At 36.7% G+C, this 141702-nt stretch overlaps 15 protein-coding genes across 22 annotated transcripts; 9 read left to right on the forward strand and 6 right to left on the reverse strand.

The window, feature by feature from the left end:
- Positions 1–11890: 11890 nt before the first annotated feature.
- On the forward strand, positions 11891–15424 carry LOC121753103 (chaperone protein dnaJ 10-like). Of its 7 annotated transcripts, none has more exons than XM_042148275.1 (10): positions 11904–12045; positions 12364–12463; positions 12936–12998; positions 13491–13573; positions 13981–14143; positions 14235–14364; positions 14484–14642; positions 14736–14908; positions 15004–15084; positions 15195–15424. In XM_042148275.1, the coding sequence occupies exons 2-10, from the start codon at positions 12368–12370 to the stop codon at positions 15219–15221; spliced, it is 975 nt and encodes a 324-aa protein (XP_042004209.1). In that variant the 5' UTR covers positions 11904–12045; positions 12364–12367; the 3' UTR covers positions 15222–15424. The 7 variants fall into 7 exon arrangements, with proteins under 7 accessions (XP_042004215.1, XP_042004209.1, XP_042004211.1 ...); XM_042148277.1 differs by having other exon boundaries at positions 11911–12045; positions 12352–12463; XM_042148278.1 differs by having other exon boundaries at positions 11911–12045; positions 12355–12463.
- A 4365-nt stretch (positions 15425–19789) lies between these two features.
- On the forward strand, positions 19790–21192 carry LOC121750777 (protein CASPARIAN STRIP INTEGRITY FACTOR 1-like). The gene is made up of 3 exons (XM_042145382.1): positions 19790–19970; positions 20113–20162; positions 20859–21192. Exons 1-3 carry the CDS (start codon positions 19901–19903, stop codon positions 21000–21002), a joined length of 264 nt encoding a protein of 87 aa, XP_042001316.1. The 5' UTR covers positions 19790–19900; the 3' UTR covers positions 21003–21192.
- An 8819-nt stretch (positions 21193–30011) lies between these two features.
- LOC121753005 lies at positions 30012–35017 on the forward strand. The gene is made up of 5 exons (XM_042148135.1): positions 30012–30220; positions 31235–31667; positions 33186–33214; positions 33343–34323; positions 34728–35017. The coding sequence occupies exons 2-4, from the start codon at positions 31340–31342 to the stop codon at positions 34300–34302; spliced, it is 1317 nt and encodes a 438-aa protein (XP_042004069.1). The 5' UTR covers positions 30012–30220; positions 31235–31339; the 3' UTR covers positions 34303–34323; positions 34728–35017.
- A 966-nt stretch (positions 35018–35983) lies between these two features.
- LOC121751582 (late embryogenesis abundant protein-like) lies at positions 35984–36800 on the forward strand. The gene is made up of 2 exons (XM_042146348.1): positions 35984–36340; positions 36618–36800. Exons 1-2 carry the CDS (start codon positions 36089–36091, stop codon positions 36798–36800), a joined length of 435 nt encoding a protein of 144 aa, XP_042002282.1. The 5' UTR covers positions 35984–36088.
- Positions 36801–50102: 13302 nt separating this feature from the next.
- On the forward strand, positions 50103–53379 carry LOC121753114 (bifunctional phosphatase IMPL2, chloroplastic-like). The gene is made up of 9 exons (XM_042148294.1): positions 50103–50605; positions 50698–50776; positions 51405–51499; positions 51591–51640; positions 51757–51881; positions 52058–52124; positions 52572–52661; positions 52932–53046; positions 53131–53379. The coding sequence occupies exons 1-9, from the start codon at positions 50275–50277 to the stop codon at positions 53199–53201; spliced, it is 1023 nt and encodes a 340-aa protein (XP_042004228.1). The 5' UTR covers positions 50103–50274; the 3' UTR covers positions 53202–53379.
- A 115-nt stretch (positions 53380–53494) lies between these two features.
- Positions 53495–57173, reverse strand: LOC121753112 (26S proteasome regulatory subunit S10B homolog B). Its single transcript, XM_042148293.1, has 10 exons — positions 56982–57173; positions 55693–55812; positions 55197–55333; positions 54912–55073; positions 54745–54831; positions 54588–54674; positions 54348–54485; positions 54034–54225; positions 53835–53933; positions 53495–53711 (listed from the first exon to the last, which is right to left on the reverse strand). The coding sequence occupies exons 1-10, from the start codon at positions 57082–57084 to the stop codon at positions 53637–53639; spliced, it is 1200 nt and encodes a 399-aa protein (XP_042004227.1). The 5' UTR covers positions 57085–57173; the 3' UTR covers positions 53495–53636.
- Positions 57174–57767: 594 nt separating this feature from the next.
- Positions 57768–62579, reverse strand: LOC121750103 (SUMO-activating enzyme subunit 2-like). Its single transcript, XM_042144560.1, has 11 exons — positions 62305–62579; positions 62134–62223; positions 61391–61474; positions 61086–61304; positions 60689–60790; positions 59830–60294; positions 59518–59747; positions 59200–59293; positions 58909–59091; positions 58727–58824; positions 57768–58428 (listed from the first exon to the last, which is right to left on the reverse strand). The coding sequence occupies exons 1-11, from the start codon at positions 62335–62337 to the stop codon at positions 58074–58076; spliced, it is 1953 nt and encodes a 650-aa protein (XP_042000494.1). The 5' UTR covers positions 62338–62579; the 3' UTR covers positions 57768–58073.
- A 4421-nt stretch (positions 62580–67000) lies between these two features.
- Positions 67001–78025, forward strand: LOC121750143 (protein CHROMATIN REMODELING 35-like). Its single transcript, XM_042144616.1, has 6 exons — positions 67001–67192; positions 67455–67531; positions 73059–73642; positions 73941–74147; positions 75077–75235; positions 76121–78025. Exons 2-6 carry the CDS (start codon positions 67462–67464, stop codon positions 77900–77902), a joined length of 2802 nt encoding a protein of 933 aa, XP_042000550.1. The 5' UTR covers positions 67001–67192; positions 67455–67461; the 3' UTR covers positions 77903–78025.
- Positions 78026–78220: 195 nt separating this feature from the next.
- On the reverse strand, positions 78221–82443 carry LOC121750144 (BEL1-like homeodomain protein 7). Of its 2 annotated transcripts, XM_042144618.1 has the most exons (6): positions 82229–82443; positions 81902–82035; positions 80297–81259; positions 79516–79895; positions 79369–79429; positions 78221–79078 (listed from the first exon to the last, which is right to left on the reverse strand). In XM_042144618.1, the coding sequence occupies exons 3-6, from the start codon at positions 81152–81154 to the stop codon at positions 78440–78442; spliced, it is 1938 nt and encodes a 645-aa protein (XP_042000552.1). In that variant the 5' UTR covers positions 81155–81259; positions 81902–82035; positions 82229–82443; the 3' UTR covers positions 78221–78439. The 2 variants fall into 2 exon arrangements, with proteins under 2 accessions (XP_042000552.1, XP_042000551.1); XM_042144617.1 differs by having other exon boundaries at positions 81902–82443.
- Positions 82444–101799: 19356 nt separating this feature from the next.
- Positions 101800–104513, forward strand: LOC121751278 (chromatin remodeling protein SHL-like). Its single transcript, XM_042145994.1, has 5 exons — positions 101800–101984; positions 102092–102437; positions 103333–103401; positions 103598–103733; positions 104249–104513. The coding sequence occupies exons 1-5, from the start codon at positions 101912–101914 to the stop codon at positions 104273–104275; spliced, it is 651 nt and encodes a 216-aa protein (XP_042001928.1). The 5' UTR covers positions 101800–101911; the 3' UTR covers positions 104276–104513.
- A 2696-nt stretch (positions 104514–107209) lies between these two features.
- Positions 107210–111939, reverse strand: LOC121752199 (WD repeat-containing protein 13-like). The gene is made up of 12 exons (XM_042147140.1): positions 111539–111939; positions 110703–110812; positions 110470–110539; positions 109711–109855; positions 109469–109606; positions 109136–109275; positions 108986–109033; positions 108419–108529; positions 108148–108329; positions 107946–108067; positions 107786–107862; positions 107210–107681 (listed from the first exon to the last, which is right to left on the reverse strand). Exons 1-12 carry the CDS (start codon positions 111740–111742, stop codon positions 107571–107573), a joined length of 1458 nt encoding a protein of 485 aa, XP_042003074.1. The 5' UTR covers positions 111743–111939; the 3' UTR covers positions 107210–107570.
- Positions 111940–112271: 332 nt separating this feature from the next.
- Positions 112272–114475, forward strand: LOC121750690 (cytochrome c oxidase assembly protein COX19-like). The gene is made up of 4 exons (XM_042145270.1): positions 112272–112450; positions 112865–112953; positions 113069–113166; positions 113979–114475. The coding sequence occupies exons 1-4, from the start codon at positions 112441–112443 to the stop codon at positions 114058–114060; spliced, it is 279 nt and encodes a 92-aa protein (XP_042001204.1). The 5' UTR covers positions 112272–112440; the 3' UTR covers positions 114061–114475.
- Positions 114476–115016: 541 nt separating this feature from the next.
- On the reverse strand, positions 115017–118157 carry LOC121752456 (purple acid phosphatase 2-like). Its single transcript, XM_042147539.1, has 8 exons — positions 117908–118157; positions 117437–117637; positions 117242–117353; positions 116722–116951; positions 116211–116349; positions 115840–116060; positions 115531–115652; positions 115017–115418 (listed from the first exon to the last, which is right to left on the reverse strand). Exons 1-8 carry the CDS (start codon positions 118067–118069, stop codon positions 115223–115225), a joined length of 1383 nt encoding a protein of 460 aa, XP_042003473.1. The 5' UTR covers positions 118070–118157; the 3' UTR covers positions 115017–115222.
- A 10303-nt stretch (positions 118158–128460) lies between these two features.
- Positions 128461–130635, forward strand: LOC121753288 (cysteine protease RD19A-like). The gene is made up of 4 exons (XM_042148533.1): positions 128461–128967; positions 129280–129399; positions 129823–130069; positions 130157–130635. The coding sequence occupies exons 1-4, from the start codon at positions 128479–128481 to the stop codon at positions 130429–130431; spliced, it is 1131 nt and encodes a 376-aa protein (XP_042004467.1). The 5' UTR covers positions 128461–128478; the 3' UTR covers positions 130432–130635.
- Positions 130636–131367: 732 nt separating this feature from the next.
- LOC121753287 (V-type proton ATPase subunit a3-like) lies at positions 131368–139874 on the reverse strand. The gene is made up of 18 exons (XM_042148532.1): positions 139573–139874; positions 138187–138231; positions 137533–137655; positions 137354–137461; positions 136508–136618; positions 136274–136444; positions 135683–135820; positions 135436–135543; positions 135190–135297; positions 134879–135027; positions 134498–134651; positions 133491–133651; positions 133211–133417; positions 132869–133052; positions 132655–132735; positions 132344–132546; positions 131999–132058; positions 131368–131868 (listed from the first exon to the last, which is right to left on the reverse strand). The coding sequence occupies exons 1-18, from the start codon at positions 139717–139719 to the stop codon at positions 131664–131666; spliced, it is 2463 nt and encodes an 820-aa protein (XP_042004466.1). The 5' UTR covers positions 139720–139874; the 3' UTR covers positions 131368–131663.
- Positions 139875–141702: the final 1828 nt, after the last annotated feature.

Raw genomic sequence — 141702 nt, forward strand, 5'->3', positions numbered from 1 at the left:
ATCTTAGTCCACTATAATTATTAAGTGTAGTAAAGTCACTTAATAAATACACATTAAAAGACGTGTCTCATCTCCTATGTGGCATAATTAACGCTAGTTAATTACTCCCTAAGCTTTAATCTCATAGCTTTATAAAAAGCTACAATGTGACCAACTTTAATCCATTTTTTCTCACTCACCGGGAATCGGATTAAGAAAGTGAATATACTACGGTCATCTACGCGGAACGTAGATTGATGCTATATCATTTAATTTCCAAAAAATTAAATGTCTCGTCACATTTATTATTGGTCAAACTTCGTTGACCGGACATCTTAAATTCAAGATTCCAATACCTTTCTCTCTCTCTCACTCCAATTTCGTTTTTCGATGACGGGGAGCGCTCAACCTCAACTTGTTGTTCTAATCGCCACTGTGGTAGATTCGAGTTCTAAATCTTCTTCTTCTTGCCGCAAATCATAAATTCTGAATTGGATTATTGATTGGGAGTGAAATTTAAAGGTAAATTTGGGGATTTTTGGTCCAGTCAACAATTTTTTTAACACGTCATTGTACATTCAATAGCCACGTCAACTAAAAATGACACGTCAGCTTGCTCCATGGCCGGAAAACCCGTCATGGGAAAACGGCGATAGAATGTAAAATTCATGATATTATACGCCAAATTTTTAGTTCATGGGAAAAATCAGAATTTGGCAAAAGTTTATGATTTTTAAGGCAGTTTGGCCTAAAAAATATTGTATTATGTTAAATTCAAGGATAATCGTGCAATTTGTTTGAAGTGCTTGAAAATGGAAAAAAGGCAACGATTCGGACTTTATTTAGAAAAAAAAGTATTTTATTAATATTTCTTTCTAGACAACATATTACATATATATATGGTATGTATGGAGTAGTACGCATTAGAAAAAATTAGAAGTATTAAATGACGTATCACAGTTCATAATTAATTATTAAAGTGAAATAAAGTAGTAGTAATAAAAAGATATCAACACTAGTGTAAAATAAAATACTAAACATTTGAAAAATAAGTAAATTTTATTTTGCCATTTTTGTTCATAAAAGATTCTTCTTATTTTTGCCTAAAAGATTCTTGCTTTAGTTAGGTTAGTAACATTTCACTCTGATATATTAGCATGCCACGGTTTTTCAATTAATTTGTTGCAAATTAATACTCCCATAAATTTTTAGCGATTTAGAATGCCACGGACGGTATTTCAAATTCGATAAGGCATGTCACATCAACAACTTTAATTTTGATCAAAGCGTAAGATAGATGACATTAGAGTAACCGCACCGGTGCTAGCTGCGGAGGACGGCGTCCATGCCGCTGGCACGATACGCCCCTATCCGCTGCTGTGCTCTTGCCAAAGGCACTGCTCTGCTCGATACATAGAGCACGCCTGTACCGCTTAGCAGGGCGACGTAGTGCGTTTCTATTGGCCGTTAGCATTTTTTTTAAATCGAAAATCATACCAAAAATTTAAAAATATATATATTTTCGGATACCCAAAAATATAGCTGTTTTATTACCGTTTTTTTGAAATTTTTTGATTTTTTAAAAAAAAATTAATCTCAAAATCATCTATAAATACACATTCATCATCCATTTGGGCGAAATTCGGCCACGAGTAGTGGGCTTTTTTAATTTTATGAATTTAATTATGTAATTTTTAATTTTTAGGATTCAAATTATGTAATTTTTAATTTTTAAGACTTTAATTATGAATTTTTTAATTTTTTTTATAATTTGTAATAGTATTTCGGGTATTTTTAATGCATTTTAATATTATGAAAATGTTTTTATGTAAATTGAATAATAGAATAGTGGGACCCTTGAGCATGTCCTTGCGGAAGAGCATGAATGTGAGTGTTGTGCTCTTGGGGAAGAACACGGAGTAAAAAATTAATAAAAGTGGGCTCAGGCCACATCCGTGCTCTTGCCAAAGAGCACGGATGTGGATGCTTTCAACATCGTCATGTTAAGCTTATTACATGGATGAAGCTCTTGCATTTAATTAATTAACATTAAATCTTTTTATGAAGAAAGATATATAATTAAATAGTACTACTATACCACTCCAACTTTAACATCAAAGGATGATTGTCAACACCACCTGCAACTGTAAAAATATATTGAAAAAATATACATCATCATGGGTCGTCAATAAATAGAAAATGAAAGTTACATTTTGGATGGAAAAATTAGGAAGAGAACGAAAGGTAATGGGATTACGACTTCTTCAACAAAATAAAAAAAAGACATCGTCATAAATTAAGAAATTTGTCAAACTATATTACGATTTATTAATTCCAGAAAGTTAGGGTGTCATTTTCTAGATGCTTATAAAGATTCCAACGTCTTGTTTTAAGAGTTAAGAACACTTTCTCGCTCTCTTAATATTATTTTCTACAGTATTATAGACAAAAATGTGTACCTAATATTTTGAAAGATACCATCCTACATTCTATTTAAATAAAATCCATCAAGTTAAATTAACAATCCATAACTATTTTTTTTATAAACTAAAAAATCAAATTTAATCTATAGTAGTACTCCATTAAAATCACTTTTAAAAAGAAAAAAGGAAAAATAAAACGAATCTATTTATATAATTTTAATTTACAGTACCACTCATGAAAATTACATGTGATTCAACAGATCTAGCGCAAGCCGGTAACACCGACATTATTAATAGTTAAATCATACTACTTATTCAATACATCCATTTATTTAGTAGTAGTAATTTTTTTGAGTAAAATAGTACTATAAATATTAATAAAGTTAATATTTTAGGGGAGGTGGGAAATCTGCAGAGTACAATTCGCACGTGCAGAGACAAGCACTTTTAGTACAATGACAAAACAGAGTCTGTCTTATGATAATTAATTAATTAAACCCAACTCATAAATCTCACATCGTGGTCTGTGAATATATCTAATTCATTCGAATAAAAGATAAATCAGATTTACCTCGTGCCAACATGAATTTGAGTGTCCCCTGGGATATGTGGGAGGCTGTAGTTTAATTAATTATTTTTTACTTTAATTTCATGTGTTTAGTGGGAATCAAAGATTAATTAAATTAAATTAAATTATTCTTTTTGGTCTAGATTTAAGGTAATAAATAAATCATAGAATGTACCTTAATGTGTGTGAGCGCCCGAGAATGGTGGACACTTTCATGTTAGAGTGTAATAATGGAAATATGCAATCATTTTAATTCATGAGGTATTGTTACAAACTAATACTAATATTGTATACATTTAACAAGAAAGCTTAGCTCTAACAACTCGATTACTCGAGTAACCGATATTAACATTATATGTATAATAAATTTATTTATATGGCGTAGCATGGGATAATACGCATATTTATTTATAAATTAAACCAACTAAATAATCAAATCTATCTTGCAAAATAAGAAAACTTATCATACATGAATTTCTAAATCGAGTTTGCATTAATTTTCCAATTTGTCCCACTTTTGTTAAAGGTATACGTGCATGCATGTTTTTGTTAGATCTATATTTCGACACGTTACCTATAGTACTAAACTATACTAGTACTAGTACATATCAATCAATATTTGTACTCATTTAATTTATTCCACACCACTTGCTTTAATATTTCCATTTTCTTCATCATACATCCTCCATTTTAACAATTAAACTCACCCTTTGCTTTGATATGACTTTATCTCTTTTTATAGTTATTACTACGGTATATTTACCAGCTACCTAGCTAGTAACGATGGAATAAAAAAGCTTTTATTAAAATCCTAGAAAATTGGAAGATTTCTCACAAGGTAACTGATAATTACCTTTTCTTGGCATGAGTTCAGTAATTGACAAGAAAGGTCACTTGATCAAAAGAAAATCCCAAAATTGAAAAAGAATTAAAAGTTAAAGAAGATATATATTTCACCTTTAGATCTCATGATGTATTTTCATGCTTTTGGTAATTTAACCCAAGTAAATAGAACTCTTGTCACATAACAAGTGGAACTCAAAAAGTAAAAGATGGGAGTATTTTAAATAGTGTTGCATCATCAATTGATGGCAAGAAAACATAGTAACCCATCATATCATATTTCAAAAAATTGACAAGCACTAACCACTCAAGGCACATCAAAGAGGAAAAAAGGAAAACTAATGTCGTGTCGGATAGTTTTTCCTTCCAAACTTATTAGTGAAAAAAGAATTCAATTAATAAATTAGGATGGCAACAAATTTAATTAAAACAAAATTCTGTCCTCCCCCGTAATTTTTAAAATCGACATTGGGAATCTTGTTATGTTATGTTCTTTCTAGCTCGTCTGTCGAAGTATACATTACATGATACATGAGAAAAAATCGAAAGATTTGAGATGAAACGTATAGATATACTTAGTACATTTCCCAATGAGAAATGAGAAAATGATAGTAACTTTTTTTCTTGTGGAGGGAAAAATGAATACGTATGCTTAAGATTCCAATATGGATCTACAAGAATATTGATGTCTCAAGAAAAAGAGAAATTAATAAAATGTGTCCAAATATATGCTATGGTTGAAAGAAAAAAATCTGAGCCACTTGTACAATTGGATTTCATACGTATATATATACGTGGAAAAGCAAATAAGCATTTGTAAGAAGAGAAAGGCTGCCATATAGGCACAATCTTGTATGTGGGAAGCCATGTGTGGCTTACCTTTTTCCCTAACCTTTGCATTGAGTACTATGTAAGGTGGTCGGTCAAGCCTTACCAATCTAAGGCAAAGCAACCCCAAAATTACCAAAATGCCGGTACACGTGTCAAAGATGTATTGATTGTAGACATGAAATGAGAGAATCTTGTGTTATAATCATCCATTTCAAAATTGTTGGGACACTAGAGACCCGAAACCAAAAAATATCTTTGACTTAGAGCCTTCTTAAAAGGACCGATAGATGTATCGATCGTTGAAGGGCGTCTGACACTCAAATAAATAAACTCATAAGAGAAATGTATCTTACACTAACAAATGAATAGTAAAGATCGAAAAGCAATAAAGGGCATTTTATCATATGTGTTAGTTCAGTTGATCACAATGAGAATCCCATGCATGATTATACTATTTTAGGCATGTCTCTAGCTTCCATGTTCATAAGTAGTAGTAGTGATTTATTTAAAGTCATCTTGAATCTAAATTAGGTGAATATCTTGAGGAAACACAAAAAGAGGAAGAAAACTATCAAGTGAGGGTAGACAGAGACAAGAAAGAAAGCTAAAGCAAAGTTAAAGTCTTTTTTTTTATCGCATGAAAATATCACAAGACAACTTATCTCTACAATTAGAAATCATCCAGCTAAGTCAAAACAGCGTGACAATTAATGTTAGGACATTAAACAGAAAATAATTTGGATGTGAGCCTGAAATTGCAAAAATAGTGGGTGCAACTCTAAAGTAGGAATTGAGAAAATAAAGATATATGGAGATTGAGAAATTGGGCAACAGCTTGATTTTCCTAAAGAGTAAAAAGTTATTGTAGTTGTAGATAAAGGGTTATGATACTATACACTCGATTATTACAAAGGGGATTTCATTTCCCATAAAGATGTTTGATGAATTGCCTACTAAATCGGATATCATAATAGATTGATCCTAAGCGGTAGCTAGCTGCCTATACACTTCTTAAAGTGTAAATATTATTATTTTTTCGATTCAATGTTGTGAATTAAAATTTTATATTGGTAGCTAATTAAAATGAAATAGTAATTTGGATTTTGCCTCTAAATAATTCTGGTAGTTAGAATATTGATGAAAAATAAATAAATAACCATCAACTCAATTCCGAATGGCGGGGGAGTATTTAACAATATATGTAAAAATACTTGAATATTAATTACAATTATTAATTTATTATTATTTCTTGATTTGTTGTGTACAATTAATCTCAAGAATGGGTCAGCCTCAATTAGTATTTACTTGATTTTTAATAAACGAGTTACCAATGTGAGTGATCTTTTGTGTGATATATTCTTGCATTGAGAGACGAGATAGAGATATGATGCATCCCCTAAAGTTTTATTTATGATAAAACAAAGCCAGCCACTAATCCATGCTAATGCAACTTTAACCTTTAATTAGTCTTAGTTATTATTATTATTATTATTATTATTATTATTATTATTATTATTATTATTATTATTATTATTATAGACCAAAAATCAAAACATTAATATACAAAAAGGCGATTAAATTAAACATGTTTTTCTTTTGACTAACTTTTTATGTAATGCATCGTTCTACGTTGAATAGGAACCATTATTCCACAACTATATAATATGATAATTCATCCTTTTCGTGTGTATAACAATATCAAGTCCTAAACAATTGTGTTTTAAAAATTTTGAATCCACTTTATCACTAATTTTTAAATCCACCTTAGTTGATCGATGGTCATCCTATAGATAAAATTGATTATACATTAAAAAAATAAATGAACTCCAAGCCCCGTGGAATAATAAAAGTCCGATGTGAAAAAAGTATTTTTGCAAACAACGTATGAAAATTCTAAGTTGTAATTATAATAATAAATTAAATTAAACAAAGCTTGATTCAGAGAAAACAATTCCATTATGAAGCCTTTCGGTTTATTCTATTCTCACCTTAGACCTTCGGCATTTAAATTATCAAACCTATTTAATACTGACAGCTATACACATATATAAGTCTATGTAATATACTTCCTCGTCTCCGATTAATTGTCACTCTTTTCCATTTCGGTTCGTCCCTCAATAATTATCACAGCTCATTTTTACCATAAATGATAAGTAGATCTCACAATCTACTAACTCACTTCACTCACATTTGATTATAAAACCAATATAAAAAATGGATCTCACATTCTACTAACTTTTCAACCAACTTTTCTTTACATTTTTTAAAACTCGTGTTCGGTTAAAGAGTGACAATTAATCAGGGACGGATGAAGTAATATTCAATGACATTTTATTCAAATTAAATTGTGATGCTCTTTTGTTGTGAGTTTTATATATGAAAAAGGTAATGCAAGAATGATTTTTTATAAATAAGAGATTAGGGGTACGTAGCATGTGACCACACAATACTTTTCGATTTTATGATACCCAAAAAAATATGGAGTCTAGAAGGATTAGTGAAGAGAGAGGAGTTCTATGCACTTAATTCAAAATTATTACCCAATATTTTATACTTTTAAAATTTTATAAGAAAATTGATGTTGAAAATCAATGGATGAATCTTGCTTAGTGTAGAATGAATCAAAATCTTTTTCGATTTCTAATTTTCATTTTGCACAGAGACTTAATACTAAAGGAAGATTATGCAGTGTTGTGGATATTGAGGATGTTAGGTGAATTTTTTGCAGGAAGAGGAATCCAAACTATGGGATCAGGAAGTGAATTTTTTTGGTAAGTTCGGAAAAATTACTGAAAATGATCTGTTACAACTCTATTAATTTCCTATCAAGTGCGCTCTTATTTTTTTCATTATTTTACTTATATAAAAATAAAATCGAATAGTTCAATTTATTGCTATAATATGCACCACGCATGTCTCAAAATAGAAACAAAAGAACTTTAGGGAATATTAACAAAAAAATTTCATGATAAACTGACATAATTGAAGAATCGGATTCTGTTTTCTTAGCCACAAACAGTTAATCATTCTAATCAGTATCACTGTTGCTATATTACTAATATTATATTGAGGGAGCATCATTTTTGGTCCACGAACTTTGTCAGAGTATCATTTTAGGTCTGTGAACTTTGAAAATATCATTTTAGGTCCGTGAACTTTGAGTTAGCATCATTTGAGGTACTTTTTACTATTTTCAAGTTTTTTTGGACGAAAATACCCTCAATACCTTAAAGTGTATATATTTTTAATAAATTTATCATATACTCATAATTTTTTATAAATATCTTTACAATATATTTTTGACAAATTTTCTAAACATAATTTGGCCTTAAATATTATCACTTAATTTTGTGACATGCAAGTAAAATTGCTTCTTCAATTTTTTATATTAATTTTTTTTTAATTGAATAAAGAACTTTTCTTTAATAATAAAAAATTGAATAAAGATATTTTCTTGCATGTCACAAAATTAAATGATAATATTGAAGGTCAAATTGTATTTAGAAAATTTGTCAAAAATATATTGTAAAGATATTTATAAAAAGATCTTTATTCGATTTTTATTATTAAAGAATGTTCTTTATTCATTTTTTTTAAAAAAATTAATATAAAAATTGAAGAAGCAATTATACTTGCATGTCACAAAATTAAGTGATAATATTTAAGGTCAAATTATATTTAGAAAATTTGTCAAAAATATATTGTAAAGATATTTATAAAAAAATATGAATATATGATAAATTTATTAAAAATATATACACTTTAAGGTATTGAGGGTATTTTCGTCCAAAAAAACTTGGAAATAGTAAAAAGTACCTCAAATGATACTAACTCAAAGTTCACGGACTTAAAATGATATTTTCAAAGTTCACGGACCTAAATTGATACTTTGGCAAAGTTCGTGGACCAAAAATGATGTTCCCTTTATTATATTTATACTACTATAAAACACACACAACACGCACTAACATATATTGAGATTAAATAGAGAGAAAACGTACGTTAATTACCTGTGAATTCGATTAGAAGTAGAATTTCAATGCAGTTTTTGCACTATTCGCTTTGTTAATTCTTTTATTGCAAACTCGATAGAAAATCAGCCAACTTGCATTGATAAAACACAAATAATTAAGTAAGATGCTATGAATTATAGGTCATTTACATAGGCAAAAAAGAATAATTAGATTTTTTGTTTATCGAACAAAAATTACTCTGATAGATACTAGTACAATTGTTTTTTTTCTCTTTTATTGCACCTTAAATCTATTTCTAGAGTTGTCGCTTTATCAAAACGCAAGTAATGACTTCAGTTGGTTTTCAAAGCAAACACCTATGGTTTCTCTGACAAATTGCGCCGTCGCCACTTACAAACCTAATTAATATCATGGTTACAAAATCAGAATAATTTTATGAAATGTTTATGGTCTATACAACACTTTGATCTATTTAGTTGTATCACATTTAAATCAAATATGGACGCGAAACTCAGCTCCATTTTCTCCCTTATTTCGGTGGATGATACATGCAATTGTGGTTGACATTATGGTCTCATTTTTATTTCAAAAAGCACATAACATACTAGTATAATTTAATAAAACTTTGTGATATTAGCAGAAATTTTCCCAATTTAAAATCAGGACTTGCAATTCATTAGTACTGATTTGGTTGTATTTTAATTTATTATTATAATTATTTTGTAAATGAAAATCTATAATGAGTAAAATGAGGATTATGTTATGTTTATCATCACCTTAACATGAAATTTTAATTATTGATTCTAAACTACGCCCACTTTCGCAACACTTTAGGTGCATGTCCAATAATTTTATTAACGAACCCAGGCTAACTTTGTATTGGAATCTCAACAATCCAAATTAACACATTTATATTTATTGGGCCTTTAATTGTCTTATCCATTTAAGCCATTAGGGAAATATTTTTACAAAAAACATTTAAATTGGGTCCAAAATTTTGGCCATTGGTGAAAGCCCATTGAAACTTATCTCTTCTTTTTTTCCTTTTTTTTTAAAAAATTCTACTATAAATTTTAAATTGACATATGAAAGCAATGCTCACATGCATGCTGTAATAAGAATATTATCCTTTAGAAAAATAGAGAGAATATATGTCAACAAGTGAGTGCAGTTTGATTGTTTTCCACGTAACGATAAAAATGTCACATAACCCTTCAAATTCAATAAAATCTTATAGCTGGCGACATCGACTCCTTACTTGACTCATTACACTTGCTACGATATTTTTATTTTTGTGGTGCTTTAGTATAATAGTCGGAATAATATTAACACTCCATAGACCATAATATAGTTGACTCGTTACACTTGCTACGATATTTTTATTTTTATTGTGCTATAATTAATTTAATAGTCTTGGAGTATAATATTAACACTCCATAACATAGTCATAGTCTTAAACTAAAAAATACTAGTAGTAGTTATATTACTATATTCTACTCGAGCTGTCCTAAAAAGAAAGTTCGTTTATCACATTTAAAAATTTAATCATATCTATATCATATACTATGCGACTGAAACTGTGTTGAATTTGAAATTATATGGAATTGGATTTGTATGTTAAGCGGAGATACAAATTTTATGTAATTTTAGTTTGTGTGTTAAATAGAGAGAATAAAGTAAGGGATATAATAAAATAGAGATAAATACTATATTTCTATTTTTATTAATAAGTTATATTATTGAGACAAACTAAAAGGAAAATTATACTGTCTTCAGTTAGACAAAGGGAGTACTATTTTAAATTCAAATGTTTTATTCAGTAAAATTAAGTACTAGTAATTTATACTCCATGAAATTGTATTCAATTTGAAATTATTTTCAATATATTTTGAATTTTTTTGTGCGAATATATGTAAACTTTGGCATATCTCAAACACACACCGACAACATACAGAAACTATATATACACAATGCAGACGCAACAATTGAATAAACACAGTTGTACACACATACTATGAGAAACACACATACAATGAGAAACAATATAAAAAAAAACATAAAAATTAACACAATTATATGGTATCCACAATTCCCAAATACTATAATTAACTATTAGTGGATAGATCATAGACAATGGCTGCTGACACACATTCAAACCACAAGAGGCTTAAGCCTGAACAAAAAAAAATCTAATATTATGATAAACAGTTTATATTTTTGTGTAAATTATTGAAAAATAGCTCCTATTATCAAAACAAGTTATATGAAATTTTTCTTTCAATATTTCAAATATGAAATAGTATATACTTATACAACCCTTTCAAATATGAAATATATAATTATACAACCCGCTTTAAAAATAAATTGTCCCCATCTAGAATAATGATTTCATCATCCCTCGACCATTTTAACCATTCATTCAGTGTGTGTAGTTTTATGTGAAGATTGTCTGTATGCAAATATGCAATGCTTGCATGTGTATTAAGGACTTAAGGTGTCAAATCTTGTAGATATTTGGAATTATTAATACGAATTGAATTTCAATTTCATATTTGCTTGATTCCAAAATCAAATACTTTTACAATAGGAAAATACTACTATTAAATTTGAAATTAAAATATAAAATTCGAAATCCATATAGTACTTAATTACGTTGTACTGTACGAACTCCAAGTACTTTTCGCAAAGAGAAATGGGTGTCAGTGGAGTTATGATTTTGACTCTCTCAAAAATGTATAGATTTATTAATAAGTTTAACGATATAAAAATTTAACAATAATAAAAATAATACTAGTATAAGGACAAGAAGATTAAATTTTATATTTTCCTAAGTTGAAAATTGAAGTTTGTTACAAAATACTTATATAGACTTTACCATGTACGTAGTAGATTGTAGATTAGTATACGCCCAGGAATTTTGTGTATCATTCATTATAAACACGGCCTTCATAATTTAGTTCATCCGATTTCATTACCCTTATGCAATAGCAATATTATCTTTCTATATTTTCATTCAATTTTCTCTGATTTACAATATACTCCATTTATTATATAATAGTACTCCGTATATCCTTTCCATAATTAAAAGTTTTCTATTTTTCCGCACTAATTTCAATAAATATAAGTTTCTATATATAACGAGAAAGTACTAAATATAATAATTTTTTATAATTTAGGTTAAGATAGGTTTTAATTAATACCAAATCCTTTAATAGAATAAATTTCTTTATTTGATTGGTAGTTTGAGTTGTTACGCGTATATAGATACACACAAACATATGCACTCAATCAATTTATCGCAACATATAGCAATCTGATCATCTTCAAAAAAATCAGATCTTGAATTATCCCAAAATATTCACCTCAACAACCGAATTTCGAGGAACCTCAAATTCAACCGGAATTCTTCGTTTCAATGTCCCATCACGTGAGGTTTCTCTCTCTATTTTCACGTCGTTTTTTGCTTCTCCTGAATCCTGCGCCTCCCATTGATGCCCTGCTTCAAACTCTTTGCATTTATTCGTTTTTTCTTTTTTTTTTTTATCTTTTCTTAAAGGAACACATTCTATGGAGTCTCTCTCTATCTTTTTTTTTTTGCTTTAATTAGCTGAAAAAAGCTAAGCAGCAGAGTGTTTGGTTTATACATATGTATCATATCATGTATATATTCTATAGTTCTTTGGTTTTGCTGGATAAAAATTTTAGATTATTATTTTTTTAATTAATTATTTAGTAGGTTTTATAGTTAAATGGAAAACATGGCTGAGGACAAAGAGTATTATGAAAAGCTGGGAGTTGGAGTTGATGCCTCTGATGAAGATATCAGCAAGGCTTACTACCAAAAGGTTTCCCTACAATAATATTTTTATATTTTATATCTATTTACACTATATATCTATATTCATCTTTATCTAGTCTTATCCTTTTTTATGGAGTACATTTTTGTGATTATTACAGTTGTATTATCCATGTTTTTGTTAAGGGGTTAAAGATTTTGAAGGTTTTGTTCTTTTTTTTCCTCTTAAGTTTGCTATTTCAAGATTTGGTTAATTGGCTAGTTCAGATGCATATGCACAAATAGAGAGACCATGATTATGTTCATTTTTTCTTGAAAATATGATCAAAATGACCAATACCAGACATTCTGATGTATGTTTATGTTTGCAGTATATTGGTATATATCTGTTCTTGTTATTAAATACTATTGCATTACTATTCTTCAGCTCTAACATATAGTTTTAACAGTAACATTGTTTCGTTTACTTTGGAACTTTTGGGGCTTGTTTCGATTTCTGACTTCTATTTTTTTATTCTTAGGCAAGAAATGTACATCCTGATAAAGATCATGGAGATCCTGAGGCAGCAGCCAAAGATTTCAATGTAAGGGAACTGGCTTTTTCATTTATATATATGCGTTTGGTCGTCTGATGTTGCATATAGTTTGACATGATGCGAACTCCTTCCAAAATCTGCTGATATAAGCCGCCAAAGAAACATTTGGTATATGGCATTAGGAATTTGTTTCAGTGTCAACAAATCCAATCTCAGAGTTAAAAGATTTCAAATATCTATGCAATGTCAGTTTCAGTAAGTGTCTGTGTTTCTTCTTCATATTCGTGTCTTGCTGTTTCTGTTATATAAAGTGTGTTCCTTGTTTGAACAAATCACATTGCAAGTAGTTTCTGATATGGGATTTTTAACCAAAATTGTATTCACAACCTTTCATGGTTTTCTTTATTTCTCTTTCTGTTATGGAACTTTTTTTGAGTTTATTGTCATAGTGTGTCTTGGATTGGATGCGTAAGCTATTCTTGACATTCCCAACTTCTAGTTTGTTGCTTTTTTCTTTATAGCTATGTTTCTTCTGAATAGGCACTGGGAGAGGCTTATCAGATACTAAGCAACCCTGTGCAACGAGAAGCATATGATAGATGTGGGAAAGATGGAGTAATGAAGTAAGTCTCTTATATACAAATGCACGTGTTTGAATTTTATCGAAGAAACTGAATATTTGAAGTTTTTATGTTGTAACTGAAACTCCTTCTAGATTCCTTGTTTGCAGCCCGGCTAACTTGTGCCAAAGATAAATGTATTAGAAATACAATGTAAATATTCTTGAGACCATACATAGAAACAACTTAAAATAATCATAGCTAAAACTTTTTCAAAATCAGGAAATTTATCAAGTCAGATTTGCTTAAATGATCCGTAACCAGCATTATTCGTTATGTTATGTAAGTATTTCACTTAAGTGCTCGTTAGAATGATATGGTCTATCATGTTTTTTTCCTCTGGTTTAGCCAGACCTTGTGCAAATTAAACATGAAATAATCAGTTCTTAACTTATGAATTTTGCTTTTAGGGACTCGATGGTTGAGCCTACAGTTCTATTTGGGATGATGTTTGGAAATGAGATGTTTGAGAATCATGTCGGGCAGCTTAGATTGCTTTCTTTGACGCCTGCTGAATTTGATCCAGATGAACCCCCCGAGGTTCAAAAACCCAAACTCGAGAAGATAATGAAGGTTTGCTTAGTCCTTTTTCTTAATTTGTGCAATGATTTTTCATTTTTCACATGGATACTTAGTTGAGACATTTCCGCCTCTTCACATTAAGACAATGCAAGAGGAGAGGGAAGAGAAGCTCGTAAAGCTTCTGATAGATCGTCTCGAGCCATACATCAAAGGCGAAAGAGATGCTTTTGTTGAAACAGCAAAATTGGAGTCCAAACGTCTCTGTCAAGCCGGTATGTCTTTTTAGTTTATGGACGTGTTTTATTTTTCAAAAGTGATTCACATCTATTAACTGCAGATTAGCAAAATTGGACAATTATGCTATTTCGCTCATTTAATGCCACTTTTTTAGCTTTTGGCAAGGTGCTGTTGCATACCATTGGATACATATACAGAAGGCAAGCTGCACGACAAATCGGGAAGGGGAAGCGCTACATGAAAGTCCCATTTCTAGCAGAATGGGTGAGGGATAAACAACACACGAGAAACACGCAGTCTGCAGCAGCTCAAGGTGCCAATACACATCAACTTCAAGTTTCACATTTCTGTTCATTTCTTTATTATATGATGAGCTCTAGCTCTCGTTCCCCTCTCTTCGCCTCAGCTGCTATCGCCTACATCCATCTACGCGAGGAATGGAAAAAGTGCAATGAGGAGCAGGTCAAGAACGAGAAGAAGCTGAAAACAGCAGAAAACATCAAGGACGCTATCTTTGTTTCCTTCTGGCAAATGAACGTGGTGGATATTGAGACGACCTTATCTCACGTAAGCCAAGCAGTAAGTTTCTTGCCCTCGTTGTATGTTAAAATCATTCCCAACTCTCAGTTATGGATTCTTTCCTTGTCTTGACTTTCGGAAATTCTATACATCAGGTTCTCAGAGATAACAGTGCTTCCAAGGATGTTCTGAGAAAACGGGCTCGTGCACTGAAAACGCTCGGTAAAATTTTCCAAGTAAGTTTTCTAGCATCCCCAGTCTATCCTTAGTATTTACTACTTTCTTGAAAATTTTTATTTAGCCCTTGTTGATCTCAAACTTATATGGAGTATATATTTTTTTGCAGGAGGAAGTGCTTTTCTCTGGTATATAGTGTAGAAAGGCAAGAAAATGTGACAGATGTATTAAAGATCTGTTGGGATGCAGAGTGTTGTTATATACTATGTATATGTGAAATTAATTGAATTTCCTAGCAACTATATAGACAGGGATAAAATAGTCATATTCTGGCATAGTTCTATGCATGTACAAGTGTTCTTTGAATTGCAATGCAATTTTCTCTCGCTTGATTCACAAGATTTGTGTTTTCATTTGTTGGGGCTTATGTCAAATTTTGATGTTTTCAATTTAATTGATAAAAATACTTAAACCCAATTTGTCTCTTAGGGTTTTTGAAAATGAAGATAATGTCTCCTATTTTATTTTCTATTTATTTACTATTAATATTTTATTCTTTCTCTTACTTTATAATTTATTCGGTTTAACATATTAAACATATTTTTATAGTTTTTAGGATGAAGTGCTTATTAATTTATTAAAAATAAAACTAATACCAAATGTTACTTGAACTTTAGCGCATTTCGCTTTTAGTTTTTAATAAATTTGTGCATTAATTTAATTAATAAGAAGTTAAAGTGATGCAAAACACATAAAGAATGGATAAATTAGAGAGTAATTAGAGAAATTATAGTTTCCTAAAATGAACAAATATCTATTAATACAAATCGGACGTCAAAACAATGAAACCTACTCCTACTATTTAATGGTTAGGAAACATTGAAAATGAAATACCACGAAACTAGAAAATGAAAAATAACTTTTTCGCCCTCGAAACGATACCTGGTGTCCAAATATCATCGTAAACACCGTGCGATTTTGCGCAATTGCGACACAATTTTCATATCGGTAATTTTGGCATCAACAACGTCGCCTACATAACCAACTCGATCTGCATCTTAAAGTCTTCAATTTGGATGGACAAACATGGTATCATCCATGTTTAATGTTGGAAAATACACTTGACACTTAGTATCGTCTTGCTATAGGATGTTTGTTGCATTACTTATCAATGTACGGTAGAAAGTCGATTGTTGATACGGAAGAAGTCCATTTCACATGCATTCATATAGTGGATTTATATCATTTCCTATCAACAGAGGTGTGAGAATTCTCCTATATAAATTACAAAGATAGGCTGCTTTATCTATTAAAAGAAGAAATAAAGTTGGTTAGCAAAGAAAAAGTGATCTTAACACAACCAATAATTGTGAAATAGTAATAAAGTTGGAGATAATGGAGGGTTTTATTAGGTCGTGTATGGGATTACTTGGTTTTGAGGGGAGATGTCCAAACTTCCTAACACCACTTTTTTGTCAAAAAGAGATAGAAAAGAAGTGACTGATTATAATAAATAAATTGTACTTTGATTAATTAATTAAGAAGAGAGATAGTGCTTTGGATCTGTATTATCCACGATTGTCTTTTGGAGTGGCATTTGGTGGATTGTTTTTGTCTTCTTGGATGATGAATGAAACCCACTAATCTTCCAAGTCTTCCTCAAAAGCCATTTTTGACCCTACCTAATTTGTCCACAAACACCCACTTAAAGTTGGAAATTAAAAATGTTCTATTATATGGGTTGAGTTTTGTGGAGGAATAAAGAAAGGCACTAGTATCTTATTAAATACTAGTATTTTAAACAATGTATAATTTGTTAGGATGAGTGAGAATTTGAATGAATTGAGAGCATAATTTGGTTGGTACCCAGACTTTCATATTCTACTAGATTATATGAGTGAGAATTTGGTTAAGTGGGAAAATGAACTAATTCTGAGGGACGGACTGACTGTAAAAAAAATTTATTTTAAAAAAGGTAATTGTTTGAGGACGGAGAAGGTGTGTATTTGTTAAGGATATTCTCCTTAACGCGATGGCGGAAGATAGATTAGAAGTCCCGGGAGGCGAAATCCCGTCGACAACTAGGGTTTGCAGAAAAACGATAAAGAAAACAAGAAAGACGATAAACGATTATTTCATTGATTGATTAATGAGAATAATAATAGCCCTATTTATAATAGGGATACTAACTTAATGAGCAAGACAAAAGATATGAAAAAGATATGCAATCCCTAAATATCTAACTAAATAATGCAATTAAATAATAATGCAAGATATGTAGAATAATAAACGTATCAACTCCCCCGCGGTTAAAATCCACCTTGTCCTCAAGGTGGGAACCACGACACAATGAGGAGAGTCCAAAACAACAGCTTTGGCGAGACCTCCCCTCCTGGATCAAACGTGCACGGTCGGTGCCGATAATGGAAACAACTTTGCTTGCTAGACTGGCACCCTGATTCAATTATGCCGGTGAACATAATATTTATATGGGATCTTGAGCTCTTAATATTTGTTGCTCCAATAATTCTATTAGATAGGCTCTTAACGTGAATACAGATATCCGCATAGCTGACAACATTCTCCTCAAACAACGTCTCTGTATCATATTTTATCTCCAATTCACTATGTGTTGGAACAATAATTCCATCACCAATCTTGTCATCATATGCCTCAACAAGCACTTGAGGCATCATATTTTCGTTCACAAGGATCTCTTTACAGGGCTCGTCGTCTAGAACATCAAGAGTAACACCATCATTGCGAGTAGCATTGTTAGAAACATCGTTAATGACTTCGGGAATATCCTCACTCAATACCATTGTGGGAGTATTATCAATGTTCTCCGCTGCTATATTTTCATCATCACTGTTCTCGTTGTAATCATTTACGGCAGCAAGTTGGGCAGGAGAGGGCGATCGAACCAAGAGGTTGGTTATATCGTTAAGATATCGCGGCTGCCCCGAATCAATAAGCTCCCTGGACTGTTGAGGCAGGTGCGTTGAACCGGATCGTGGCTGGGCAATGGCAGGCAGCGACATCGTGCAGGGGCTCAGCGATCGGTTGAACTGCGGTGGCTGGTACGTTGGCTGCACTTCCGGCGGATGGTAATTCGGCTGCCATTGTTGATAACCAGCGTGGAAGGTCTGTGTGCAGCTGTAGCTGGGTGGGTCCCAGCCTGTTGGACGTCGCATCTGGACCGGCTGCATGTGGGGCTGGTGTTGTTGCCACCGCCAATCCTGCATCTCCGGTTGTTGCGGTTGCCGCCATTGCAAAGCATCGGGTGGATCAGGTTCGGGTTTCAACGGAGGGAGTGTTGCTGCTACCCTGCGCTCATGCTCAACCAATCGGGACTCGAGTCGGGCGAACCTAGCGAGAATATGCTCCAACTTTGCAGCTATTGAATTCAATTGCAAGTCTTCGGATACTTGCGATACCTCCGTCCATGAACGAAGATTGACTTCGGCCATGAGCTCTCAATGAGAGCACCAATTTGTTAAGGATATTCTCCTTAACGCGATGGCGGAAGATAGATTAGAAGTCCCGGGAGGCGAAATCCCGTCGACAACTAGGGTTTGCAGAAAAACGATAAAGAAAACAAGAAAGACGATAAACGATTATTTCATTGATTGATTAATGAGAATAATAATAGCCCTATTTATAATAGGGATACTAACTTAATGAGCAAGACAAAAGATATGAAAAAGATATGCAATCCCTAAATATCTAACTAAATAATGCAATTAAATAATAATGCAAGATATGTAGAATAATAAACGTATCAGTATTATTCACTTAAATATATAACAATATTTAAACAGCCATGTAGTCATGTAAAGTACGTAGTAATTGATACATCAACTCGGTCACCTTCATTTGCGTTAAGAGTTTCAATTTGTTTAGACGGTGATTTTAGAAATGAATAATAAAATGAGCAAATAATGGGAAATTCTGTGTACAATATGCATGATTTTGAAAACTAAAATTACTCAAAGAATAATTCGATGACATTAATCAGTAATTATCCGATGATCATTTTTCGCATTAATGCACATTCAATATTTTTTCCTGCCGTTTGGATAATACTTGAACATGCCATGCATCAAACCTACAATGAACTTTATCAAAAGACATATAGGGATTGATGAATTAATTAAATTAATTGCCAAGAAATACATTATTCGCCGATAGTGCACCTTTACAGTGTCCAATAATGCTTGATTTCGTCACATATTTGAATGGCAATTTGCATGATATGATTTGAAGTTTACTGGTACACTTCATTTCCCATTTTAGACATTTATTCCAAAGATCGAGTTTACTATGACTATTTAAAATTTAAATGCTACTATTATCTTCCTAAAAATACCCAATTACAAGATAATAACATCTATGAGGACCTAATACAAAACCATACATTTCAATTAGGACTTAACAACAGAAATTGAAAGGTAAATTAAATGCGCTAAACTTTATAACATTATTCGAAACTTGAAAAATGAGCGTTACACATAAAGTTGTCAAACCATAATACTCCATGTTTGGATTATAATAATTTATCATCTCTCCACTAACTACTAATTAGACTTAGTGCCCCAACAACAACAAAATGCTGTCCCTCAACTTTATGCCTATTTTCCCCAATTTTAAAAATCAAAAGGCTGAAAAATTGCTCCTTTAGAACATAATTCCAGTTTATCTGCGTTAAATATGATGTAACGTACTGTTATGGAAGAATAAATAAATTAATCAATTTCACTATTTCTATTGGTTTGCATTTAAATAGAGCAGCCAAAAGAGAAACTCCCCCTCTTCTCTGCACTGAGAGAAAAGAAACAGAAAAAGTTTGTTGATGAAGAATTGAAGAAGAACATAATGAGCTACAAGAAAATCAGCCTCCTTTTCCTCATCATTTCTGCAGCTCTTTTTTCCACTTCTTTTGCAGGTAATTTAATATCTATGGATGAATTCATATATTTTTCTTTGTGTATATTTAATTATTCTCATTTCTCTACCATGCATGGATTGGATTATATTTTTTTCTGTGTTTTGATATTAATGTTATTTGCTAAAAATATTTCATGTAGGCCGAGTTCGTAAATCGGTGTTGTCAAATATAGTGAGCACAAGTTATGAGGTAATAATCTCTGCAGTTACTTTTAATTTTTAAATGAGTGGTAATATTTGAGTTACGTTTTAGTGTCTGATTTTGGAGAAAAAATCAGTGATCCAAGATACAGTGTAATAGAGAAAAAAAAAAGATGAAAGAAGTGATTTCTGCAATTATGATTGGTTGAATAGTCCAAATCACTGAATATTTATTCTTATGTAGGTTCCTTTAAAATGAAATCTCTTCTTATTTAGGACAAATGACGAATTAAAAGACGACAGAAACTTACCTAAATACTTTCTAAACTGATTGATGAAACGTTGACAAATTAATATTTTGAAATTGGTTGAATTCTATCTAGGGATTGGTTCCAAATTTATTCTATTCTCTTCTCGACCTACTACGGCAGTAGTATTTACTATATCTACTATACCACAATTTTAACATGAATATAATATTATAGTCATAATTGATCCAAATAACATTTATCAGTGAAGTACTAAAATTTTAAAGATTTAAACACCCTAAAGTAGTTTTAAAATTTAAACAATCTATTAACTCTAATTAATAATTGTACAAATAAATCGAAGCACTAGAAATTGTAATTGAAGGAAAAAAGCTGAGACATGGATGAAACACTTAAAAATTATGATAAGATCACAAGATAATATTATAGACATGTATATGCTTGTTTGTAATATAATATTGAGGAAAAATTGGCAGGATTTGGAATCGTGGGAGGCAGTAAGGCACGATGAAGAGAGTGAGATTCATGGAAGAGTTCTAAAAGTGAAAACAAATGATTATGGAAGATATGATCCTTCGCCTTCTTTCGTCAAGCCTCCTTTCAAACTCATTCCTAACTAATATTTAAACTCAATATCTCCACCCACATCATCTTATAATATATATATATATACTCCTATGTAATGTGAATCTATATAGTTAATTAGTGTGTCACAAATATATATATAGTATTGATGAATCCCTTCTTCTCTTGTAAAACGTATGTCTACGCATGTACACTGGTATCATGAATGTTGGGTTTTGTTTGTTACGTTTTTCAAGCTATAAAATACATGTGTGTGTGTAGCTAGGATGTTATATATATGAAATTTTATCATATTATAAGCCGAGTCTTTTATTATTATTTATTTATGTGCCTACAATGATTCTCTAATCACACGTTAAGAAACCTTATAAGATGAGTGACGATAAAGTGCAACTCTAAATAATTCTATATATGAATGAGTACTCATGTTCTTTAATGTAATTTGACTACAAAATCAATCAACTTTGCTCTTGAAATGTTTATGAATTACTTTAGATAAAAAAAGAGAAAAGATTAGTACTAGTGAATTCAGATCACCTTTATATAATTTTATGTTATTATTCTATTTTACGTTTCGCTGTATACTGTATATCAAATGCACAATGCTATATTTGATTATATATCTGTATAGGTATATGCATGATCAAAGAGCTGTATTATTAATATGCAAATAGTTATATAAATTATGGTATATATGTATAAGAGTATGCGTGGTTTTTACAATACTATGAGGAGAATATATCTATATATGTGTTGAAAAGTAAAATGCAGAAAATAAAATTGAAGAACTCTTGAAGACTACATTTTGATTGATTTGAATTGTTTTGTTGATACATAGTACATCCCTATTTATAGGACTAGAGAAGTAATGTACCTAGGAACTAAACAATTGGAACTATAACACTATTAATGTTATATTCCTTGAAACTCTAAAGTGACTCTTTCCAATATTCTTGAGACTCCACACTTTCTTTTCCCAATATACTTGGGACACCTAAAGTGATCTTTCCAACACTCCCCCTCAAGTTAAGTATCGAGTTTTTTCGAAACTTAACTTGCACGATCTTCACTTTGATAAATAGTTTATACTCGTATTAAGGAGTTCTTCAATTTTCATTGACAGTTTATACTCGTATCATAGAGTTCCTTCAGTTCATCATTGATAGTTTATGCTCGTATCATAGAGCTTCTTCACTTCTTCATTGATAGTTTATACTCATATCAAGGAGCTCTTCATCATTGAAAGTTTAAACTCATTTCAAGGAGCTTCTTCAATTTTTTGTTGACAGTTTTAACTCGTGTCATAGAGCTCTTCAATTTTTTATTGACATTTTTAACTCGTGTCAAGGAGCTATCTTAGATAGTTTTTGCTCGTATCTAGGAGCCATCTTAGATAGTTTTAGCTCGTATCCAGGAGCCATTTAGATAGTTTTTGCTCGTATCTAGGAGCCAAATCATTTTTTTTCTGACTGACAGTTTTTACTCGTGTCGAGGAGCTCATTCAGACAGTTTTAACTCTTGTCGAGGAGTTCATTCAGACAGTTTTGACTCGTGTCGAGGAGCTTTTTTCTTACTGACAGTTTTTACTCGTGTCGAGAAGCTAATTCTGATAGTTTTTGCTCATATCAAGGAGCTACTTTAATTTTGGAGGACCAAAGTCCCATTCCAGCTCAAATTCATGAGCCCAAATACTTTTCATTGTTTCCCTTCTTGAGCCCAAATAGTAGGCCCAATTATTTTCTTTTCCTGGAAATGCTCAATTGAGAAGACCAACAGCAACCTACGGCTACACCCTTCTCTCTGAACTTCTCCGATTGATGATGGCCATGCCATCTGATTTCCGAACGCGGAATCATCCGCGCCATCTCCCTTGTCTTGACATTGTCAGCAGTTTGACTTATCTTCCTTCTTTCTTTCTGGGTGGAGGTATTTCGGCCTCCTCTCTGTTATTCGTTCAGTTTGGGCTCGGGCCTCCTTCGACAGGCATGTGCGTCGGTGATTGCCAATCCTTTTCATCTTGAAATAGGCTGGAGTGCTCTCTGCTTTCCCTCACGGGCCAACCTGACTTTGCCGCCAGCAGCTCCATTTCCGGCAGCTATTCTGGCCCTACTTCCCGATGTAATCAATAATTTCCTTTCTCCAAAGACTCTTCTCGGTTATAGCAACTTGCTGCTACGAGAGTATTCACCGCCATTCCTGCGGTCATCGTATCGATCTTCTCCGGCTTTCATTCCCACTAACCATCGTCTTATTCTGCCACCAGAATTCTTGATGGGATTTGACGATGGCTACTTCGAAGGTTTTATTCCCACCATGGCATTCACAGTAGCTGTGTGGCGATGCCATCTCTCTCCCCCTCGCCGCGCAGATGCTGGCTGGCTGCTCCGCCTCTTTCTCTGCGATTCTCTCCTTGATTCGAGGATAGATGACTAACATGCTGCCATTTTTCTGCTCGGCCTTCTCCAACAGGGCTGCTCCCTTGGAGCCTTTTCCTCCATCCATGGAAGCATTGGTTGGCTATTTAGTGCATCTCCTCCCCAGCCGCCAACCTATGCTTCTCGCGCTGCCATCTCCACCGCGGTTGGATGCTATTAATTAGCTTCTCCTCTCTCATCAGGCATGGCCATCTTCGACGAGTCGCAGCCAAACTTCGCAGTTCCTCACAGTCAGCGGCATCTTCTCGGTAACAACTTGCTTTGCCGCATCTGCCCTATCGCCGGCTCTTAGCTCCGTAGCTTTCTCGACTGCATATGCTCGATCACTGCCTCACCCTTCTCAGCGGCCCATATTCTACGGGCTGCTTTCGCTGCTCTCTTCTCAGCATTCAACCAGGTGCCCTTACACCTATCCTTCGTTATACACTCGTCTTCTCCGATCCTGCTCAGAATGCATCACTGCTCTATCGCCTCTCTTTGCATCTTCGAGATTCATTCCAGCCTCCAGGCATTGGCGTGTGGGTTCGTCATCTGTAGGTTTCGCTCCCTCTCATCAGATCTTTGGCCTTCTTGGCCAACATAGATTTGAGAGGAATCGTTCGGTCAGATACTTCCTCTCCCCCTCGGCCGGACGTTCCTTGAATACAGATTTTTCTCCAGATCTCGGGCTCGTTGCCATCTCCTTATCGGCGCTAGTGCTCCGTTGGCTCCTCAGCAGCTTTGACAAGAGAGGCCATCATCACGTTGCTGTTGTCGGGGTTTCCATTGCTTGCAGTTTGCGCCGTCGTCTATCCCTGATACCGTTCGCCATCGGCTGGAGCTGAGCAGCGGCTGCTGGAGTCACCGTCAACCGGAGTTTCCAGCGCTGGAGTCGCGAGGGCGTCCAGCCGCTGCTGGAGCTCGCCGAGGTCGCCCCGTTGCTGCTGTCTGCTGGAGCTGCTGTCCGGATCAGTTCGGGCAGCCATTGCCCGACGTTCTTGGCAGTCCCGTTTCTCTCAAAACATCATAGGAACTTGGAATTGATTTGGAGTAGGGTAGAATGTTGTTGATGGTGTTGGTTGGGATAAATATTTTTTTTTTGTGGCTGAAAATTGATATTTTCGGCAGAGAATGCTTGAATTTTGGTTAATTTTTTTTTTTAGATTTTGGGGTATAGGATGAACACATTCAACCAATTTTTTTTTTTTGGGTTTTGAACAAACTAACGAAGGATCGTTAGCTGCTCTGATACCATGTTGAAAAGTAAAATGCGAAAAATAAAATTGAAGAACTCTTGAAGACTACATTTTGATTGATTTGAATTGTTTTGTTGATACATAGTACATCCCTATTTATAGGACTATAGAAGTAATGTACCTAGGAACTAAACAATTGGAACTATAACAATATTAATGTTATATTTCTTGAAACTCTAAAGTGACTCTTTCCAATATTCTTGAGACTCCACACTTTCTTTTCCCAATATACTTGGGACACCTAAAGTGATCTTTCCAACAATATGTGATCTGGTATTTAGATGAAGGCGAGTTAGATTGGTAATAATTGACTTAGGTTATCATCAGTGTAAAATGTAAATAGAGATAGAGAGATGTCACTATAATAGTGTATATAATTTGTTTTACTTCAACAAGGCCTTCCACTATGAAAAGATATATAGAAAGTGCAGTGGCGGACGCAGGAAATATTAATAGTAGGGGCTTAATCATATACTCCTTTCATTTACTAAAAATAGAAATTCTGAATATGGTATGAGTTTTAATGCAAAATTGGTAAAGTAAAAAAATGAAAAAAAAAATAAAAAATTTGATAAAATATGATAGAGGCGGAGAAAAATATAGGGAAATTAGTGTTAGTGGCTTGTGTGTCCATTTTCTAAAATGAAAAGTTTCTGTTTTTAAGAAATGGTTTTTAAATGAAAGAATTTTTATTTCTAGTAAATTGATGGAGTATATTTTTATTATATTATACTCCTCTGTTCCAAGGTAATTGTGTCGTATTCTTTTTTTTATTGTCTCAAAGTAGTTAAGTCATTTACTTTTTTTGGCAAAAATTTTATCTTCTCTTATACTTTATTCTTTTTTCATCTCTCTTATTTTATTTCATCTCTTACTTTTTACTCTTTCCACTTTTAACATTTAACACATCAATTTCTTAAGTATCGTGTCTAAAAAAATGCTTCACCTGTCTTGAGTCGGGCTCATATTATATACTAGTATATATGAAAAAGTAATACTTGTATCATAAAAAATCATATACACTAGTCCAACCCATCATAAATTTAAAATAGCTAAAGGAATTAAAGGAAGTGTTGTGAAAGAACTTGGAAAATTAGAAAAAATCTTTGTTATGCATTTTAGCTACTCGTATATTTGAAATAAGTTTAACAATTTATGCAACATAGCAAAAGGAATTAAGGAAGTTTTCATTGGTCAAAATTTATAACTTAGGATAAATTTCATAATCAATTTTATTTTATAAGAGAACATTAATTGGAGCTCAAAACGGTACAGTACTTTTTAAATGTGACTTTCAATACCTAATATAGTAATATTATATCACTAACTTCCTCCCCAAAGTTTCGTCAGCCATTTTCTTCTTTCATTATCTTTTGCAAATTTTCGATCCTCAAAATTTGTCCAGCCCCTTCACATTATTCAGTTCCAGTAATTTAGTCTGCAATTATATTGGCTTTGGAAGGGCTTAAAACTGTTATCATTAATTTTCAAAAAATTTATAAATAGAAAAAGATGAAAAAAATCTTGTTGGGGAGGGCTTAAGCCCTTCCATCCCTCCACTTGTGTCCGCCAATGAGAAAGTGTGTATGAGTTGTTCTAGTATTAGAGTGGTAATGTCTGAGACTAAACGTCTCAGGTTCGGGTTTCGAGTCTAATGTGATGCAATCTTTAAACTTATATTTATTTATCTATAGAAAAATATGGTATAAAGAAAGTACTCAGTGTACAAATTTCAAATAATAGGAACAAGGAAGGAAACATTGCCGATTTCTTCAAACATTTTGCACTGATAAAAGGACAAAAGCTAAAGTAAAGCCTAAAACAGAGACTGTTTGCCTATTTGGTGTGTTTTAACTTTTCCTTTTCCAAGTAAATTTCATAAACACAGTAAACTAATAAGGCCAAGCAACAAAAACACAATACAATTTTACAAATGAATAATATACTCCACAAGAAAGAAAGAAAAAAAAAAGAGATTTCTTAATTCTTATTCTCGAAGACTTCCTATGTAAAGCCAATGCTTTTCTGACTCCACCTCGTTTCCCTTTTCCTCTCTCTCATCAACGCTCCAAAAATTTAAGAGAGAGTTTCAAATGATCACACAAAACATGAATTTGTGGTGTTGATTACTTCCTTTATCTTTCCCCTTTTCAGACACTTCCGCTTCTGCCTCAAATACTCGGGCCAAATTTTCCATAAATACGGGCTACAAATAGCAAAATGGGCCCGATTGAAAAGCCCTATTTTTTAGGACCACGAAATCTGTTTCAATAATTAATTACAACTGCCTTTGTTTATGGATTGATTGCGATCGTTCCTCTCAAATATGTTGGCTTTTAAATAATTTTGTTTTGTGTTTATCTATTTATCTATCTATACAGATAATAGATTGTTTATCGTTTTCAGTTTTCACCTAGGCTTGACATGTGTGTTTTGACGATCAATAAAAAAGAAACAGAGTTTTGTACCAAAAGACAAAAGTCACCTCTTTCGATTGGGTTTTAAATTTTATAATAATACGGTTCCTTTATCATGATTAATTTGGTATTTTAATTTTCTAATGTATCATGTGTGTATACAATCATTGTTCGGGCATGTACATTACTGGATGTATAATATGCACGATAAAGGATTGATATGGCAATAGCGTGAAAATTTATTTGATCCAACATAATTTCATATTTCGAGTTCCATATATTTCCAATTTTCATGAATGTTTCTAAGTCAATTAATAATTAATATTTTATAATAAAATATTAGATAGACTAATACCACCAATCACATGTAGAAATTGGACACCTTTTTTAGGATCCAAAATCTGACTCGAAATAAGAACAAAAAATAGGATTATGATCTTTTTCTTATAATCCTCTAAAATAGAAATAAAGAATGAAGTAATTAGAAACTTTGTCAAAATCATCTTCCGTAAAAAAATCATTTAGAAAATGATTCGTTGTAAGAACTAAGAAATCTACCAGTCCACTGTAAATCGTAAGGTTTTTATTTTGTACTACTATGAGTTTAGTTTTGAAACAATTCATACACTAAATGTATAGAGATCACTCACATTTTGTTTAATATATTAGTAATTATGAATAACATGTGAAAGGTCACAGTAATTTGTCTTTATTTTTTTAATTGATTTCTCAATCACTCGATCAAAGATTTCTATTGGAAATCTTAATGATGACCTACAAAAATAATCTAGCTACGTACTTATATTTACTAACTTTGATGTGGTTACAAGTACACTATAGTAAGAATATTCCTACAAAGTTGAGAATTATTACACGTTTTCTTGATATTCCAATAAGGTCGATAAAACAGTGCACTGTTTTCCACGTTTCAAATGGAAAAAAAATGCAGTAAATTCTTATAAGTTCAAACTGAATATATGCAAGTACTACTATATGCTACTGAGATTTTCAATATGTAATTGAAAAGAGTAACTTTGTTTAGTCAATAATTAATTTTTGCTACACGATTACATACGAAATCCTATAATGCAAAAGCTTGTAAACAACACTAAATATTATATTCCCCCATCCCACAAGAATATGCAATCTTTTTTTTTTAATCCGTCCCACAAGAATATGCACTTTCTAATTTTGAAAAGTCATTTTTCTCTATTGAGGTGAGACTCATTCTCCACTAACAATACTTTAATATTTTTTCTCTCAACTTCTCTCTTATTTACCAATTTTACATTAAGATCCATGTTGAATCCAAAGTGCATACTTTTTGGGGACGGATGGAGTATTAATATAAAATACTAGTACCTCTGTTCTTGAAAAATGAAAACTTTTGAAACGGCGTGATTTTAAATCTTTCAATGCACAATTGATAAATAAAGAGATAAGAAAAGAAAATTAGATAAAATAAAAGTGAGAAAGAGACAACATAATAGAAGTAGCATAAGTAGATTGAGGGATTCACATAAAAAATTAAAAATTTAAAAAGTTTTTATTTTTGAGTAGTTTCTATTTTTAATGGATAAAGTACTATATTTATAGACAAGCTATAAAATTTCTACTTATACATGCGCACTATTTTATAATTTAAAGTAGAATAAATTATTTTCGAGCTTGACAAGAACTTATAATTTGAGCTCCAATTAGACATTTAGATTTAACATAACTCAAATATGCCAAAATTGACTCAATTATTTGTACATTCTCTTTCTCATGGTGTATGATTGATTCACAATTTTAATTTTTTAAAAACTCGAATGACTTTTGAGTCCCCTCAACTCACTCTTTTTATGTAGTTGTATTATAAAATTTTAAGATATTATTTGTGTAATTCATAAATACATATATGTTGCATAAATCAACAAAAATATAGTTCGAAAATGAACTCCTGCGCGAAAAAAAAGGTCAAGAGTAAAATGTACAACTTGACAGGCATAATGTACTACTCTACACAGGACAGTGTTTGCACGTTTTTTTGTTGGTTTAAAACCAAGTGTACTGAATCTGCCTTTTGGCAGAATCCGACTAATACTGCTCGACCGGGCTTGCGGATTAAGACCGTTTTGGTTTAAAACCAGGTGTACTGAATCCGCCTTTTGGCAGAATCCGATGCGGATTAAGGCCGTTTTGGTTTAAAACCAGATGTACTGAATCCGCCTTTTGGCAGAATCCGACTAATACTGCTCGACCGGACTTGCGGATTAAGGCCGAAAGTCTTCCAGTGGGTGGCGGGATTTGAACCCGTGACCTCAAGGTCACCACAACTCCGCGCTGCGACCCGTTGGTTTTGTACGCTTTCTTTAATACTCTACGGGGGGTGTTCGGTTGGCAAGATTAAATCTCATGATTAAATATGTACTCCCTCCGTTCCTTGTTAATAGAGGCATTTCTTTTCGGCACGGAGTTTAAGAATAGTGTGTTAAATGGATGGTGAAAAAAGTAAGAGAGAGTAAAGTAAGAGAGATGAAGAGAGAATAAAGTAAAAAGAAGAATTACTTTTTGCTAAAAATAGAAATGACTCAATTAACTTGGAACTTCCCAAAATAGAAAAATGACTCTATTAACATGGAACGGAGGGAGTATCATGTTTGGTTCATAAAATTGAACCCTTCAACTTAATTCTAGATGGATAGTCTCATGATAATTAGTCATAGCCTCCCCTCCAACTAAAATAATCACACAACTTAATCCTAGATGGATAGTCTCATGATATTAGTCATGACAACCGAACGTCACCCACGTGGTAAGTCTTTTATCTTCGCCGTTAGGAATGAAGCCTCTCAAATAACGGCGCCGTTAACTCCATGGAACTATGACACGGCGCCAACTAACGCCGTCAAACAGATGTCCGTCTACTCCTTGCCTTCCTGAAAATAACACTGTCGTTGAAGAGGTAGAATCAGAGCCCTTTTTCTCTCTCTACTTTCCACGTATTTCTTTCCCCCCACACACACACACACCACGCACAAATCTCATACATACATTACAATTACATACACACTGCCGTTTGTATATTAATGACTTTCAACATACTCTGCAATCTGAATACAGCCTCCTCTTTTCTCCTCTTTCTCTAGGATTCCTGACTAGTGAAAGGGCACCGTTCGATCACGTAAGTTTGTTTATTTTATGCGAATTAAATTAGCAACGAGCTATGTGGATTTGTTATTATTGCTATTTTATTTTATTTTGGCAGAATTAGGTTAATCGGAGATGGAAATTGGAACTTTGTGGATTGGAAATTGTTAATAATGGTTAAATAGTTTAGAATTGGTTTTCAGTTGGATTCAGGAATGAGTTTCGGATCTCTGTTGACCTCCGCCAGTCTCGACTGTTCGTATTTGTAGGGTTTTTGCGAGTCTTCTTCCTAATATAGCTCTTAAAACTCGAGCATAACTGCATCAGTTTTTCATTTACATTTATAGTACTATGTATCCAATATATAGATTAAATGTTCGATTTATTGTGGACTGTGTTACACGTTTTGTATTCTGGCGTGAATAGCTGATTACCAGTTTTTCGGGATGCGAAATTAGCAGGGGTGGATTACTAAAGTAAAGTGTATTCTGATCCTCGATTAGTTGAATGTTTAACTCAGTTTACTGATATGTTTACCTAAACCCTATTTGCTCTCGAAATAAGGTTTTTGTACGTGCTTCTTCATTTATTTTGATTTCTAAACTGTATTGCCATACCCGATTAGCTGAATGTTTCATTCAGTTGATTAATATGTTTATTTGGTTGAGATTATTTGATCTTAAAGTAAGGCTTTTGACTCTGGAAAGTACTTTTACAACAGCCATGTGCAGTTTGTGAGAATCTTGATTGGTAGTATTATTTGGTGAAGGCTTGTTGCACTGTAGTTCTACCTTTTACTCTTTCATTCTATGATAATCACGTTGTCTGTAGTGATTTTTATTTTGTGCAGGATGTAAACTGATTTTTCCTTTTCAATGATCTATTGAAATGGTATTCGATGTAGTTCATCTTTGTCTGTTAGCCAAAAGATAATTGAGATGTTCATGTTTTAATTATGATTTTCTAAGGCCTAGTGTTTAGATTAGGGTTTATGAATGTTTTCCTAAATCATTGGATGGATAGTTGATTTTTTCTTTTACTCTTTCAGGTAATTTGTATCCTTCGGGTCCCATGCAAATAAATTTTATTTGGTCATCTATGTGAAAGGAAATTGATCACAATTATCACCTTTTATACCTATCTGTGAAGGAGAATGGGGGCTGCTTGCTGTGTTATTGCTAAGGACAGAACTATTACAGATGGATCACCTGGTGACTCTTTGCATAGGCATATCCGCTATTCTCCAACCTGGAGCTTTCGATGGGATAATCGTGGGCGGGTAGCTGGGGAAGAGACACATGGGAATTGGCCCCATGATGGTGGTTGTCCCGATGATAGAATAGAAGTCAAATCTGGTACTACAGTTGAAACTGCATTTGCTTCTGAGGAGGGTAGTCCAATTGATAGTTTCCGATCGGTTGTGTGGCAAAAGTCCCCAATATCTGAAGGAAATGATGGAATGTTAAGACTTCCATCATCTGGTAAATCGCTATATGGCACTTCCTGTGTTCCAACTATAACATTTTAAAAATATGAATATTGATTGAGAGAATTTTTTTTGGCTGCTATTTTTTGTGTGATTGAGATAATATTCTTCCCAACATCCCATGCACGTAGTATATCTACTTTCCAGGTTAAGAACTATATTCTTAAAAAAACTTGCATGTGCAACTCTTAGGTAAAACTAAGAATTATCTTCAGCAATGGTAGTACCAACCAGAGAATCCTTCAATAAACAGTTCTCTAGTGAAGTAGAGAGAGATTGGATTTCTTGTATGGGAAAAAAGGGGTGCTGAGAGCTGGATAAGGAAGATAGAGGATCATTATTTTCAATTAACAGAATCATCAAATGAATTACAAAAATGGACTGTCTCGTAGGAGGAAGGCATGTTGAAGGCTGTATGATGAGGATTAAAGGATTGTTACTTTAATGTATAACATGCATGCAGTTATATGCTGTGGATCTTTCTTTGCTTTGCATAAGTTCAAGTTGCAATGAGATTGGAACTACCTACACATGAATATTATGGATGTTTAGTATAACAGACAGGAAATTTCGTTTGCTAAATTTAGGATTCACTTTGGGTGCCTTTTGTTCCAAGAAAAAGGTGGTGTTAAATTTGTGTACAGCATGTGAGTCTAATCCACTGCTGAGTGCTGTTATACCACATTCAGTAATGTATAAAGAGTTCCTTCATACTGTGTCATTAGCATTTAGCAGTAATGGTGCCTCCGTACTTTAAAAAAAATAGAGTAAGGCCGTTATCACTCCGACTGCTAAAAGACAAATGATGCTTATGGGTAGAGATTTGTATATCCCACAAAGTTTCACCCTTTTGTATTTTCAATTTTGTAAGCATATTGCTGTTATCTGTGCTTGAGTATATAGGTATGTTAAACAATGTTAATGTTGGGATGTTTTGATGCTGTTTTATAATTGCTGGAAGATAGGATTAGTTGTTTTGTTGAGATCCAAAACAATGAACTTTTTATGTACAAAAACATTAAGCTTTTCTGGTTTGTGGGAGGGGGTGTCTCAGGCCACGTTGAGGATGTGATTTCTGGTGTGCTGAACTCAGTCATACCTTAGTCATGGTAATTATTGCACTTGTAATAGGAGGCTTGCAGTAATTTTCAAACTTGAGAATGTTAAGCTGTGTTTGTTTGTGTGTGTCTATCAATATTTAGGTCTCAAACTATACAATTAACCATATCTAGTTTTTATAATCTCAAGTTATTTCATATTGATCCAAGAATTTATGTTTCCTATAGTAGGCTCTCCTTGAATGCCAAGGCATATCAGAATAGCTCAGAACTTGATGAATTCAAACCATGAGACTTGTGCTGATCCTTTTACAGTAGATGAATTACCAGCAATCAATGTGTTATAATAAATCTTCAACATTTCGCTTATAAATACAAAATGATTATTAGTGGATGTACTTTTCAGACTGGATTTGTTTTTTGATCTACTTACACTTTTATGTATTCTTTTGCAGATCAAGCTATGCCACAGAATATTGTAGAGGTATGTGGAGGGCATAGAAAGTCCATATTTATTTTTTTGGTCCATTTGAACATGCCACTATGTAATGTGGAACTCCTTCGTAGCTAAACGTAGTTTACCTTTTGTCTTTTTCTTTGTTTGCTGTACAGGTGAAGGAGTCAACAGACTCATTATCTGTATCATACCCATCACCAACAAAGCTATCCCCTTCAGTGCCTTCTGTTTCATCAATGTCAGCATCTCCTGTGTCTTACCAGAGCCCCCTGCCTCCTCCGAGCTCGACTCCTTCAAGACGGCATCATCGATCTCCGGGACGTCGGTTATTACGGCAAGTATCTGATAGCAGAGTTCCTGAGTACAAGTCGCCCACATTCTCAATATCTGAAGAGCCGTCTATATTTATGCCCCCTGGTTGGGGCAACGGATCATCATCTAGGGGTTCTAATGGAGGTTCTTCAGATAGTTGGTCAGTCCCTGCCTTCTCTGAGCTCATGAGTACTCGTAGGGAGAGGTGGTCTTTTGATAGCGAAATATCAGGCTTCAGCCGAGATAAAATTTCCAGAACAAGTGGTCGTGATTCAGGATCTTCTTGTTCTGATCTTCAAACTTGTGGCATTTGTATGAAGCTTTGTACCCAGAGATCCTCTTGGGGATGGAGCAATCAAACGATGGTATCCACCAACGAACTTTCTGTGGTTTCTGTTTTAAATTGTGGACATGTTTACCATGCTGAATGCTTGGAATCTATGACTCCTGAGATCAACAAGTATGACCCAGCTTGTCCGGTTTGTACTTTTGGGGAGAAACGGGTCTTGAAGATGTCGGAAAAGGCTTTGAAAGCCGAACTGGATTCAAAAGCAAGAAAACGCTCTAGGAAACGCGTCGTTGACAGTGATTTGAGTAGTGAAATTATGTTTGGTTGTCATAAAAGTGGTGGACTTGATGGAAGGGGTCCGAAGATGAGCTCAAGTTCTAGCATGAAGAGCTCGGCCGGAAAGCCTTTCTTGAAATGGCATTTCTCATTCGGCTCCAAAATAAGTAGATCGATGTCTGCAAATCAATCTGCACCTAGGAGGAGCTTTTTCTGGACAAGACCTAGCAAGGGCTGAGCTTCATCGTGGATTTCCAATGTAAGTGCCACTTTTCCTCTCTCACAGAAAACATATTGCATTTCTTTATTTTAAACATCATATAATCTTCATCTCATATAGTCCTATGTATCATAAAAACTTGTGTCCAATCCCACCTCCCGGGCATCCATATGTGAATTCAAGCCAATGTCTGGTGCACTTATTTAAAATTTTGGTGGTGTTCGGCTGTTTTTGGGTCCATTAAAACTGTGAACAAAGCATACTTGCGGTATTCAAAAAGCATTGTTTTATGTGTAAAAAAGCATAGTCGTAGAGAAAGCATAATCTTATGTGTATTATAAAAAGCAAATAATGAATCAAGATCTGTGGACTAGATTTGATCCTTCTCCTGTGAAAATATGTTTACAGTATATATTTCTGAGATGCATTACTTTGGTTTGCAGCAAATTCTCCATTGGACAGTCAGTAAGAAGATATTGGGATAGAAAGTGATTGACATCTTCTTCATCAACATAGGATAGCTTCTGCAGACAGTGTAAAGAAGGTCGTAAAATGCTAAGTGAAGTTTCCCATTCATCGCGATATAGAAAAAGGAGATTCTTATGGAAATGGATCATATGTTTGTTTGCTATTTTCGTCATATAATTTTAATATGTTTTTGTTTTTCCATGTTTTGCCCCCTGTGCTCGAAGCATGACATCTCTTTTATAGTTTTTGGAAATTTTGCACCATATATCTTGTCTTATAACCACAGCTGCAATCTGCGTACTGAAACTGAATATACGTACCTACCCATTGGTTAAGTTTCATTGGGCCAACTTGCCCATACCTGATGCCCAAATTTTGTACTATGGGATATACATTATCACGACTATGAAATTTATATATATATTTTTTCTAAATATCGCCCCTTGCATTTAAATATATTTGAGTATAAACTTTTATGTAATTCATAATGGGCGTATGCCAAGGAAAAATGATCATCTTTTGGGGTAACAGTAAAATTTTCAAACGCCTCGTTATTGATAAGCAAATGATTTGTAAGGGGAGATTAGAGTTTATTGGAACAAAACATCAAACGAAGGATCTAATCGGATAACCTCATAAACCTTTTTTTAACAAAAAAAAAAGGTAAAGCAAACAATTGTTCAATATTCTGTTTATTAACAAGTTATGAATTCTTATTTACTATCTTTCGATACATTTTCTTCTAGTTTATCTGCACTAGTAGACGATAGTAATTAGAAAATACTAATCACTATGAATGGTGCGTATTCAAAAAGACGCATGAGGGGTGATCGGATCCATACAGAAAAAGATGGACGAGGGAGTACTAATTAGAGCCGTAATTTTCTTGAACATGCCACTTTTTCACAAAAATCAAGAATATATTCTTATTTTATACTTTTACCACCAATTAAGTACTAAGTAGTACAAAGAATTCCATCATATTCCTACAATATCCAATACCATCACCATACAAAAAGCACACATTTCCATGGGTAAATAGCACAAATCTTACGTGTCCCCATGTCTCTTACGTGGCAGCTTACAACGTCATGCAAATCCGCATCCAACACGTACGTGTGAAGATCTCATCGACATGCAGATACATACAACTCTTTCTTCTCTCTCAATATAAACAACCCTCCTACCCACTCTACATCCAAATCACCAAATTCCCAAACATAGATAAAAACAAACCAAAAATTATCCTTGAGAAAAAAGAAAAAAAAAACTACAAATTCCCCACCACTTTTCAAGCTCGACTTTAGCTGTGTGGATTATCGGCCGTCAACAAATTATGGCGGATTTGCGCGACGAGCACGGCAACCCGATCCAGCTAGCGGACCAGTTAGGCAAACCGGTTCAGCTCACCGACGAGCACGGCAACCCCATGCACATCACCGGCGCTGCCACCACCCACAGCGGCGCCTCTGCCTTGCACGTGCCTCCAGTTCCGGTGGCTGAGCCGCTTCACGCTCCACCGCCGGAGCCTCAGCATCAGTCTCTGCACGAGCAATTACGTCGCTCCGGCAGCTCCAGCTCTAGCTCGGTTAGTTCATTAAATTACAAGATCAATTGGATAATTAATATTTTAAAATAGAATATAGTACTCTCACTCCATTTCCTAAAATTAAATTAGTAATTTTTAAACAGCACCAATTTTAATGCATAACTGGTAAAATAAGAATAGATAAAAGAAAAAGTGACTAGAGTATTCCTAGTGAAGAATGAGATTTTTATTAGAATTGATCTAATTTAAAATGGTAAAATTGATGTATTTTAATGGGGACGGCTTAATAATTTGTATTGGGTTAATTTGAATGTAGTCAGAGGATGATGGGCAAGGGGGGAGAAGGAAGAAGAAAGGGGTGAAAGAGAAGATAAAGGAGACCTTTAGCGGAGGGAAGCACGAAGACTCGATGGCAACGACGACTGTGCCAGGGCACGAGAAGAAGGGTATAATGGAGAAGATCAAGGAGAAGCTCCCCGGCCACCACCACAATCCCTAAGGGGAGGGAAATCATTAAATAATAGTAATGGGTAATAAATGATGATACATAGTGTGACCAAGTATATATATATATATATATGTTGTTGTTTGGTTATGTTGGTTGTGTGATTATTTACATGTATGTTGTGAGTTTGTTATGCACATGAAACCTTGTGGCACATTTGTGATGCATTCGTGTCTCACCTTTCGCGATTCGGTTGTTGCGTGATTAATTAGTAAATTTGGTTTTTGTTTTATGGTGCTTGTTAATTACCAGTATTTTATAGCATAACCTATTCTTCAAAGATGGGAGAGATTTTTTTCTGTGAAATTAATTATTCGATGACTGAAACTTTTATGAGTTCAAATAGAGGAGAACATCATACTAATCAAGTTGATGTTTTAATTATCTTTTGCTAATTATAAATAGAGGAGATTAGGAGAATATAGGTTGTGCGTGTTCCATCGAAGATTATCAATCTTAATGCGATCTCTCTTAAAGAGTGAACAATAAGCCAAACGGGTGGTACGCGATCTTAATCAAGGTAATGGGATAATTTTGTGTCCAACAACGTACTCTGGAGAGAAAATACTTGGTTTTTGTATTAGATATTATTTAAATTTACATGTTTTAGAATTCTCTAGATTATGACACAGTATCAATAGATTTGTCTAAATATAATTTTAATAAATTCACTATATATAGATATTATAAAATTTTAAGTAGAAAACATTAGATATATAAAATGTAAATGAATAAAATAGAAAGTTCTAGAATGTAAAAAATTGCGCTTATATATATATAAGCGTTGTGTATTATTATGCATAAGTTTGACAGAAATGAAGTTTGTCTAAATTATCAAATCTTCTAAATTATTTTACCATATTGCTATCTTAGACTCAATTATTAAATATTTATTTTTTTAGTTGTATCTAAAGATGATTATTAGTATTACATACCAAGATTGGAGAATGAAATTTATAATTTAAAGGGTGTCGATTGGGAACGAAATTTACAATTTAAAGGGTGTCGATTGAAATTTACAATTTAAAGGGTGTCGATTGGGAACGTACCAAGATTGGAGAATGAAATTTACAATTGAAAGGGTGTCAATTGGGAACAACTGAATGAAATTTACAATTGAAAGGGTGTCAATTGGGAACAACTAATTAACGTACCAAGATTGAGAATGAAATTTACAATTGAAAGGGTGTCGATTGGGAACAACTAATTCATCTTGTATTTGATACGACATCTTGAAGCCAAATGTGCAAGGAATGGAATGTAGACGAATGTGCAAGGAATGGAAAGTAGCCAAACATGCAAGGAATGCAATGTTTGGGGTTATTCAGCAAATATGATATGTAAGATGAAATTTGGTTTAAAACCATGTTTGAACATAGACATTATTGTATGTTAGCATATTTTAGCAGTTTTCCTATGGGTTCATGAAGACGACATCTTTTTCCGAGTCAGAAAATAGAAGAAAGGAAAAATAGTTTGATAAACATAAGAACAAAAAATATACAGTAGTAGATTATATTATATAATAAAATAATAATTGATATAAATATTACTTCTTCTATATTATGCTACTTGAATCATTTATTTTCTTGACTCGATTTAAAAAAAATTATAATTAATATTTAAAATAGAGAAAGAGTAAATTAAGAGAGATAATGTGAATGAGAGACTCTTCTCTATATTATTTTCTATTTTATTCTACTATTTCTTCACTTTAACTACTTATTATCATTTTCCTAAAATGAGTAAAAAAAGTAATTATTCAAGTAATAACGTGCGAGGAAGGTAGTAGATGATATACTAAATTTTAGTATGATATTAATAAAATAGTAGAAATAAAAAATAGTTTGATAAATAAAAAAAATACTATAAAAATAAACTAAAGATTAATTATGGAGAGCTTTGGCGGATGGAAGCATAAAGACTAGAATATACAACTAGATGGCAGTATCAATCCAAGCCCCCTAGCTCAAGTGGTTGAGGAGGGAGGCAAGGATACCGCGCCATCCTAGAGGTCACGACTTCAGCACCTGGGAGGCGCAACTTGGGGATTAATTTCCCCTGGGGAGTTCTTGAGTCCTGCCCTGGACCCAGGCGCTGGGGGAGATAGGTTAACTTGGTACCCTTGATTGAGTTGATACAGTTAACTGGTCTGGACCCGTGCTTGGGACCCAGGTGCTGGGGGAGATAGGTTAACTTGGTACCCTTGATTGGGTTGATACAGTTAACTGGTCTGGACCCGTGCTTGGGGAAAGATTGGCTGACTCGTTCCTTCCCATCCCGACAACGAAGCGCAGCTCGGTGGTAAGACGCTTCATAGGTTGGCTGACTCGTTCCTTCCCATCCCGACAACGAAGCGCAGCTCGGTGGTAAGACGGTTCACCTCCGACCGTTAGGCCGGGGGTCCGAGTCACTTCGGGGGTAGATGGGGAACCATCGTCGATCATCCTTAAAAAAAACTAGATGGCAGTATCACACTAGAGTCTCGTGCGGCAGTCGGACTATGGTGTGCCAGAGCACGAGAAGAACGGGGACCCGTGCTTGGGACCCAGGTGCTGGGGGAGATAGGGTACCCTTGATTGGGTTGATACAGTTAACTGGTCTGGACCCGTGCTTGGGGAAAGGTTGGCTGACTCGTTCCTTCCCATCCCGACAACGAAGCGCAGCTTGGTGGTAAGACGCTTCACCTCCGACCGTTAGGCCGGGGTCCGAGTCACTTCGGGGTAGATGGGGAACCATCGTCGATCCTCCTTTAAAAAAAAACTAGATGGCAGTATCATACTAGAGTCTAAAACTAGATGGCAGTATCACACTAGAGTCTCGTGCGGCAGTCGGACTATGGTGTGCCAGAGCACGAGAAGAACGGTATAATGGGGAAGATCAAGAAGAAGTTCCCCGGCCACCACCACAATCACTAAGGAAATGAAAATAATAATGAATAATTTAAACGGTGATGGTCGTGATCGAGTATATATGTTATTCTTTTTTTTTATTTAAATAATTTGTTTTTGTTTTGTTTTGTTGGTTGTGATTATTTATATGTACACTAAAGTTTGCTATGCATATGAAACCTGGAAGAGTTGTTTATACATTCGTGTTTCACCTTGTTTCGACATTAATTAGCAAATTTTTCAATTTAAATCTTTTAAAAAAAAAGCATGAGTATAATTTAAACTAAGATGAATTCTGTATATTTGAAGATTTTAATACTAATTCGCGAGTTCTCTTAACCAATACTCTCTTCTCATTCCATGTTAATTGAGTTATTTTTCTATTTTTGAAAATTCTAAAATAATTATGTCATTTCTATTTTTATCAAAAAAGTAACTATTTCTCTTACTTTATTATCTCCTACTTCATTAACCATCCATTAAATACACAGTTCTTAATCTTCGTGCTGAAAACAAACGTTTCTATTAACAAGGAACGAGGGAGTACTAAGTTAAAGATTATTTTAAGTGCCCAATAACATTCTCAAAAAGAACACTATAAACATTTCTTATTCTATTTTGTGTACATCCATTTATATTACACCATTCATCAACCGCACATGATGATTTAAGCATGCAATCAAAATTAAATTTGGAATAGTAGCTAGGGGCTTTGAACTTTTCATAGTCAACACTATCGGGCATACCGGCGGCCTGGTGGACGTGATGCCTTGAACCATTCCTCCTTAGTGTATACCGAGACAATAATATTGACACAATATTATTTACAAACTCACCAGTTCTCACGTTTGTGTCCTTTACTGGCCATGGAACACCACTTTGGATTCATAAGTGATTCAAAACTTCTTTTCCAGGTATCCTGCTATACCCACCTCCTCGAGGTCTCTAAGAATCATTAAAAGTCAAAACTTAACCTCTTACCACATGCAGGTTACAACACTCAATACTTTCTAAAGAATTGGTGAAGACTAAAAATCTTCCGAGTGTTACATCTAGAGTCATGTAGCTTCGTTTTCCCATTGAACCAAGCCCATGAGATCTCCAATCGTATGGTTGGGTTACCACTATAATCATCTTTTAAGATGTGGTTTTCAGTCTCATTCCTTTTAGCAATTTATGCATTTGATCACGGTTTAAACCTTTCATTAACGAATCCACTAAGTTATCCACTGACCTTACATAGTCAACTGCAATAACACCACTTGTGATCAATTGTCTTACGGTATTATGTCGTCGACGAATATGTCGAGACTTACCATTGTATAAGCCACCATGTGCTCTCCCTATAGCTGCTTGACTATCACAGTATATCACTACTGTCGGCACTGGCTTCTTCCAACCTGTAATATCTTCTAGGAAGTTTCTAAGCCACTCGGCTTCTTCCTTTGCTTTGTCTAAAGCCAGTGACGGATCCAATTAAGGACAAGGGGGTACAATTGTATCCCCAAAATTGTGAGTAGCCTAGTAGTAAAATTTTCATTTTCCTAGCGCTAGACCCGAGTTCGAATCCCCTTTGCGCTATTTTTTGGCTATGCATACTTATATTTATGATTTGTGTGATTGGCTATAATCAGTTAAGTAGCTAGTACTCCTATTATTTATGTTTCTAACTAATGTATCATTAAATATAATAATTTATTATTGTCTTTTTATTTGCTTCAGTTTTTTTACGTATGAATTTATTATAGGCTGTAATCATTCAAGTATTATTTATGTGTCTAACTAATATATATATGTATTAAATATAATACTAATATATTATTTGGCTTTTCATTAAACGGGGTTGGATATAATCTTTACTACTATTTACATTTTTTAATTATGATCATATACGATGCATTCTGTTTTATTAAAAAATTTTAAAACTTTTCCTGAACTTCTAAAATAAATTCTCCATTATATAATAATAATAATAATAATAATAATAATATATTTTTTAAATAGTGAAAATTTTTCAAGTAATAAAACACAAAAAATTATGTTTTATACTATACATAATTTAACTCACTTGAAAATAAATAATTGAGGTAATAGAAAAAAATAATAATTAAGATAATAGAAAAAAATCATTTGAATATTAATTCTCTAAGTTAATGTAATTATTTATCGCACCCACAATCTAAAATTTCTGGATCCGCCACTGTCTAAAGCGATAAACTCGGATTCCATGGTGGATCGAGCTATACACGTCTGTTTCGTTGACTTCCACGAAACAGCTCCACCCCCCACAGTGAACACTTACCCACTAGTCGAGAACGAGCCTTTTGAATCAAAAATCCAATTTGCATCACAGTGCCCTTAAGTAATGGGGGTATCTTGTGTACTGCAACTCAAAGTTAAGAGTATACTTCAAGTATCTCAAAACTCTACGCAGAGCTTTCCAATGTTCCTTGCTTGGGTTGCTCATAAATCGACTCTGCTTATTCACCGTATACACAAGATCTGGTCGGGTGCAGTTTGTGATAAACATCAAACTCTCTATGATCCTTCTTGAGCAACAGGCTCACCCATGTGCTTACTCAAATGCACGTTGGGTTCAAATGGAGTTTTAGCTGGCTCACAATCAAACGAGTGAAATTTCTTTAGCACTTTCTTAATATAATGAGATTGTGTCAGAGCAATTTCCTCATGATTCCTTTTAATTTTGATTTCGAGAATCACATCAGCTAAACCCATATCTTTCATGTCGAAATTTCTCTTCAACATATTTTTGGTTTCGTTGATAATGGCACTATTGCTGCCAATAATCAACATATCATCTACATAAAGACACACAATAACAAAACCGTTATCTGAGTTCTTAATGTAATCACACTTATCACACTCATTGATGGTGAACTCATTTGACAACATCACATTGTCAAACTTCAAGTGTCATTGCAAAGGCGCTTGTTTTAATCCATATAGAGACCTCACTAGTTTGCATACCTTCCTTTCTTGGCCAGGTACTACAAACCCTTCAGGTTGCTCCATATAAATTTCTTCCTCCAATTCACCATTCAGAAATGTAGTTTCACATCCATTTGGTGAATCTCAAGATTGTGCATAGCAGCAATTGCAAGAAGCACCCGAATAGAAGTGATTCTCGTAATAGGTGAATATGTGTCGAAGAAGTCATATCCTTCTTGCTGCTTAAAGCCTTTCACAACTAGGCGAGCTTTGTACTTTTCAATAGTACCATCAGTTTTTTATTTCCTTCTCATGATCCACTTGCACCATAAGGTCTTACAACCTTCTGACAAGTCTACTAACACCCATGTGTTATTTCTCATAATTGATTCAATTTCATTATTGATCGCTTCTAGCCAAAATGGCACATCTGGGCCAGACAGCACTTCCTCCACTGACTTTGGTTCATCATCCAACATAAAAGTTATGAAGTCGAGACCAAATGTCTTAACAACTTTAACTCTTTTTCCACGCTTTGGTTCTACATCCTCAGGACTTGACCTCGTTCTTTTTGGAGGATTAGAACTAGTGGATGCATCCATCATTCTTTCACTAGAACGATCCTCTTGCCTCTTGCAAGGGTAAACATTCTCTAAGAATATAGCATTCCTTGACTCAAACGGTTGTTCCTTCAGCCACGCCGGCACAGCTGACCTATGGACTAGGAAATGATAGGCACTACTATTAAGTGCGTGGCCAATAAAGATGCAATCGACTATTTTAGGGCCTATTGTAACTTGTTTCGGAGGTGTCACTTCAACCTTCGCTAAACACCCCCACACTTTGAGGTATGAATACGAAGGTTTCTTCCCTTTCCACAACTCATAAGGAGTCACATCCCTATTTTTTAGTGGAATCTTGTTCAAGATATAATTCGCCGTTAACACAGCCTCCCCCACATGTTCTGGGGTAAACCTGAATTAATCAACAGTGCATTCATCATCTCTTTAAGTGTTCGATTTTTGCGTTCAGCAACACCATTCGACTAAGGAGAATATGGAGATGTGGTTTGGTGAATTATACCACTTGCATAACATAATTCTGGAAACGGAGCTACATAATCACCACCTCTATCACTTCGAACACACTCAATTCGACAATTAAGTTGATTTTCGGCTTCATCTTTGAAGTCTTTAAACGCTTCAATTGCCTCATCTTTACTTCTTAATAAGTAAAGGTAACAATACCTTGTGCAATCATCTACAAACGTGATGAAATACTTTTTACCACCTCATGTTTGCACAAATTTCAAATCACATATGTCCGTATTGATCAACTCAAGAGGTTTTGTGCTTCGCTCTACCGAATGGAACGACAGCTTAGCCATTTTGGCTTCAACACACACTTCATATCTTTCTTGTGAGTTAAACTAATCTACTTTCAGTAAATTAATATTTACAAATATTTTTATAGTATTTAGATTTACATGTCACAATCTATTATGCCATAAATTAGAGCACTCAAGCAAATAAGAGGATGTGTCGTTTTTCTTATTGCTTATTCCTTTTCCACGGTAAATGACCGTAACATTCAGCTCAAAAAGTCCATTCACTAGGTGGCCTTCACCTATGAACTTTTCATACTTGGTCAATATAACCTTTTCACACTTAAATTCTAGTGAAAATCCATGATTTACTAGAAGTGAGCTTGACACCAAATTATTTTGGATATCTGGGACATGCAGCACATCCTTAAGGGTAAGAACTTTTTCAGATCCTAATTTTAGGAACACATTACCCACACCGACCACCTTAGAAGAGGCTTGGTTTCTCATGCGTACTTTTCTACCTCTAACAGATTTGTAAGTAGAAAAAATGTTTCTCTCAGAGCACACATGACATGTGGCACATGTATCAACAAACTATTCATTTGGATTGTTACCATGGTTCACGTCGGAGACCATTGCGACCACCTCATGATCTTTGTTGTTTATAACAACACGTTCAAATAATTTGTACACTATTGTCACCATCAACAAGTACACAATTATATTGAACCATATGTGCATTGGTATATTCAACAACTCATGCATCCCAATTACTACTGTCAAGTCTAAATTGGTCTTGCTTGTCAAATGACAAACGATAAACACAATTCTCAAGAGAATAGATCTCAAGGAATAGCCTATGAACATTGCGACTGTTCGTTTCTTCATTCCAGCTTTAGAGCTCATGTTTCCTCCAACTTCGATTGATATAACCATGTCTTAGAAGAGTGCAAATTCTCAAGCCGTGTACATACGGTACTCTTACTATTACAATCGAAAGGAAAATAACGACAATAAGTGGAATGGAAATTACAACGGAAATCATAAAACAAACGGAACTATAAGTCAAGTCGAGGAAAGTCCTCTTTCCGCAAGACAAATTACGCTCCGGCTAGTGCTCACGGAATGGCGTATTGCCCCCAAAGATAAAACGACTTCCCCCTAGCGTGTAGAAGCACCTCAAACCCGCTAGGCACCGGCGAACTTGATCGAGTTCCGAGAATCGAGCTAGACAATGCTCCTAGAATGCACACTATGATGTAGAGAGCTAGAGAGAATAGAGAGTGTATGTTGTGGTATGTTCTTCTCATCTCTCAAACTCACCTATTTATAGGATAGGAGAGACCACTTCAAAAGTCTTGGCATTAAGGATCCTCATAAACCACTTGGAGGTTACCTTAAGTTGAAAAGCCAAAAGACTTAAGAAAATGAAAGGTTTTGAGACCCTTCTAATTTCTCATATATTTTTTCCACATGACGTCATCGTGATTGTAGTAAAGGCAAGGAACAGAGTCATCAATGGCGGACATCCCGACAGACATCCCACTGCACAATGTCTAACATCCCCAAGGACATCCCGACGGACATCCACAATAATAAAAATTTACAAATTCACCAAATTAAACAATTTACGGAATTAAAATTTTGACAAGAATATGGAGAAAATGCAACCACTTTATTTAAAACAAAAAACGTACATAATTATTAAAAAAATTCAAAATCGGAACGTCCGTCGGGAACCCGCAATGGCGGACGTCCCGACGGACGTCGTCGGAAATCCGCGTAACTCCAGTGTCCGCAAGCGACATCCGCGTCCACCGGTCGCTAATGGCGGACGTCCTGCGCGGACGTCCGGCACACATGTCTGACGTCCGCCGGGACGCCCGCTGCTGTGGATGCTCTAAGAATGGATATCGTTGTGTTAAGACAATCTCACAAACGATTTTCTGATATTCTCTTCCTCCTTTATAAATAAAAACTTTTGAGACCACACGAATTATATTGAAAATTTGGTAAATAAGAGAGAGAGAGAATGGGAAAATTAGTTGAAGTGGTATAAGGCCATCCACAACGCTGTTCCTATATCGTTCCTTAAACCACTATTTGAGGGCCCCACTGTACTTTTTTACTCCATTCCTTAACTAAGGAACGGAACCTGCAACCCTCCGTTCCTTAACCGTTCCTTAACCGTTCCTTAAATTACTATTCATTCAATTTCATTTTTTTTATTTCCAACCCAATTCAATTTAAATAAACACACTTTATTAAAAAACAAACACACTTTATTAAAAAACACACAACATTAAAAAAAATTTAAACTTTTAGAAAAATAAAAAGCACACAATTAAAATCCTAAAAAAATAAAAAGCATACAATTAAAATCCTAAAAAAATAAAAGTACACAATTTTAATAATTTCATCCGCCAAAATTTTCCCAAATGTGCTCAATTAGATCCTATTGGAGTTGGGTGTGGGCACTAAAGTCGCGTGTCCTTGCACGAATAGATAACCGTTCTTGTATAGACGGATGCGCTCCCCACTTCGAGGCGGACTACTTGCGTTTGTGATTGAAATGAGTATGAAATATGAGTATTTATAGAGTAAATAAATAAATAAAAAATACAAAAAAATACAAAACGGATATAAAAAACGGTCACATTACCGTTGCAAATTTTTTTTTTTACTAAATTCGATTTTTTTAAAAAAAAATTGAATTATTGCGTCACCGGGACGAAGCCCACTCGCGGGGCAGCGAGTGAGCTTCACGCGTCGAATGGGAGGCCGCCACGTCGCCTCGGAGCGTAGCGGAACGTTTCGTTCCGCGTTCCTCCGGAATGGAACGCGGCACGGCATGGGCACGGAATGGCGACGGAACGAAGCCCGCAACGCGTGTCGCCGCGGAACCGTTCCGCCGGAACGGCATAGGAACCGCAACGGCACAGCGTTGCGGGTGCCCTTAGTAGTGTAATGTTTGGTGAAAAAATTCTAAAAATAGAAGTGGACTAATTTTGGTGAACGAACTAAAATGCAAAACGAGACTACTTTTTTGGAACAAGTGGAATAGTAATTTCTTTAATATTTTCTCATAAAAAATTTATGTGCCCAAGTTTTTTTTCCCCTTTAACTACAATTATATTTTTTTTATTTAAATTAATAGATCATTAAAATAAATTCAATCATATTAGGAATTTTATTGTATACTTTTCGTTTCTATTTTATTATTTTTGTACACATTTAATCCGTCTATATAATTGGAACGAGGTGTTATAACAATATTAAAAATATATCAAAATGTAGTAATAAATACTACAGCATCTGTCCCAGCTCAAGTGATTGTCTGGTTTTCATTACGTGTTTTGTGAAAATGATAATAAATAATTAAAGTGCGGAAAAAAATAAAATAAGAGAAAATAATGTAAACTAAGTCATCTCCTATATTATTATCTCTCGTATTTTACATTCTCTCAATTTTAACTATATATTATTATTTTTTTAAAATAATAATTAAAAAGAAATCAATCATGTGAGCTGGACGGAGGGAGTATATAAATTGTATACTTATAGAACATATTGTAATCCGGTGATCATATTCCACTTTTATAGAACATATTGTAATCCGGTGATCATATTCCACTTTTCTGATTTTTTATTGAAATACTACTCTAGTAGTTTTGATATTTTAACACACAGATAATGCAATTTAAATCAACTTTTAGATAACTTATGATCGATTACATAAATTTGAATATAAAATCAAAACCATTTAATTTTTCGAAATAGTCCCTTGATAGTAAAATTGATACTCCGAATTAATATAATTAAGTTAAATATAATATGACTATAAAACAAATTTATTTTTGTCAAAATTGCTTCACTATATCTTTTGAGTTACATCACGTGACAGACGACGTGCGACCGCCGCCCTCAGTCGACAGTGAGTCAGAGTGTCCACTATGGAGTGGACGCGGCTATAGCCGCGAGGGTGGGCAGTCGGCGGGCGGCCTATAGTGGCGAGGGTGAGCGGACGGGCGATCGCCGGGTGCGGGGTGAGGATGCGGCGGGGGACATAGCCGCGCCTATAGGCGCGGCGACTATAGTGCGGACATCCGCCGCGGCGCATGCGACGCGATTTTAAATTTTTTTTCCTCTATAAATACCACTCCCCACCACCTATTTTTCACCATTTTCACAAAATCCATCCATTCACTATCTACACAACCACTCTCTTAAAAATGCACCAAGGAGACGACGAATCACCCGACTCTCATGAATCAGGATATGGCAGCAATCCATCAAACCCCTCGGTCTATCCTTCGCAGCCATCGGGTTTTGACGAATATGCTTCTCAATCGTCGGGCTTTGGCGGATATGCGCCTCCGTCCCAGCATTGGAGTTGGAATCAATCTCCCCCACTGTGGGCATCGAGTCCACCCCTTCCTCCATCTCAGTCGTGGAGGTCTTCTCCAACTCCGCCACCTTTACAGCGGAATCTGAGTCGTTCCGCATTTGGAGATTACAGACCCAACCTAGACGCGCTTCACCAGCCGCGTCTGGGTTCCCCTTTCCAAGCCAGCCAATCTCCGTTCTCCGAAGCAGATCAAGACGCATTTGATACTATGATGGGTCTGCTCAGTTCTGGCATCCCAGATACGCCGGCAGCACGGGTGGAAATGCCCGTTCCGACCCGAGGAGGTAGCGGCAGTCGTGGCATCGGCCACGTCGGTGGGCGCACGGGCAGCGGGGCCGGCATTCCGAGTGGCGAGGGCAGTGGCATTGGCGGTAGCGGTGGCTCTGGTTCTGGGTCCAACCGGGGCAAGCCATACACCAAAGACGAGAGCATTGCCGTGGCGAAGGCTTGGGATGTTATCACTTCGGACCCCGTGGTGGGCACAGATCAGGCCGAGGGGAGCTTTTGGAGGCTCGTCATGTTTGCATACGAGGAGTTCAAACCCGACGGCACCGAGAGGCGCGACCCAGAACAGCTCCGGAAAAAGTGGGGTAGGATTCTCCATGCGACCAAGCGGTTCGCGTCCATATACGAGAACAACCTTCGCCACGCTGAGAGTGGCCGCAGCGCAGCAGATGTTAAGAACCTGTCTGAGGGCCAATACCACACGGAGGGCTGGCTGAAGTTCACCTTGTGGGAAGAGTATCTTGTCCTCGCGGATTGTCCGAAATTCAGGTCGATCGTGGCGCACGAGGTGGGAACAGCTCCTGGGCCAAAGCGCACAAGGCACAACCTTGCCGGCGACTACAGCAGTGGAAGCGGCTCGCAAGAGTTCGAGCAGTCCGACGAACAAGTCGAAGAGCCAGCCGATACTCACACTAGGCGACGACGGCCCATGGGACAACAGGCCTCTATCCACAACGCCAGAGGGGGTAGAAGTGCCTCCCGCCTATCGGCCGGCGCGTCCGGATCGCGCATCCACCAGCCCGCCCCAATCCCACATCCCACGGTGCAACCCCACGAGGTATTGGCCAATACCATAGACGTGCAGTTGATGCAACAACTGCAAGACGTATGCAGGTCATACGCAGGGGAAACTGACCCGTACATCAGGAACGTCTACAAGAGGCTCATCACTCGGATTGAGAGTCGACTGGGGTTGGTTGATAATGTGCCTGGGGATACCGCAACCGGAAGCAGCGAGAGAGGAGGAGGAGGAGGAGAAGAAGAAGAAGAAGAAGAAGAAGAAGAAGAAGAAGAAGAAGAAGAAGAAGAAGAAAAGAAGGGAGACGAGGAAGCCGACTCCGACACCGAGTAGACGGTGGCGGAGTTTTGTAGTTGTATTTTATTTTAATTATTCGTTGTATAATTTTACCGGTTTGCAATACAACGAATATTCGGCCATAATTACCTCGTTTTCTAGTTATTTACACTACGATTATTTAAATTACATTTGATTGAAACTAAAAATATTTTAAAATGAAAATTGATTATAAAATTTGGGGGCTATTGGAAGTGTCCACTATAGTGACGGAAATAAAATTTTAGGGCAGTGGATAATAAAATTAGGGCTATAGACAAAAACTAAGGCGGAGCTATTGGGCGTGTCCGCTTGCAGCGGACACCCTCACGGTTAGCAGTACTTTGTAAAATTGGTCGAAGAAAAAAAAGGAGGAAAACTATCTTGTGTTTCTCGTGACGTCACCACAAAAAGGGCGACCAATCCAACGGTGGAGACCACGTCCCTTCTCCACTCCTTCGTCGTCCCCCTCTCACAGTCACCACCCGTCGTTGCCTCAAAACACTTTTCATCTCTCTCACTCTTTCCCGCCCTTAAATTCCCCATCAATACAGATGCAATCTCTCCAGCTGCTCCCCCATTCTCGCTCCACCTTTCTCTCTCTATCTCCCCCGCCTGCATTTCCTCTTGCTCTCTCCTCCGATCGTAATCCTTCTGCCCTAAATCTCGGCTCGATTCGATTGAATTCGATTAAGATGGATTCAGCTCGCTGCTCTCTCTCTAATGGCCACGGCGGTAGAAGTGAAGCCGCCATTGCCCTCCAATTTGACGATTGCGACCTCGACCGCTTCGCCGATGTCGGCAACCAGCTTGCAGACGCCGCCGGCGATGTCATCCGCCGCTATTTCCGCAAGAGCTTCGACATACTCGATAAACCGGATTTAAGTCAGTTTCTCTCTCTCACTCTCTATACAATTCGTTGTGTTATGTTAAGAGCGTTTCGTTGTGTTGTTTTAAGTTGTTTTTGCTATCATTAGGTCCTGTGACGATTGCTGATCAGGCGGCGGAGGAGTCAATGGTGAAAATCCTACAAGAGAATTTTCCTTCTCATGCAATGTGAGTGTTATGCGTTTTCTGCATTTGGTAAATTGTTCCGTCTATAAGACTTCTGAACTTCGCCGGTCTACTTTTCTAGTTTATCTGCAAATTTTGTTAGTCGGTTTGTTTATTTGATCTATTTTCTGAATTGAAGCTATTGATATGATTTTAATTGTAGTATTCTGGATTTTTTGTTTCTCGACTGCTAACCATTGACAAAATTTGTAAAATCAGGCACCAAGTGCGAACTTACACAAGGACATTATTAATGTTTTTTTCTCCTATACCATTGTTTTGTGATTTGTTCTTTTCTAATTGTATCCTAGCCGTGTCCTTTTTGGCTAGTAGTTTTTCCTCACTTAGTTATAACTTTAGTTAAATGAATATATCAGGAAGGAATGTACTCTTGTTACAGGAAAAGAAAAACGATGCACGTCATATATATGAAATATTTGGACATACACACACAGAAGACACGCATATGCACACGTATGTTATAGAGTTGAATTTTGAATTCTCATCTCATCAGATAAGGATGTTTAAACATAAGCATGGGATAAGATGCATTGTATATTCATTTTTTTATCAAAGTTCTCGTAGCTTGTTCACTTTTGATGTCTAACAAACAACTGATTGTCAATTTCAGTTATGGAGAGGAGAATGGATGGATGTGCAAAGAAGACTTTGCAGATTTTGTTTGGGTTCTGGATCCTATAGATGGCACTAAAAGTTTTATCACTGGTATATGTCAACATAATTATTGTTGCTTTGTAATAAGTATGACACTTTCCTTGTTAGCTTAGTGGTGGCGTATAATTGTATACATATACAGGAAAACCCGTGTTTGGAACTCTAATTTCTTTACTCCACAAGGGGGAACCGGTAAGAATTTCAGGTACCCACTCCAGTGTGGGAAGAGAATTATATGTTCTGCTTCTTTGGCTTTCCTTATTTTGTATTTCGAGTCCAGTTATTCAACTTATTTTATGTTTAAACAGATTCTTGGCATTATTGATCAACCTATCCTTAAAGAAAGATGGATTGGAATAACTGGGAGGAGAACTGCTTTGAATGGTCAGGAGATCTCAACACGCTATTGTGAACAACTGTCAAAAGCATACATGTATGTTTACCATATCAGGAGAAACATCTTATCTTATGCTAATCTACATAAACAAGTTGATATTGGTCACTTTAGCAAATTTTTTCTTAGCTGTTTGTCCTTGATACTATTATCTTATGCTTTTGCCTTTCACCTCATTTGTTAGGTTGGTCATGGGTTGTTCGATTCTGTTTCAGGTATACAACTAGCCCTCATTTATTTACTGGGGATGCTGAGGTGGCATTCGCTCGGGTTAGAAGTAAGGTATATCTAGTTTTAGTCAGTATAGTTTCAGCATGTGTAGTCTTGCTACGCCTTTTCGTTGTGCATGGAGAGTTCTCTAACTGAAACTTATGTCAACAAGATAGTTTTTGGCAGAATCATTCTATAGCCTTTACTGGATGGTATAGTGGATTTATTTGAATTTTGAAAAAAAAGTTCTGGATTCATATTACTAGAGAAATATTTCACTAGTTTGTTTATTTCTAACATCTTGATACTCTACTAGATGGGATCTATTATATACCCTTCTATCCTATTGTTGTGCACTGACCATCTAGTACTACTCGATGGTGTGATCAATTGCCCGTTCTGTTGGTTAAACTTCATAATTTTAGTCTTATTTCTTATACTATGTTTTTTCATTTTTTTTTCATGAAAAATATACACAGGGTTCTCTTATTCTGATATTATATTTGTTTGCTTCGACAGGTGAAAGTGCCACTTTATGGCTGTGATTGCTATGCTTATGCTCTGTTGGCATCAGGTTTTGTGGACCTCGTGGTTGAGTCAGGCCTCAAGGTATGTCTATTTTGGTGCATTATACTCTTCAATCATGTATTTGGTATCCTTGTAGTAGTATTTGATCAGTTTGCTATTTGATATTTGGAGGTCGTGCTTTATTTATTCTTCTTTTTGCTTCAGTTCTTCATCTGATATCTTGAATGCCCGTAGCTCTAGATCGACAATAGTCTGTGATCTTGTTACTATATGACCTTTTAGCCTTGCAACAGTTTATTTGCTCATAAAATGCATGATGCTAAAATATCTGTTTTGAACCTATGTTCCCAGCCATACGATTTCCTTTCCCTGATACCTGTGATCGAAGGTGCCGGTGGAGTTATAACAGATTGGGAAGGGAATCAACTGAAATGGGAGGCTTCTTCTAAATCACATGCTCCTCCAAGTATGGCCTTTCTATACACACTGATTCGCATATTTATGATTTTAGCCAATAACATGTGTAAGAGATGTCGTCTCTGTTTCACAGGCTTTAACGTAGTGGCAGCTGGGGACAAAAGGGTTCACGAAGAAGCTCTGGATACTTTGGAGTGGCACTAGTGCTGGTTTAGTAGTCTTCAGCTTATCCTAGCTGAAAGGATTTCAAAAGGCTTCATATCTAGTTGAGTGTTGTAGCATTTGGCTGTCCTATATCCAACATCCCCTTTATTTATCGACTCCTTTTATCAATTTGATATTTTACTAGTACAATTTTTAATGGAAATTTAGTTGTGAAAAATTAGTGTGAAAATGGTTCCTACTTTATTATACTCATTCCATTTTAAGAAAAATGACTCATTTCTCGGGCAGCATGAGATTCTACGCAATGTTATTTTGTGTACTAGAGAACAAAGTAGAGATAAAACTGTTTTTATTCTTTAGGGGCAACACATTAAATATGGTCCATATGGAAGGGAAAATTGGTCATTGGTGTTAGTTACTTCTGAGTGAGAAGAGAATGAACAATCACACTTGCTGTCTACCCTCTTTCAATATCTATTCCTTCCCAAAATCAGTACTATAGTGAGCACTCGACTCCAGCTTCTTCGCCTCGTTCAGTTTCCTTACAGCCTGCAAACATTTCAACCACAACCAACTCAATTTTCTACACAGAAAATACTCTAAATGCAAGGATCAAATTGTCACATTTGAGGTAAAATTGAACTGATTCCTCAAAAAACATAGGAAATCTACCTTCATGAAGTCTTCATGAATGACATAGTCACGTTCTGCCCGAATTGCAAACATTCCAGCTTCGGTGCAGATGTTACGAAGATCTGCCCCGTTAAACCCCTGAACCACCCAACATATCAGTTCTCAAACGCAGACAAAAGATTGACATTGTTCTGAATCTCTGAAGGAGGTGTTGAAAGTATTAGTATTTTTAACTTACTTCAGCCAGTTTAACAACAGCCTCATAATCAATTTCACCATGTTTGGCGATCCCAGAAGCATGGATTTTCAGAATTTCCATCCTTGACTGTTCATTCGGCAATGGTATCTCTATTTTCCTGTCCAGGCGACCAGGACGAAGAAGTGCAGGGTCCAAGACATCGGGTCTGTTGGTCGCCATTATCATTTTAACCTGCACTAACAATTCATTATATAAAAATCTAGCAAGCCCATACAAGACTATGCGATGAAATTTACTTATATCCTGCTACAAAAAAAATATATCCACAGTTCAAAATGGAGGTAAACAAAAACCTTCCCCAGCTGATCAAATCCATCAAGTTGGTTTAGCAACTCCATAAGTGTCCTCTGGATTTCACGGTCAGCACTAGTTCCCTCACTGAAACGGCGTCCACCAATGGCATCAATCTCATCCATAAATATGATGCAGGGCTTCACAGAGAGAAATTATCTTTGTTAACGCCAACCTAGTCTTATACATCCAAATCTTCATATATTTAGAAGAATAAATTGATTGCATTATATTTTGCTTACTTGGTGATCACGAGCATAATTAAACATTTCTCTAATCAATCTCGCACTCTCACCGATGTACTTATCAATAATAGCACTTGATACTACCTGCAGGCAATAGTTATCAACAACTGCACTTCACATGAGGACTATATGAGAGGTGTTGGTAGCTTCCTACCTTTAAGAAATTGGCATCAATGTTACTAGCAATGGCTCGGGCCAACAACGTTTTTCCGGTTCCAGGAGGCCCGTACAGAAGTACACCCTAAGACATGTTCACGCGTTATTGCTAAAATCCATAAGCGGGGTGAAATGGGATATTGAAAAATGACCTTGTCACATTACCTTAGGAGGCTTGATGCCAACTCTTATGAAGAGCTCAGGATTCATTAAAGGTAATTCTATAGATTCTCTCAGTTCCCGGATCTGGTCTGACAGCCCACCAACAGCAGAATAACTAATATTCCCAGGATCTTCATGAAGCATGTTATAGACAACAGGATCTACCTGCGGAGTACAATCAAATACTAATGCATAAGTAATGCAAGCCATAACCACTTGAAACCAAGTATCAGTTGATCAACAAATGATCCAGTTAATCAAGCATTAATTTTGAACACATCTGCATACCTCACGAGGGAGAGCTCGCATAATTGTAAGTGTAGTCATATCCAAAACTACCCGAGTGCCTGCTGTAAGTTTGTCCTTATCCACTTTATTGCGGCACCCAACCACATATCTTGGGCCACTACTGGCTTTAACTATCACTAGTATATTAAAAACAATTGTGTATTAAATAGAAGAAAGTTAGACAAGAACTTCAAGGAACCTAATCAATGATGAAAACGTCTATGAAGTACGATCATGTAAAAACACTTCGGAAACAAGAACTATAATATTGGTTACAAAAGTACTTTAGGCAGACCTTTCGTTTTAATATTGCAGGTTCAATATATGCCCTCAACTAAAATTACATTGGTGGTATTCCCAGTGCAAAAGATCGGAGAAAGGCAGTAAGAAAGTTACTTTTATTACAAAACTTGGTATTTTCAAATCACATAACAATGGAAATAAATGCCAATGAAGAAGGGAATGCAAAAAAAATGTAACATATACTATGTCTTACAGCGTTCATTATCGAGGGGCCTCAGAACTTCGCCTATTATCTGTCCAACACTCTGAAGTGACTTTAGATCATCCTCTGTTTTATTATACTCCTTCTTTGTAGCCCTTAGATTATCTCTTGCTGCACAAATCATATATTACCATTAACCATAAGCAACCATAACAAATTTTCAGCCATAATAATACATTAATATACCATCACTCTAATAACATGGGTCACACAAAAATGCAGCCGAGATAGCAAAATCAAAGACTGAGCAAATCAAGTTTTTTAGGAAAAAAGGATTTCTCAGCCACTTTTGTTAGTTTGGAGAAAACATTATTCGCACAACCAGTTAGAACCCCGATTAAGGCCCCACCAACGGAGAAAACAAAAAACGAGAAAGTAAATGATACCATATCTGATGCAAACCTTGAGAAAAAGACGCATCTCAAATGCGTGTAATCTTCACATTCTACCCATGGATAGCAAAAATTAAAGAGTACTAGTTTGTTCAGTTCAGACAACCCTTATTATAATGGTAATTAATCCATGAATGACATCACTGCAAATTTAGCTATATATATTAGGCAGATCCCTACACTTGAACAGTTTTCAGATTCAATCATTCAACTACAATGATACTTCAAGTTGCACTCCAGCTCCACAATTACATCCAAGTAATAAATAAATTGAGCCAAAAACCCTATTCAGCTATGTTAGTATGCTTGAATCATATGGTTTGCCGCTAGCCAAACGGTTCTATGTTGCTGTATTGGGTCCTATTTGTCATATTGGACCTAGCCCGTCTTGTGTGCCTATTTATATAGAAGTAGGGCAAAAAAAAACTCTAATAAACTGTAACCGCAATTATAATACAATATGTTCTCCGTTCTTGCCCGTGGACGTAACCACACAACATTGGTGAACCTCATAAATCTGTCTCTTTACATTTCTATTTGTTTCGATTACTCAATCACTCTATTCCGTCACAACAACCTAAAAAAAACTTATGCAGCTGAGTCCGAATTGTCATATACCACAGCAAAACAAATAAGGGAGTTCCAAACACGCAAAAAACATGCATTTACAGCTTCAAACAAGGAAAACATACGAAATCATAGTCAATCATAATAAGAGCTAACTAGTCACACATTCAATAAGCTAATTACAATTTCGCAGAACAAGGGAGAACAAAGAGTGTAAATGGAAACTAATAGTTCCCACATTAGATTATAGAACTTGATATCGAAAAGATTAAATGCTTGACAAATAGATGCAAAATTTTAGGGTTATAAGAGCTCGATTACCAGATCGAACTCGGACATCAAGCTCCTTGTGAGTCAGCAGCTTCTTCCGGTAGTCAGCAATGGCCACCTTGCGGCGAGCAGCATCGTCGTTCTCGCTGCTCATAGCTTCCGATTCAAAAAGGAAAGATCGATGGATTTCTGGTTTGATTTGTGTAGTATATCAAAAACAATGAAGTAATTAATTTAAAACTTGCTACCGAAGCAAGATACAATTTTGTAGTCTGAGACTGTGAGAGCGTTCTTGGATTTGGGCCATTTTATATGTTTGTGGCCCATTTTGCTTTTCAGCTTTTGAGGCTTATTTTTTAGAATTTTTTAAATTTAAATATATGATTTAGTCATTTAAATTTTTCCTATAAACAATTTTGATTAAATTAAATTATTGATTTTTCTTATACGCAGTATGTTACACTCTCTTAGTTCCATCTTATGTTTCATTTGGCATAGAGAATAAAAAAATGTGTTTAACAAGTTAAATGAAAATAAAATAAAATAAAATATGAGAGAAAATAAGGTAAGAGTGATAAAAAAAATCGATTAAAAAATAGCTCAACTAGCGTGGGGCAATCCAATATGGAATAAGACTCAACGAACTTGGATCGAAAAGAATATTATTTCGTGGCTCTAATGTATATCAACTAGCATATCAAATACTACTATTAACGATGTAATCCAACTTGGTAAGATGCTGCGTCTTCTAACCAATAAGTAAATTACAGCATAATTTCACAAATATCATAATTCAGTCATTGACAAAGTAGCACAACGAACGTACCATACATGTTGTTTTCCTAAATTTGCAAGTTATTTGGTGGGAAAATAGTATAGTAAGAAACAAATATTACAATTGTTAGTATTAAATCTCAACCTAGTTCAGGCACTTAGGAGTGGAATACAAGATAGAGAGGAGCAAAATCAGTTGCACATTCACATTTAGATCCGACAAAAGCTCCTAATCAAAAATCGAAGGTGCCTAAAAAAGCCAAAGTCTACAAGTTAACAAGCACCTAAAGAATCACCTTTCTCTTTGTATTCTACCAAGTTAGGGCGAGAGGGTGCTCGTCAAAGTCTAACAAACCCAACTGGGCCTTGCTATGCTTCTCCTTTCTTCGATATGTTGCCGTCGTCAAGCATGACTATGTCGTTCTCGTTATCACCATCGATCTCTTCTGCCTTTCTCTTGATCTTTGGTTCCTTGGCAGCAGCAGATGCAACACCTGAAGTAGCAGTGACACTGGATAGCTTTCTCTTCCTTCCTGATACTGGTGGTGGAATGATAATTTGTAAGTCATCGTCGTCCTCGGGCATGGTGGAAGCAGCTTGAGATGCGCCAGAGGTGCTCGCGCCATTGTCAGCTGACACGTTGCTGTTCTTTTCCGCTGCCTGAGCTTGTGTCCAGCCGGAGAGAACCATTCCATCGGGTTCCTTCTCTTCATCAAATTCTTCCCTGCAAAGTTGTCAAGTATGAATACGAGTTGGGAGACTAGCCTATTTCAGGTGGATCGGAAAATAATATATCCAAAACTACATGTGGTGGTGTCTGGATGATGAAAGGCATGAAAGGGGAAGGATACTAATATGTGAAGTGCAGAGTTCCGCAAATTTAATCAGATTATTCAGTGATTAAAATCTACTTGCTCGAGTTTCCAGAATGACAAAATTTTATAGAGATGCTGAAAAACCAATTGATAAGATATGGAGGATCAAACCGAAGCAGCGGCAACTCGCAAAAGCACAGGACAAACCTGTGCTTGATATTGATGCTGCATTTAAACTCCTGTTGAAGATCCTCAACAGTAAGAATTGTCCCGCCACGGACTGGAGAGGGAAGCTCAGATAGCACCTAAGAGAAGATGTGTAAACCATGATTAAATAAGAATGGCACTAACGCAATTATGTAAATGATGGGATAGGAATATAAGTCAACCTTTTCAAGATTTGCTGCATAATTGGCAACCTCTCCTTCATCAAGATCATCACCAACCTCATAAAGAAGTGTGGAATCTTGCATGATTAGGGGCGAGCTCATCCCAAGCTTTGCCTTCACAATCTTGTCAATCAGGTCCCTCAGCTTCGAACGACGTGTATTAATCTCAAGCGTCAAAGGTGTCTGATTACAGAAACATATCAGTATTAGAAATTAATTGGTCTAATTCATTTAAAAACATTCTCAGCCAAAACAAAGCACATATTTGGAAAAGATGATCAGACCACAAACCTCGGAGCAAACATAGCATGACTTGTTTGCCTCAAAGGGCTCGACTGGCATGAGTAGCATCTTATTTGAAGAATGCTCAAGACAAAAAGTCATCCTACATGCAGAATTAATTAGAATATTAATTTATACTGAAGCCGTTTTCTAAGTACTCAATGAAAGGATGAGTAGAAAAGGATGCAAGTTTATCACTTATCTATCTTCTTGCAACATTGTTAGAAATAAATATTCACCCATAACTAAATTTACTGTAAGAGATTAGAAAGACACCATTTGTCATAAATAATTGTTACTAGATAATGTGGTAGAAATAAGACCTACCTATAGTTCTTAACATCATTCTCCAGCACCTTAATAGCCTCGATCACAATCAATCCAGCAATGACAGCATTTGTTGTGGCAACAGCATGCACAATATTTCCAGCAATACCTTTGGTTTCAAAAAGGCTATGCAAGGGGATGCCAAATGAAGTAGCTCTAATATTTGCCGCAGCAGTAACAAGTTCTACAGCCAGCTGATCATCTTTGTCAAAACTCAAGTTACCAATTTCCTGATATGAAAACATTAGATGTCAGGAACAAAGAAGGAATCACATGACCAAGAATATTACGTATTCAGAAGTTGCCTCATACCTTTTCTCGTTTCGATAAAAATAATTTTAGAGCCTCAAGAAATACTGCTGTGTTCTCTTTCAAGCTCCAAAGGTCCTGTGGATTTTTCAGACCTAGAGTTGCCATTGCAGACACTGATGTCATATCTCCAGCTGCTGAGCCTCTACCTTGATTTCCATTTTGGTGAACATGCTCAGTTGGAATGACATCTACATCTTTGCAATATATAGGCCTTGGCTTGCCACGAGATTTCCATGTATCTTCATTCGACAAAGCTAACTCAATGTTATAACCGAATACATGGTCAAATATCTTCCTGGCATATTGTTCAATTTCTTCCCCCTTTTTGTGTTCAAAAACATCTTCAACTTGTTCGGATGAGCTCGAAGAATCACTAGAACGAACGTTCAAATCGTTTTCCTGATTTTTGGGGCCAAATAATTTTGCAAAAAGCAGGTCCTTTGCCCATACTACACAGTGTACAAACTGCAATTTTGAAAAAACAAATCATAACAATCAATTGACTGGATCAGAAGTCGAGGAGAATAAAAATACTGATAATGAATGGATTTTATCAAATAATTTTAACCATTGTTACATTCATTTGGGCTCAAGCCTCATAAGTTAATTGCACAAGCAACGTGGTAGAAAAATGTAGAAAACATCAATGGTCCTGATAAATCGCTATACAGAGAAGGCATTTTAGATCAATAGTCCTGGTAGAATTTTATTCTCGTGCATCGTAACTATGATTGAGATAACCAAAATCACTGCAGTTTGCTATACTAGTGTCCTTTTAGTTAATAAATAATGCATGCCAGTTCTTTAAAAAAATAACACTCCAGACACAAGAGTATTGTGCAGTAAGATATTGTTGTACCTTTGAAGGAGTACTTGTAATAGTACAAACAGGGTAAGTTTTTGGAGCTGGCTTATTCTGACATTCATAACATTCTGTTTTACCCTTTATTTGAACGGTAACCTGCGTCCAATCATCAAAATAGAAGGTTTAATGGAAAAACAGAACCGAAAATTAGATATGTTAATTCATTAAAAAGGCACAAAAGTACTTTAGTAATACGGATCACCAGGCTAATCCATTAAATATAACATCAATGAAAGTAGGTTTATATCACCAAAGCATGAACAAGTACTACTATATTTCAGCACAAGCAATCAAAAAACTGTGCAAGTGAATATATGAGAATAATGCAGGAACAGCTATAGTACAAAACAGATAGAAATTCTATGAACTTTTTCATATAAGAAAACGCCACCTGTCCCAGAAAGCCAGTGGTACCGCTTTCAATCAATGGCACGCCGGATGCCAAGCAAAGGCGGTTGACATGCCGTCTGGCATCCAAATTATCAAGCCCATTCATAACAACATTGAACTGCTTAAAGAAATCAACATTGAAATCAGGGTCCTTCACATTCGCATGGTAGGATGTGATGCTAATACCAGGCCTAAATTTTAAAACTGCATCTCGAGCAACCTGGATTGACATTTATGTAGATCGATGTCAGGAAACATGTTAAAGCATAACAGACAAGGATTAAGGAGGTTGAATTTCACACTCACTTTGGCTTTCGACTGACCAACATGTGATTGTCGAAATAAGAACTGTCTATTTAGATTGCTGACTTCAATTGTATCCATGTCAATCTGCTCAAGGCAGGAAAAACTTTAATCATTATATCGTTCTATGCCCAATTATGCATTACAAAATTAGGTACATGAGTGCTCATCTTCTCAAAAGAGTCACTTCAGCAGAGAGGAAATATGGGACACCGAATCCAAAAGTAAAGAGTACATATACAAAAACTTCATTTTGCCCTTCAGTGATACTAAATAAACAAATAACTTATAATCCACTTTCTTGACCTGCAGCATAGTTGAGCAAATGGATGCTCGAGTACAACTGCCACATCCTAAGTTGTGAGACATCAAGTGACAAAAAACTGAATAAGCAGGCATGATTAAAACCATTGTAATTCAAATATTAGAAGCTAATTATTTTCAACTCAAATCTCTATACCCCACCTCCCTTCTCCAAAAGCACCCTCTATTTTTCAAAATCTCTACTTATGTGCAAAAATGTCCATAATGCCCCTCTCCATCAGCCAAGGGTCGCGATAAGCTAAGCCAGACACGGATTCCCCAATAGGGTGAGGGTTTCCACAAATATAATCTGCATAAGCAATGCCTCCGACCAAATAAATAAGCACTTTCTTAAACCCTAGTAGAAGACCCCTAAAACGCCATGCCCATCATATATTCAAAACCACACGAAATCAAATTTCAAATAGAAAAACAGAACTCACAATATGGATATCTCTGAACCCCGACAGAGCGAGGGTTTTCAGTAGTTCGCACCCTATACCGCCAGCGCCCACCATAAGCACTTTTGCACCCTAACCGCATTTAATTAAATCAATAATTCATTCCAATTAAAGTTAATAACTATCTATAAGCAAAATCAAGTAAAAAACTACCTCAATTGCGGACTGCTGCTGCTCGGAATCCATTGTTGGACACAGAAACGATGAATAAAAAAACAGCAATTGCAGCAACTTTGCGCCCAACTATTGCATAAAATGTTGGAGAAGACCCGTTTCTCGGAAGTGAAGCAGCGAGAGAATCTCGGAAGCAAAATTTAGAGGGGAATTATCAAAGAATGGGCGCGAAATGAAAAATGGTGTACTCTTACTCCTTTTATGGTAGAAGGAAGTGAGTTTTGCTGCGTTACGAAGATCTTATTCGTTCTTACTTAGCCTTTTTTCTTTTTCTTTTTTAGTAATTTCCGCCTTACAATTTGTTGACGTTGTGATTTGATTTTAGATTTTTATTTTGTTTTCACATTCATTGCTCGGAAAAGTAGCCAAAGAGTCGTCGTGTGCAAATATTGTGTTTATTTTCATTCATTTATTACTTAGTACTCCCCCGTCTCATGCTACTCGCACTTTTCATTTTAGGTCGTAAATTTGGGATTGATTTTTTTGTGTAATTAAAAAAAAAATTTAGGTGTAATGAGACATCACTTAATAAAAGAGCTCTTAACTTAAACTAACATATTAATTAAATGCATTAATTCTAACTTAAATTATAAATAGTGTAAGGACTTTGTGACGAGCCGAAAAGCAAACGTGCGAGTAGCACGGGACGGAGGGAGTACTATTAATGGCACTCATTTAACACTCTGCAGTCGTAATTATATGATAAAAAAAGTCGTGGTTATATGATGGTAGATACTTTTGAACATTATATCAGTCTTTATTTGGGTTATTTTTCTATTTTATCTCAATTTCTAAAATCTATAAGACCATCAGCAGTGGGGCGCCCTAAGGCGCGCCACGTCAGCATTTTTATCCTCCTCCTTCTCCACCTGCAGTGGGGCGCCCTATGGCGCGCCACATCATCAATTTTGTAATATTTATAAAATACATACGAATTAAAAAAAAACTAAAATACATTTAAAATACGAATTTTAAAAACTTCATTCATTTAATAAAAATTAATACATTACGATACGAAATAATAAAAAACGCAAACTCAGCGACGGCGGTTACGAGCCCACACTTCTTCAATCATGTCGCTCATGAGCTGCGCATGCTCCTGTTGGTTGCGCATTGAGGCCTGCCTAGATAAAACCTCATCGAAACCTAACGGTAACCCTCTATCGGGTGTCTCGGTCGATGTGCCGGCAGAGCTAGATGCACGGTCGTCGTCATTCCAATCGGTGATGCTTCCGCCTTCACTCTCGACTATCATGTTGTGCATGATTATGCACGCATATATGACATCGGCGATGACTTCCTTGTACCAGAAATGAGTCGGCCCTTTCACAATTGCCCACCGTGATTGGAGCACCCCAAATGCCCGCTCTACATCCTTCCGCGCCGCCTCTTGCTTTTGCGCAAATAAAACCCTCTTCTCACCAATCGGGTAGCTGACAGACTTTAGGAAAACTGGCCACCGTGGGTAGATGCCGTCGGCCAAGTAGTACCCCATATGGTATTGGCGTCTGTTGGCAGTGAACTCTATGGCCGGGCCGTTGCCGTTACATTGGTCGGTGAAGAGGGTGGACGAGTTGAGGACGTTGATGTCGTTGTTCGACCCGGCTACGCCGAAGTAAGCATGCCAGATCCAAAGCCGATAGTCAGCGACGGCTTCGAGGATCATCGTCGGGTGGCTGCCCTTGTATCCACTTGTGAATTGGCCTCTCCACGCCGTCGGACAGTTCTTCCACTGCCAGTGCATACAGTCGATGCTCCCGAGCATCCCAGGAAACCCGTGCGCCCTCTCGTGCATTTGCATCAGACCCTGGCAATCAGTGGCTGTCGGCTTGCGCAAATATGTGTCGCCATATGCCTCTACTATCCCCCGACAAAAGTACTTCAGACACTCGCGGCCTGTAGTCTCCCCACAGTGGAGGTACTCGTCAAAAAGGTTCGTCGTGGTGCCGTATGCCAACTGACGAATAGCAGTCGTGCACTTTTGCAATGGTGTAAGGCCGGGTTTCCCGATGTCGTCCTCCCGAAACGTGAGGTATTCTTCACGTGAAGACAATGTACGAACAATGCTGAGAAAAAGGTACCTCGACATTCGAAACCGGCGGCGGAACACAGTCGGGCCCCAACGTAGTTGATCGGCAAAATAGTCTTCAACCAGACGCCTGTGAGCTTCCTCGTGGTTGCGTCGGACATACGTCCTATGTCGAATAGGACGATGGACTTGCTCAGCCGCCGCCTTCTCGCGCTGCATTTGCGAATAGCATGCCGCCATGGCCTCTTCAACGGCTGCATCTAATGCTTCGTCAATCGAACGACCGGAATCAGACGAACTAGAACTATTGGTGTCTTCGCCGGGATTCATTTTCGTTGGATGTTGAGAGATAGTCGATATGTTCGTATGCACGACTGAATGAGAAACGAGATTTATATAAAAAAACGAAACCGCGTGTCATCGTCCGCGTGCCATCGTCCGCGGCCTTCACAATGGGGCGGACGATGGCCATCGTCCGCGACCATCGTCCGCGACGTCCGCAATGGAGCGGACGATGGCCATCGTCCGCGGTTTAAGTCGCGCCCGAAGCATAGGCCGCGACTATCGTCCGCGGCCTATGCCACACACCCATAGTGGGGGCGGACGATGAATGGCGCGGACGATGCGCGCCATCGGGCGTGCCTTCGTCCGCCCATTGCGGATGGCCTAACGTGTTCATATATGGTCAAATATTTGATGTATTAACTTTAAATGAAAAGAAATTGCAATATTGAATTACTATTCGTAATCTGTGAAGAATGATGAAAATCTAATACTAATAATTGGAATATTATCTCAAACGTTACGAATAAGAATTGAGATATTTCTAGCTTAACAAAGTACTTCATCCGTCCCTAAAAGTTTGTCCCATTTTTCTATTTCCGTTTGTCCCGTAAAGTTTTTCTCATTTCACTTTTTACTATTTTTGGTAGCGAGACTTATATTCCATTAACTAATTCATACTCACATTTTATTATAAAACTAATATATAAAAACAGGACTCACACTCCACTAACTTTTTCAACTCATTTTTTCATTACATTTTTTAAAACTCGTGTAGGGTCAAAGTGGAACAATATTTGAAGTACAGAAAGAGTAATTTAGAAGTGGAAAATAAGATTGATAATAAAACGTTTAGGGTACTTCATGAAATATTAATATCCATGAAGGCAATTTAATTTCTTTTTGGCCGAACTAATTTCAAATGTGGTTAAATCACATCATCTTCATTCTTTTTTTTCAAATTTTTAGAGGTTAGCATGCTTACTTAATCCAGTACTTCTTCCTAGTGGCATTTTTTATAATAGAATTTAATGAATAAATATTTAGTGAATTAAATAAAGTGATAATAAAATACAAGAAAAAAATAAAAAATAATAAAAATAGTAAGATGATAAAGTATATGAGAAAGTAAAGTAAGAAAAATCTAGTATATTGAATTTTGCCAAAATAGTAACTTAATTTTAATGAAATGATTAAATTTTTTTATTGAGATTCTTCTCCATTAAAAATAGTTTCCTAAACTAATACTCTCTTCATTCCGTTGTAGTTAAAGCGTAACTTTTCGACGTGAATATTAAAAAGTATTGTTTATTGTATTAAATGGGAGATAATAAAATCGTGTCACTCACTATATTTAAGAAGAACAAGTCGGGGCAGAATCAAGCTATCCAGCAAACAATCAATCACCATCTATTATAACGCTATCCAGCAAACAACCATCACAATCAAATGTAACACCATCCATCAAACAATCCTAGGATCATAGCGGATGAAGTGAGTTTTCGGAGCAGTTGAAACAACTTACCAATTCTACCTTTCATCAACAACTTAGAAGACGAAATCAAGGTAGAACCCCAATTCGCGACCATGGAAAAAGGAAGGAATCAAGGCATAGAAAAAACAAGCACATGCTTACCGGTTCTAGACGATTCCCAAACCTCCAACATGGTGCTTTTGATTTTTTGCATTTCTTAGTCATTATTGAACAAACTAAGAAGGGTAAACTTAGTAAGAAAACAAATTTGAACCGTATGCTACAGAAACAGAATGATAAAAATCGCAGCTTTGAAAAACTAACATTTCAGATTTATATTATGGGAACTACCATTTCAGATTATGTTATGCCCACTTTACCATTCCAAAACAACAAAAGATACAAACAATGCAACTCGAATTCATGAAATCTACACCATCCGCCTCTATATCTAAGGGCCACTGTTAGATAGATGTTATATCTATATATGAGTGTAGGGAGTGTAGTGCACCCGTAAATAGTCAATCCCATTTTAATCCATTTATATTCATTTATGGGACATTTCAAACTAAATCAGTCATTTAATCTTATAGGAAAATAAACTATTTTAACTTCTCCTACTTCATTTTATTTTCAAATATCTATTTTATTCATTAAATGTCAATTTCTTAAGTTATGCGCAATAAATACTTTGATTAACTCGAAAATTGGGATGAATGGAGTATGTAGAAAGAACTGTATTTTAGTTCATGTAGTTTTCGCTTGTATATTTTGATTCCCAAACTATAAAAATAGCACAAATTTCAGAACTTTGATGTAATACTACTAGAAAGACTTTTTGCAATATTGAGATAGCGCAGTATATAAATAACAAAGCATAGGGACTAATTTGGTTAATTTCATTTTAAGGAAAGCGCAAAGGGAAAGGGTAGACTGTCCTTCCCTTTTTACGGATGATTTATTTATACTATTTTCATTTTTCAATTGCATTTGCCAACTGGTTAGAGTTGCCCCTACTGAGCTCAACGTTCCAGACTCTCTTCTGCAAATCATCTCATTTTCCACAAACCAATCTGAGACATGTAAGTTTTGATTCTGCAATTCGTTCAATATTTCATCCTATGGTCGTAGGTCAGGAGGAATTGCATTTACAATTTCGTTTTATAAGTGATCAATTTTGGGGATTCGGATCATTGTTGGGTAGTTTAAGTTTAATATTTCTGTTAACCAGAGCTGTACGATTCTTATGTTATGGCTTGCAAACGATTTTCCTTTTTGAGGTACATGAATTTGCCATTTGTGTTTGGATAGAGTCGACATAATCTGTTTTTTTGGTGTATTTAGCCGGAGAATGGATGCTGATACCGACAGAAATTATCTGAGTCCATTTATGAAGAGATTCTCGGCTACTTCTTCAAACGGTAATAATTGTATAGCTCTTTTTTTTGTGATTCTTCTTGTACAAGCTAGCACAACTCCCGTACACACACAACTTCTATGTGATTTTCAACAGGAGAAAACTTTATTGGTGTTCATTGGTATTCTTGTTTATGTATTCTGACTTAAAGTACAAAAATGGAAAGAGAAAGCCGGCCTTATTCATTAAGGTGTATGTTTGGTTATCAATGCTCATTGTTAAATTTATTGGATAGATGCAATGGAGCGTCTATTAAATCGGGTGTAGATGCTCATTGATGTGTCGGATGAATGATGCGGCGATTGTATGCTGCTTCTGTTTACTCCACTATCAGTATTGTTAGAATCAAACGCAAGAACACTCGAGGAAGATGAAGTTCAATTTGAGAAACAAGAAACTCTTATTGATTGCGGATTAAATCTGGAAGATACAAAATGAGCTATTAATTGCTCAAACAAACTAAAACAACTATTTATACTAATACTCAATCTTAACGGCTAGTAAGAAACCAACGGCTAAGATTAAAAGATCCTAACTAACTTCAATCGGACGGCTACTGTAAGCTGCTGTGTTAATGAGCTTGATCAAGCTCAATCCTTGTCCCAGCCTTGATGTTGATCCATCACAAGTCACAAACTCCACCTTGATGGCTCAATCATCAAGCATCAGCCATCACTCAGCCTTGATTTCCCTCTGCAAACCAACTAACCTCATACATAAATCCAGCTTCGCCTTTGGTAGAGGTTTAGTCAGCATATCTGCTGGATTTTCAGAAGTGTCTACTTTGAACACCCTTATTTCTCCTTCTTCAATCTTCTCCCTTATGAAGTGTAGCCGCACATCAATGTGCTTACTTCTTTCATGGTAAACCGAATGCTTTGCCAAACATAATGCACCGTTGTTATCACAACCAATGCTCACAACTTTCTGACTTACACCAAAATCCTCCAGAATTCCCCTTAGCCAACACCCCTCCTTAACTGCTGCTGTTAGAGACATGAACTCTGCCTCGGTTGTTGATAAGGCAACCACTCCTTGAAGGCTACTCTTCCAACTTATCACAGAACCATATAGAGTAAAAAAGTAACCTGATTGGGACCTCCTGGTGTCAAGATTCCCTGCATAATCAGTGTCACTCCAACCAACCAAAGCATCACCCTCACAAGCAGCCACTCCATCAAACATAATTCCAATATCTGTGGCACCCTTCAAGTATCTTATCAGCCATTTTAAAGCAGACCAGTGCTCTTTTCCATAGTTTGACATGTATCTGCTGGTCACAGAGACTGCTTGAGCTATGTCTGCTCGTGTGCCTATCATCGCATACATAGCACTTCCAATGATGTTTGCATAGGGAATATTCTGCATTTCTTTCTTTTCTTCATCAGATTTTGGCATTTGCTCAGTAGTTAACTTGTAATGCTACCCCATTGGAACTGAAACCTCTCTCACATTACCCATCTTGAACTTACTGATTAGTCTTGAAACATAGTCAGATTGAGTCAAGAATATCTGCCTCCTCGCTCTCTTTCTCACTATAGACATACCAAGAATCCTTCTTGCGGGTCCCAGATCCTTCATCTCAAAAGCAACCTTGAGATCAGTCTTCACTTTCCTTATCTCTTCCAGATCAGCTCCAGCCAAGAGCATATCATCTACATATAATAGTAGATATGCAACCACAGCTCCACCTGCTTTCTTTATATAAACACACTCATCATAAGCCGACCTTGTGAAGCCATTTCTCATCACATGATCATTGAATTTCATGTGCCATTGCCTGCTTGCTTGCTTTAATCCATAGATACTCCTTTGCAGCAAACATACTTTTCTCTCATCCCCTGCTTTCACAAAGCCCTTTGGCTGAGCCATGTATATTGTTTCTTTCAAATCACCATGCAAAAAGGCTGTCTTGACATCTAATTGATCAAGATCCCAGTCCTTTCTTGCAACAATAGCTAACAGAATTCTTATGGAGGTGTGTTTCACCACAGGAGAAAAAACCTCATCATAATCGATCCCATACTCTTGTGTGAATCCTCTAGCCACTAATCTGGCTTTATATCTCACCTTATCCCCATCAGCACCTTCAATTTTCTTCTTGAAGACCCACTTGCAACTCACCACCCTTCTTCCATTCGGTTTCTCAACTAGTACCCAAGTACCATTTTTAAGTAGTGAGTCAATTTCTTCCACCATTGCCTGCATCCAACTCTCCCACTCTTTACACTGCATAGCCTCCTCATATGTACTGGGCTCCGAGTATTCTACTTCCTCTGCCACCATCAGACAGAAAAATAGAAATTCAGCATCAGAATATTTGGTAGATGGCTTGATGGTTCTTCTGACTCTATCTCTTGCCAACTTCCAGCTTCTGTCATTGGATGCAGTAGACTGATGTGTCTGCTGTGGAGATTGTGAAATACCAGTAGCATCATCATGAACATCTGTGATTTCATCATCTTGATCTTGTTCATTCTCACAAGCTCCACCTCAATTCTTGAAGTCACCTCATGCTCAGTATCAGAGACATCAGATCTCTTCTTGAAAGGCAGATCATACTCCCAAAAGACAACATCTCTATTGATGATAATCTTGCCATTCCCAGGCTCCACACACCATAATCTATACCCCTTTACTCCTGGTTGGTATCCAATCATAATGCATTTAAGAGCCCGAGCCTCCAATTTTCCTTGCTTGATGTGTGCAAATGCCCTACAACCAAAAGTCCTGAGCCTTTCATAGTTTCCATGTCTCCCAAACCACCTTACATCTGGAATATCTCCATCTATACTTGATGAGGGACACATATTCAACAATTTCACTGCAGTAGAGGCTGCTTCAGCCCAGAATTTCTTCTCCAACCCGGCTGCTATCAACATACATCTCACTCTTTCAAGGATGGTGCGGTTGGCTCTCTCTGCCACTCCATTTTGTTGTGGATTCATAGGCACGGTTCTATGCCTCTTGATGCCTTTGGATTTGCAGAATGTATCAAAATCACCAGACACAAACTCTAAACCATTATCAGTCCTTAAGCAGCCAAGTTTCTGTCCTTTTTCAGCTTCCACTTCAATGCACCAATCTTTGAATTTAGCCAGAGCCTCAGATTTTTCTTTCAGTATGTAAATCCAGATTCTTCTTGTGAAATCATCTATAATGCTCATGTAGTATCTCCCCCCACCAATAGACTTCACTTGAGCTGGTCCCCATAAGTCACTATGGACATAATCCAATGGTTTTGTAGAATTGTGCACTGCCTTGGGAAATGGCAGTTTCTTGGCCTTTCCCAACACACATTCTTCACATTCAGTAGGATCAACTCCAGAATCCTCACACCGGACAAAACCTCTCTTAACCAGGTCCTTCACTGTCCCCATGGCAGGGTGGCCAAGTCTCTGATGCCAAACTTTCAAGCTATCAGATATTGCAACATGAGCTTCACTCAGATTATTTACCATGACAGTAGCATCCATGTAATACAAGCTGCCTCTCCTCTTGGCTTCCATGATCACTTTCCCATCCTTGCTTACTGTCATTCCACCATTTTCAGATACCATTCTACATCCTTTACTCTCAAGAGAACCAAGTGACACCAAATTTCTCTTAACAGCAGGTATAAATCTGACAGAACCCAAGATAATAACTCGACCATTCTCAGCTCTTAATTTTATGGTCCCTATACCCTTTACTTCACAAACTTGATCATTACCAAGAATTACAGAGCCAGCTATTTCCTTTATATCATCAAACCAGTGGAGGTTGTGAGTCATGTGAAAGCTGCAACCGGAGTCTATGATCCAAGAACCATTCTCCATATGCTCCATAACATTCAAAGCTACTGGAGCTTCATCTTCAACCACTGGGCAGTATTCACAGCCTTCCCACCCAACTCCGCCATTTTCTTTTTCCAACCGTGACAATCTTTCTTCAAGTGACCGGGCTTTTTACACCAGAAACAAGCACGAGTCTCCTTCTGATCAGACTGAAAACCTGGCTTATATGGCTCATTTGATTTCTTGAAGAACTTCTTTCCCTTAAACTTCTTGATATTTAGCCTTTCTGATGCAGGATCATTGATTCTTGCATCTCCTCTCTGCAATTCTTTAGATCTTAAAGCCGATTATACCTCAAGAAGCGTGACGGTTTTCTCCCGGCCATATAGGATTGCATCACGCAGCTGATCATAGCTTTGAGGAAGTGCGTTTAATAACAAGATAGCTTTGTCTTCATCTCCAATAGAAACATCAATGTTCTCAAGATCATCAACATTCTTATTGAATTCCTCTAGCTGCTCTAAAATTGGTCTTCCATCCGCAAATTTGTACGAATACAATCGCTGTTTCATAAGCAATCTATTCGCTAAAGATTTTGTAAGGTATAGATCTTCAAGTTTTGCCAACATACCTGCCGCTGTCGTTTCTTTGGATACCTCTCTCAAAACTTTATCCCCGAGACACAATATTATCGTGCTGAACGCTTTCGCCTCGACCTCTTCTTCCTTCGCGGCCAATTTTGCATCCGGAACCCCCTCTTCAGTTCCTTTCTTGACCTCCTTTGTCAAAGCCGAGGACAATCCCTGCTGTGTAAGCAGAGCACGAACCTTCATTCTCCATAAGGCAAAGTCGTTTTTGCCCGTAAACTTATCAGCTTCGAATCTTGAAGCCATCTCTTGCGTCGTGGATCCGATTCCAACCAATACCAATCGATTCTACACGTAATCGATAATTCAAGCTTTCCCACCGGACGGCGCCAATTGTTAGAATCAAACGCAAGAACACTCGAGGAAGATGAAGTTCAATTTGAGAAACAAGAAACTCTTATTGATTGCGGATTAAATCTGGAAGATACAAAATGAGCTATTAATTGCTCAAACAAACTAAAACAACTATTTATACTAATACTCAATCTTAACGGCTAGTAAGAAACCAACGGCTAAGATTAAAAGATCCTAACTAACTTCAATCGGACGGCTACTGTAAGCTGCTGTGTTAATGAGCTCGATCAAGCTCAATCCTTGTCCCAGCCTTGATGTTGATCCATCACAAGTCACAAGTATGATATTCCACGTTAACCATGGGTGCATTGACCTTCACGGGCTTTTAGATGGCTTAGATTGTTTACTAGTTACACCTGAAAAAACTACATTAACTTATGAAGTTGATATTAACCGGTGCATTTGTTATTTTTTTCTTCTTGTGTTGTGGTGCAATTGTAATTGTGGAGATGTTATGTAGACTTTAAAGGAACTCCTTTCTGAGTAGATGGTTCGAATAATTTTATGTGTTGTAGACTTATTTGACGCATTGCTGATGGTATGGGCATTTTTCAAACTAAGGTTCTACAGTTCACCAGGAAATCCACATAAAGCACATTATTTCTGTTAGTTAATACTTAAATTGTTAGTCTTCAGTAGTTTCACATGCTTTGGTTATATCTCAGAACAACTATATATGAACAGTAATTTCAATTTTCCCAATCAAATTATAAACTATCTAAAACTCTGTTGAATATGTTCTATTGCTTGCCAGATTTGGGCTCAAAACGACGCAAAAGGATAAAAGCAGATGAAGGAAGTAATTATAGTTATGGTACCTTTCCTGCTTCATGGCGATATGTAGTTGAGCAGAGAAGAAACCAAACATATACACAAGCTCTGAATGAATCGGATCCTTACACCACAAAGATTTTGCTGAACCAATTGGATTCTGGTAAATTTGGAAGTGTGACGAAGGAGATAGAAGAGCTTATCAAGCGGAGACGGCAGGTGTTAGATTACTTTTATGCACAGAATCCTGAACTATCATTGACCACATGTCCTGATGTGCAAGACTCAGTGGTGTCAAAGCCGATGGAGCTAGTTGCTCCTGATGTCATTGACCTTGATGATGATAATGATGGGGAAATGGAAAGGTTGATTCCAGAATCACAGCTTTCCCATCATGCTGCCCCAGTGGTTATCATTGATTCAGATGATGATAATGATGCTACATGTGGTCCACTAGAAGTGGATTTGAAGCCACCTTCTATTAATCTTCTCATTAAGGATAAACCTACTGCAAATCTTCTCATTAAGGATAAACCCACCGCAAATCTCCTCATGAAAGATTATGTGGTAATGCACTTCTCGACTCACCTATGTTTGAAGCCTTATCAATTTACTTACATGTGGCGGGCTTTTTCGAGCTAGTAATTTTGATCCAAATGGAACTCATTACGCAACTCTTAGGTGGCATACATGTTTACATAACTTTTACAACGGGTTTGGGGTGCTAAAAAATGTATAATTGACATGAGCATTTCATAATAATTCCATTATGATTAAATATTATTGCACTATTTCTGTAGTTTCTTATGGTTTGATCTTCATTGGTTCATGTTATTTGAACTTATTACGCCTTAACTTCATGTAGGACTGGAATTCTGCCAAAAGCAAAAATTCTCGAGAAGCAGGTACTCAAATGCATATTACAGGCGAAGCTGAAACTGGAACCACAAATGATAAAGGAGTGTATGTGGGTACCGATGACTTAGAGGAGGATGATGAATTGTCTAATACTAATTCAGATGGTCTGGATGATATTTGGCAAGAGATGACGAAGGCTTTAGTGGATTCAAAGGTATCCTCTTATTCTTAATTTCCTTATGAATATTATACTTTGGCTCTGTGATACATCTTTTTAAAATTTTTCCATACGAAGGATTATCCAGTTAGCATGTCAACTTTGTTGATAAAATAATGAAATTTGTTACTTGTCTCATCATATATTAATTCCTAGGACATCTTGGATTCTTATATTTAAACAGCTACTGGTGATTGTTTAGTTATGGTTGAGTACTTCATTAAGTAAGAGATATTATGGAAATAGGTAACTGTTGAGGCTCTCTGGATGTTAGATGCAGATATCCTGAAGTATACTGATTGTCTCACTCACATAGTTATATAGAATAACAAGAATCAAGTGATCTAGGGAGACATGAGTTCAAGGAATAGTTTAGTTGACATCGTGAAGGTCTTTAATTTAAAACTTGTTCATTACACCTCTTGAGTTTACCAAGAATAGGTATATCTGAAAATTTTGTGGGACTTCTGATATGTTGAAATTTCATTTTCCAATATGTCGAAGGACAATGAGGATCATCACATCTTTCATTCTACATATATTTTGAATGTAGTTTAGTATTTTCTGCAGGAACTGCACATAATAGATTTTCTTATGCTTGGTGGCTTTCAGTCCTATATGGACTATCTTGATATAATCCTTCTTAATAGTTAGTAATATACTCAGAGTGAACTATCATAACATGGTTGGGTAATTATGAAATTCACCCATTCCTTTGTGATTTAAATTTTTTTATACATAAACTATTCCTACTTCCATTCACAGACTCATAAATATGCTCAATACCACCTGTATCTTTGTTTCTCTAATCTGTATTTGTTCTTAGCATCTAGAATATATGATTGCTACTTGCTAGGTTTTCTGCCTACTTTGAAAACTGTAGTGAGAGACTGGTGTTTAACAACTCTTCCGTTGATATGTGGCAGGATGCTCCTGGAGAAGCTCTACATGATCAATATGATGTTGGGGATGAAGAAGACTGTGAGCATTCTTTTATTTTTAAAGATGACATTGGTGATGTATGCCGGATTTGTGGGGTTATTAAGAGAGGAATTGAAACCATTATTGAATATAACTTCTCAAAGGTATGGCCTGCACTTCTTTATGCTACAAACTATGTTGTCGTTTTATTGGAATATGAGGTATTGAGAAAATTAATTTAAATGATTTATATAATGTGTACCCAAAATTGAGGTCTCAATCAAGCGTCAATAATAACTGTTGAAGGTGGATTTCATATTCCATTCACTTTTACCAAAGAGTCCATTTTCGTGTGGAATTATTCCTTTATAACCTTCGCAGTTTCAGACTTCACCTTTTTCAAATGAAGATTGGCATCCCCACTTTTCTCGTTTGCATGTGTTGCGATTGATGCATCTCATCACCCTTTTTTATCTATGTATGCGGTTGTTATTGATGTATATCTGCCCAACTCCTTGATAACCACTATTACAAGAAAAGTGCATTCACATCAACCATGCATTACACTTTAGGAGCCTCCCATGTCAAGCCACTTTAACAATTTTCTTGGCAAGTAGGTCTTCAAGCTAGTAAAAGCAATGGGCATAAGAGCTTTGAAATCTTCAGTTCTTTAAATATATCAGAAACAAGATTCATGTATCTTCTTTTGCATATATAGAGAAAAATATCATTTTTGCATATTTTAGGTGCAATAATGTTGCAAATGCCAACTTGGAACAGGTTTTATGTGTTTACCCTGATAACTGACAGATGTCTAGTTTTTTGTTGTTTTGGAGAAGGGCCTTTTATCTGTAAAGCGTGTTTCCCTTGTTCTGATACTTGCATGGCATAAAATCCCATCCCCCCCCCCCCCTGTCCTGTAATTACAAACAAAATTGTATGTATGTTTTTGATGAGTGGATGAACGAGTAATTTGTTGATAGTGGGAGAATTTTGTGGCAGACTACTTGATGTTGAGAACTGCTTTGGTTGCTTTATTCTAAATACAGACCTCAAGGACTACAAGAACTTACAAATATGAAGGACGAACCAGTAGGGAGTATGAGCATATTGATATCCCCCTTGATCGATTCAAATTATCGGATGGTGATTCTTCTGTTACTGAAATTCACCCACATCCACGCCACAAAAGGGAGATGAAACCCCATCAAGTTGAGGGATTTAACTTTCTTCTGAGCAACCTAGTGGCAGATAAACCTGGAGGTTGTATACTGGCACATGCTCCTGGTTCTGGTAAGACATTCATGATCATCAGTTTCCTTCAGAGTTTCATGGCCAAATATCCAAATGCAAGACCTCTGGTTGTGTTGCCGAGGGGACTCTTGTCAATATGGAAAAAAGAATTCCTCCGATGGCAAGTCGAGGTGATACCTTTACATGACTTCTACTCAGTTAAAGCTGACAGCCGCATACAGCAGCTTGAAGTTTTGAAAGAATGGAAGAAAGAAAGGAGCATACTGTTTCTAGGATATAAACAATTCTCCTCTATTATCTGCGATTCTGACAGCGGGAACGTTGCTCGGGCATGCCAAACTATTTTGCTGGAGGACCCAGATATTCTCATCCTAGATGAAGGCCACACTCCCCGGAACCAAGACACTGATGTCTTGACGTCACTGGAGAGGATTGCAACTCCTCGAAAGGTGGTTCTTTCTGGGACACTCTATCAGAACCAAGTGAAAGAAGTTTTTAACATCTTAAATCTTGTGCGGCCAAGGTTTCTGAAGATGGATACTTCTAAAGTCATAAGGAGGCGTATCTTGAGCAGGGCAGAGATATCTGGCAGAAGGAATTTGATGAAGCATGGCACAGACAATGAGTTCTATGAACTTATAGAGCATACGCTGATCAAAGATGAAAACCGACTCCGGAAGGTGACTGTGATACAAGACTTGCGGGAAATGACTAGAAGTGTCTTGCATTATTACAAGGGTGATAACTTAGATGAACTTCCTGGGCTCGTGGAATTTTCAGTTTATCTTCAGCTCAGCCCCAGACAGAAGGCTGATGTTAAAGAGCTGACGAAAACAGTGGCTAGGAAGTTCTCAGTTAATGCACAAGGAAGTGCTATTTATCTGCACCCAACATTGAAGACGCTTGCCAGGAGTTCCGGTGTAAAAGATAGAGTTGATGAGGGGAAAATTGACACTATCTTGGGGAGCCTAAATGTGAAAGAAGGTGTAAAGCTCAACTTCTACCTTAATCTTCTCCAGCTCTGTGAATCAAGTGGAGAGAAGCTGCTAGTTTTTAGTCAATATCTCCTACCCCTGAAATTCTTGGAGAGAATTACGGCTAAGGTCAAGGGTTACAGCATTGGCAAGGAGATGTTCATGATCACGGGTGATTCTGATGCAGAGACGCGTGATTCTTCAATGGAGAAATTCAACAGTTCATCTGAAGCTCGAGTCTTCTTTGGCTCCATCAAAGCCTGTGGGGAGGGGATATCTCTGGTGGGGGCATCTCGCATCATTATACTTGACGTCCATCTAAATCCATCAGTCACTCGCCAAGCAATTGGGCGAGCATTTAGACCTGGCCAGCTCAAGAAAGTCTACACTTACAGGCTGGTTGCATCTGACTCACCTGAACAGGAGGATCACAATTCATGCTTCAAGAAGGAGTCCATTGCAAAGCTGTGGTTTGAATGGGAGGAGGGCAGTGGTCCGCTGAATTTTGAGATGGAAGAAGTTGACGATGTCAGCAATTGTGGAGACGACTTCTTGGAGACTCCGCGACTGAGGGAAGACGTCGTCAAAGTGTATAGAAGGTAGCGCGAGTGAACCCCCTCCCCGATGGATGTCACTTCACCATTCTCAATATGGCTCATGGTACATGTTATGTAGCTTAATCTGCTGAATTTTTTGTTTTGGTACTATAAAAAATTCTCTCTATCATCTGTGTCTGCAAAACACAAAACTCAGTCTGAATTCTCATGAGTTTTAGTCTCTTATATTTAATCTATAATATAAATTTCTGCCAAGATTAAAAAAAGAAAAACAATGAGATCGGTTATACTATTGTAGTACATTCTTAACTAATGAAGTTCCACTATCACATGTCAATTCTGTACTCAGATCTTTCTCCTTTCGTGAGATGCAACAGTTAACCTTATTTCCTTGATACAACAAAATCATCGTATTCTGGTTTCTACACAGACCAAACACAGTAAATTCTTTACAAATAAACCCTTCAACCAATTTTTCTTCCTACAATGGATTCACAAAACAGGAGATAAAACCTAGACCTTCTTCCCAAAATATCAAGATCCACCCCCCTCTAGCTTTACCCGGAATCATCTCCGGGTAGAGTCAGGTAAAAGAAGGTAGCAACGACGAGACGAGCCGATGCTGCCGGCCACCCGAATCCATGCACTCAAAATCTGCAGGGTCACTTCCCATAGCTGAAGCTGCTGTGTTATATACATCAGATTCTCTGAGTGGAATGAATGCATTGTGATTGCTATTAGGCATAGCCATCCTACCACCACCCTCACACTGCTGCAACCCTAGTGTGAGTGAAACTCCTCCACCAGCACTACCGAATCTCTCGAGCTCTGATATATGGTAGCCGGCACCCATGAACCTCTCACTCCCACAGCTTGACTCCGCCACTGCGTCTTGGAAGAGGCCTGCCTCATGCTCGGCCTTCTCTCCCTTCCCTACTCCGTAGTCGCTCTGGAAGATGGAATTGGCGTCCGACCCCATCATCTCCACATCGTTCATCTCAACGCCCTTCGGCTCCATGAGCTGCTGCCTTGCGGAAGCCGTACCATGCTGCAGATCCTCTGCTTTGTCTTCGGAGGCCTTTGCACCGGGCTTCGAGGCTCGTGGGTTTGTCTCGGACGAGGAGTTGGAGTCGACATCAGCGTCGCCTGTCTCCTCTTTGTACATCTCCTCGACCATCGGCTTCCAGAGACGCACTCGAGCATTGATGAACCAGTTTGAGACCTAAACCAACAACATACATAGTCATATAGATTAGCAAACAAGGCAAGAAAAGGACTTGTGTTAGTTCTTCTGTCTCAACATGTTTCTTATTAGTCTTTCGATAATAACTCTTAAGGGAGAGAAATTGTTTTAACATCCAATGATGTCAAGCATCATTTACTTAAAATTTCCAACATTTCTCCCCATAAAAAACCAAACATTTAATTTCACCATCATCAAAAATTAAGAAACAGAAATTGCAACTTCCCAATCATAAGTAAATGACTAATAAGTATGCATTTTATTAGCACCTGACTTCTTGTCAATCCAGTCTGCCTCGCCAGCATGATCTTCTCCGAATCTTTCGGGTAGCTGCAGCACAAAACAACACGAACACATTCATCACAGAAATCCCCGGAAAAGAAAAGACGAACACAAGAATCGTTTCTGCTACTTACGGATGGAGAAAGTGTTCGAAAAGCCAAGCTCTCAAGATGGAAACAGAGGACTCAGGCAATCCCCTCTGTGGCCTCCACGCGTGCTGCTGCATCATGCCGAGCTGCTGCAGGGCTCTCTGCTGCCGGAGCTGCTGATCTACATAGCGCAGTCGGGATATCCCAACCCCCCTCTCGTTTGAGGAAGCATCCTCCTCTCCGAGGCTCCTTCGTGCTACTTGAATCTGCCCGTTTATAGCATCATGTAGGCAGCGGAAGTGACGGGAAATGGTCTGAAGCGCAAGCGCAGTGTAAGGCTTGGCTGCCCCAGATCCGGCTATTACATCGAACGAAGACACCACAATCTGCATCTGAAGGTAATACTGTCTGTATCTCCTGTCAACCTGCATCACAAATCTTGAATTGAGAAACCAATGTGGTAAAATAAATCATCCTTAAGATATGAATACAACTGTTGCTTGAGTTATTCAAAATCTTGAAATGAGAAACCAATGTCATAGAACATAACAACCTTAACATAAATTACAACATATGACTGAAAAAAAACCACTTGTTTGCAACCTCATCAAAATCTTGAATTGAGAAACCAATGTATTCTCAAAATGCCTACATGCCCGGAAGAAATCCAAGAATTTACCAAAATTATTGTAGGAATTTTCAGACAAGTGATTAGACCAGCAAACTAGACATGCTAATCTAATGTGAACATTGTTCCTCACCTCATCAAAATCTTGCAATGTAATAAGATAAAGCAACCTTAACAAAATAAGGCATTAGTTCTCACCTCATCTAACATTGTGAGAAGCTTAGTCAGTTTATTTTGCAACTCCTGCTTCTCGGCTGCTGAAATCTCAACACGGGAGGCCCCATTCTCCTTAGGCGTGGCTGAAAACGAAGGGTCCGACCCTCCATCCTTCAACTCCCCTTCACCCTCTCTCCTCAACTCTTTCCGAGCATTCTGCTCCTTGATGGCTTTCTTCACATTCACAACTTCGTCCAGCAGCTCCTGAGCAGCTCTCAAATACTTGGAGTTAGGGACAGCTCTTGCAATGCTCGGCATTCCATACGAGGACATGTCACTCGCCCCATCCCCATTATTCCCCCCCGCAAAGCCAGCAGCATAGCTATTATCTTCATTCTCAAAAGAAATGTTCCTCCCCCTGTCTTCACCCTGCATCAATGCATTAGACCCCAGCATCGAGGAGAAATCAGCGCCATCGTTCTGGTAAGGGACGTGCAGGGGGACGTGGGTGCTGAGGCTAAGCGACAGCCCCTTCCCCTGCATGCTCGGGCCGCCTTGAAGGACACAAGAGCTGCTCCCCCCTGCTTGATGCATCATGAGCATCTCGTTCCTCCTGTCCTTCCAAGTGTTTAGCTGGCTCTCCAACGCCCGTGAGCCCCCAAAGTTGAGGAGAACCTCTTGAGACGAGGCGTTTGAGTTTGAGGCGACGGGTGGAGCATCCATACAGCTGCTGGCTATTGCATCAGAGAAGGGCTCGGACGAGGGCGGGAAATTCATGTACATGATGGTGTTTCCGGTGAGAATCGGCGTTGATGAGTGAGAAGCTGGGGCAGGATCCTTGGAGTAGAGCATTGATGCAGCATCTCTTTGATTGTTTGACATAGGAAAATAGGTTCCCATGTATTCTTTTCTTGGCCCTTCTTTCTTCCCTTGTGGGATTTCAGTTTAGACTCTTCACAATCTTTCTCTTTCTTAAGTGTAGGTAGAGAGAGATATCAAATAGCTCTGGAAAATACAGGGGGGAAAATTAATCAGTAATTCAACATAAGCAATAAAACCATGCTGTGTTCTTGATTTCATGCAGACATTCATACATGAGCCATTAGGCATGCATTATTTGGAGAAACAAATATATCAAATGAATATCTTTGTTTATATATGCACACATAATCATATTGCAAAAGAACAAAATACACACACACACAAATACAAGCATATGCAGAGGACAATTGTGGATAGCTATAAAAGATCAAGAAATCCAAAAAAATTACTACTAATATTCATTTACATATTCATGAACCAACTTGCTTGCTTATCCTATCAAAAAACCCAACAAATTGACAATTGACAATCTAAAAACAAGGAATTACAAACCCCAATCCCGGGAATCAAACACCAAGAAGAAAAAATATTAGTACTAGCAAATAAAAGTGGGTTGAAGGAAGAAAACACAAAGAAAAAAAGAATAAAAAAATTGCAGTAATTCAACAAAAGCTGCAATCTATAATCACATCATTATACCAACATCATCCCATACAATCAACATTAGAGAAAGGGACACCAAAATTTCCTGTTTTTTTCCTCTCCTCATCAGCAGCTGTAACAACAAATAATCAAATAAAATAAAAATCAATCACATCTCCAAACCTGAAATTCAGCATAAGCTGTGTTGCTTATGGGGAACAGCAGCTCCACGATCTGTCTAAAAAAACATGTCTTCACTGCAAACAAGCAGATCCCAATACTCCAACACTATCACCTCCATCTCCCTCTCTCTCTCTCTAAAAAAAGAATCAAGAAGGAAGGAGGAAGAAAGAGGCAAGAACAATTAAATCCCAAATGAAAAAGAATAAAAGAAAAGGACAGAAACTTTTTATTTTATCTTTTTCTCCTGTTTAGTATATAGTAGAGTTGCAAGAATTTCAAAGTTGAAAGTACGAGAACATTATCACCCCTTTAAATCTTTGCTTTCACCTTTATGATAACTATTCTTGCATAAGTTCGTTCATCATCTGCTCTTTTTATCTATTCCCACGTGAGACTTGCATACACCAAATTATTAAAAAAAAAAAATTGAGTCGTTTTCTATCTCTCTATATCTATAATGTAAAAAAGGGAGCTCTATATTACTATTCAGAACAAACCCCACACCAAACACCAGAAAAATAAAAATAAAAATCAAATCTTGATTTAAAAAAAACTGATACTAGTATTTTATTTATCTCTAAAACATCCCTTTCTCCAACCTTTGTAGGCTCGTTAATTTGTGGGGAATTAATCAATTGTAAATAATGGGAAAAGGAAGCTATATATATCTTGTCTTAGCTGTTGCTGTTGTTTGTTGTTATTATTTGTTGCTTGACTTGGTTGATTCTTTGTTGCTGTTGATGGTGTTTGGTTATGGAGTGCCAATCTCTAACCACCAGTTGGTGGACCTAAAGCTTTCCCTTAAACCTCTTCTCTCTCTCTTGAGTTTCTCTCTTAAGCTAAGCATGGATGGAAGGTCTGCGATATCCACCATCTAATGCTTTCTTTATTTATTCTTTTGCCTGCATTATTATTATTATTATTATTATTATTATTATTATTATTCTAGTGGTTTGGATGGAATATTTTAATGGTTAGGAAAATCTTTTTTTTTTCTTGAATTTTTTTACATTGTACCAATAGGGGGTGCCCATGTCACTAATATTTTTGTCTCGATGTGGCACCTAATTCTTGGCCCATTGGTTTTCAGTTTGGACCTTTGTATTTACCATATTTGTGTATTTGCCTCTCTAAATTTGCTAGAGATTTATTTGTTGCCCCTCTCATTTGTTTATTGTACATATAGCAGTATAAATTGTTTTCTTATTTCTTCTTAATTTCCCCTTTGATTTGAAATTATTCTCCATGGAATTATGTGCTTTGATTATTCACATTCTTCTTAATTTTATAATGTACGTTTATATATGTATGATTATTAAGAATTATACTCCATTTGTCCCACCATAATCAAGACGTTTTTTTGGACGCGAAATTAAAATTTTAATATTTGACTAGTTAACTGGAGGGAGCATAAAATATGAGAAAAAAAATAGTAGAGGAGTAAAGAATAAAATAGATGAGAGAATAAAGAAAAGAAAAGAAAAAAAATATTATTTATTTCTAAAAAAAGAAATGACTCATTTATGATAGGACAAGAGAGTACTTTAGCTAGAACAATGCAGACTTATAGAATAAAAAAAATTTAAATATGAAAATTTACGTAAAAACATCACTTTTATACCATGCAAAAAAATACTGTAACATTTACAATATGTGTAGTTTAAAATATTACTGATTTATTTTCAATCCAATTATAACTTACCTGGATCTTGAAAAATATACATTGACTATGAAAAACAGTAACTTCATCGTTTAAGGAGGTTGATTGGCTAGTACAAGCATCTCTTTTTCGTTGATCATATGATCGTCTTATATTTTATCTTAATTTAATTTGACATTGTAGGCTACACAAATTGTAAAACAAAATCAATGCTAAATTAAATTGTAATATAAACCTGAAAATGAGTAAGAGTCATGTTAATGTATACACAATTAATCCAGATCTAAACATGATGAAAGATATTAAATTGAAATAAAAATTAATGAGCACCAACTTTTGCTTAATGAAGGTAGGCATATACTAAAAGAGTGGCGTATGCCTGCCAACTTTCTTTGCCTTGCTTATTTCTAAGCACTAAAATCGCCTAAGTAGTCTTTTTTCTTTTGGAAGTTTGTTGATAGGTGGATTGCAAAGAGCATCTCTTTAGTGAGGATTAGCATATTTTTGGTAGCAAAAAGCCCTCACCGAATATTGTTTTCATTTAAAAAAATTTACACATAAAAAGGCATATTTAGTTTATGACTCTCCCCAAGTATTAGTGATTATATTTAAGAGGCCTATTTAATTTATCCATATCAAGAATTGGAAAATAATAGTAAGTGATTAATATCACATAATTATATTAAAACCTACATTTAACCCCACCAAACCATACATAATTTATTCCACTTCAATAAGATTTATGAGGAAGACTATTTAGATAGTCATTTAGTCACAAACTTGATTCATCGTTTCTTGGTATTCATGGTCCATACACTTTTATTATTGGGGTCCAATTTGGGAAGAAGTGATGAGGGCATGTAAGCAATGAACTAAAAGTCGAGGGGCTAAAAAGAAAAATGAAAAACAATATTTAAAGCCTGTTAATTAGACAAAGCCCAGAAAGCAGCAAGTGGTATGCAGAGAGACATCAGAGAGAATTACTGTAGTCTGAGGGAAAGCATAGGGATTCGGAAAAGGGAAGAATCTAAGGTTGCAAAAAGAAGAGAAATCATTGGTTGGAGCATGGAGGCTGACTCAATGCATATGCATCTGATTATTATTTTATTAAGCCTCGTTGATAGTGTGTCCACTTATTAATTGAGATAATAATCGATATCAAAATTAGCATGGAGTAGTACTTATGTAGTAGATAAAAAATATAATATTTTTACCCATCAAACATATTTATTTTATTATTGTATAAACAATAAAGTTAATAAAAAATTAATCATAAATGGTGAATCAACTTTTAATCGGATAATTATAACGTCTTATAAGATTTTGATTATGCATCTTCTTAATTTATTAGGATGATTTTGCTTTTGCTTTTGTACAATGGTTCGTTCGACTTCAGACAAATGAGACTTCAATTGCACCTTTTGTAAATGCAAGAGAAATGAGATATTAGTAGTTTTCTAATGTATATGTCGCAGGTATGATTATCATCTATTGTATGTGAATCAATAAATTCTTATCGAATTTACCATACTCTATTAGGCCATCCTTGGTACCCAATATGTAGAGTCTGGATACCTTCATCTTATAAGAATTTCAAGATTAAACAAGCACGTTTAATCTCGTGCAATTTTTAAATGTGTGACTCTCCCGAGAAGTCTCTCTAAAAGTGAGTGAGTAACGACAAACCAAGCACGCTAGTCTCGATGAATAATGACAAAACACATTTGGAAAACTAGTACTATTAGTTGGGATAACCATGAGTTTGCTAGATCTAAAATTCTAAATTGACTGTGTCAATAGAAATAGATATATTTAATTATTTAGATAATAATTAACAATTAACATTCGAGCCTGATCCATTTTAATTTGGTATACGTGTAACAAATTATAACATTCATAATTTCTAACAAAGTATTTTTTTAATTTTTCATTTCCTTTTAAAATTGGGTGAGATTTCATTTTTTAGCTTGATTTGATAAAAGATGATATTCAATAGGACTATATACAAGCAAACATATAATTATTGGTGATTAGATTTCGAAATAATTATAATATCATCATTGTTTGACTCTGACTAATTATATCGAATTCAAAAATAAAAAAATAAGAAAATTATCTTAAACAAATTTACAGAAACATGACCTAGCTGGCGTGCATAATATATAGGAGATGCAGCTATGCAGGTTTTCACGAAAAAAAAATTAAAATTGATGAGATCCACCACTCAAATATGGAGTTTTTAAACTAAAGTCGTGAAGAGAGCAGTTTTGAATTAGATTAATAATGAAATTATTAATTCCGTCAAAAAATGAAATTATTATATTAGTGAGTTTGTTGAAATAAGGAACCAATTAAATTTATTTAATAGTTGTAGTAGGTCAGTCGTATGAAAAGTTATAATTATACATAAAATCCCATGAAATTCGCCATTTACTAAACTATTGTCAGCTTATAATCTAATTAATCTGAAAATAAACAAGATTATCGTAATTTTTTATATAGTGATTACCCTAATGATATCTTAATTATTAGAGTGTCGGTTATCGATCTGCTAATTTGAGCACGCATAAAATTTAGTAGCTTCTAAGCCCTAATCATGATTAAATGATTTTTACAATAATATTTGGCGAGGGCTTATGTCACGGTAGTTGGATTCAAATTCATTTAAAATAATTCATGTATGTTTTGGTTGGATGATGGCAAGCACAAATATACGACAGCAAGATAGATTTAAAATCACACTCCACCAGAATTTTGTTACACCAGAATTCAAATATGCGATACCAACAATTATTTAATTTTGTTGAATAAGATGCTTCTTAATGTATAATGTACATACAGCGATCAAGTTTAAGTGATAAAATTGGAATACCATACGATTCTGCTCAACGAGAGGTCTTAGATCCAATTCCGGTCTATATTATTATTTACGTAAGGTGTGAATTCAAGAATATACCTACAATTTGATCTATCTTCTAAGAAGTATCAATAATTTATATGTAGATTATTTTATTTTGTGAGGTATAAAAGGAATTTAGACTAAATTCAGTAATTTGTATTCCACTTTAATTATCTCTGATTAATTCATCCAATTTGACTTTGATATTGATGCGAACTTAGATCGTTAATCTGACTTAGATTTTTAATACAGAATGATTGTTTTCAAAACTTGTTCGATTTATGGTACGTACGGTCTCATTTGAATGACTCATGCCAATACAAAAAAAATGTCAACAAAATATTTTTTCTTTATAATTGACTAAATTAAACTTAAGTTTTTTTTAATGTGTATAAAAGAAATGCTCAAGTTAAAAGTGCGGCAAATAAAAGAGTCATTAACGAACTAATGAACAAACAACAACAAAAGACATACCAAAAAAACTATGCAAAATCTCCCACCTACTTGCACTTGACCAAAAAAACATCAAGCTAAGCTAAGAAACACTACAAGCCAGCAACAGCCCAACCCTGAGTCATCCCTCAACAAAAAGCCAACCACCGGCTCAACCAAAAACAAGACACCAACAACGACAGAAAAATAATGACATCAGAGGGAAAAAGAAAGAAAGAAAAAAACAACAAAATCACAAAAGAGCACATCTCAAACGCCTTCCGCCATTTACTTCCTTTTATTTTCAAAACTTCGTCGGCCTCTAACATCGTTCAAATTTAACGACATTATCACTTTTTTTTGACAAATACTCCATATCAATTACTACAATATTCAGAGTTATATACTATCAAATAGTATAATGTTTTAGACTAATTAAAATGATAAAATTGCAAGGAAAATTGACTTTATTCTGTATATAATCACATACAGTAATATGTAACGGCACCAAATAGTTACTTCATAAATAAAGATAATAGTTCTCGAGAACTTCACATCCATTCATAGGAGGAACCAACAACTCATAAGCGGCGACACCTCCAAGCAATTAAAAATACTTATGTTTTTAATCAAATTATTGTATTATATTTCTACCTATATGTATATTTACGCTAATGTTAAAATACAATTTAATATTTTTATATCAAAGATTAATCATTTGATGAGAATAATATTTCTAATTTTTACATTGGATAATATTAATATTTAGTGTCTTCATACGGAGAAGTATATACTGTAGTAAATATCTGATGTCGACTTTGATACTGTTCAAAAGAAACTATTGAATACTGTTAAAAAATGGATGCATTAATATGTTCGTTAAATGACGCGATAATCATGAAACTAGAAAAAACTTACGTGGGTTAATAACTGAATTTAACACAATCTTTTGGCAATTTCGCTAGTCTATTCTACAGAATTCATGGAACTCTCAGTTTATATACAAAAATATGTTGAAATATCTACTATAAATAATTGGGCAATTATTTTAGTATAATATATAATTAACATCCATAACTAACGTAATTTATTGTATAATTATATGATGTACGTACTCGTTAATCGTTATATGGCCCATTGAAATTGTTTGTCAATTCAATATTATCAATATCTCAAAAACTTAGTAACACACGCTGCAAGCATTATTTTATCGCTGTTTCAACCCTTTATGGTAAACTTGTGATGTTTTATTAAATAAGTCTATGATAATAATTAATTGATGATTATTAATACTCCATTTGACATCGAAGTGGGATCACGCAACAAAGAGCTGGGCCCAGCTGAGGTTTGGCCTAGTCTAAGTGGAGTCTTAAGTTTTTTTATTTGTTTAGTACAGTATAAAAAAAATTAAATTGTTAGGAAATTTCTTTCTGGATTTCTCGTTGGACTACAATTTTTCTGGATTTTGATCTTTTGTAATTGTAAGAGAAACAAATTTAATATCATAAAATCGGAAATATATATTTTAAAAATAATATTCTGTAGATATAAAGATAAAAATGTATACGAAAAAGGTTAGATATTACTGATTGCATGAAGGTTTCTTTTAAACAAAAAAAATATTTAGCCTTCATCGGTACATGTATCACGATTCAGTTATAGATATGGCTCGCATTTGAAAATTTTAGTGAAATGTGAGCATAAAATCTAATTACATCTATAATCTTCACCAATTAATTGTCCGACTATTATGAAAATTACAATGTCAGAATTCCTCATTACTGAATCAAATCTCTTTGAAAAGTATATTTCGAAAGAAATTTTGAAAACATTAGAGTCCACAACATAAATTTTATGTGTTCACCGCTGCATCCTATATTTCTATAATTCTATATATATGTTGGTGCGTAAATTTTCGATAGTATACAAGAGTTTGTTAGGGTTAGATAATTACTAGCATTTAGTAAATTTCTATTCCATAAAGACTATAAGAGGCAATATAAAATAGTTGTGTTTATCTTATAAGATATTTAGGCCCAACACTGAAGGGCCCGTTTGGATTCCCGTCTACTATAAATCAATAAATTTTTAATAAATTCTGTTGGTATTATTTTCTCTTTTTCTAGACGATTCTACATCACGCTCTCCCACACACATTGACTCATGTATGTACTATCTAATAATCTGAATTTAATGTATATATAGTTTCCTATGATATTTTTAATTTTGCAATTTTCTTGAAAATTATTGCCCGGTATTTAAACACATATAATAAATTATCATTTTCGAGAAATCATAATATCACAGAGGTGTCAGGAGTTCATGTTTTCATAAAAATAAAATAAGAATATTTAGCTTACTTTTTTATATTTTTCCTAACTTAATCATTCTAAAGTTTCACAATAACTTCATCTATGCGACTAGATACTCTCACATACTAATAATTAATATCTTTTAGTGCAACTTATTTATATGATTAATACTTAATAAATAATTTAAACCAAAAATAAGACTAGTTATAAATAATAGGGGTTTGGGCATTTATGGTGAGATAAGCTAAAGTAAATGGGCTAATAACACCTATGTGGGCCCATTTTGGACGAGATACAACTTCCATATATTTTGTGCTTTGTAAAGGTGAAAGTGCTGGTTAGATGAAATGTTGTGTGCATGCATATGTATATGTAGTTTGATTAAATGATTTCTGCTTATTTAATCCACATAAAAATTGTACTACTAAACTGAAACAGCCACATATCTTTTCCATTGAATATAAAATCATAAAAAGTTGACTTTGTTATGGGCCTTAGCTTGAAGCTGCATTATGATTAAGTTTATGACACACTATTATGATCCTATAGTTAGCTAGCGGCTCACCTATTAATACATTTCTTTAGAGTGTCCACTATGGACACGCCGCGGCGGTCGCGATTGGGGGCGGAGGGGGGAGAAAGGCGCGGCTATCATAGTGAGGGGGGTGTCCGCCTCGGAGGTGGACGCGGCGAGGGGGGAGGGAGGCGGCGGATGCGGGATAGCCGCGTGCGGGGCGAGGACGCGGCGTGCGTCCCTATAGCCGCGCCTATAGGCGCGCCTCCTATAGCGGAGGACAACCGCCGCGGCTGGCGATTTTCTGTTTTTTTTTTTTTTTTTACACTTCAATTCACCTATAAATACACCCTACTCCATTCATTATTTTCACACCATTCCAATACAACATCTATACAAATTTCTCTCACTACAATTTTGGGTCGGAAATGAACAATATGTGGAGAGACAACTGGAATGCTATGCTTCAACAGATGCAACACCAGGCCGCCCAGCAGGTAGCGGCCGGTTTGGCAGAGGAGGCGGAGGCGGAGGCTGCGGAGGATCCGATCCCTCGCACCATTACTCATCGGCGGACAATCCCACGAGACCACGTCGGTGCTCACCAACGTCTAATGGATCATTACTTTGTGGATAACCCCCGTTATCCACCGGAGATATTCCGCCGGAGATTCAGGATGTCACAGCGGCTGTTCAACTATATAGCGACAAATTTGGCTGAGCATTACCGATGCTTCACTCTCCGGCGTGATGCGGCTGGCCGGATCGGGCTGTCCACACAACAGAAGTGCACCGCTGCAATCCGACAGCTTGCCTACGCCGGACCAGCGGACATGTTCGATGAATACCTACAGATGGGTGAGACGACTAGCCTCACAGTGCTTAGGCAGTTCTGTAAGGGGATCTGGGAAATTTTCGGTGGGGAGTTTCTACGGAAGCCCAAACCGGATGAGTGTCAGCGCCTACTGGATATGCACGGGGCGGTGCACGGCTTCCCAGGAATGTTAGGAAGTATCGATTGCATGCATTGGGAGTGGAGGAACTGCCCCGTGGCATGGAAAGGCCAGTTCACTACTGGATTCAAAAGCAAACATCCAACGATGATACTGGAAGCCATTGCAGACTACCGTCTGAAGATCTGGCATGCGTATTTCGGCGTGGCGGGTTCGAACAACGACATCAATGTTCTTCAGTCGTCGAACCTCTTCAACGAGGAGTGCCGGGGTGAGGGACCAGATATCAGCTTCGTAGCCAACGGTACGCAGTACAGTAGTGGCTACTATTTGGCAGATGGAATATATCCTCGGTGGCCCGTATTCGTGAAGACTGTCCGCCAGCCAGTAGGACTGAAGAAACAATATTTCGCGCGCAAACAAGAGAGTGCTAGGAAGGACGTTGAGCTTTTGGTGTCCTCCAATCGCGGTGGGCTATAATACGGTGTCCAGCACGAGTTTGGCACGAAGATGATGTCGCCAATATTATGTTAGCTTGTATCATATTGCATAATATGATAATAGAAGATGAAGGATTTGCGGCAGAGCGATGGGCGCCGGAAGAGGGCGCAAGTACAAGTCACGGTGTCGCCTCCGCGCCCATCGAGATGGGCGTACCACGGAGCAATGAATATTTGATCCAACGCTTCGCGGATATGCGCAGGACCACATCACATAACATACTGCAGGCGGATTTGATTGAAGAAGTGTGGGCACGTAGGGGAGGTGGTGGTGTTGCGTAAACTTGGTAGTGATTTGTACTAGATTCAATGTAGTGTGTACTTTTAATTTTAATTTTAAATTAGTGTGTTTAATTTTAATTTTTATTTTAATTTGTATTTTAATTTAAAGTTAAATTTTATTTTTATTCTTAATTCGTATAGTCGACTTCGTCTACGTACGTATATCCCGATAAATTTTTTCGTAATTACTTGAAACATTAATAAAATGAAAGTTGATTATAAAATTTGGGGGCTATTGGAGGTGTCCACTATAGTGGCGGAAATAGAATTTTGGGGCTATGGATAAAAATCCGGGGCTATGGACACAAAACTGGGGCGGGGCTATTGGGCGTGTCCACCTTATAGTGGACACCCTTAGGGGAATTTCTTATAGCCAAGAAAAACGAAGAATACTTGTACGGCCACAGCTATAAAGGTGTATAATTTATATATCTACGTTTATATTAAAGACATTTTAATCGTTTATGTATACTTTTATATTAAAAACAATCAATCCTTAATAGATTCCATAAAGTACGTATGTGGTAATGTGGTATAATGATTTTTTATTTAATGTCCCAAAAATAGCAGCAATTGTTCTCTTCGTTTTTTTTGAGTTGTTTTATATATATATATAAATATAAATTTGTAAAGATTGCATTATTCTGGACTCAAACTCAAGATATTTGATTATAAGTTTTAATCAGTTTACTATTAGATAACACATATATAGTGATGCTTTTCTTTTGTTATTACTATACCGACACTTTTAAAGGGTCATGTTTTGCCTTCAACAATTTTTCGGCATTTGTACTCCCTCTGTTCTATAGTAGTGGAGTAATTTTGCCACTTTGATACGTTCAGTAGTGAAGTCATTTACTTTTTAGTAAAAATCAACACATTTCTTCTCACTTACTTTATTCTCTCTTCATCTCTCTACTTTTAATCTCCGTGCCAAAAAGAAATGTCTCCACTATTATGGAACGAGGGAGTAATTTATAAAGAAATAAGCTCCCTCTGTTCCATAGTAGTGGAGTAATTTTGCCACTTTGGTACGTTCAGTAGTGAAGTCATTTTCCTTTTTAGTAAAAATCAACACATTTCTTCTCACTTACTTTATTCTCTCTCCATCTCTCTACTTTTAATCTCCGTGGTGAAAAGAAATGTCTCCACTATTATGGAACGGAGGGAGTAATTTATAAAGAAATAAGGTTAAACACGTATTCGAGTTATCAATTTAATTCACCATTTATTTCAGTTTTTGAGGTCCCATTTTTACAGTCACGGTCATTTTCTTCTTTCATACGCCTTGAATTAATTTGGTAGTATTTATTACTCCATTTTATGCATTTCACCAAATTTAATTAAATTTTGAGTTGATTTTCCGCCTTTTCCCATTACCATTGAATAATAGGGACTGTCATGTTTTTGAAATTATTCCTGTAAAAGTATCATGTGGTCCATGTGAATTTTCAATTTGTCCTCCATACTACCATTGGTACCCCACAATTAAATTTGGTTAAATCAACTGTTTATGGTTCCATATGTCATATGTGAATCCAATTTTAAGTGTATATATGACCGTTGATTGTTTTAAAAATCAACTTTCATGAAGCTTAATGATTAACTCAAACATTTATGAAACTTAATTGAATCAATTGCAAAGTTTTTTTATTTTTGTAATTTATCAGAGAATTTACCCTTATAGCAAAACATTTATGAAGCTTAATGATCAACTCAAACTAAGTACTACTCATTAATAAGGATGTAAACCCTAATGGCTTAGTAATTTTAAATATTTTTTCTTTCTATCTCTCTCATACTTAATTCATTTTGTATTAAAACTCGTATCATCATCGAAGTCTCTATATTTAGGAGACAAAGGAAATTATATTATCCATCTACTTCTAGTCAATTAAGTATTTTTTACTTTATTTTAGGTTTTAAATAATAATAATATAAATTATTTTTTGTAGTAATTGTTCTGTAAAATCAAAGAATTTATGATATTATATTATACGACATGTAATGTGGTATAAGCAAACAAATTAATAAAGAGAAAGAAATTGAGATTAAGAAAATTAAACAATAATATGATGAGTATTTAATTGTAAAAAAACTACAAAGTGGTCCTATGAATTAAATTTGCATTTTAAATACACATAAAAATGAAATACTACTACAACAACTGAAAGTCATTTGATCGATCTTGTTATCATTTCCCAATTTGAATATAAGTTCAATTACGAGGATGAATATAAGTACTATTACGAGCACTGGCGGATAATTAATAACAAGCCAGTACCATAGTATCCCCAAAACATGGAAGTAGTCGAGTGGTAAGAGCATCCACAGTAGGACGGGTGTCCCGGCAGATATCCCGACGGACTTCCCAAAAACATCTCATGTCACGTCATAAAAGACATCCCACTGCACAATGGCGGACATTCCCAAGGACATCCCGACATACATCCACAATAATAAAATTTCACAAACTCATCAAATTAAACAATTTACGGAATTAAAATCTTGACACGAATATGGAGAAAATGCAACCACTTTATTTAAAACAAAAAAACATACATAATTATTAAAAAAATACATAGTTAAAAAAAAACAACCTCAAGCTTCGACAAATGCGGCCCCCGTCTCACTCCTCGTCATCCCCGCCGCCAGTTCCGTCGTCCCCGTCGCCACTTTCGGGCAGGAGTGACATCCCCAAATCACGTCTCATAGTGTCGATGGCATCCTTCAACATGATCTTGTATAAGGGATCAGTCGTTGCATGCCACTTGTCCATGGTGTCGAGCATGCTCTGCGTTAGCTGCACACGGGCGAGATTGTTGAGCTCGGGAGTGACCAGGGACAGAGATTCCAATTGGACCTCTTGGGACTCGCTGCGCTTCCCCTAGCCATCCGCATAGCGGTCTTTTGCCCAACCGGGCGACGACAGCGGGAAGACGATTGAAGGGTCGGGAACTCTGCCTCGGCGTCAGGGAGTTCACGGGAACCGGCACTGCTGTTGTACTCCCCGGAGGCATTGATCTTCCTCCGCTTCGACCAGCCAGCTTCAACACCCGCACTAAACTTGGCGGAAGTCTGCACCACAAGATAGACCTCCCAATATTTGAATTCTCCGAAACCCAATTCACTGTCGGGGTACTGCTGGTGAGACAGAAGCTTCATATCATCGGCGGACATGCCGCTTGATTCCGTGCGGAGGTTGTTTTGGTAGATGCCGGCAAATCGGCTGAGTTGCCTCCTCAGCCGCTCCCACTCTTTCCGACATTGCTCTCCATCTTGAGGCTTCCCACCTGGCGGTTTGAATTGGAGGTAGCTTTGGCTAATGCGCCACCACATTCTGTCGATGTGCTGGTTAGCCCCGATGTAGGGATCCTCGACCCAGGCCTTCGCCAGCGCGACGCACACCCCTATGCTCCAGATGGTCATCTTTCTCCCGCCGACTTCCTCCCCCACCCCCTCGACCCCCGTCCCACCCTCGTTCCCCGCACGCGAGGACGAGGTAGTGCCCTTGCCCTTCCCTCTCCCCTGCTTTCGCATCCTCCCTGCCGCCGGTTGCATCTCAGTGGGAGACTCCCTGACCGGAGATAGTCCCAACTCCTCAAAAGAGAAAGTCTCGATGTCGGTGAACTGAGTCTCTAGAGGAATACTATGGGAGAATCACTCGACAATAAATCCATGTAGGGGCGGTAGACATTGTCCCCAGGTGATTGGGGGACCCCCTGCCTGCTCCCCCCGCAGAGGCAGGCATGCCCTGCATCATCCCAGGCATTTGGGGTATCATCGCGACACTCACCTCGGGCATTTGGGGCATCATCCCACCCATCCCTGCATACCAAGAGGGTACACATTGTAGTACCCATGCATCATCCCCATCATTTGGGGTTGGGGCATCATCGGTGTCATTCCGGGCATCATCCCGGACATCGGTGCACTTCCGCTGGCGTTTCCCCAACTCTAACGGGAAACGTCGGCGTTTGTGACTCGCTCTTGGCGGGGGAATCACTATCGTTGTGCTCCATTTATCTTCAAAAGAAATGAAAGTATATAGAGAGAAACTCGTTAAAGCAAGTGGTGCGAATGAAATGAAGTTCAACGAGCCGTATATATAGAGTTTAAAAAAATTAAAAATCGAGACGTCCGTCGGGACCCGCAATGGATGACGTCACGACGGACGTCGTCGGAAATCTGCGGAACTCCGGTGTCCGCAAGCGACGTACGCGTCCGCCGGTCGCTCACCTAATGGCGGACCGGACGCCCGCAGCTGCGGATGCTCTAAAACCATCACTTCTCCACAGCAGTGACCTAGATTCTTTAGAAAATAAGATGCGTTTTATTTTCAATTTAAATATTTTGAACTTTCTATAAATTAAAATAAATTCTTGTTATATAAATATCTAAAAATCTCAATTTAAGTGTGAAATATTTTCAAGTAATAACTCTAATTTTTTTTATTTAATGAAATGATCACTTAATAGAAACAATTGAGATAACAAAAGAAAAAAGATCGACTGGATTTTACATATTTAAGTCAATATAATTATTTATCGCACCCCAATATGAAATTTCTGGATCCGCCACTAATTACGAGGATCATCTATGGAATTCAACTTCATAGCCATTATTTTATTTTTCTTCCTAATTTGTTTGAGTTGGTAGCCCACATTTTGATTCGAGTGAACTACATAAATAAAATCTGAACTTTGTCGGTTGCATATTCGATGCCTAAATTTATTTTCATCATAGATGTACTTAGGCCATCCACAATAGGAATAGACCCAGCAATAGCCCAGCCATATCCTAGCCACAAACTCCTCCTGCCACATCATCAACACTAAAAATCCTCCTGTCACATCATCAAAACAAGCAAATAGCCAAGCCATAGCCTAGCCACATCACTCAAAATTATATAAAACAAATAATTAACAATCGCACAAAATACGGAATTAAATTTACGACACAGATGCGGGAAAATTCAATAATAATATTAAAATTTTAAAAAGTACATTAATTAAAAAACACACTTCATTAAAATTAAAATAACATTACAACATCCTCATTAATGAGTTTGTCCCACATCGAAAGTGGAATATAAAACATTCAAGGATGTCTCTATAAAATAGAAACAACCAAGAATGAGTTTGTCCCACATCGAAAGTGGAACATAAAACATTCAAGGATGTCTCTATAAAAGAGAAACAACCAAGAATGAGTTTGTCCCACATCGAAAGTGGAACAAAAAACATTCAAGGATGTCTCTATAAAAGAGAAACAACCAAGAATGAGTTTGTCCCACATCGAAAGTGGAACATAAAATATTCAAGGATGTCTCTATAAAAGAGAAACAACTAAGAATGAGTTTGTCTCACATCGAAAGTAGAACATAAAACATTCAAGGATGTCTCTATAAAAGAGAAACAACCAAGAATGAGTTTCATAAAAAAAATATTAAATAAAAAAATTAAAAAAATCCGCTGGGCGATGCACTCGGCGATCCGGAGCTTGCAATGGCGCCGAGCGGATCGCCCAGCGCCCACACATCGCCTAGCGCTAGGCAATTCTTTTTCCGGAAACCGGCTCGGCGGTTACAATGGTTCGCCTAGCGGACCGCCTAGCGCCGGGGCTCGGCTAGGCGGTGCGCTAGGCGCCATTGTGGATGCTCTTAAAGCCTTAAACTTTGCACTTTGTACATTTAAGGTGCTTTTGCAATTTTTTTTAAACTTTTAGAAACTATATTGCATTTTAGGCCATCCACAACGCTGTTGCTATACCGTTCCTTAAACTACTATTTGCGGGCCCCAATGTACTTTTTTACTCCATTCCTTAAGAGCATCCACATTGGATAGCCCAGCCATAGCCTAGCCACAAACTCCTCCTGTCACATCATCAATACTAAAAATCCTCCTGCCACATCAGAAATAGCCCAGCCATAGCCTAGCCATATCATAAATAGCCCAGCCACATCAATAGCCACATAACTAATAACACAATATACGGAATTTAATTTACGAGACATATACGAGAAACATTAATAATACTATTTTAATTTTTAAAAAAAAGTACAATAAATTAAAAAAAGTACAATTTTTTAAAAAAAGTACATTAATAAAAAAATGACATTCAAAATCGCAAAAAGTACATTACTTAAAAAAAATCACTCACCGGCTCCCTCGCAAAAAGTGCAAATCGCGTATATATAGTGTTTCGAAAATTAAAAATAAAAAATAAAAAATCCGCTGGACTATGCGCTGGGCGATCCGGGCGCTGCAATGGAGCCGAGCGGATCGCCCAGCGCATAGCCCAGCGGATTTTGACCGCCTAGCGCTAGGCAAAATTGATTTCCGAAAAACCGCTCGGCGGTTTTCGACTCCTCCAATGGTTCGCCTAGCGACCGCCTAGCGCCGACGCTCGGCTAGGCGGTGCGCTAGGCTAGGCGGTGCGCTAGGCGCCATTGTGGATGCTCTAACTAAGGAACGGAACCTGCAACCCTCCGTTCCTTATCCGTTTCTTAACCATTCCTTAAATTACTATTCATTCAATTTCATTTTTTATTTTTATTTCCAACCCAATTCAATTAAAACAAACACACTTCATTAATAAAAAACACATAACATAGAAAAAATTATAACTTAAAATTCAAAAAAATAAAAAACACAGAATTAAAATCCTAAAAAATTAAACGTTTCATAATTTAAAATACAAATTTAAAGAAAATAAAAAAACTACTTCACCGGCGAATCATCCCCCGAAGGCGGTCGAGGTGGAGGGGGAGTCGGAAGGCCAAGTTGTGCTGCCATATGCACAATTCCGTTCCACCAGGCCGCGTATTTGGAGGGCGAGAAGCGGGAAGTGTCCGCCATTGTGGCAGTCATATACACTGCCATAAGGGTGTTCGAGCCTCCTCCTGAGCCCGCCTGGATTGATTCGCCTCGGCCCTTCCTGACTCTAGCTGCCTTCGCCGCCTTCGTCCTTTGCGGCCGACGGCGCCCACGGCTGGATCCCCCGTCATCGCCGGCCGTACCCACAAACTCTTGCGGTGCACCCTCTTGTCCGCCGCTGCCCTCACCGGTGTCACCAGACGAGTATTGGTCACTCGCCGTGTGCTTCGTGCGCTTTGAGGTTGAGTCCGAGCTGGAGCGGACACCGCCGGCCCACCTTTCCTCTTCCTTGACGATCTGCCAAATATCAACATATTTGAATTGTTTACCGGTGTCCTGGTTGTAGACGCGCAAAGCCGCCCTCAGAATGTCGGCTCCCGAAGCTCCGCTTTGGTAGTGCGCCGCTTCGGTCAAGTAGATGCCGCGGAATTTTTTGACCTGTTTGTTGACTCGGCCAAAGTGAGAGCGGAGCATCTTATATGTTCGCTTCCGGGACCCTTTCGGCTTCATCTGGTGGTAGATCTCGGTGACCTTTTCCCAGAAGCACTTGTTGGGTTGTTGATTCCCGACGATGGGATCGTACGAGACGGTGATCTAGGCGTTGTACACAGCCATCGTTTCGTTGTTGCTGTACGGATGCCGACCTAGATCCTCCTCTTCCTCGCCCTCCTCCGACTTCGCCCTGGAGCTTCGCCCGCCTCAGCCTCCTCCCCCAGAGTGGGTTCAATGGGAAAATCCTCCCGAATCTAGGATAATCCATGTGAATACCGCGGGGCGGAGGGACGAGCGTATGCATCCACGTCAAAAGTGGGTGGTTGGTACCCACCCGGCGTCGCCGAACCATGGGTGCCCGGCGTCGACGAACCGGAACCACCTAGTGTGTTGTACATGGTCTCCCAATCGTTAAACGTGTTGAGATCCCACCAGCCAGAGCCGCCACCGCCGAAGTTGCCGTCGCCGGACATTTTGTGATGAGATGTTAGATGAAAATTGGTGAGGAAATGAAATTGATTTAGGAAGAATAGATGTGTAGTTGTGTGTGAAATGAGGATGAATTAGGAGTATTTATAGAGTAAAAAAATAAAAAAAAATTTAAAAAAAAGGAAAAACGGATATATAAACAGGAATATTACCGTTTACTATTTTTTTATTTTTTTTAAATTTTGATTTTTTTTTAAAAAAAATTTATTGCGTCAGCAAGTGACGACGCCCACTTGCGGGCCGGCGAGTGGGCGTCACGCACGACGCAGGGGCACGCCACGTCGCCAAGGCGCGTGGCGTGACAGCCCGTGCCGCGTCTCGCAGGCACGGGTTACGCGACGAGATGGGGACAGTTCGGCGATGGGACGGTGCTCCGCAACTCGTCTCGCGGGACGAAACGCGGAACGGTTCCGCACCGCGTTGCGGATGCTCTTAGTCCATTTAAATGTTCACTTTCGCCTAGTATAAAGGGGTAGGTATTATTTGGGTGATACTATATACCTCCGTATCTTAAATGGTTTATAATTAGTGCAAATAACTCAATAGTCTCGTACTTAAAAAACAAAATACGGAGTATTTTACAATGAAACAAAAGACATGTAGAAAAAATATAGGACATGCATTTGGTGTTCTCCATGCAAGTTTCATAATTATAGCAGAACCAATGCATTATTGTAATAAAGAAGTGTTGTTTGACATGAAGATTGTATATATAATATAGATATGTGTTACAATTAGAATTTGAGAAGACGTCAAATAAAGATGTTAGGTCTGAAGAATATTTAAATCAGTATAACGCAATAAAAAATAAAGATGCATGTCTGAAACTTCTAAATGCACCAGTTGACCATTATAAGAACATATAATTTAGTGATTTATACAGATTTCAAGCCTTGGATTTTAGTTATTTTATGTGTATAGCATGTTTCAACTTTCATGTAATAGTGTTATCGTTAAATGTATTTTAATTTATACTCCATAACATGAATAAATCATGTGAAGTTAATACTAATACATAAATAAATTATTGTTACAAAATTTATTGTAATTAACGTGTAATTTAGACAAAATATATAAGTGTGATTTAAAAAGTAAATCAAATTGGAATAATTTTTAGTTTTAAATTTGATGTGAAAATTAGAGTAAATAATGAACTCAGAATTTAGTTTAAATAGGTGACTAACCTTGCATCAATAGCATATGTAAATTTGATTATCAAATCAAACTATAAACTGCGATCGATGGTAAGTCACATAAAGCTTAACTGTCAAATATATCGAACTATACATGCTTAGAGCATCTCCAATGGCGGCGAGCGGGCCGGTTAGCCGATTTCTGGCGCTCGCCGGTCCGCTCGCCGAACCATTGGAACCGGGGAGCGCCATTTCGGCGAAAAAATCGGCTAGCGCTCGCCGATGCGCTGGCCGGTCCGCTCGGCGCCATTACAGGCGGCGGACCGTCGAGCGGTCGGCGAGCAAATTTTTAAATAATGTATTTTTTTTAAATTAATGTATTTTTTTATTGTACTTTTTTTAATTTAAATAATATTATTGAATTTTCTCGTATCTGTGTCGTACATTTAATTTCGTATTTTGCGTGATTGTCAATTATTTGTTTTATATAATTAGGGGTGACGTGGCTAGGCTATTGCTGAGCTATTTGCTTGTCCTGATGATGTGGCAGGAGGATTTTTAGTGCTGATGATGCGCTAGGAAGAGTTTGTGGCTGGGTTATGACTGGGCGAAAGCCATTGGAGATGCTCTTATTGATTTCGGTAGTAGCAATAATACCATGGAGCTTCATGATCAAATAAAACTATAAAAACTCGATAGAACAATAATAACACAAAGCTTATAAACTTGTGTTGTGCTCTTCTGTTCCAAGGAAGATGACTCCTTCCTTTGGCGGTACAGGATTTTATGCAACTTTATTTTGTGATTTAAATGGAGAGAATAAAGTAAGACAGAAGAAATAAATTAGAGATAAATGAAATTTCATTTATAATAATGAGTCATCTTAGTTTGGACAAACCAAACAAGAAACTAGATCATCTTTAATAGGACAAGAGATTATATAGTACAATAATACTACTCCTATCTTAAAGCTTAGTGATCAAGCCCAACCGATTAATAGTGGGAGCCTCTCAATTGATCCAAAAATATCAAAATTCCCAATTTAGCCAAATAAAAGTTAATAATATCAAGGATTAAGTCACCAAACGTTTAATTTTCACGAGTAATGTTACATTAAGTTACTAGGAAATAAAATTGAAAAACAAGCCATAAAGCAAAAAAGGACTAAATCAACCCACGACGACTTTATACAACTAGATGTAACAATATTTTCCAAAATAACCCTCTTAACATCGCATCGACCCTGACTTGACGATCTGATCAATCTTCACCGTTAATAAAACAGAACAAAATCTAGGTCCATGCACCGCGACACACGTGAATATTGCTCGGCTGATTTTATTGCCCTTTTCATATTAACACTGAAACCGGCCGGCGAAGTTTCTCTCTCCACATTTTTCAATCTTCGCCTACATGCATAGCACTTTCTCTCTCTTCCGCAGCTCCTCTCCTCCGCCGTGCCGTACATGGCTAAGCCGAAACTCGTCCGCTGTGCTCTCGATTCCTACACCGTTAAGAACATCGGCCAAGTAATCTGCCGTGAGTCTTCGCGAACTTACTTCTCTCTCTCTAACGCGTGATTGAATTGAAGTAGAGCTAGGTAATATGATTTGTTAACATATTCCGTCGATTTTCGGTCTGTGCAGGCGGCGATTGCGTTTTGATGAGGCCGTCGATCTCGTCAAAGCCGTCGTACGTGGCGCGCTTGGAGCAGATCGAGGCGGACGGCCGCGGCGAGAACGTGAGGGTGCAGGTGAGGTGGTATTACCGGCCGGAGGAGTCGATCGGAGGCCGAAGGCAGTTCCACGGCTCGAAGGAGGTGTTTTTGTCCGATCATTTTGATATTCAGAGTGCTGATACCATTGAGGGCAAGTGTACGGTGCATAGCTTCAAGAGCTACACTAAGCTCGACGCCGTTGGGAACGACGACTACTTCTGTCGTTTTGAGTACAATTCGTCTACTGGTGCCTTCAATCCTGATAGAGTCGCCGTGTAGGTTTGATGTTTTCTGCTAGTGCTATAACTGCTCTGTCTCTTTCTGCTTAAATGGTTGGATTCAGTAGTGGAAAATGAGTTGATGTTTGAAATTGACAATTTCTACGTTTTCGGAGGCGATGTATAGTTTCATAGAAATGGTTTCGCTTAGCTTTTCAGGATTTTCGTTCCAGGATTTATTGCTCTTCTATAGTTGAGTTTCCTAGCTTTGCTCGAGAAATTTAAAAAACTTGTTAACCGTATATATGTATGAGACTTTATAAAGACTTTCAAATGAAAGAGAGAACTCAAATGCTTACTGTAATTATACGTTGAATTTATGTGCCTTACTTGCACTGATCAGTTTAGGTGGCTCTCAAGTGTTTGTATGGTTTCATGGGTCATGGCAGACTTTTCAGTTGTGGTTAACACTGAAGCTTACTTTCGAACAGCAGAACTTGCAACTATAATGCTACTTAATTTCACTACATTTATGGAGAAACTAAATTTTGTAATTGATTTGCTTATAGTAGTATATTCATTCTTTATCTTTGTATTTTGCACAGCATATTGTGTGTTATTGGGGCCTTTACTTTGGATAATAGCCTGGATTTACTATATAAGGATTGAGCATTTCAAGGACTACATGATACAACAATCTCAAAGTTATTTAATTCATCAAAGTCTGTGGTGAATAAGCCCGGAGTGTTATTTTTCTGTATCCAAACTATCACCTGTATCATCCAGACTCCAGAGTAAAAGCTCTGAAGTGTCTTATAGAAGTGGGCTTCTATCTTTTTATCCACCATGTGCCGAAATTTGTAGTGTCCCTTGCTTTTCGAGAAAATAAGCCACGGTTATTGATCCCTTGTTTTAAAGAGGTTTTTATTCCTAGCTTATTTGGTTATGGCAGGTATTGTAAATGTGAGATGCCTTATAATCCTGATGACCTAATGATTCAGTGTGAAGGATGCAGCGACTGGTGAGTTTGAGTTTATATGTTCATAATCGATATTTAGTTGGTTTTGAGGTGTGAAGGTGTTATATGCAAGACATGCATTAATTTGTTCGTTGAAAATTAGTATTTCCAGTCAACCTTTGCACTATAATTTCACCTTGTTTTTGAGCTAAAGGTTTAGATGTGGCACTGAGTCGTATACTTATTTTTCCTGATTCAGGTTTCATCCAACTTGTGTTGAGGTGAACCCAGAGGAAGCTGAAAGACTAGATCATTTCTACTGTCTTGATTGTTCCCCTGAAAACAAGAAGAAATTACAAAATTCTCGTGTGTCTACTAGAGAAACTGATGTCAAGGTATTCAGGCGACTACTAATGCATTTCATTAATTCTGTCTATTAAGTGTTCCCTAGAGTTCGGATAACTGGCCTTAAGAATTCGAGGTCCTTAACGTGATTAGTATATATTTGTATAATTAAGATGTCAATGAACCGAGTGTTTTTCAGTTATGAGGTTTCCAGATTGGAACAGATACTAGCTGGTGATAAGAGCACGAATAATTATTCTGTTGGAGCCTACTTCTTTCGAGAAGAAAGGTATACATGAATAATACCCTGGCACGTAATACTAAGACATTGAAAATTAATGTACCATGTTGAAATTAGTCTCTCCCTCTGTGTCTCCTTTTCCCTGTCACACTAAAAACACAATAAATGTATAAGTCATTAGGCTCAAGCACTAGTATTAGTTGCACAACCTGTAAGTCCTGAATCTAAGAGCGCTATAACAGCTGCAATGTTCCTCAGATGTTAGATTGACTAGATTGGCATTTCAAATTCTCAATTTCAGTATCTGTTGCATGGATCTTTCAGGTGGATACAAAACGCCGACGCAGGTGATGAGTACAAGAACTTAATCCACACACTGAAATTCACAATGCAAACAATCTGTGAGGTAAAAGAAAATCTGAGAGGAGGTAAGAAGTGAACTAGTTGGGAAACTCATCATGAAGACCAACTTATGTCCTCGTAGGGGTTGTCTGTAAACTGTAGTTATGTATTGTAGGCTAGCTAGTTGTATGACGATCCTTTAACCCCTTTATACGTATATTTGAAGGACTCTTGCTGCACTGACCAATCCTAGAGTAAGAGATCATAAGGCTTATGAGATGCTACTCTGCTTACTAGGGTTGATTCGCGAGTATTTGGATAAACGTGAGCATGAAATTCTAGGGTTGATTCGCGAGTATTTGGATAAACGTGAGCATGAAATTCTAACCATTCGCAGATGTGAGCATGAAATTCTAGGGTTGATTCGCGAGTATTTGGATAAACGTGAGCATGAAATTCTAACCATTCGCAGATGCTACCTTTCTGGGTAGAGCATAAAAGGTTGAGTGGTAGATGAAAAGTTGTGCGGAGTGTGGACTATGTATGTGGTATGTGCCTTGTGTTAAATACTTAAAATATCTCCATGTAGCTTCCATTTTGTTTATATCACTATCATTTAGTGCAAAACCATTGGCAGGCAGTAACACCCCCCCCCCCTTCAAGTTTTAGGATTTGTAGCCTTTTTCAACTTTGATGTGAAAAAGAAATGTCATGCTAGTAGGGGTGAGCAAAAAAACCGGAAACCGAATATCCGAACCGAGAAATTTTGAAATTCGGTTCGGTTATTTCGGTTTTTCGGTTTTGAAAATATAAAAATTTCGGTTTTTCGGTTCGGTTCGGGCGAAGAAAAAAACCGAAAAACCGAATAACCGAATTATATATATATTCTATTAATTTAATATATTATATTATATATAATATATAGTATATTATTTTAATAAATTCTACTATATTATATGTATTATTAATTTTATATTATATATAAATATTCTATTAGTATATATAAAATAAAATAATTTACACACATATATATATTAATATTATATTTATTTTTCGGATTTTTCGGTTTTGTTCGGGTTTTTCGGTTTTTCGGGTTCGGTTCGGTTTGGATTTTGAACTAAATTCGGTTTTTTAGTTTTGGTTCGGTTTTGACAAAAAACCGAACCGAAACCCGAATGCACACCCCTACATGTTAGCGTTGCGTACTGACTTTCATGAGAATAGGTTGAGATTAATGTTCTAGTAGGACCCTTGGAAAAAAATTTAATAGCAGGAGATTAATTATAGAATAAAATAGTCAAAATTTGTCGCCGTATAGTTTGCATAATTTCGGAGGTTTAAATCTCGATACGAAATATGCTACATTTGTCCTAGACAATAGTGTATGTTTTGGTATGACATGTTTTAATTAAAGTTGGGCAGATATTTTGTGAGTGGAAAAATCATTTCATTTTGTTGTTTTTATGATAGTTAATATAGATGATGATATGTCATGTTTGAAATTTTGCAAGTAAGTGAGCAAAACTAGGGTAAATTAAGGAAATGTGTCCAGAACTGGACGTTAAGAAGAATGTATACTTTGTAGGACTTTCCAAAATTGCTGAGTGTGCTTTATTTTTATTAGACTGATGAATTATTTCCCTCTTTGCAAAAATAAATATCTATTTGACAATATAGGAATTTTTTAAAATACTACTAAGAAATATGACAACATTATTAGTAAGAGGTCTTACGTTCTATACTAGTTTTATAAACCACTACTTGTTGGGAGACTTTCATCCTTAATCCGTAAACCTGGTTGAGCATGATTTGTTGGATTTCGCCAAAGGCGGCTGTTGTCAAACCAAACAAAAACTGTGAATATGTTTGAATAAATGAGCATATAACCTAGGGAGAGAGTGGTGAATTAGATCGAGAAAATAAAATAAAGTTAAAATTTGAAGAGTTTATATCGAAAATATCTCGCTATATATTGCTTATACGATTATGAAAATTAAGTTGAGGTTGAGAACCTTATTTTTTGAAAAACACCAAGTTGTGAGAGTTTATTTTGTAACTTCAAAAATTATTTGCGAACTTAATTTGCCAAATACTTTTCAATAATGGTAGTACATTAAAACCTAAAATAGAGTAAGACAATTAGCTCCAATTAGGGGTGACAAATTGTGTGTGTTGTGTTGTTATCGTGTCGTAAGACAATTAGCTCCAATTAGGGGTGACAAATCGTGTGTGTTGTGTCGTTATCGTGTCGACACGATAACGACACAATAACAACAAACACGAACACGACCCGTTAAGAAAACTCCAAACACGAACACGACCCGCTACCCTCAGACACGAACACGACACGAACCCATTAACGACACGAACCACTTTGGGTCGACACGATAACAACACATATATGACACGACACAATACCGACACTATAATAATACGACCTAATACTAAGTGCTCCATTAGACTAGACCTAATTTAATTTTTTAAATAAATAATAAAATAATAATATTATTATAATATATTAATATTATTTCTTAACGTGTAACACGAACACGACATGAAAATTTCGTGTCTTTATCGTGTCGACACGATAAGGACACGAACCTAATAAGCTTTGACACATACCCATTAATTTCGTGCGGCTTCGTGTCGTGTTATCGTATCGTGCCAAAAATTATCAGCCCTAGCTCCAATGGTTCTCCAAATCAATCTCATTTTGGATTTTGAGTAAAGAAATACCTATCTTTAGGGTTACACTAATTTTTTTTTTCAAATTTTATGAATAAAAAAGAACATAATATAGAGAAAAATTTTCTAAAATGTTTGTTAGTATAAATGATTGAAGTAAAATCACTATTTGATATAACATTTACATTAAAATGGGTTTAAGTTTAGTATTTAAGAATAAAATGTTGTAAGCTCAGCCAAATATATCATACAAGTAGCTTAAAAAGTTTATAAGCTCAGCCAACATGTAGTCGCCATTTATTTGCACCTGTGAGTCTGTGACATATCAATACGTTTACGTGTTTACAAATAAAAATGAATGCTGCCTGATTATGTCTCGCCGTCTATAAAACTTACAAATACACGGTCTCAACTCACAACTCACAACTCACAACTCACAACTCATCAACACATTTTATTATTTCAAATCAGCGATCAAACAAATAGTTCTACAAACTACACTCTGTTTCTTTCCCTTTGGTTTAGTGTACATCACGCTTTGGTCGAAGAGACGGCGTCGTCGTTCTCGTTGTCACCTTACAGCATCAAAGATTTATCCATGGATTACTTACTACTGGTTTCACTTTGTTTTCTCTCTCTTCCATACGATGACAGTGCCGCCAAAATCCGAAGAAGCCAAAAAGTTCTCTCCATGGTTCCAAGCAATGCCTATTACTGGGTAGCCATGACCCTGCAGTTACAAAATATCAGAATTGTTGATGATGTTGATTTCTTCTAATAAAGTTTATTAATATAAAAATTAATAAAGGAGTTTGAAGCTTGAACCGTAAAAACCTGCAGTTTGTTCACGCATGCATGCTTTGGCCGTGTTAAGTCGTAGAAGTAGACATTTGTGTCCTCACTCCCAGCCACTGAACCAAAAAGCAAGAGATATCAGCCCAAGAAACACGATGGGAATTTCCACGCAACAAGTGAAATCGCCTGGCATGCCTACCTATGTACTCTCCTTTCTGAAGGGAAAGCAAAGGGCAGAAGGAGGCACGGATGCTGTGCAGACGTGGCGTCAATTTGAGAGCGCAACGAACAGTTAAATAGCCTTGTAACTCTAGAGAGACGCTGCAGTACCAAAGGAATCCATCAAATTAAACAATCTACAATTATGTACACAGCATCTGTAGGTGTTTGTTCAAGATTACCTGAAGAAAGACAAACTTCCATCGTGAGAGAAAGTGAGCAACACTGGACCACGTGCGAGCAAAGAAAAGGTTCTGTACTGGACGGTGGTGATTGGAGATGGGTTATTGGCTTTACTTCGATGGCGGTGAGTAAGAGAGAGGGCACCGGTACGTGAATCCATAGTAAGTGTGTATACACAGCCCTGCAAAGCCAGGCAGTAAAAAATTTGTCTGGAAAACAATTTAAGGCTTATCCGAAAAGGTAAGCCCTCCTAGCCAAGTACATATATACCTGAGCATCACCACAAAAAGTAATCTGACCCGTGTGGTCATGGTCCATAGCCGTCACCTCACTGTAAAGAGTCATTTTATTGATTGTTCTACCTGTGCTAAAATTGAAGACCTAAAAATGCAGGTTACATAAGGAAGAGAGGAAACAAGCAATGATGAAAAAGTATATTTTATCTTGTCCAAGAATATAGTGTACTACATAAGGAAGAGAGGAAACACGCAATCGTGAAAGAGTAAGCATATTTTATCTCGTCCAAGGATATACCACAGAAATGTATCATACCAGTTTATTTTCAAATGATGAATGAATAATTTTTTATAATAATTGAGTATTAACAAGGAACACTCACAGAAAGAAGCAACAAATTTAGCAAAATGTCCTCTCACACAGTTTTTGAAAGAAATGTAGTGAGTTTCAGACTTTCTATAATAAAGATTTCCTAATTTTGGCACTCAAAACAGTAAGAGACAAACAACTACTAATCAACAAAAAACCAAGCAAAAGAGAGTAACTTCTTCAAAGGTATAATTTATTTGACGTAATTGGTGTATGTGGTGAGAAAGTTACCAAAATCTCTTTATTTGCATTTCCAGCCGAAAGAAAATTGTTGTTAACCTGCAAGAGTGAAGAAGAAAAGATACTAATAAATTTGTATACAAACCAGCCAAATTCCTAGACTGAAAAAGTGGCATGGGCCAGAACATATGATCCACTCACAGGGTGAAAGCGAATACAGAGTTGCGAAGAGACTCCATAAATCACTCTTATGCAAAGCCCTTTTGAGATATCCCATACTCGCACTGTCTTATCAATTGAGGCAGATGCAATGTATTGATTGTTTGCTGAGAAGTCAAAATCTGGAAAGGGCATACTTATAAATCTACTAATGCCAAATTATGCAACCAACTCTAACTTCAAACCTCCTTAATATTGTTAGAGGAAACAAATTGAAATTGGATATATAAATGCAGATGAACAAGTACCAAGCAGCAAAAAAATAACAACCAGAAATATAGAAAAGATGACACAGTCAGTACCAGTTAATCCAACCTGTGACATCTTTAGTGTGTCCAGTTAACTGCTGCAGTACTGTTGGTGGCATAGAGACGTTGCACACTGTCAAGATTCCATCGGCTGATCCATAAGCAAGAAGATCCGAACTCATGTTACCAAACTTTATCACAGTAACTGCCACGAGAAATTCTGGATAAGCTTCCTATGAATATGACAATTTTAACTTTGGAAATGAGTGACAATGCAATACAAATGGATTTTGGCATGTCAAGGATTACCCATGGCCTTGGCTTGGTCAAATATGCAGTGCATCCCAACAAAGGAATATGCAGGTTCAACCTTTTTTCGTGGGTGCTCAGTTTCACTTGTAATTGAACTTAAACTTGTAGTGCGGCTTATTCCTCGGCTAGAACTCCGCAAATCCTATAAAAAGATAATGAAAATGTATGTTGTAAAGATGTTTATTTTAAGAAGTATGTTCCTCTATGTGGCTTCTGATAAGCAAATTCACTTATTCTAATTCATTGACGTGTCACAAGCCATCATCTCAAGAAAACCTGAGATGCAATGCATATATTCATTTGACTTAACAGGGGAGGGGGTGATCTTATTTAAATTTTCCAAGGAGACTCCAAACCAGTAATCTCAAGATAATACAGGTACCACTGCACCCAGCCAATACACAGACACGTATAAATATGCATATTTGGATTTAATGTGGATTTATATGCCTAATGAGGATACAAAGCACAAACCTATTTTGGCAGAGAAACCGAAGTGCTGGCCAACCTCACAGTTAAGTATTAATACAACAATCATTAAGCAAATATAGTTTAATACATGTTGCAATTATTAATCCCTAATACAGTTTATTATAAGGAACCAATTCCCTGCAACTTATCTCCTCCCTCTATCTATGGGTCTGAATACTTGCCTTGGCTATATCATTAACAGCATGATGCCCAGCCTACTACTATTCTTATATAGTATGTTGTAAATGTAATGGAATTGAAAGACTCATAGAGAAAGGCACGTACCCTGCCAATACTCCAGCTGTCTGCATCATGAACTGGGAAGAGTGGACTTGGAGATTGTAGCCATCGTCCACTGATGCATCAACCAGTAAATTAACCTGATGTGAGAACCGTATGGGAGAAACTTAAATAATAAACTTACATCAGAAAGATACATTGGATGAAATGAAATCAATTATACGAAATTGGTACTACACTAGCAAATACTAATCAATGTCAGAGCCAGAATTAGCAACCTCTGTCCTGGTGTGCTTGATAAACTTGGTGTCTGATTACTCTCCCAATTCCTAGGCCTATTAATAAAATTACGGAATGCCACATAACCTCTTTCATTACATTTCCAGCCCTACAACATGCAAGCACATGATTTGATTAGGGACACAACCATGACATGAAATATGACTATGTTTGCTACATAACTTATTCGAGAAACTGTACTTATTCAAATGTTCGCATACTGGATAAAATGTAGTAGTACAACATAATTATAAGAAAATATTAGCCAACAGGTACAAAAACAAATAATTATGTTTTTCCGACTCTCTACTAAATATAAGTAGTCATCAAACTAGCTAGGGAACATGATATAAGAATCCACTTCCAAAACAGAATTCTTCTTCAACATGTGTAATCAACCCACAACTAGATTCAATTAAACGAAATTAGATAGTTATATGCAGATTATGACAATCTCTCCTTTGTTCTTTACATATTCATGATCAGTCATAGACCTAATTAATAGAAGGATTTTCATGCATTTACTGCGTACCATGTGTATTTGCAATGATTAGAAGAACTGCATCCTAGTACTATTTGATCACAATCTAGAAAGCATCTGCTTAAACTCGAGTTTTGCTCGTATGTTGGCAATTGGCATGCATTAATTATTTTACGAAAACGCTTCCAGGGTTTGAACCTAGAGGTTATTCATCTAGCAGACTTAGGACTAACAACTTCATTTAAGCTTCATGCCCGATCTCTTCCACAAAAATCAAGTAAAACACCTAATTTCTCAAAATATAGCATAAATTGCAATCGAGGTGCACACTTCATCACGAGAATTTAAAAATACCTTGCGATTGAGCTGGCCGGCATGCGCCTTCCGATGGAGGAGGAGGCGGCGGATTCCGATGTAATTAGGATCGGAATCGGGCGGCGAAGGCTGAAGCAAACAACTCAAAAATTCCGGATCCAAATCTTCTTTTTTCTCTTCACCATTTTCTGATTTCGCCTTCTCCCCTCCCGTGGAGATGCCGCCGACCGTTGGATTGGCCATTGCGAGTTGAACTCAATTCAAACTCATCATCAATTTATTGTTTCACACACTACGAAATGCAGATGAGGATGTGAATTTTAAGTGTTCGGCTATGGATCGGAGCTGTGATCTCTTTGGCGACGAACTAGTTTCGGGATATAGCTGCAAAATTGAATCTATTTACTGGAGATTCGTGGATTTTTCAGTTTTAAATGTTACATGGAGTATCATTTACACAAATATTTAAGCCAATGATAATTACGTACACTAAAGAATTGATTATTGGACTATTAAATTTTACATATTAAATCGATTTTGGTGGACAATTTAAAAGGAAAAATTACAATATCCTTGTCTGAGGAGTATTTAATTTTTTTAATATGTACGAAGTTTATTGTAATAAATAGAAAAAATAAAATAAAAAATAAAAAATTAAGAAACAGTAAATGTTTCAGGAATTCGTAAATCAACACAAAAATTTGATTATTTATAATATTACCAAAATAATTATACTTTCACAAATAAAAATATAAGGACAAATGGTCACAGACTCACAAACGAGTAGGCTGCTTTAATGCCATCCCCATTTATTTAAATTAGCCTAAGATAAAAAAAAGCCCATTTCCGGTTAACCGGCGGTGATTTCGCCGATTTCACGAATTCATCTCCGACTATCCTCGCCTAGGATTTCTCTCCGTGAAAATTCGATATTTTCATCAATGAGTGCAGGTAAGTAGAATCATCCCCAATTTTAGGGCTTACTTGTTTGGTAAATTGTTACCTCAGCTGTTTCTAAACATCATTGAATTATTTGTTTATGTAGAATTAACATATGATAAACTTCTGATTGATGGTACTTAGTTTTCAATATTTATTTGTTAGTCCTCTCCCCGGAGTATATATTTCCATTAAATTTGCTTTAGGTAGTTCGGATGAATTCTTGGTCGATCCAATGCAAACAAACTGAAATCCGAATAGAAGCTTTTGTGCTTGATCAAATTAGCGTGGGATGTTAGTCTAGGTTTATGACTGAGTGTGATGTTTCTCCATTAGTTTCATTACTAGATTTGATACCTCAAATGGTGAGTGTTAACGTTCTTTTAAAAATGTAGTTTCCATTATTAATGATCTTTGTTGCCATAGGAGGTGCATTTGGTGGAAATAGAGGAGCAAGACCAGTGCCACCAGAAAAGGGAGTTTTCCCTTTGGATCATATGCATCTATGCGACCTGGTACGGCATTTAATAGGAGATTACAGAATATCTATGCTGGTTATGATTGAATTTTTTTTGTTAAACTAGGTTTGTGCATGGTTATTTGCTTAGTTTTTTATGTTTATTGATGCAGGAAAAGAAAGAGTACATTAAATGTTTGAAGAATGAGGGTCATAAATCTGATAAATGCAGACAGTTCTCCAAGAAGTACCTGGAGTGTCGTATGGAAAAGTAAGTGTGCTCGGTTCCTCTATCATGCACTGGTTTCCGTTATTAGTTGTTATATGATCATAGAGATACCATGATTGAAAGGATTTGTGATCTGAAAACTTATCTTCATTTTCATCATTCATCTCTATAGATAGAGATGAGTACAAGCTACAAGAAGTTGTAAAGTGCTGCATAATTAGAAAAATATCTTGATAGATAGAGGATTTATGATCTAAGAACTTTCGTTTGCATCATTCATCCATATATTTAGAGATAAGTAGAAGATACAAGAAGCTGTGCATGCGATTACATAGGAGAGAAGAGAGAGGACATTTAACTTAACTAATTTTGAGCTGGCTAACTAACTAGTAGCTCATGTGTAAATATGTGGCACAATCTAATTTTAACATATCAGATGAATCTTTATCCCATTGTGCTTACATGTATAGTGGTGAAGTTGTTGTATTTTATTGAAATTTCATTTATGCAAATTTGGAGTCTTACACTTTGCTAGTTGTGCTCACTAAGACATGGGATTATTTAGCCCTGCCCATTGAATTACACAATAGAAGAGAATATGAATTCTTGTTGCTACTGGTTTTGTAAGTTTTTTTGACATGTCATTGATGGTTAAGAGTGTCCTGGTATATTATATAGCTCGTGGCATTATGTTCATTACAATAGGTTTAGCTTATAGCTATGATCAAGATATGTATTCTCGTGGTTGTTTTCATGTTTCTTCTTGCTTTCAAATGGTACCCCTTCTTCATTGTTTTTCGTGGGGGTGTACTCTGTATGGTTCTTTTAATTAAACTAGCACTGTACTTATGCAGGAATTTGATGGCAAAGCAAGATATGTCAGAACTTGGATTTAGAAAAGGAGATGAATTGCAAGCTCCTCCTAGTGAAGATTAGGATGGACTGAGATATAATGAAGACTGAAGACCACATTCTCGAAGTTTCTTCAACATGAAAACATTCTTTTCGCCTCGGCCCATCAAGAAAAGGGGGGAGACTCTTCTCATGGGAGATATGTTGACGTTCATGGTCCCAACTCATATTTTAGTGACATTTGTAATTATAAATGTCATTGTATATGAGTTTGAACATGGATCTCGACCGCCTCCTCTGAGACGACCAGACACCAGTTTCAAGAATATGTTAAAGTCTCACTATTTGACCCATGGACCATGGTACATCATATTTCAAGGCTTTTGGCTTGTGATTCAGAATTTCATATTGTTGGTGTGATTTTACTGGGGGATTAAGGAAACTATGTCATATGAAATGAGAGTGTTGATTTTCAATGAAGAAAAGTATTTACTCTATAGATTGTTTAAGTTGTGCTTTTTGATTCATTTGAGTTTGAAAAAGAGAACTTAGGATTTAGTTTCGATCTCACATCTTAATATGAGTAAGAAATAACACAAACTAAGTTCGAAGTATGTACTCCATATTTTTTATTCAATTCTTCATTTCTCAAAACTGCTTTTTAGAAGGTCCTTTGGATTGAGAAAATAGAATTTTGTTTTCTTCAAATAATCTTAACGATTATTTTAAAAAGATAATAATAGGTCAATTAAATTAAGTGTCGAATAATCAAATGGATATTTAAAAAAAAACATAATTCAATTAATTAAAATACTGATGTATACGAATTATCTTAAAAAATCGTATAATGTATTTAACTATCAAACAATTATTTTTAAAAATGAATAATTGGTTTTAGTCAATTAGTAGAACATTTATAATAACCAAAACTTGGATCTAACACCAATGTGAAACACAATAATAAACCAAAGGCTTCCACCCTTACCAATGAATCGGTATTTGGCATACTCTCCAATATACATCTCATAATAACACTCATGAAATGAAACATAACGCACAGTGGACATATACTTCAAACAGAAATTAATAAAAACACAAATTACAGGTGCCATTTCTCCTCTCATTTAAATGTTGAAATTCTTGTGCAAATACACATTACCAATTCATAATTCCTAGCAAAATACAAAGAGATGTGACAATTCCCGCTTCTCATAGTCATGAAGGTTGAATCCCAAATCCAAAAGTATTAAGCAGCAGTAGTAGAATCATCAATCTGATGCCAGAATCTGTTGAAAAACCACAGGGAATCAGCTTCAACAGCATATCCATCTTGATTCCTATGCCAACTGTAGTAAGAATGTGTCCTGTTCTCTATACTGAATGTCGCGTGCCCGAAGCTCGCCTCTCGATAAGCAGAGTACTTAGGCTGTGGCTCCGTCAAGCTGAAAACAACACCCAACACTCGTATTCAATCACAGATGCAAAAAGTTTTAAACTATGTTGCATCTCATATGTAAAATGATTGGTAAATAAGAAACTCGTTTGGTATCTTACTTGTTGGCGAGGCCCTCAATATTTCCTCCGTCTCCGATGGTTATATACACCGGAGCAGACTGGTCACTCACCGGAGAGCAAAGTCCGTTGATAATATTGTAAGCAATGTTAGACACGCGCTCCTGCAATAGTCACCAAAATGGTCTAAATATTGATGCACTTTTCCAAAATGTCCATAAATAATTTCTACTACTATGATTTACTAAGTTAAAAATTCGATGCAACAATTTTGATTTGGTAAAATTGTTTCCAAGTGCCTATCGCTTCTAAAACAGTAGTTCAAACTTGGGGGGTGCTATCTATACATACCGAGCGCTCGTAAGCATGGACATGGCCGGCAAAAACAACGTCGACTTTGTATTTGACGAACCACGGCTCGTACATGACTCTCATGGTTTCACCTTCCATGTAGTGATAGCTGTTGCTATTGTACCATGGAGAATGCATCAGAACAATCAGCCACGGCGTTTCGGATCTATTCACTTTCGGCAGCTCATCCTCAAGCCATTGGTACTGAGGAGTGTATTTTCCTACACACACCAAAAACATATAAATAATCAATCAAGAATTGGCTTCCATTTTTGCATATTTTTCATTTTTTCACTTTGTTATATAAAGTGAAGACTTTTCCTGGACATGATAATATGGTATTCAACATTTTCCTTAGGCTGGGAATTTACCGTAGGCTGAATAGGAAGACAAAACAATGATATATGCAGAAGCCCTCTTGATGGAGTACCAAAACGGAGCAGTGCTGTGCGATGCTTTGTAAGGGACACGGTAACGGTTGGTGTAAGGCTTAAACGGCTTCGTTTCACCCTGCAATAATACATCATAAACAATTTCATTTTACAACACAAGATTGGCAGAAATAAAACAATAGCTGCGGGGCTCGACCACCCCCAACTACAAACTCTTAATTTAAATTGCGATACTTAGACCATCTCCAACCATTTACACCAAACTCAAACCCATTTTCGAGTATACGTCACACCAAAAAGTAGTTTTACTCCAACCATTTACACTATCTACATCATTTTTGAGTTTTTGTCTCACAAATTTTTTACAGTAATACCCATATTTGGTGTTGTTTCACAAAAAACACCAAAAATGGGTTTGAGTTTGGTGTATGGTTGAAGAAGATTTCTACACAAAAACTCATTTTTAGAGTATGGTTGGAGATGGTCTTACAATTTCAGGAACAAAATCGATCTCGTGATTTCCAGCAGTCCAAATCCATGGCTGATAAGCGACGCTTCTTTCCACAAACCTCGCCCACGTGTCCCATCTCACGTTGTCGTGAAACGGGTAGTTGTCGGCATAAGATAGATCGCCCACATACAACACGGCTTGTCCCTTGTTTGGATTGTTTTCATAATGTGTGAGTGTTATGTTGGAATCGTATGTCTGTCCAAGATCACCTGTCCAAAATGTAACCTTAGTTATCTCCAATAAAAAACTAATACTTTGTTGCATTATAATGATTCTAACCAATCAATACTACCTCCGCCTCCATCCAAAAAAACAGTCTAGTTAATAACACCATATTTAATGTAACTTAATAAAGTAAGATAGCAGGTGATAGAAGCATTGCTAATACTATAAAACAAGACTCAATTTATTATATAAAGAAGACAGCTCAACATGAAAAAGCAGAAATATTTTTGGTGGATGAAAGTAGTACTAGCATGTAAGATTGAGATGTAAGTACCTATGACGCCAAATGTATAAGGTACGTCAGGGCCCACTTTCGGCGGCGTGGTGAACCAAAACGTCCTCGCCGTCGACCCGACTCCGACCTCGTAGTAGTACTTAGTGTCGTGCTAGCGAACAATATGTGTTAGTGTGATTTGCATATTATTGTAATTTATTTTTAAAATTGTGACACTGAAGTTGAGTGTTGTACCTGCAATTTCCTAATTGTGCAATGATGGATGTAGCCAGATGTGTAATTGTAGAATTTGTACTTGTTAAATTTTCCCTCTGCCTTATGCTTGTGACTGGTGTTCTCCGCCCAATATTGAACTATGCCTGAACCGGGCTCCTCTACGGTTACCCACGATACAATCACTGCTTCACCTACGTGATCCCCTTGCGTTATGTGCACCTGAAACCCAAAACATTAATTAAAATATTGAAAAATAAAAACCAGAGTATCATTGCAAAGATTAGAATGAAAAAAAAGAGAGTACATTTCAGAATTTTATGCTGCAACTGAAAAAATGAGCACCGAAGTATTTGCTTACCGCAAAGATCTTTAGCAAAAGATTACTTATGTGAAAGAAAAAAAAATAGATTGTGCAAGCAAAGATTTTACCCAAAAAAAGGTGCAAAAGGGCACTTAAAAAATCAGTACTCCACTAATATGAAAAGAGACCTGTTGCGGCGCATTATAGCCGGGAGGGGCCTTGAACACATCACTATCAAGAGGCATATCCACACTTTTCTGAGGGCTCCTCACGAAGCTGCTCGTCATCCCTGCACTGCACAGAACCGCAGCATGTAGAACCGTAGCCGCAAACACCGCCACCCCCATCATCTTTCTTTCCCTCTGTCACTCTTTCTATCTCTTAGTAATGCTGTATCAGCGGCAAATATTATAGGAAATTCAACGGGTTTTGTGGGGCATACATATTCATGGTTTGATTCGATGAAATGAATTTAGAGTCAATGCGGATTTTGATATTATAAGATCAACGGCTGAGGATTGAGAATGGTGTGTGGATTTATGTAGCAATAAATTTATCAAGACGTTGACCTTCTGCGCAGAAAATGGAATCTATCTTTTGTTTTAGATTTCTTCAATTAATTAAAGATGATTGCATACTAATCTGAAATTATTAAGGATGACTGCTAACAGAATACTCTATAATGAGGCTTAATCACCTGTATTTTTGAATATTTCCCGTTGGGGTACGTTAACTAATGAGTTATTTGAATTTCTATCTTTGGTTAGGGAAATAAATATGGTGTCATTATAAATTTCGCTTATTTATTTTATAATATTTCACTTGCAGCCTGAAAAAGAAAAAAATATACGTACTACTGAATTTCGAATTTGATATCTTAATTAAAATAATATCCACCCACTAAATGACGGTATAATAAAATGAATGTGGTAAATGATTTAACTAGTACAAAAGAAATTGATACTAGTATAATTTAACTACAAGTATTATTCCAATTTTATTGATTATGTGAAATTGATACTATTTGTTACTATGCCAAAGCATTCCAACGATGGAATCATGAGATTAAATTTCATTAATTAAATAAATCACATCTACAAACAGAGAACGGCTTGCCAAATGTTGAATAGTTGAAGAAATCCTTTTCAATGATTTAAATCAAAAGTATTCTGTTATGTAATTATTTCTAAACGCACCAAGTTGCACCTTCCATTATGAATAACAATTGAAAATCAGATTTTATTTTTAAAATTAATGTTTATTGGACAAAAATGACAAAAGGGTGTTTTTGGGAGGAAGGAAATAGTACTATATTCGTCCCCCATCAATAGTAATATAAGTAAATCGAGAATAATTATCGCAAATAATTCTTCAAAGCATACGTTAGTTGCGCATGTTTTTCTATAATTTCGTAAGATGAACAAATTGTACTAGATAATTTATGTATTTTAAATCACGATTTGAAAATATTTGATGGGAAAATGTAATATGGTTGGTAAAGCTTCATCCTCAAATTAATAAGTGTATATTTATAAATCTGAAAATGATGGAATTCACGAAACTTTAGTTAAATTCAGCCCAATAATTACAAAATTTGTCGTTTAGTGTTTGTACGAAATTGACATTTGATATGATCGACTGACTATTAGTGTATGTACGTTGGAATCAGTGGCGGACCTATTTGATTTTGGGGTCATGGGAACCCCCATCCATTTGTGTTTTAAGCTTATACTGTATTATACTCCCTCTGTCCCGCACTACTCGCACCTTTCCTTTTGGGCACGGAGATTAAAGAATGAGTGATAGACAAAGTCAACAATTACGGCTGTAGGTATAAATTGTTACTAAAAATGGAAAGAGTGCAAATAACTTGGGACGCCCAGAAAGGAAATAAGTGCAAGTAGTGCGGGACGGAGGGAGTATATTACAAATGTAGGAGTATAAAATATCATTGTTTAGCTCACTTGGTTGGCAAACCTGTCTTCCAACCTGGAAGCCTGAGTTCGAACCTTGGTGCAAGCGTTGGTTATTTCACTAATACAGTACTTTTTAGTAGATTTTCTAGTTTATGTGTCCAGTTAATCAATTCATTTATGGTATTTTAATATTTTTTTAAATTAGTTATTTGTGGTCTCTAATCTAAGAATAAAAGTAATACTGTAATTCTTTAGTCCACAATTATAATATAGTATTAGTAAATTTAATTTTAAAATTATGCTCTTTATTTAAAAATCTATTCTTTAATTATTTTGATGAGGTTAATTTTCTATTTATGCCTTTTATTTTCAAATTTATCAGTTATTTAATTATTTCGATACCGACCATGGAATTGTGTGTATTTTTTAACTTATAATGCTCATTCTCAAATTATTTCTCATTCAGTATTCATCTTTTCATCATAGTTCCATAATGTACATGTCTAAAGTATTTTTTGGCATTGTTGACATTAAAAATATATAACTATCTGTAAATATTAATTTGGACCCCAGCATTTGGAATTTAAGTCATGAGTGTGCATATTACTCGAGATTGTAAACGATGAAATTCAAGCATGGCCCAAACTAATTAATGTTTAAAAAATTATCGATATTATAATATTGTTATATTTATCTCATTTTAGACAAAGTTATTTTTTATATTATTTTCTTTCTTATTTCATTATTATTATTTTAATCTTTCATTATCATTATCATTATCATTATCATTATCATTATCATTATCATTATTCTATAAGGAATGAAAAAGAAGTATCTCGCTCATAATAGGACAGAGAAAGTACTACAGAACATTTTAAAATAGGCTCATATTAACGTGCTCGGGTCCATTTTGCCTACATTATACGAAATTTATTTGTTGACAATGTAAATAGAAAAAACAAGTCAATAACACCGGTCACACTCCTAAACCCTACACCCGTTGCATTCATATTTCTTTTTCGTTCCAATTCTTCTGGCTTTATGGCGTTATGCGTTTTAACTTTTTTTTAATCTTGCCTTCGCCTTCCACTTTATTTTAACATGAATAGAAATTCTTCACCGACATTCTCCAACCATAGATAATATCAAATCCTACAAACGCATGAAACTACAGAAATTAAACCACAAATAATAAGGGAAAATGGAAAGTGTCACTTTTAATATCTACTCGATCTCTATTTCATGTATGTACCTTTATCTCTTTAAAGAATCATTATATCTCATCTTTTCCAATCTCTAATTTTCTATTTACATAAAATTTGTATCTTTATTTGATACGAGTAGTATTAAAAGCGAATGGGAAATCGAAATGCGCACGGCTAGTGGACCATGCTAGCCTTCTTTTTTCCATTTGTAGGACCAAATAAAGCTTAATTTCTCCACAGCCTCTATTAGTGAAAATATTGGGACCAAATTCATCCCAACTAGTAGTATACAAAATCCAAAATCACTTTTCAATTGAGTTTCTTTTATTTTTTCTATATTCACTTTTCGCACTTTATGGCATAACAACATCATCGTTCATAATTTCCTCCTATCTATAATATAGGAGTTTATTTGTAATTTCTTCTCTTATATATGAGTTAATTTTTAAGAAAAAAAAACATCTACATTCATGCTCTTGCCAAAGAGCATGGATGTGTGTCTCGACCCACATTTATTAATTTTTTACTTAATGTTCTTTCCCAAGAGCACAACAACCACATTCATGCTCTTCCACAATAGCATGCCCAAGGGTCTCACTATTCCATTATTTAATTTAAATATTTCAATTACTAAAAAACATTTCTACAATATAAAAATACATTAAAAATACTTGAACTACTATTACAAATAAAAAAAATAAAAATTACATGCTTAAATCCTAAAAATTAAAAATTACATACTTAAAATCCTCAAAAATAAAAATTACGTACTTAAAATTCTAAAAAATAAAAATTACACAATTAAAATCCTACAAATTAAAAATTACATACTTAAAGCCTAAAAAATACCCCCGTGGAAGACTATTCTATCCCCAATGTTTTTCGGAGACCTCGTATCATTGTCCAATGTGCATCAAGTTGCTTGGGAGACATGTGAGACGTATTGGCCAAATTAAGTTGAGCCAAAAGGGCCCACAACGAGTTGGTGGATGGTTGAGGTATCACAAAGGGAGCAGGAGAGGGAGCGGCGCGACAGTTGGTCGTCGGCTGTTTCCTTCATTGCGGCCGGCATTGGGAACTGCTCGGGCCGGCGTCGGGGCTACCCAAGTTAGCTCCGACAAGCTGGCTAGCTACCTCACCGAGCCGGTGTCGGATAGGGATAACGATCTCGACCGTTTGCTGGAGGAGCTGGAGGAGGATGATAAGCCGCCCTATACTTCGGATGCGTACGCACCTCCTGCCAAGCGTTGAGGTACTTGAATGGTTTGTAATAAAAAGATTGGTAGGTCGCCATGGTGCTCTTGTCTCTTCCCGCCGACTGTTGTTCCTAGAGGTAATACCCCTGGAACTTTTGGATTTCTTCGTTGGCTTTGAAGATGGCATTGCGCACCATACTCTCATTGCGCTCGATGGTTCCATCCGGTCGGGTGGCATTGTACCGGCGAGAGACGTGGAACCAAAACCTATCCCCGCTTTGGTTCGTGCCAATCTCCGGATCTTCGGAGATTTCCAAATAGGCTTTGAATAACTTATCCATCTCCCTCGGAGTGTACGGGGTGCGGACGTGAGGGTCACCGGCACGACCCTGAACACGAGTACTACAAGGAGAAGGAGTAGTAGGAGTTTGGGAGCCGCCGCTCCCTCCCGATCCTTGTTCGGGTGCCCACCCATATGTCCCATCGGGGGCATCTTGCTCGTCCACCGGGTAAGGCCGGTAGCCACCCAGAATTTGAGAACCTTGGGTTTGAGGAGAGGGCGAGAATTCCGTTTCCAGACTAGGGAATGATGTTGGGCAGAACCATTCGTGGTTCCAACCGCGGGAGTCGGAGGGGTGATCGCCGGAGCCGAACATTTTTTTTGCAAGAGTAAAAGATTGAGAATTGATGAGAGAATTTAGATGAGAATTGTATAGTGTGGTGGAAATTTTTTTGCGGAAATGAGGGTATTTATAGATGGAAATGTGAATTTTGGGGAAAATAAAAAATAAATTAAAAGTGGTGAGAAACTGATATAATTTATTGGGAAGTGGGAATTTTTTTTTAAATTTTAAAAACGATTTTTAAATTAAATTCAAATCTTTTAAAAAAATAAATAGAAAATGCCAACGGTTATGCTGTTGGCCAATGGAGTGCTGCCATGTCGCCATGCTCAACGGCACGGACGTGCTCGATGTATCGAGCAGCGCCGTGCTGTCGGCAAGAGTACAACGGCGGACATGGGGGTGCCGCGCCGTCGGCACGGACGCCGTCCTTCAGGGAAAGCACCGACGCGGATGCTCTAAATTGGAGATATAGATTACCTGAAATCATAATAACTAATCCAAAACTGTGATAAGTTTTTATGTGTAAGTTTGTTCGAACTCACATTTGATATATTAGTTACTGAATAGTGTTTAATACCATCACAAACAAGAATGGATCCAAGATCTTATCCGTATTATAATTTTTTTTATCAGTAATACAGTCTCATATAAAATTTTACTTATTTTATGTTTTTCTCCAAATCTGTTAATGTCAAAATTTCACACAGATCCTACCAGACCAAATTTTAAAGTGTTCACATTCATGTTTCATGCCTTTATTTCTCCATATCATTCAACTATACATCATTTTTTAAGATCTTCCAAATTGAATATTATGAAGCTTTTTTTGTCCGTAATTTCATCAATTTTTGGTGGCGGAGATTAATGTATATTTTATATTAATTTTGATACATATATAATTAGGAATATGCACTTAAAGAAAATTGGGGTGAGACAGTCGGTGAGTGTATGCTAAAAATATAGTAGTACTCCTTCCGTTTTTTAAAAATAGAAATATTTGAAATAACACGGGTTTTAATGCACAATTTGGTAAAGTAAGAGAGAAAAAAAAATTGGTAGAGAGAGAGGGGGATAGATTATGGGGTCCACTTTATTAGTGGTATAAGTATAAATAAATTAATGTGAGTGGAATGTGAGGTCTCTATACCATTTATAGTAATTATGAACCAGGACTCCTATTCGAGGACTGATCGAAATGAAAAAATGAGACTGTTATTCGCGGATGGAGGTAGTATATCTTTTTTTAACATTCAAAGTTTTAAAAATGCAGAAATAATTTGAATTTGAATATTAAGGTTAGAAAATTTAAATTATAAACTAAAATTATAAGAAATCAAGTACTAATATTTACTTTATATTTTTTAAAGTGTGTGTTTATTTTAAAGAAATTGATTTATTGATTTAGCTTCGTCGAAATTATTAGATGAGGGAATATTTTTAATATACTTCAGAGAAGTGATACAAATAAAAAATTTAAAGCCCATATACCATTTAATACACATAGTTCAAGATATTTAATGAATAGCTTCCTAGGTAAACTAAATATAGGGTAAAGAAAACAATAATGACGAGAGAAGACCCTTAGTTTTAAACATCTCTACTATCTTGTCTTTATGGAAAAAATACTGAAAAATCTCTTCTAAAATCTCTCCATCGACAACCGCCTCTGATGAGACTCCTTTCTCTCTACTCAATCTCCTCATTTCTCACACTGCGTTGGGGGGGAGACGTGAACATTGTGGGGTCGGAGGCTGATGAAAGAAGCTTCCCGGCCTACTCCACTCGCTCGACCCCACCTGGATACGCCGCTGCATATAGAGAAGCTAATAGGTCAACTCTGCCTGATATTTTTTTTATTGGGCCAATCTTTTACCTCCTCTTTTGTCAAGGAAATAGCCCAATCCATATTTCCTTATCACTCATTGTACTCCAGTCCATATTTCGTAGTTATTTTTATTGTTCCTTTGCATCCCACAAGTCCACAACATTGAATTCATGGATCAGTGGTGAACATATAAATAGTTGCGGCTCAAATCATGGATCAGTGGTGAACATATAAATAGTTCCCTTTACCCTATCATTTATATAATTAAGTAGTGGATATCAAACTTACTCGCCAAACGGTAGAGAAGTTAATTGTTCATTCATTAAAAAAAAGTAGTGAATATCAAAAGTATAATAAAATAGTAGGGTATTTAAGAGTATCTTTCTATGCAAATGAATGATTCATCATATTTCTATTGGCACAAAAACTTACTTTGCCTTATCAAATAGAATTGTGTGTGTTGAACTAAAGGTAAAGTGATTATTGTTTCCGAAATAAAATATCTTAAGTTCGAGTCGTACGCTTTTTAAATTTAGGTCTATATTTGCCCATAGAAGAAAATATAGTGAATATCAAGTGTTGTTAATACTCTTAAATCTTGTCCCACATCGATTTGGTGATGATCTTGGCTCATCCATATAAGTATGGATAACCCTACCCCTTATAAAGCCTTTTAAGGGTGAGTGGTTCATTTCTAATATGGTATTAGAGTGAGCCTAAATCGATGATATATTTTATCTAATATCTCTCCTCTTGCTCATCTTTTTGAGAGGTGAGTGACTCATTTCTAATAAGTGTGATCTCTATAAAAAAAATAGTGAACACTATATTTTAAAATAAAATATGCAATATATAAATTGCACAAATTTACTCGGACACTGCAAAAAATAAATGAATTTAGTGCATTCGTTATCGTTCCAATAAAAAAGGCAAATATCTCTATTTGAAGTATAACGAGGAAATACAAACATATAAATGTCACGCTATATTCATACCATATGTATTCTTCTCTACTATCCAACAACTTCTCCACAAATTGCTGCTTCAAAGCAACTTTATAAATAAAAAAAAAACAAACTTCTTATTTAACATAATAAAAAGAAAGTATGTAATGGTCCAAGCATATAATTGAATCAAATTGGTTTACTTTGTTGCATAGTTACAAGAAGAGTTTCATAATTGACAACAGAATAATTGATACCTTGGTGTATAAATTATAATCAGTCTTTAAGGGCATATATATTTATCATTGATGATTGTGCAAATTTGTTCGATGAAAACTCATCGTAGTGTCAAAGTTTTGTACGGTGTCACAATTTAAGTTCAATACTATAGATTGTTGTTTTATTATCTACGATATCGATCAAATATAAATTTATATTAATATTGATACGAGTACCGAATTGAGAAAGTTAACATTTTTAGATGTATCATCTATGTTAGATCATTTTGTCTTTAAAAATATGACCGACATCGTCTCCAAATATATCATAGTAATTATTTATATTTTAAATCTTAAAATTCCAAACATGGATCCTCATCCACAACCGTGCTCTTGCCAGCGGCACGGTTGTGGGCCCGACCCCACTTTTTCTGCCTGCTCTCTGTCAAGAGCACAACACCCACAGCTGTGCTCTTCCGTAAGGACGAGCACAATTAATTTAAGATTCAATTACACAAAAACATTTCCATAATACTAAAATTCATTAAAAAACCACAATAAATATTACAAATTACAAATAAAATAAAAAAGACATAATTAAAATCCTAAAAATTAAAAATTACATAATTAAAATCCTAAAAATAAAAAATTACATAATTAAACTCCTAAAAATAAAAAATTACATGATTATTGGCTAATATTACCCGAGGAAAACTACGCATCCGGCGGCACCAACCCCAATTGTTTTTTGAGACCCAATATCATGTCCTCGTGCGTTTGAAGTTGCGTGGGGGTCATAGTTGACCTATCGGCCATATTGAGTTTGGCCAAAAGGGCCCACAACGAGTTGTTCGGGGGTGGAGGTGGAACATAGGGTGGGGGTTCGGGGGCGGGGGCCGATGGAGTCGCGGAGCGCCGGCGGTCGGCCGTCGCCTTCTTCATTCCTTGCGGTCGGCGTTGGGAACCGCTTGGTCCGGCGTCGGGGCTACCCAAGTTAGCTCCGGCGAGTTGGCTAGCCACTTCTTCGGAGCCGGAGTTGGATAGGGATACCGACCTTGACCGTTTGGAGGAGCCGCTAGAGGAGGATGTTACGCCTCCCATATACCTCGGGTGGAACCGCGTTTCCTGCCAAACGTTGAGGTACTTGAACGACTTACCGTTCAAGGATTGGTAGGTTCTCAGCGCGGCAGTGATGATGTCGACCTCGCTCCGGCCGCTCCCGGCATTCCGCGACTCCTGGAGGAAATAGCCATTGAACTTGTCAATTTCTTCGTTGGCTCGGCCGATGCAGTTGCGCACCATACTCTCGTTGCGCTCGATCGTTCCCGGCGGCCGGTTTGCATTGTACCGGCGAGAGACGCACCACCAAAAGTGATCGCCGGATTGGTTCGTGCCAACCGCCGCATCTTCAGAGATTTCGAAGTACGCCTTGAACAATTTATCCATCTCCGCCGGAGTGTACGGTGTGCGGACACCGGCGCGAGTAGGAGGAGTCGGAGTTTGGGAAGGGGCGGTCGACCTAGGCTCCGGTGTCCACCCGTATCGCCCTTCGGAGGCACCTTGGTCGTCGATTGGGTATGGCCGGTAGCCACCCGGAACGGCCGAATCTTGGGTGAGAGGAGGGGTCGAATATTCCGTTTCTGGACTAGGAAACGGTTGTCCCCCGAACCATTGGGGGTTCCAACCGTGAGAGGGCGGGTTGTCATCGCCTTGGCCGAACATTGTTAGGGTATGAGAGAATGAAGATGAAAATGGATATGAGAGAATGAAGATGAGAATGGATATTGGAGAATGAAGATGAGAATTGTGTAGTTTGATGTGAATTTTTGGGTGTGAAAGTGAGGTATTTATAGATGAAAGTGTGTATTTTTGGGGGGGAAAAAAATAAAAAAATAAAAAAGTGTAAAAAACGGTAATAAACGGTTATAATTTTTTTGGGAAATGGATTTTTTTTTTATCAGTTTTTTTAATTAAAAACCAATTTTAAATAAATTTTTTTTTTGAAGGCAACGGCAGCCGTTGCCCAATCCCGTGCCGCCACGTCAGCTGCTCGCTGGCGCGGCGGTGTTTCGCCTTGCCAGCGGCGCGGACGGCGGTGGCGACCGTCGCCACCGTTGCGGATGCTCTTATATCTCTCATATTGTGTTGTCCCTCTTTTGGATAAGCTGGTGAATGTTTACAAATTTTAGGGTAAATTATCAATTTTCTCATTGTTTGTAGCGTTTATGTGAAAAATGTCCTATAGTTTATATAATTACCATATAGTATTCGTTATTTCATTTTTAAAATAATAATGATTGTGCAAAATTTTTAGTGATAGAATATCAATGAAAAAAATAAAAATTATGCGACGATTACTCAAAATTATATACTCCTCATTGATGTAAGGTTTTAATTATCGGTATTCTGATTGACTATATGACTTTTTCCATAATGATAGAACTATTTTTATTTTCACATTCAAATAAAAAATATTTAAGAGTAATGATAAACAACTTAATTGTGTACAACCAAATAAGATTAAATTATTAGTTTGATGAATCAATTATATATTAAAATAATAAATTTTAATATACTGAATATTTAATACCTAAACAATACATTTTCGGATACATTATTAAAGGGGAAAAAAAAGAATAGCTCTTCCATTGCGTGATGGTGGAACTGCGTGCGGTGACCTGCCCAAGACGCAACTCCCCCACAACCCAATCAAATACCACCACATGTCTTATCCTCATTGGTTTTCCCACCTCCTTAACACTCCTTTTTTTCACTATATATATCTATCTCCACGCATTAGAAAATAAGGTAGACTCAACCGATTTTGCCATGGCTTCACGCTTTCCCCTCCTTTTTATCTCCCCTCTCCTCATCGTTGCGTCGTGTTGTTGCTCCGCCGCTGTCGACGGCGGCAATTTGGATAGCAACGATCCCCTTATCCGTCAGGTGGTGGACCACGGCGACGGCGCTGTCGCCGGCGATAACGAGTTGCTGAACGCCGACCACCATTTCACTATATTTAAGAGTAAATTCAGCAAATCGTACGCTTCGCAGGAGGAGCACGATCACAGGTTCTCGGTGTTCAAGGCTAACCTCCGCCGCGCTAGCCGGCACCAGAAGCTCGATCCTTCAGCCGTTCACGGCGTTACGCAGTTCTCCGATCTCACGCCGCGTGAGTTCCGGAACAGATTCCTCGGAATCAACAGGAGGCTCCGTCTACCGTCCGACGCTCAGGAGGCGCCGGTTTTGCCAACCAATGATCTGCCTAAGGACTTCGATTGGAGAGATCACGGTGCTGTTACGGCGGTGAAGAATCAGGTATGTACCAAATTAGGTTTTCGTTTGCACTTTCTGATTTTTTTTTCGAGTTTCGGATTTTGAGCAATCGTAGCTGATCATGATGGAGATTTATGTCTAGATAGAAATTTTGAGTTCAATTTGAAGGATTAAGAGCATCAGTTCAATTGCGTGCTCCCGACTGTTTACTTCTTATCCAAAATCATATATTCTCTAATTGATTCTTTCACCTTATGGGTGCTGAACTCTGTTAGTTTTTGGATGTGATAGTTTTTTTGGGCCTCGGTTTATGGGTATTGTGGTTGTTCTAAATTCTGAGTGAATGTCTCCCAGGGTTCCTGTGGATCATGCTGGTCGTTTAGCACAACAGGAGCATTGGAGGGTGCCAACTACCTCGCAACAGGGAAGCTTGTGAGCCTCAGCGAACAGCAGCTTGTAGAATGTGATCATGAGGTTTGTGTTCCTTGTATTTTTAGGTCGGAATTTTACTGATTTAGTTGCATCATGGACTGATTGAATATATAAAGGTCTGGAAATATTAGATTAGCTGATCAGGCATGATGCGTGCTATGTTGAATCCTTCATCAGTTTGTTCATTTTATTGGTGTATTATTATCTAGCAGGTCCCTTATGAACGGATCTGATATGATTTCTTCTGAGTACTGTATTAAAACCTTTGTTGTATTTCATACGTATAAGATTTGTTACTGGTAAGAAAAATCAGTTTGGAGTCTGATGGTGCTCAGTGGGTTTAGTTGGCAAGTAATCTATTGGAAGAAGAATGCTAGGACCACATATTTTGTTTATGAAGCATAATAGTTAAATGTTTCTTTTTGAAGAGGCTATGTTATGACGCATCAAGTTTTGAATCTGCAGTGTGACCCAGAAGACAAAAATTCATGTGACTCAGGGTGCAATGGTGGGTTGATGAACAGTGCTTTTGAATACACACTCAAAGCTGGTGGACTCATGAGAGAAGAAGACTATCCATACACTGGAACAGATCGTGGAACTTGCAAATTCGACAAGAGCAAAGTTGTGGCGAAGGTTGCCAATTTCAGTGTCGTATCACTTGATGAAGATCAAATCGCAGCAAATCTTGTAAAAAATGGCCCTCTTGCAGGTATCTATTCTCTACTATAGATGCAATTAGTATCAACTAAGTGCACAAATGTTTTCTGAGAGTGATATCATTTCTCCTTGGATGCAGTTGCTATCAACGCGGTTTTCATGCAGACTTATGTCGGAGGAGTGTCATGCCCATACATCTGCTCAAAGCGATTGGATCACGGCGTGCTGCTGGTTGGTTACGGTGAAGCTGGCTATGCCCCCATCCGGTTGAAGGAGAAACCATATTGGATTATAAAGAATTCTTGGGGAGAGAATTGGGGAGAAAATGGATACTACAAAATCTGCCGGGGCCGCAATATTTGTGGGGTGGATTCCATGGTTTCAACCGTTGCAGCTGTGAGCAGCTCAAAGTAGGCGAGATGCATTGCATCGAGGTACATTAAAATTTCACCTCTTTCATGTACATAAAGAAATGTGCTTCATCTGCATTTGTTTACCATTGCATCGAGTAAATTGATTTATGATTTTATAAATCAATCGTATGTTTATTTATAAACTATTGGTTGCAACTATGCATCATGACTATTAGTAATTTGTATGCTTTGAAATGTTGAAGTACACTGCCGTCCACTATGTTCTTGCGGAGTTTCCTTCGTGTAATAGGGGACTCAATTTACTCACCACATACAATGTTTCTACATTAAATTCACAGAAAATAAAAAGGAAGCAAAAAGAAATTACTTTAGACACTGGCTTTAAACCAATGAATAAATCGTTAGGACAAGAAAATCCGGGTTGAAAAACACTTGTGTTTCAATTATGGATGGTTGGACGCTACTACAACACAACTGCTACTACAGCGATTGTGGACCAATAATTAAATACTCCCCCTATCCCATAAAAATATACTAAGCAGAGATAGACTAATAATAAATGACATGGATTTTAATACGTAATTGATAATATAAGAGAAAAGAGAGAAACAATTGAAATAATATACTGGATGGTGGAATTCATAAATTTAAAGTAAAAGAGAACGAGAAAAAAAGTTTTATAAATAAATATAAAACAAACGAAAAAAGAAATTCAACTTATTTTTGTAGAAGGAAAGAATTTTGTTAAACACCAAACTTTTGGATTGGATTTCCACACACATTCGTTTTTTTTGTTTCCTAATTTGGACTAACACGAATGTAAATACCATTGATCAGTTGCATATGCAATGAAGATGAAGTATTTCAATTTCACAAGCTAAGAGCAACAAAAACAAAACAAAACAAATTTTGCAGAACCTCATTCAGAAATTTCATCTACCCAAGGACGGAATCCAGAGGATATATATACCATAGATACCATAAATTAAGCCTGCATAAATAAAATAAATAATAGTAGTTATAAATTACACCATACTCTTCTTCATAAGTAAAATACAGGCCACAAAATAAGCCTGCTTATTCCTCTCAACGACAGAAAGTCACGTAGGGAGGCACTTGAGACAAAAATAACACCTCAAATTCTCCATATCTGAAAGTATTACTGCCTTCTCTCTCTCTCTCTCTCTCTCTCTATGCATGACACCAGATGAAAGAATCAACATTCACGCAAATTCAACCACCAAATCTTTATTTCTATTTATATTCATACTCTCATTCCTCTTCAGTATCGAGCACAAAGAATGAGAACGGATAGAACTTGTAACCATCACCCTCGTAAAACTTGTTTTGGAACTCCACCCAATGAAGTCTCAGTGCGTGCAAGAAGGCACTCAAGGTTTCCATCACCAAGAGTACGCCAACAGTGGCACAAATAAAGATAATAATGCCAATTATAAGGATGAATATATTGTTGTATCTGCAGATGTTCAAACATTCATCAGTTTCTTAGTCAGGAAAATAAAAAATTAAACTACGCAAATAAAAATAATAATGCAAATATTGAAATGTTATAAACATCTATTATTCATTGGAAGAAATCAACTCACCCCCATGCAAGAAGGAGAACTTTCTCATAGAACACAACGGATAACTCAGAGTGTGCAAGGCTGAAATCACAAAAGAAAAAAGGAGTTTTATAATGACAATATTAAGTGTATTATTCAGTACAACTGTTGTCTGCAAAGTTTAGTACTCCTATTAAGAAACAGAGGAATAACGGAGATGCTTTTCTCCTTGCATTTGTTCAATACCAAAGCTTTACGGTAAATCCTAAATCTTCAAAAACTCAATGAAAGGGAAGGAATAAAGAATGTTTCAAAATTTCTGTTTCTGGTACAAACAGAAATTACTCGATCCAGTATTATTTCAAGGTTGCAAACTCATATACATACCTGAGTGCCCACAAACGAAGATAAGAAGCTGTATTTGAAACAGCTCCAAGAACAAATTCGATTGTGTGTATAAGCTGATGTACAAAAACTTCACTGAACTCAAACTCCTCATGACCATTGCCATGGCCATCGTTATGGTTTGCCGCTGATTGCAGAGACTCCTCTGTCCCTGGAAGGGGTGCATAGGCCTCTCCCTGGTGCCTCTGAGAGTCACAGCGATAAAAGAAAGGTAAAATGAAATGATACATAAAATGCTACAATGAATCAATGATTGGTGTGAAAATAACATAAGAGAGTTTGAAATTGCATACCTCATGTTGCATCTTTAGAAGGAAAGGCTTTGGAAGCAGCATCCATGGGACAGACACAAGGGCCAATAGCAATAGCACCATCTGTATGTAGGTGAAATTGGCTTCACTTAGTTGAAGAAGTGGGATACAAAAGCTTCCGACACATTTGATGAAATATGAAATGAATATATAATCAACATTTTTTTTTCTTTTCCATTTAAAAAAAAAACTCAACCTGCAGCGTCTTCTGACCAGGAAAGAGCTGGTTTTCGCCGAGGTCATCAGTAGGACTCAGAAACATGTAGATCATCACATGGTATAAATCAGCTTGGGATCCAGTGCACCACTTGACAATGATAAGGAGAGACAGATAGCCAAACAGACTGTTCAAGAATATCATCTGGGGAACAAATTGGAACCTGGAATGGGAGTAATAAAAAATGATACTTCCACATACAATAGCAGCACTATCTGTGCTTCATAATAACAAATAGAAACGAGAACATATTGATACCAATGATCTTAGATCTAATCAATGAAAAGAGTTATCAGGAAAAACAGCGTATTAAACTCTTACCATGTGTTTATGCTATTCTTGAAGAACAGGGCATTAAAATAGCTCAATATTATTCCCAGGTTCATCTGGGCAACTCCAAGCAATATGGACATTTTCATTTTAAGTGAGTTCAGGAATGGAAGCTCACTGCGTGAACCATGCCAGGCAGGATCCACTCCAAATGGATAAGTGTCTCGTCCTTTGATCAAGCCAATAGTGGAAGCCTCACTGCAGTAAGAAAGTTCAGCATACAAGAGGAAGCATGCAACAGAGTATAGCAGATTCAAGGTCAGTCAGATACCTGCAAGTTGCATCGCGACATACGTATGCCGACGGAGCAAATAATTCAAATGGCACGGAGAAAAACTCATTATAGATTAATCCAGTGTAAATTGAGAATATCGACATCAACACAATTACGTAACGTCCACCAAATGCCATTTCCATGATGTCCCCGAGTTTCTGCATTATATGGTATAATATAATTCATAAAAGCGGCTGTAGTAGAATAACACTAAGATATACGAGGCCGAAATAAGGATTTTTCTAAAGCTTATATTGATCTCCACGAAAATTATTCATTGATTATAAAGAATATATACACCATTCTTTATGGACTCACACAAAAATTCTCCAAATGTAGTTTGCAGAGTAGCTGAACACTCTGGTATTAGTTAAGTTGTTCAAGGTTCCAAAACATCTAAGCAACACCAGCACACAAAAATAACTTACCTATTTAATCTACTAAAAACACAGTTAATCAGGATCAATATGGCAGATTAAAAATATCTATTACCAATTCTTGTAGATTACAGATTTGTAGAGTCTAATGTTTAGGCAATCATCAAGTACTGTCAACTGTGTAATATCATGCTGGCCAAAAAAAAGAAACTGATGCATTAAAATATAGTGAAATGGTGCATTCAGCTAGAGAATAGCAGACTACAAACCAACGAATGTTACTGCCATACAGGTTAGAGGTTACTGCAGCTAAAGTAAAACATACTATACTCCTTCCTAATCCTTCCACAAAAACATGACTAACGTTTAGTGGCATGGGTTTTAATAGTCCTTCAACAAATTGTGAGTGAAGGAAGGGTTTAGTTGTGGGCCCAAGAGTGGTAGTTGTGTAAGTATTTGGATAAATTGAGGTTGATAATGAAGGAGATTTTTGTGAGGTAGCATTCAAAAATAGAATTAGGCATGCTTTTGGTGGATAGAAAAAATGGAAAGGTAGTCATAATTTTCATGGACAAAGGGAGCATTATTTTTTTATTCAAAAAATAACTCAGAAGACCATGACCATACCTGACTGGAGAGCTTTTTTTCTCTGACGATAAAAAATAATGTAGCAAGTAGAAGGCATATACCATGCCCCCAGTCCCCAAACATGACCGCAAAAAGAAACGGGAAAGTGACAATGGTGAATACACCGGGATTTGCTTCCTGATACTTGGCCACTCTGTCATGAGACAATGAAATAGCCAGATAATAACTGTATTGTACTGTATATATATGCATGCATATATGTATGTATAAAGAAAAACAACTGAACTATATGAGTGCTAGTCAACTTAACTTCAAGTTTGAGAACCAAACACCAGCGTATTAATGATATAGCAAGATTGACCAGAGTAGTGTTTCTAGGGTAGTTTTATTAACTATTACAACGACAGAATCTTTACTCACCCATAAGCATCAACAATCTCTTGGAAAGCTGTAGTGAATTTGTTTGTCCGGAAATAGGTTGGGGGCATTTCACGTGTATGCAAGACTTGAAAAATAGCCTCAACTTGAGAATTGCAATCACGTGTTGCCTGATGTAATGCATCCTGGATCTACACAAAAGGAAAAATCGCCATATTGAGAAATTGTCCAGATTTCGAAATTCCAAATTAGACATTAAATCAAAGCTTTGTGAATCAATGATCTATTACCACTTCCATGGCACTATGCTCCCCTGGCCAAAGAAGGCGATTTCAGAAGAAATGGCTACGTACCTGTTTTGTTGCAAAAATAGGACTCCATCCTTCTGCTACCAGGCATTTCTTGGTGACATCCATACTGAGCATATTCAGAGTGTGGTAAATGGCTTTTTCCTTCCTCACCTTTACGAACATTAAAGATTTAATGTTTGCACAACGCATCATTAACTCATAAAAAAGATGAAGATCTATCATTTCGGCTAAGGGGGGTCATTCATCAGTCACTAGTTCAGCACTTCAGCTAAATAATGAGTGTCATACCAGAACATTCCACTGCTCGAACTGTTCTCCAATAGTTTGAAGTAAGTTTCCCCGATGAACAAGTCCTGCATCTATTGTAGTCTTTAGCTCTGATATCCTCCCAGAGACCTAAAACAGCAGAAGAAAAAGGTTTAGAATTCAGAAGAGGGGGATGATTATAAAAACTAGTTAATGAACAGACATGCAGAACAAGGTTAGTAACTAAGTGCAGTAAGGAACTAATGCAGCATATTCGGAAACCACATACCTCTGTGATCAATTGAGACTGTTTGCTGACATCCTCACTAAAAGAGTATCGATTTGCTCCAAATGCCTCACATATTTTCAGGATTTTATTTTTCGCCCTTTCTCCAGAAAAGAAAACTGCGAATACATTTTTTTCAACCTATACCATAAGATACAAAAATTAGTTCTCGGCAAATCTTCCTTCTATCATGTGTAAATTGTTAATAGAATGTCTCGCATGGATGCATTGGTATAAAGTGGCATGAGAAAAACAGCATCAACAAAAAGCATCAATTTTGTATGCAAGTGACAAGACGTTTTATTGAAATTAACAAGAAGCATATGCGGCTAAAAAGGCTTAAGTGAAAACATAATCACGGTTGACGTACATAAATGATTCTAGAAACTCATTGGCATGTGGCTCAAATGTTCAGCTCAGTGTAAGATTTGGAAACAGATAAAAAGACACTATAAGAGCTGATTCGTGATAGAAGTAATTAATAAAAGCATTCAACTAATCACTTTCAGTAAAACAGACTAGAATAAAATCATCATTGGTAGATTCATAAGGCCTTGCAGAACTAGTTCTGGTATATGAGTCAATTAAATATACCTTATCCCCTGATACTGGATCAACAACTGGCTCATCCACAGCAACCTGCTTCAGATACACATTACCCCTAGTAGCCCGGAACAAAATCCTCTCAAATGCCATAGACTTCTCCCTGGGAACAAGTCCAGTGATAAATCCTAGCCTAACTTGCTTGGATGAATCAGTTGTTTCCTGTGAAACAGAACATCATTGATCACCATAACAGAGGGAAAATGCATTTTACAAGGCCTGTACCTGTTCAGATAACAACGGAATTTCCAAGGATTCCTCCCCGCCCTGATTTGATGAGTATTCCCTTTGACGAGCCTCGGCATTGCTAAGGGCAGAGGAAAAGAATTCACCAGCCTAAGGAAAAGAAACAGCAATCGTGTCAGCATAGGTGCCGGCTGCTGGGGAGTAACAGGGTGAATTGAATGCTTTTCCTCTAAAAGATCATATAAGATATAGGGGAAGGTATAAAACAGCAGAATTGGTAAAAAAAATCCTAGATTTGAGTACTTCATTTTACAAATGTGATAATGTTCTACTTGATCATCAGATTAAATCTTGGTACTGCATCTAGTCAATGAAGTATCTGCAAGTGAAAAATACGTATCTAGAAAGATTGACTCCATTATTCATTACTGGTCCACCATTGTTAATCTGTTATATATAGAGTGTGGTTCACCAATTTCAACCAACATCTTAACTACTATGCAGATTTAAGAGCTTTGACCATCTGATTGCTTCTTTCAGATAGAATGAACCTAAAATGGATAAAGAAATATCAAATGTGAGGTATTTTTCAAGTGGTTCTCTTTTCTTTGACATTAATAGAGAGTTTTCTCCAAGAACTGAAGCTGGTATCATTTTGCAGGAATTATAAGTATCATTGACACTTTGTTTATGTTCAAACTAGTGAGTTACACCTAGAAAGATGTGATACAGGTACTTTGATATACAAAAATCTGAAATTTGTATGCATACTAATTAATGATACTGTGGTAGCATTCAAGTCTTTGGAATGGTAAAATTGTGTAATAACTTTTTGTAATTAGATGTAGAAGAAAATATGAGAACACTGAAAACATAAAGCAGTACTTTAAGCAGAACAAGCTTGTACTCCGCTAGCTCATTGTAGGAACGCTGTAACTTTTCACCATTTGCATTTATCTCAACTAGCTCTGCCTCAAGATCTCCAAGTTTAACCTGAAATGAGATGACACTATAGGTTAATCTAATTCAATTAACTGAAGGATTTACAAAAGGCTAAAGGATACCTCAAGGTCATCTAAATTGGCAATGGCTTCACCTGGAGATCTCACTTGAGCCACCACCCCAGCCTTTGACATTTGGTCGCGGAAAAATCTTAATTTCCGTGCCATTTCTCCAGATCTTTTAATCTTCAGCGGATACCGAAAAAATCAATAAGTCAACTTTTACATGTGGCAAACCTATATGCTCAGGCAGAAAGCAAAATCTAACATGTATTGGCAATAATTTTAGTTGCAGCCGGAAAGAACCACAACATACAACTCTATAGATCGGAGAAGCCAAGTTAAGATACTCTATAATTTTTTGTCATTTTTCTAAGTGTAAAAGATGGACTGAAGTTAATCTTGAATGATGCCACCTCCCTTAATAAGTTGGTAAAATTGGTGATTTAATAGATAATAATCATTTATACTTTCTAGACCTTGATCTAACAAACGGAATGAAATGACACTAGCAAACTTGATATTGGTATAACCCTTGACACCCAAGAAATAAAAATACAGTCTATATATTTGGTGCATGGCATATTGCAAACCAAGCAACTACTACATGCATACTTGTTGAGTATGATAGACTATGCTAGCCTTCATAGTTGATAATTGATCAAAAATGGGAGGGGTATAAGTTATAACTCTTAATATCATGATATAAATCTTTACCTGAATGGCATATGTTCTCTGGAATGGGCTTTTTTCTGCATTTAGCTGAGAGAAGACAGCAAGGCATTGGTCACGATTGGAGGGACAAGGCTAAGGAAGCTCAGAAAAAGTACATACAAAATAAATTCTTATGGAAAATGACATGGAAAAGAAATTCACAGGCCAATGAGATCAGTAAGAAGATAAGCATATCCATACCAGCGGCCTATTCAAGTACTCATAAAAATTAAGTGCGTAGTTTTTCATCTTTCCTTTCCAACATTCCTAATCCTGATTTTCCCTCTGTTCCACATTAATAGAGTTGTATTCATATTTGGGACGTTCCATCATAATAGAGTCATTTCTGTTTTTGGTCAAAATTAACACTCTTACTTTATTTTCTCTCCACTCAACACATTAAACATCTAGTATTTCTTAATCTCCATGTTAAAAAGAAACATCTCTATTACTCCCTCCGTCCCAAGTTAGTTGAGTCATGTTCCTTTTTTGTGTGGTCACAAGGTAGTTGAGCCATTTCCTTTTTTGGCAAAAACTTGCCTCTCTCATACTTTACTCTCTCTTCATCTCTTTTAATTTATTCTCTCTTTTACTTTACTCTCTCCAATTTAATCTTTATCACACAATTTCTTAAATCCCATGCCAAAAGAAATGCCCCAACTACCTTGAGACGGAAGAATATCTTGGAACGGATGGAAGAATATGTTCATTTTGTAGAACAACAGATTATCCAAGAGTAGTAATTAATCAGTACAGAGGATGCACATCTAAGTGCCCCACTTTGTTGAACTTAATACCAGAAACTGATATAACCAACAAACTACTATTTGATGGCAACATCTTCATCAACAGCCCAGGTTTGCTGCATCAACAAAATCAGAAAGCAATTCCGAAAGACTCAAGCGCACGTAAATAATAACTCAATGCCAAACATGCTAACATGACCTTGGATTCGGTAAGACACGAAATAAACAACGAATTATACAAAAGCTGAACAATGCAGATATGAATGACATGTATATGATGTATTGCAACTTTGTTCTGATTTTATAGAGTTTAAGGTCAGTCAACCGCAGCTAATTCTTGTACCTTATGCCAAATCATAAATCCTAACAGAATCAACAGTATAACTTAACTGTTTTAGCAAAAAATACCATCGCAATCAACAAAAACATTAACCCAAAGTTCACAATAACGTTATTATAAACACATCTTCCGTGCTTCTTCACACAATAACAACCAAAGAAGAATCCTCGCCAATACTTAGTTTCATAATACCAAATCCGCGAAAATCATAACCCTAGGCACATCACATTACCGCAAAAAAATCACAATCAGATTAATTGGAGCTAAAGAAACAACAGAAGAATCAAACTAAGAATCGCGTACGTCTTTGAATTGAATAAGACCGAGATCGCCGAGATAGGACACGGCGAGATGAGCGGACTCGATGGGGATGATGAGTTGCACGAGCTGCATCGGCTCCGAACGCATCAGATCCATCGGCGGACAACATCCCCCTTCCCGCTCCCCCATCTTCTACCGTCAGATCGAATCAATATCTCTCTCTCTTCCTCTCTCTAGAAATCGAGAAGAGAAAATCGTGCTGGATGATAAATAATTGCAAAGAGCAGTAGATGATAGATCAACACATCCACGTCAGAGATAGAGAGAAGAGATTCGCTGGCTGGCTGATATTATTTGCATTTTTTTTTCTTTTCTAGTAGTTTTTTTTTTTTTTTAACTGCCATTTAGTTGAGCACACGCGTCACACGATACATCTTCAATTTATTAAACTAAAAAATCGCCATGGCCCGTGACATAACACGTGAAAATATAAAGGTTTTCGTTATTTTATGGAGTATTGCACTCAGAGACGGATCCCATGCTTTCGCAGGTGGGGCATATGCCCCTCCTCAAATTTTCCTACTTACATATACATATATATGATTTTTGCTAATTTACACCCTTGATTCACTAAATGCCCCTTCTTAATTCTTCTAAACTTTCCCTATACATATTTATGCTCCTCTTGAGATTATTTTCTAGCTCCGTCCCTGATTGCACTAAGAGCATCCACATCGGTGACCAGGGACGCGTCCGTCCGTGCCAGCGGCACGGAGACGCTATCCGCCTCTGCGCTCGCTCCGCTGGCACGGCGCTGCTCGATGCATCGAGCACGTCCGTGCCAGCGAGCATGCGACGTAGCGCGTTCTGATTGGCCAACGGCATATCTGTTGGAAAATCACTTTTTTAATTTTTTAAAAAATTGAAAATAATACCAAAAAAAATTATATTTTCACAATCCCAAAAAAAGGCCATTTTTTTGCCCGTTTTTCTGTATTTTTTTATTTTTTATTTTCCCCCCAAAATCATCTATAAATACACACATTCATCATCCATTTTTCACATCAAATAATCTCTCATTCATCTCTTATTCATATTTTTCATACAACTTATCTACACCTTCATCTCTCACTCAAAACCTCAAATGGATTTCACCCATCTCATTGCGGAAGCGGAGCGTGAAGAACAAGAATACTACGAACAACATCGTGCCGCTTATGAAGCATATGTCGCAGCGAATACCCCCGCCCCTCCTCCTCAACCAACTAGATCAACTCGCCGCTACATTCATCGTGATCGGGAGGGAGCCCACGAAAGGCTCGTTGCCGACTATTTTTCTGACCAGCCACGGTTTTCGGAAGATTACTTTAGGCGCCGTTTTCGCATGTCAAAGCGCTTGTTTATGCGTATTGTCAACACATTGTCCGCCCGTGTTGAATACTTCCAAACAGGTCCAGATGCAGCCGGTCGGCAAAGTATTTGCATGTCGGTGAGTCCACTAGAATCCTTTGTCTTAAAAATTTTTGCGAGGTCGTTCGTTCACCTTTCGGTGATGAATTCCTTTGGGCAGCCACCACCGATGATTGCCAACGGTTGCTTCGTCTTCACGAAACAGTCCATGGTTTTCCCGGTAAGCTTGGCAGCATTGACTGCATGGAGGTGGAAGAATTGCCCGACTTCTTGGAGGGGGCAACACTTAAGCGGCCACAAAGGCGGCGGCCCAACACTTATCCTTGAAGCGGTCGCCGACTACTGCCTATGGATTTGACATGCATATTTCGGTGTTGCCGGATCTAACAACGACTTGAAGGTGCTCTATTCTTCACCCATCTTCAATGATGTGTTGAATGGTGTAGCACCGGCGATCGACTTCACCGTCAACGGAAATGTATACCACATGAGTTACTATCTCGCCGATGGTATCCTACCCAAGGTGGTCGACTTTCGTGAAGACGCTCAGCAACCCGCAAGACCCGAGACGGGTTCTTTTTGCGCAGCGTCAAGAGTCCGCGCGGAAAGACGTCGAAAGAGCCTTTGGGGTCCTTCAAGCCCGATTCAACATTGTGAATGCCCCGTCTCGGCTGTGGTACATGAAAAATATCGTCGACGTCATGTACACGTGTATTATCTTACACAATATGATTATAGCCGACGAAGGACCGAGGGCGGCTA

This window comes from Salvia splendens, chromosome 10 (assembly GCF_004379255.2).
Source record: "Salvia splendens isolate huo1 chromosome 10, SspV2, whole genome shotgun sequence".
NCBI lineage: Eukaryota > Viridiplantae > Streptophyta > Magnoliopsida > Lamiales > Lamiaceae > Salvia > Salvia splendens.

Excerpts from the sequence above, each read along its gene's own strand:
- LOC121750777 (XM_042145382.1), top strand. The coding sequence starts at position 19,901 with ATGAGCTACAAGAAAATCAGCCTCCTTTTCCTCATCATTTCTGCAGCT. Across the intron at positions 19,971-20,112 it reads TTTTTCCACTTCTTTTGCAG|GCCGAGTTCGTAAATCGGTG; the intron begins GTAATTTAATAT and ends TATTTCATGTAG. Across the intron at positions 20,163-20,858 it reads TAGTGAGCACAAGTTATGAG|GATTTGGAATCGTGGGAGGC; the intron begins GTAATAATCTCT and ends AAAAATTGGCAG.
- LOC121750143 (XM_042144616.1), top strand. The coding sequence starts at position 67,462 with ATGGATGCTGATACCGACAGAAATTATCTGAGTCCATTTATGAAGAGA. Across the intron at positions 67,532-73,058 it reads CTCGGCTACTTCTTCAAACG|ATTTGGGCTCAAAACGACGC; the intron begins GTAATAATTGTA and ends ATTGCTTGCCAG. Across the intron at positions 74,148-75,076 it reads AGGCTTTAGTGGATTCAAAG|GATGCTCCTGGAGAAGCTCT; the intron begins GTATCCTCTTAT and ends GATATGTGGCAG.
- LOC121753288 (XM_042148533.1), top strand. The coding sequence starts at position 128,479 with ATGGCTTCACGCTTTCCCCTCCTTTTTATCTCCCCTCTCCTCATCGTT. Across the intron at positions 129,400-129,822 it reads TTGTAGAATGTGATCATGAG|TGTGACCCAGAAGACAAAAA; the intron begins GTTTGTGTTCCT and ends TTGAATCTGCAG. Across the intron at positions 130,070-130,156 it reads AAAAAATGGCCCTCTTGCAG|TTGCTATCAACGCGGTTTTC; the intron begins GTATCTATTCTC and ends CCTTGGATGCAG.
- LOC121751278 (XM_042145994.1), top strand. The coding sequence starts at position 101,912 with ATGGCTAAGCCGAAACTCGTCCGCTGTGCTCTCGATTCCTACACCGTT. Across the intron at positions 103,402-103,597 it reads TGTGAAGGATGCAGCGACTG|GTTTCATCCAACTTGTGTTG; the intron begins GTGAGTTTGAGT and ends TTCCTGATTCAG. Across the intron at positions 103,734-104,248 it reads CTAGAGAAACTGATGTCAAG|GTGGATACAAAACGCCGACG; the intron begins GTATTCAGGCGA and ends TGGATCTTTCAG.
- LOC121751582 (XM_042146348.1), top strand. The coding sequence starts at position 36,089 with ATGGCGGATTTGCGCGACGAGCACGGCAACCCGATCCAGCTAGCGGAC. Across the intron at positions 36,341-36,617 it reads GCAGCTCCAGCTCTAGCTCG|TCAGAGGATGATGGGCAAGG; the intron begins GTTAGTTCATTA and ends ATTTGAATGTAG.
- LOC121753287 (XM_042148532.1), bottom strand. The coding sequence starts at position 139,719 with ATGGGGGAGCGGGAAGGGGGATGTTGTCCGCCGATGGATCTGATGCGT. Across the intron at positions 137,656-138,186 it reads AGAGAACATATGCCATTCAG|ATTAAAAGATCTGGAGAAAT; the intron begins GTAAAGATTTAT and ends TATCCGCTGAAG. Across the intron at positions 133,418-133,490 it reads TGTCGCGATGCAACTTGCAG|TGAGGCTTCCACTATTGGCT; the intron begins GTATCTGACTGA and ends TTCTTACTGCAG.
- LOC121750690 (XM_042145270.1), top strand. Across the intron at positions 112,954-113,068 it reads ATATGCATCTATGCGACCTG|GAAAAGAAAGAGTACATTAA; the intron begins GTACGGCATTTA and ends TTATTGATGCAG. Across the intron at positions 113,167-113,978 it reads CTGGAGTGTCGTATGGAAAA|GAATTTGATGGCAAAGCAAG; the intron begins GTAAGTGTGCTC and ends GTACTTATGCAG.
- LOC121752456 (XM_042147539.1), bottom strand. The coding sequence starts at position 118,069 with ATGATGGGGGTGGCGGTGTTTGCGGCTACGGTTCTACATGCTGCGGTT. Across the intron at positions 117,638-117,907 it reads GCTATAATGCGCCGCAACAG|GTGCACATAACGCAAGGGGA; the intron begins GTCTCTTTTCAT and ends TTTGGGTTTCAG. Across the intron at positions 116,061-116,210 it reads GTCTTCCTATTCAGCCTACG|GAAAATACACTCCTCAGTAC; the intron begins GTAAATTCCCAG and ends TGGTGTGTGTAG.
- LOC121753103 (XM_042148275.1), top strand. The coding sequence starts at position 12,368 with ATGGAAAACATGGCTGAGGACAAAGAGTATTATGAAAAGCTGGGAGTT. Across the intron at positions 14,144-14,234 it reads AACTCGAGAAGATAATGAAG|ACAATGCAAGAGGAGAGGGA; the intron begins GTTTGCTTAGTC and ends CTTCACATTAAG. Across the intron at positions 14,365-14,483 it reads CAAACGTCTCTGTCAAGCCG|CTTTTGGCAAGGTGCTGTTG; the intron begins GTATGTCTTTTT and ends CCACTTTTTTAG.
- LOC121750103 (XM_042144560.1), bottom strand. The coding sequence starts at position 62,337 with ATGGATTCCGAGCAGCAGCAGTCCGCAATTGAG. Across the intron at positions 59,748-59,829 it reads TTTTATCGAAACGAGAAAAG|GAAATTGGTAACTTGAGTTT; the intron begins GTATGAGGCAAC and ends TTTTCATATCAG. Across the intron at positions 59,294-59,517 it reads AATGATGTTAAGAACTATAG|GATGACTTTTTGTCTTGAGC; the intron begins GTAGGTCTTATT and ends TTCTGCATGTAG.
- LOC121753114 (XM_042148294.1), top strand. The coding sequence starts at position 50,275 with ATGCAATCTCTCCAGCTGCTCCCCCATTCTCGCTCCACCTTTCTCTCT. Across the intron at positions 50,777-51,404 it reads AATTTTCCTTCTCATGCAAT|TTATGGAGAGGAGAATGGAT; the intron begins GTGAGTGTTATG and ends TGTCAATTTCAG. Across the intron at positions 52,662-52,931 it reads TGGTTGAGTCAGGCCTCAAG|CCATACGATTTCCTTTCCCT; the intron begins GTATGTCTATTT and ends CTATGTTCCCAG.
- LOC121753005 (XM_042148135.1), top strand. The coding sequence starts at position 31,340 with ATGGGGGCTGCTTGCTGTGTTATTGCTAAGGACAGAACTATTACAGAT. Across the intron at positions 31,668-33,185 it reads GTTAAGACTTCCATCATCTG|ATCAAGCTATGCCACAGAAT; the intron begins GTAAATCGCTAT and ends ATTCTTTTGCAG. Across the intron at positions 33,215-33,342 it reads TGCCACAGAATATTGTAGAG|GTGAAGGAGTCAACAGACTC; the intron begins GTATGTGGAGGG and ends TTTGCTGTACAG.
- LOC121752199 (XM_042147140.1), bottom strand. The coding sequence starts at position 111,742 with ATGGCCAATCCAACGGTCGGCGGCATCTCCACGGGAGGGGAGAAGGCG. Across the intron at positions 110,540-110,702 it reads TCAAGCACACCAGGACAGAG|TGGACGATGGCTACAATCTC; the intron begins GTTGCTAATTCT and ends TTGATGCATCAG. Across the intron at positions 109,034-109,135 it reads TCTGTATTCGCTTTCACCCT|GTTAACAACAATTTTCTTTC; the intron begins GTGAGTGGATCA and ends TCACTCTTGCAG.
- LOC121753112 (XM_042148293.1), bottom strand. The coding sequence starts at position 57,084 with ATGAGCAGCGAGAACGACGATGCTGCTCGCCGCAAGGTGGCCATTGCT. Across the intron at positions 54,832-54,911 it reads TTGGCATCAAGCCTCCTAAG|GGTGTACTTCTGTACGGGCC; the intron begins GTAATGTGACAA and ends AACATGTCTTAG. Across the intron at positions 54,486-54,587 it reads ATTATGCTCGTGATCACCAA|CCCTGCATCATATTTATGGA; the intron begins GTAAGCAAAATA and ends CTCTCTGTGAAG.
- LOC121750144 (XM_042144618.1), bottom strand. The coding sequence starts at position 81,154 with ATGGGAACCTATTTTCCTATGTCAAACAATCAAAGAGATGCTGCATCA. Across the intron at positions 79,896-80,296 it reads TTCTCACAATGTTAGATGAG|GTTGACAGGAGATACAGACA; the intron begins GTGAGAACTAAT and ends TTTGTGATGCAG. Across the intron at positions 79,430-79,515 it reads TTCGAACACTTTCTCCATCC|CTACCCGAAAGATTCGGAGA; the intron begins GTAAGTAGCAGA and ends TTTGTGCTGCAG.